General features: G+C 36.4%; 6 protein-coding genes, 1 long non-coding RNA gene and 1 pseudogene across 8 annotated transcripts; 5 read left to right on the top strand and 3 right to left on the bottom strand.

Moving 5' to 3' along the window:
• Positions 1–4,143: 4,143 nt before the first annotated feature.
• On the bottom strand, positions 4,144–6,337 carry LOC148850150 (scarecrow-like protein 32). Its single transcript, XM_088943046.1, has one exon. It carries the CDS (start codon positions 5,702–5,704, stop codon positions 4,331–4,333), a length of 1,374 nt encoding a protein of 457 aa, XP_088799172.1. The 5' UTR covers positions 5,705–6,337; the 3' UTR covers positions 4,144–4,330.
• A 21,365-nt stretch (positions 6,338–27,702) lies between these two features.
• Positions 27,703–33,791, top strand: LOC148850149 (uncharacterized). Its single transcript, XM_088943540.1, has 5 exons — positions 27,703–28,708; positions 32,761–32,819; positions 32,941–33,081; positions 33,200–33,310; positions 33,432–33,791. Exons 1-5 carry the CDS (start codon positions 28,621–28,623, stop codon positions 33,615–33,617), a joined length of 585 nt encoding a protein of 194 aa, XP_088799666.1. The 5' UTR covers positions 27,703–28,620; the 3' UTR covers positions 33,618–33,791.
• A 28,705-nt stretch (positions 33,792–62,496) lies between these two features.
• LOC148850147 (QWRF motif-containing protein 2-like) lies at positions 62,497–80,424 on the top strand. Its single transcript, XM_088943539.1, has 6 exons — positions 62,497–64,387; positions 66,930–67,049; positions 68,871–68,987; positions 69,088–69,177; positions 79,869–79,976; positions 80,070–80,424. Exons 1-6 carry the CDS (start codon positions 62,915–62,917, stop codon positions 80,142–80,144), a joined length of 1,983 nt encoding a protein of 660 aa, XP_088799665.1. The 5' UTR covers positions 62,497–62,914; the 3' UTR covers positions 80,145–80,424.
• Positions 75,851–76,507, bottom strand: LOC148850148 (GATA transcription factor 12 pseudogene; annotated as a pseudogene).
• A 4,678-nt stretch (positions 80,425–85,102) lies between the features above and the next one.
• LOC148850146 (uncharacterized) lies at positions 85,103–87,424 on the top strand. Its single transcript, XR_016099714.1, has 3 exons — positions 85,103–85,241; positions 85,353–87,035; positions 87,226–87,424. It is a non-coding gene; the product is annotated as an uncharacterized LOC148850146 (long non-coding RNA).
• Positions 87,425–88,314: 890 nt separating this feature from the next.
• On the bottom strand, positions 88,315–89,895 carry LOC148850145 (LOB domain-containing protein 37-like). Its single transcript, XM_088947883.1, has 2 exons — positions 89,262–89,895; positions 88,315–89,094 (listed from the first exon to the last, which is right to left on the bottom strand). Exons 1-2 carry the CDS (start codon positions 89,443–89,445, stop codon positions 88,574–88,576), a joined length of 705 nt encoding a protein of 234 aa, XP_088804009.1. The 5' UTR covers positions 89,446–89,895; the 3' UTR covers positions 88,315–88,573.
• Positions 89,896–107,003: 17,108 nt separating this feature from the next.
• On the top strand, positions 107,004–120,745 carry LOC148850144 (casein kinase II subunit alpha-like). 2 transcript variants are annotated; one of them, XM_088945562.1, is made up of 10 exons: positions 107,004–107,553; positions 107,688–107,817; positions 110,919–111,113; positions 113,027–113,184; positions 118,311–118,401; positions 118,747–118,812; positions 119,674–119,756; positions 119,863–119,926; positions 120,030–120,098; positions 120,443–120,745. In XM_088945562.1, the coding sequence occupies exons 1-10, from the start codon at positions 107,204–107,206 to the stop codon at positions 120,500–120,502; spliced, it is 1,266 nt and encodes a 421-aa protein (XP_088801688.1). In that variant the 5' UTR covers positions 107,004–107,203; the 3' UTR covers positions 120,503–120,745. The 2 variants fall into 2 exon arrangements, with proteins under 2 accessions (XP_088801688.1, XP_088801689.1); XM_088945563.1 differs by lacking the exon at positions 110,919–111,113 and having other exon boundaries at positions 107,039–107,553.
• Positions 120,746–135,466: 14,721 nt separating this feature from the next.
• LOC148850143 (putative N-acetyltransferase HLS1) lies at positions 135,467–137,974 on the top strand. Its single transcript, XM_088946839.1, has 3 exons — positions 135,467–135,977; positions 136,173–136,360; positions 136,624–137,974. Exons 1-3 carry the CDS (start codon positions 135,801–135,803, stop codon positions 137,486–137,488), a joined length of 1,230 nt encoding a protein of 409 aa, XP_088802965.1. The 5' UTR covers positions 135,467–135,800; the 3' UTR covers positions 137,489–137,974.
• Positions 137,975–144,179: the final 6,205 nt, after the last annotated feature.

Raw genomic sequence — 144,179 nt, 5'->3', positions numbered from 1 at the left:
TGCTTTATAATGGAGGACTGATTTGACGTTTTAAAACGTGACGCCGTTAGTGTTGCTTTCCCTATGACTGTATTTGGATTGATGAAAAATAAGAGAAATAGAATGTCGAGGGATATTATATTGACTTCTCTCTCCTTTCTCTCTCTTCTGTTTCTCTTATTTTGTGAAAATCCAAACATAGCCCAAGTGCAAACAGATTAATACAAGCTTCCCCGGCTTTTGTTTTCTAAATTGAATCGGCTTTAAACCCAAAAGGCCCCACGGCTTATGATTTTTACCGGTTCATTTCTGATATTGATGTGATGTCATAAATATATTACTTATTATAAATATAAAATTGGAGAAATAGTGAAAATATATGAACATCTTGAATAATCCGCGGTTCAATCAGTTTTGACCAAAAAATAGAAAAAAGAATAAACGGCCAGCCCAATTTGGGAGAAGATTTGGCGACATATAACATGAGCCCCATTAGATTCATTAGGTGGGCTCTTTTTATTTTCTGTTTTGTTTTCTTTTGGAAAGAAACGTTTTTTTTTGGATTATTTAGAGGCTTTGTAATCCTCTGGATTGCGGGAAATAATCAGACCTTACATTTCTCTTGCTTATTCTTGTCTTGGTTTTCTTTTCTTTTCTTTTCTTTTGTCTTCTTATTCTCCTTCAATTAAATTGCAGTTGCAGTAGCATTCCAACTAGGGGTGTCAATCGGATTGGATTTGGTCCAACAGGATCCACTCCAATGTGAATCCATTACAAATGGACCAGGCCCAATCCAATTTAATGAATATTTTTCACCAGTCCAATTGAATGTATGAACTGTTCAATATGTTCAATTTTGTTTTAATTTAGATTAGTTCTAACCAAACTTGGTCCATTGACACTTATGTTCCCATTTTCTATCAATGGATTAGATATTAGCTCAATCCAACCCAATCCAATATAAATACATTACGTATGGAATGGATCCAAATTAATCCAATCCAATAAAAACTTTAGATCATTAAGTCTGTATTGATTCAATTCAATATGTCTTGTCAGTCCATCCAATCCATCCAAATTGCTTTTGGTTTGGACCAGTCCATTAACACCCCTAATTCCAACTAAACAACTTTCAAATGTGAGATTCGGGAGGTTGTTAGTTTAAACATTATGAGAACAATATAACACAGACGGAACAAAACCAAACCTTACAACAATTAAAAGAGAGAAGGAAAGAAAAGAAGAAAAAGAAAACAGAAAAGCAACTTACATCAAAATATATTTTCATTTGACACATTCCTCAAGTTTCACAGTTGAAATTGGAATCAGAATCGGAATCAAAATCCTTTAGAATTGGAATCTGAATGGTCTATTCCCATAGTCTGTTTGGTTTAGACAGGAATGGGAATGGGACTTAGAATCCGCAGGAATGAGATTTCATTAATTCATTCCTAAGAGAGGGGCAGGGAATGGCCATTCCCTCAAATGGAGGAATGCCATTCCAGCAGAAATGGGAATGGGATTAAGGGCCGGGGCCCGAGAGAGTCGGTGTCTGATCTTACCACCAAGAGCTTGGACTGGAGTTACGTAGCTATTGGATCATAGGCAAACAACAAGCTTTAACATAAATAGAGAAAATTCGTTAATTGGATGAAGTTTCAATTTATTGCAAATTTCCATTTAACTAATGCTTTTATTTTAAGGGAAATTGTCTTAAAACTCACCATTACTTTTCAGAATTTCTCTTAAATTCACCATTACTTTTCAAAATGTCCAAGGAACCCATGCCATTAACTTGACCTTAAACAGACTAATAGATATTAGTAACTTACCATTTTACCCTTTGTTATATTTGACCCATTTTTCAATATTTGAGAAATACCCTTGTTATTATTTGACCCACAATGCACTTTTCAGTTGGGCGTCTAAGGGCATTTAGTCATAAAAATATGTTTAATAAGGCTGACTCACCATTCAGGGGTAGTTTGGTCATGAAAATTACATTTGTGCTCACATAGACAACTTTCAATGCACACTAACGGTGCTGTAACCAATAGTGGGTTTGGGAAAACAAAAACTTACTGACATGATTCCGGATCTCCTGCCCATGCCTACCCACAATACACAATCCCCTATGAATTGGGAACATTTCCCCCTCCATGATATTATGGAAAAGATGAGATGTTCTCTATGTATGGATAAACATGGACAGAGTTCTCATGGGCAGGAGATTTGGACTTTACTGACATGGGTCCCTGGACATTTTGAAAAGGAGATCGGATCTGCTCCTTACACAGCGCGCCTCCCTCCGATATCACAGCACATTTCAGCCATCCATTCGGAACATCTTCCCATGAATTAAAAATTTACAAGTAGGGTTGTTCCAGATGCACTGCCGAAACATGCTGTGAATTGGTGTGAGGCGTGTTCTTTGAGGAGCAAATCCAAACTCTTTAGAAAGTCATGTAAATTTAAGAGAAATACTGAAAATTCATTAGACAATTTCCCTTATTTCAATAATAAATTATTCTCAAACCAATAAAATATTTAAATGGCAAGATGATTGTTGATAAATCAAGGTGATCACAAAACACACAAGACAAGCGCTCTCCCTCTCTCTGCCCCCGCTATTGCATTTAGTAATTACTAATTACAGACCTACAGTTGGTGTATAAGCAGCTTCTCGGTTTCTTGCACCATACATGAGAATATCTTTTTTAGTAGTTGATAATCACGTCCAAACAAGTCGCAGAGATAGTACAAGAATAAATTAATGCTGCGATTGAAAATCACGTAGATATGTTGATATACATTCCCTTCCATGCATGGAAAATTAGATATTTTCCAAGTTCAAAGCTTCTTCTCACTGAAATGGAATGAGTCCGAGGAAGTATTCTGATTTGACCAGCTATTCTCCATCACATCCGTGACAGACTATCAAGATCAAGAAACCCAGGATAGAAAATTATCCACTTGGGTTTAATCAGATGAGAGGCCACTGCACAGTTGACAATGTTTATCTCAACTACTATTCAAAAGAAACAGCAAAGAAGATAAATTTGGTCAAAACCGGTAATGCAAACCATTGAGAGTAGCCTACAGATTGTTTCTGCACAATCAACTGATAAGCATCTACACAATTTAGTTGATATTATTGAAATGTAAAATCTGCATTCATAGTTAACCAGAAAAGAAATGATAAACTTAAGATTTCATTGTTTCGAGTTTTGGGTAGGAGGGTGGTAGTATCTCAGCATTTATTTTGAGAACTCTCTTCTGTTTCGTGCCAAAAAAATGTCATCCCATGGCTTCTCCATTAATGAGAACTCCCTAAAATAATACTTCAATAAATTAACACAACATTATTAATTATCTATTATTAATGCAAATTCTCTCCAAACATTCTTGGAAAATTGAACCATCCTTAGCTTTTGTTTTTTTTAATCAAAACTTCAATGCAAAGTCAAGAAATTGAAACCAGAAACCAACTAGTTGTGGTCATGAAATGGATGGGGAATGATCTTCGTGTGTCAATTCCCAATGTTTTTCTTCACAATCCAATAATCTTCTGACCATATTGATTATTTCTCCTATAAAAAATTACAGGAATTTTCATAACAATGAGTTGAAACCACTTGGACTGCATTCAGGATTTAATTACCAAATTTATCTACTTGACTACTTCATTGCAAGTCGAAAGATTTTGGAAATTAAAACCACCCTTCGTTGTCTCCATCACTCCGAAGACTAAGCAAATCTGCTTTTCACTAAGCCATCACATATAACGCTAGATCCAAGAATCAGTATTGCATAGTTCAATTAATTTGTGGCTTTAAGCCTTATGCTCAGAAAGAAACAGAAATATTATTTAGTTTCGTAAATGATTCCTGGAAGAGTAATAATACCTGAAAGTTCATATTTTTCCCGTATACCAATCTGTAGTGTACAAGAGAACCCTGCAAATTGCGCTGACTCTGAGATCACACACACTTCCTCACACAGCTCTAAACACAGAAACACGAAGATATACATTACATTCGCAGAACGCGAAGCATAAAGAAACACACGAGGATATGTCCAATGCAACGCTACGGCAACAAAGGGGGAAAAGTACTGCTCAGTTCTCACACGAGAGAGAGAGAGAGAGAGAGAGAGAGAGAGATGTACATGGAAAAAATGATTAGGAGAAAATAGATTAAATTTGTGAAACTAGTTGAAGCCTCTCAAAAGAGAGCATAAAAGCTATGGATCGTACACTTCTGGAGAATAGAAAAAGCTGTGGAATGAGAGACGACGAAGGGGTTTACAGATTAAAGAGTAAAAACGAAAAGAAAAGATGAGAAAAAATGTTTCAAGTAGGGACCCAAGCAGTAGCAAACACAACATTGTGTCCTTTCCATGTAAGCACAAGACCTTCATCTTCTGCCTTCTTTAATCCCCAACCGGCGGCATGGTCATCAAGCATGCTCTTGACCTCTAAAATAGACTCTTCGCTAAATGGGATTCCCCGAAAATTTGCATTTCTCATTCTCTGAATCCACCTGCTTTTGGGCTCCAGACGTTCGACCCTCTGCACACCCTCTTGTGCAATCACATTCTCTATCTTCCAGCATATATCCGCTTCGTACCACTGCCTTTGCTTGCTCCCTCTGGGAAGGAATGTATCCACCGTATCGTAAGGTATCCATAGATAATTAAATGCTGATCTCAATCTACAGACCAGGTTGTTTGATGTGAAATCTGCATCTTCATCCACTACAACAACGACCGTGGGCTCTAAACTGCGAATCGCTTTAAGAAACATGGTTCGAAGAGAAGATGTAGTAGAAGACTCGAAACTGTAAGGGGTTACACCGAGGGTTTCTTCTGGTATGTAATGAAGCATCATGTGACAGTTTACAACGAGAGCCTCTCCTTCGCCTCCTCCTTCAGCAAATACTAGCTGCTGCACCACACGAAGTTGTTCAATCAAAGATGCGAACCCATCAGAAGAACTGGAAGGAATCACCCTGAACTCCATCCCTACATTCCGAGACCTCGCAAAATTCACCAGCCTTGAACCCAATTCCTCATAGGATAGGTCAAGCAACGGGGGGACATCGGTGGTGGCGCCGGCGACTGTGAGCTTGATAAAGGGTGGACCCTCTGGACGGTTTGCAATTGAATCAATTAGTGTTGGGATCTGCATGCAGTGGGTGGAGCTTAGATCAATGATGTGGACCACAGAGAACCCTTCGATGGCTTCTAAAATGGCAGCATTAGCTGCGGTGAAGCCAAATCGATGCCACGGGGTGAGGTCAACGAAGCTAGCAAGCTCGATAACGGAGAACTTGTGGGCATGGAGAGCTAGGTTAGCGTTGGCGTTGGCCATTGCTGTGAGCATCTTGCAACTTCCTGTTTTTGCTGCACGGACGATAAGAGCTCGGAGGAAGCCACAAGTGAGGCGTTGATTGGAGTCACCGTCCGGAGGAGCGATGTTGTTCAAAACCCAGAGGATCTGTTGGGCTAAGGTGGCATCATTGCTATCAATTGCGTTCGCACAGTGCACCAGCAGCTGCTCCATGCAATTGGCATCACCGAAGTTCTCGAGAGACTTCGATGTCGGAAATCCAGGCCAAGGCCGGGTTCTATGAAATGGGTTCTTGCTCATGGTGAGATCTGAATAAGGGTTAATTGCATATTGGTGCAAGGATGGTGGAAGTGGTGTTTCAGTGAATTGCAACATGGGGGAGAGAGAGAGTGTGTGTGTCTGTCTGTGAGCTTGAGAATGAGAGAAAGGTGTATGAGAAGAAGAGAGAGAGGAGGAGGAGGTAGAGATTGAGAATTGAAATCAGATTTCAGAAGAGAGCAGAGTGAGAAAGAGACCAGACTAGCGGCGGTTCCATTGGGAAACGATCCGTTAGTGTGAATTCAGTATATTTCGGGAAAATTCTGCATTTGAAGAAAGCAAAATAGACAGTTCAGCTTTTTTTTTTTGATAGAAATCGAAAGGGTCTACACAAGACGGGGTAGCACGTCCTCACAAATCAGATATACAAATAAAAGTTAAATTCCATGGAAAGTCACTAAAAAAGGACTGTACATTGGAGTGGGAAGAAAACCCATATCCCCAAAACTTAGTTGAAGTCAAAATCGGAAGGAAAAAAAACGACGTCCCTCTAAACAAAATCAGCTTTTTCAGTAATAGGATGGAGGGGTGCAATGAGGCTATAGAAGCAGCGTTTGAATAACCTTTTCATGGACAGAAAAGGTTCTGTTCACTCTTCTTCCCTTTTCCTTCATTTTTTTCTTCTTTCGTCGGAAGATCTATGGTAAAAAGAGAGGGTATTATAGAAGAGAGGAGGTGGGCTTCTGTTGTCTTCTGGGGTCATGTGAGGTGGCCGGCCAGGGAGTTGTCTTGTTCTGGGGGTTGGGTTTTTGTCATGTACTGGTAAGGATTGAGAGGAAGACTAATTTGGCTCACTCACGGGGTATGATATCATGAACAAATCATTTCTGCAGTTTCTGCTCTCTCTCTCTCTGAGAAAATTTTCATGAAATTTGAACTTTGAAATAATATAAATCTTTGAACTTTATAGGGATTTAATAGGTAGGCTTGGGTCATAGATTGATGGAATTGATTTGATCTTTGTAGAAGAGTGAATTCTTCCTTATTAGCGTTGACAACGACACTTTGTCTTTTTGATGCACGTTAAACTGTTAAAATATTATGGCCCAGAGTGCTCTCTCTCTCTCCATGACATTTTTGATTTACATGGAGTCCGGATCGTCTACATAGTTACTACTGATAAGTCACAAATACTTGGGCACCCGACGCATTATTGTGAACAAAAATCAAGACAGAGGGTCCTAAAATTCTCTCTCTCACGCACACACAAAAGGCCTTTAACATTGACAAGACTCTCTCCTGCTTTTGTACATCTTATCCCCTGCACTACTAGTTTTAGATGTCCAGTGGTAACTCGGATCTGAAATGCATGCACACAAGAGGATTACAATGGGTAGTAATTTATATATATATATATATATCTCCAGGTTCGTATGAAGCGTAAGATTTGGTCCATATCTTATATTCCTTCACTTGAGCCTTTCGTCCCCACAACCTGAATACCTGATGTATTCCTTTTGTGCCCTTGGCTCAAGGACTGGTCGTCCATTTCCAATGGAACCCCACTTCAAATAGACTACTCGGCCATGCCACCCAAGCCAAGAAAGATAATATCAAGCTAGCTAGTTTCAATCCAAATTGCACCACATGCCTGCCTCCCCCAGCACCCTGGTCCACCCTCTAATTTGACATTTTCATTCTCCTTTTTACCTTCTATATATTTACTCATTACTCAGATTATCTTTATACCCAGCCTCCTGGTCTGGATGATTGAACTGGGTAGTAGCTAGGGTCAGTCCCCCAACCCAGAAATCATGCTCCTACAATTGGAATCTTTAATTTTTGCGTATTGATGTGGATTTGTCCAACCACAGTTGCTCTTAACAGAATTAATTGAAGAGATAAAACCGGCAAATTAGTTTAATGTGTCAACTTTTGGCTGAATATAAGCGTTGAAAAAGTATTGTTATACAATATATACATACAAAATGCTGTTTAATTTTGAGTGTCCCTTTGTTTATATTTTGATGAAATTCTCAATGAAACCGAAGGGTCATTGCGTGTATCAAATTCAAAAGGGGTGGGGTTTATGTACCGATACAATACAAGTTGGGTTTATTGTGTTAAGTAACTTCCAATTGAATCGAGAGGTTAGGCTTATTCTCGTTTGAAGAATATGCCAATTGTTGAATTGAATTGATCGAGTTGGCCATATTTCCCGTTCTAGGTATACACCATAATGCATGTTCCCTTGTACGTCCAAGAATGGTGAAGATTTTATAGTACTGTGGTTACGTCTTCTTCAACATTGTGCTATTATATTCCAACTGTGTTGCAAGTGTAGGTGTAGCACATATAATGTGCTTTTCACATTGTACAAATCGATGCTTAACCAAAAACAAATTGTACAAATTGATGCAGATTGAGAAGTCATGTTCCTTCCTTTCTCTCTGCACATGGTTCCAAGGTCTCTCTCTCTCTCTCTCTATATATATATAATTGTCTCTGTTACTTGATTTTCATCTACACATATACTACTCTGCATCTGCTAATAAGGTTGTATACTTTTATTTGACAGCTGATATCTTTCCATTATTCTTTTTTTAATTTGATTTATTTTACAGTTTATACTTCTCATACTCCACCTTGTAATGGTAAAAAATTAAGGAGACCAAATCCAATGGTTAAAACTTAAAATTAGATATACACCCCATTATATATGGGCTCTTTAATACTTTCTTGACATCTATAAATATCAAACCCTATTAAAGTATTGGGAAATTTAGAGTTCAGTTCACACCTCTTGGACTTTTATTAGTTTTTTTTTTGGGTTTTATTTACGGACACCTTTATATATGATCCATTAAACCCTCCTTGAATTTTGATTCTTTTCCTTTAATATATTGCATACAGCTTAATTTGGTTGTTCATATACTAGCTAGGAGGAAATATCCCAAACTTTGACCAGGCAAGTGGTTTCCATGACTAGTGTAAAGCCCTCCCCTTATGCCATCCTACTTTGTAGGTTTCCTATCAGATTCTAAGGTATTGAAACCCAGGATATAACTAACCCTAGCCAGCTAACTTTCCAAATTTCAAGGCAAACTGTCAAAGTATAGGGTAGGGATTGCGAGGAAGATGGTACTTTTTTCTCTCTCTCTCTATCTATTTATATATATATATACAAGCTTTCACTGTATGCTAGTTAAAAGATGCTAGCACAGAAAGCTGACTCACCTTTTTCGTTTTTCTTCTTTATTTTTATTCCGAGATAACAGTAGTACTTGATTTATAGGGTTTTGAAATAAAAAGTATGCAATGAGTAAACAAGGGGTATAAGAAGAATCTGAGGGAAGCATATAAGGAGAATCAAATACGTTAAGGTGGGAGGTTATAATAATTCCTGGATAGTGTGAGTTTTGAGGAGGATTCTTAGGCTTGAGATACAAGGACTAAAGGACGTAATGCCTAAGTAAACAATACTAGCCTGTCTTGGTCTTGGAATTTCTTACTAGAGAATAATTCTCTTGCATCCATGCTCGCCTTCAGTTTTCCTTCATTAAGACACCATAACAAACAAGGAACTACCCCCATTGAAATAAGAAAAGTTACCTTGTGCTTAAGGTTCTCTCTCCTAAACTTTCCTCACAATGACTGACCTGCTAGCTAGCTATTAATAATATATACTTGTTCTAAGCACACAAACTTATAGGGTTTAAATTACAATTTGTTATTATATTATTATTATTATTATTAAAAAAAAAAAGATCAGAATACAGAGGTGGTCTACTGGCCCAGTACATATTGGAAGCCTGCCAAGCGTATGAAGACACCATTTTCGGATGTCGAGCTACAAAGGACATTCCCTTTTTCATGAATTTCGATCTGGTAGCCATCATCGATGTGCTCTTTGTCTAAATCAAACCACCCAATCATTGATAAAGGTTATGGTCTTCTCTTCCTTTCCCCTTTATTGTTATCATCATCATCTAAACTGTATGTGATGAATTGCATTTAATTATAATAATATATATCTATTATTGTTTACTACATGTGTGTGTACAGTATATATTCAATCTACGAATGGGTTCCAAACTGCTGTATATGAGAGTAAGTGGCTCAGCTTTGAAACACATTAACCATGAAGATTGTTAAATGTTGCATTTGCTTTGTGGTCCAGCTGAGTACGTAGGACAACAACTGATCCGGCCGTAGTAGCTTCCTTCGATGCCAATATTATTCACTCACTCAATCGATCGAATACACACAGAGCCAGGCCAATTGTCACATGGGTCAGCTAGAGTTCTGGACCACGGTGACATTTAATTTGTATCAATGGAGCTTACTTAATTAGTTAAAAGTTTTTGTATTCATGTATTCCTGCATGGGGTGCGTAAATTAGATGAGGTGGTTGGATGGAAATAGGAGTTAAAAGTCTCGTGCGAGACAAGAAAAGTGGTGTGAAAGAAGCTACAAAATTCTGTGTAAAAATATACGGAAGCCACGGTTTAATTCAGGGGAGGAGTACGGTGGATTCTATGTGCCTCTTGGGCCGGAAGGAGTTGTTTCGGTCCTTGCATAGCTTTTTTATATTCCAGTCTCCCGATACGCACCATCAATCACTTTCTAAGCCAACGCATGCTTCATCTCCAGCTCTCTTTCTTTATTCCAGGCCTTGTACGTGCCGTGTGGAAAATTCAAATTTCTATATTCCTGATTTCCTTCAACCCAACTCGACAGTGGAGTGGCGCCACAGCCCACGGGTCCATTGTTTTCAACCCGTGGTCCAACCAGTTGGTCTGATCAGTTGATTCATCATCCCTTTGTTTTTTTTTTTTTTTTTTTTTGGGGGGGGGGGGTCCATTAGTTTCATTATTGTGTTGATCACTACTACCAAAAAAAAAAATATTGATTTGGTCGACAATCCATTAACCCATTCAGTTGAATCAAAGAACCATTCAACCCAATCAACTGGTCACAGATCAAACATTTATTTATTTTTTAAAATAATTTTAGCATTTTATCATTAATAACACTAATTTTCATTAATCACATTTATTGTTGTTGAATATGATAAAGAATATACAATATTAGAGATATGTTAAATTTTATTTTTTTTGTTTTACAATTTCCTAAATTTATATCTATTTTTATAATTTTCTTATTTACTTTGTGATACCACGTAATACTAACCCGTTTAACTCCAAACAATTGAACCACTGACCTTCCATCAGCAATAAGTAAAAAGTTTTGCAAACATTGAATAAATCACCATCATTTATAATTACCGTTATTATTTATCATGGTCTATAATGAAAATACTATATAAATTATTTTAATTTTCCTTATTATTTTCCAATCCATGGGTTTGAGAATGTGGATAACAATCCTGTCTCCCGAAGTAGATTTCCATCCTGTCCCTTCCGCTCGAGTGGGTTCCATCATCAAATATTTGCTATTGGATTTGAGGCCAGCTAGCTCCCAAGCAGCAGTCGCCACTCGCCAATAGGGACTGAGGGAAAATATTGGAGTTTGATTTTTCTTTTAAGCTACTTAAAATTGGTCCATATACTAAAAAATTTACAAGGAACGGGGGACCAGTGCAAAAAATTAGCATGGTGGTATCCCCATCTGAGGGGGATCTTTTTTTTTTTTCTTTTTTGCTGTATTTTTGCTTTTTTTTCTAGACGAATTTATGCAGTCAAGAAAGAGTGTATCACGTGGGAAGCTAGGTAGCAGCCAAAAGAGGTACATTTATTTGCCACATCATCCCACTCATTTCACAAGAAAGCCATTTCGTCATTCTAATTCTGGGGGGTTTAATTTAATTTCTCCCACATGGAAATCGATCGATATGAGCAATCTTAACCATTCACCCGGGACCGGGAGCTACGAAACCTTACCTCCCTTCAGCCCCATTATCATACAAATGGCCTGGCGGATGAAAAAAATTACAGAAAAGGTAGAAACCCTTTTGTTGGAAGTTTGACGATTGATGACCAATCTAATGTTTGCAATGTTGACTTAGAACAATTAGGCATGGACTCCCAACTTGGTTATCAGAACCAATTTAGTTTCATTTTTTATGTTCGTTATATAATTGAATTCAATTTAAGAATTTTGTTACCATGACGAAAATAAAAGCGAGAAGACTCCTCAATTTGCTAGCTCATATTTTAATGTTTGTTGTTGCTGTAATAGAATATGATCACTCAAGTGACAACAGACAGTGGCATTGCTATGGGTTGATTAATATAAATTTGTGAGAAATATATTATCACCTATATATATATATGAGTGTTATTTCAATTAATTAAAAAAATACATGTGTGATTAGTCATTATCATATATATTGATAGATGAAACATTAATTTGTATTGTATTGATGATCTCAAAACGTTTTTCAGATAGAAAAAATTTGTATTAATGGACTATATGCGCAGATCCTGCTAGTACGCCTGCCCCAGTTTACAACACGGAAGAAGCGGAGGTGGGAGGATTGATTGTCCCTCCAAGCAACCACCGTCTCTATGATTCAATTATGGAATATAGGGCTGTTCATAAGAAGGCCCAACTCGATCAAATCGATTAATTCGGACCGACCCAACTTGAGTCGGCCGGGTTTTCATCAGTACGGGTCGGTTTCGAGTTGTGCAAATTCCTAAACCGATGATTCGGATTGATTTTTGTTCTCACACAAGAAAACTGAAATCGATCCGACCCGAACCGACTTAGTTTCTAATTCAAACACGAAGTTCCAAAACCCATTAGGCCACCTAGTTTATGAATGGTTGTAAGAAACTTTGGATTAGTGAATAGTGATTAATGAACAACTTTTGTGATTAACTTTTCATTTAAATTTTATCATAGGAGATGTCTGAAATGATGTTCAATTTATGATTGTTTTTAAAATTAGCAAGATTTTATCACAGGGATGAACTTAGAATCAAAACCGACCCAAACTGACCCAACCCGATTCATACCGACCAAGTCGGTTTTGCTTAACACTGGGTTGGTTTCGGTTTCTATGTCAGGTAACCCAACCAGGTCGGGCCGGTTGGAAAAACCACAATAAACCGACCCAACCCGACCCGTGAACAACTCTAATGGAATATAGTGGACTAAAAATGTTAATTAAAGCATTTAGTCATATGCTTTTCGATTTGAGGCTAGCCACTTGGCCTCAGTCTAGCAGGTATCATGCAAAGTTGCAAACATGGAATTGCTAGCGCTATCGGTATTTGTTTGTCCCAATTCAAGTTCTATTTGGTTTGCAGGAATAGGGGTCTGAAATCGGAACCGGAATGGGCTATTCCGATTCCAATTATTTAATTGGGTGGAATTGGAATCTTATTTCTATTCCTGGGGAAATGGCATTCTCCCATTTGAGGGAATGGTCATTTCCTTCCTCTCTTTTGGGAATGAAAATCTTATTCCTGCTAATTTTAATTCATATTCTCATTCCTGTCTGAACCAAACAAATTATAGAATTGGGTCGCTATGATTCTAGAGGATTTCGATTCCGATTCTGACGACTAACCAAATGGACCCAACTTTGAATCCAATCCAATCTGGCTAAGGGTGATGCAAATTCCATATGTGACCTGTTTATAACGTTAGTTAATATTGGATCTGTACCTATCCTATACCAAAACATTTGTATAGAAAATTTAGGCTTAATTTGTATCCTCATTCACATATTAAAATCTATGCAGGAATATCCAATTTGATATCCTATTTCCTTTTGCAGGCCTGCTTTGCAAATTGCAAATTAAACGTGACTAGATCGTATTGTAAAATTGTAATAGCTGGTCTTTGAGTCACAATTCGTGTCCCACGGACTCTGCTACATATGTTTAACTCCTCAATTTTAAACTTAGCATATCTATGAAGCCCACTGACAAGCCTACCAATTAAGTTGCAATTTGGAACATATTTATCCAACCCACCAGTAAGTCCGGGTAACAAGAAGGCTTGCTCACATGTGTTCTGAAAGATATTATTACATTACCCATGGTGCATGTGCAAATGCGCTACAACTAGAGAGCTGTGCCTCTGCGGGCTTTGAGCTGACAAATTACATGCAGCTCACTGCAGCCCAGAAGTATGACTAAGTCCAACGCCTGTTCCGGCCCGGTCACAGCGCAAGATCTTCATTTGGTTTTATTTTTATTTTGGTTGGTAGCTACTAGCTAGGCTCAGGCTCCGTTTTGTATTAGTTGCAACTTCATTGGCATTGCAAATGAGAAAGAAAAAAAAAAAAAAAAGCGCAGAGTTTGGTTCTCTGTTATTTCGGATTTCACTCCCTTCGACTTCGAGTGGTTTTATTTTATTTCATCTATTGGGTGGAACAAGCAAAACAAATGAAAATGTGAAGCCTTTTAATTAGAACAAACTTACTTGTTCTTCTGTTTTGTATTACAAACAGTGGCATCAAAGGCATCATTTGCCAAGTTTAATATTTAAACTAAACTTCCCAAACGGAGCCTAAAAAACCAAGCTGGGGTTAATCCAAACTGTAATGAACAAAGAGCATGGCCCATTGGCCATTGCCACCACCCATGGGCCATGACCCAACGCTACATATTGCTAGTAAGACTCGGCAACAGGCACTGCCACTCCCTGCTGTCAGTCATCAACCACCTTGACCTTGTGTTAGAGCTTAGCCCACAGTTTTTGGATTCCCAGGTTGATTTTCATTACACTCCAATCCAATTGACACCATTCCCAAGTACCCTTTTTGTTCGAGAGTACTCAACTAAAATCAGCCCAGTTTCTGGTAGAGCTGTAAAGCCCGGACCTGGCGTCTGTCAAGCACTGCCCGTTAAAGCACCGGCAGCCCGTAAACGTAAAGTCGTGCCATGCCGGCACCGGGCAGGATGGACGAATCAATTTTCATTCGTTCCTACCTACCTACCTACCAACCTATGATTTTCATCTATATCATTAATTTATAATTAATATAATCTTTTTCTTAATTATTAGTATCTATAATTAATATAATCTTAATATTCAAAACTTAGTATATTAATGAGGGGGAGGGGGCTGCAAAAAGGATTTCTGAGGGGGATTGCAGTCCAAAAATCCCTATATAATATTAGTGGGACCCGTGTGATACACATGAAGATCTAAAAGATTCAATAATTTTTTACTATTAATCAATTGATACATTAATAAAAAATTTTGTTGTTAATTAATTAAAAATATTCAAAATTATTGTTAATATTTAAAATTTTAATAATTTTATTTTTATTTAATGCTGATTTATAGAAAACAATTATTGTTAATTTAACAGGAATAAATATTTTTTTTAATAAATTTAATTTTATTAATCATTTGTAGTAATTTTAATATCTGCTATTATTTTCATTATTTTGAAATAAAATTTTGACTTACTTTAAATAAATAAAAATAATTGCAAAAGCTAACATTTAACTTTATTAATTTCATTAAGAATGAATAATTATATAGGAATGGCAATGGGGTGGGTTCTGGGTGGGGCACCCCATCCCCATCCCCGTCCCCGTCCCATAGTCAAGACACTTTAACCCATCCCTGCCTCGTCTCCGTTGTTGGGCAGGTTCAAGGCAACGCACCCACTCCCCAGGAGGGACAGAGAATCCTTGAATTTCCCCCACCTCGTCCCTATTGTTAAGTGGGTTCAAGGCAAGGCACCCACTCCCTAGCAAGGACAAGGAATCCTTGAAATTCCCCCTCTTCGTCACTAATGTCGGATGGGTTCAAGCCAAGGCACCAACTCCCCATTAAGGACATGGAATCATTGAATTTTCCCTGCTCTAGTCCTGGTGTTGGGTGGGTTCAAGAAAAGGCACCCACTCCCCCTTTGGGGATGGGGAATTCTCGAATTTCCCTACCTCATCCCAAGTGTCGAACGAGTTTACGGCAAGGTACCCATTCCTCGTTAGGGACGAGGAATCCTTAAATCCCCTCCTCATCCTTGGTCTTGAGTGGGTTTATGGCAAGGCACCCACTCCCTATAAAGGATGGGGCACGAATTTCCCTGCCTCGTCCTAGTGTCAAGTGGGTTCAGGGCTAGGCACACACTCCCCATCAGGGATCGAGAATCCTCGAATTTCCTTACCTCATCCTTGGTGTCAGGCAACTTCAGGGCAAGGCACCTACTCCCCATCAGGGATGGGGAATCCTCGAAGTTTCCCCACCCCATCCCTAGCGTCAAGCGGGTTCACGGCAAGACACCCACTAATTTGTGTAATTATTGGTTCAAATTACAGTTTCCCCTTTTCCATACTCATTTAGCTTTAATAATTTTCAATAATTTGTAATGAAAATTACACAAATTTTCAATAATTTTCCAACATCTATCAAATGTAATAAGTTTTCCTATAATTTCCAAAATATTCCAATAATTTTCAAAAAGTATTTACTACATTTTAAATAAACTTTCAAAAATTTCCCAAAAGTACAATAATATACTTTTATTTTCCAATATAAATTAATTAATAATTTCATTTTCCAAGATTATAATATTTTATTCCTCCATCTACATTTGGTTATTAACTATAATAATAGCAATAAATAAAATTTTATACTTTTTGATAATTATTAAATACAATTCTCAATTTTATAGAAATTAGTTAAAGAGTTTTCAATTTCTATAAAATGTTGTTAATTAATATGAATGCAACAATATTTACCTAAAATACATTAAAAAGTCATGATGAATTAATTAATAACAGTATTTATTAATTCTTGGTAATATACTAATGATATTTATTAATTTTTGGTAATAAGAGTATTTAATACTCATTGAATATGGGTTGGATTAAATATTAACCGTATTTAACTATTTATTAGTTAATATAAATATCTTAAATGAGAGATTTTATAAATATTGATTGGGGAGTGGGATAACATGATACATTCCTAATGGCTTAGAGGAGATATCTTAGGACAGAGATTTTATGAATATTTTTAAATGGTTGTGTTGGGAATAGAGATGGAGAATTTGGTGACTTGGCTTATTTGAAGTGGCGGGAATGGAAGAGGAGAGAGAGTAAAGGAGAATGTAGGGTGGGGGTAATGGGGCAAGGAGAAGCATGGTAATGTGGACTGTCTTGAAATATATATATATACTAGCGAGGACCTATGCGATGTATGGGCTTTGTTAAACGAAAGTTAAACAATAGACGTACATAGGAGTATATAATTGTTTTATATTTTAACTTTTTAATAACCAATCCAATCGAACTATACTCGAGTTGGCCGATTTTCTAGTATTTCAGACCGACTTTGGTTTACCAATAACTCGACCAAGTTAGGTTAGTTTCGATTTGGCCATTTGTAAACCGACCAAAACTGAACTGACCCAACCATAGATATATATTAATATTTTATATTTTAAATATAATTTTTTAATATGAGAAAGTGAGAAAATCCCATATTTCGTAGTCTAAAATATTTTATACCATAAATTTAAAAATTTTAATAATATAATTGTAATTTATTAAATTTAAATTTAATTTTAAGTTTAAATCTTTTGAACAAACAAACCAAACTGAAAATAGAACCAAACAGATACAACCCTAATTGGCTGATTTTCACTAATGGCTAATTAGTTTCGGGTGACAAACTCCCGACCTAACCAAGTCAACTTAGTTAGCAAAACAACCTACAATCGAACTGAACCAATCGTTGAACACTCCTAATTTCAACTAAATTAATAGTCTAATATCTAATAAACAATAATAGTTCAATCCCCAATAATTATTGAAAATATATAGCCAAAATACACAATTATTGAAAAATAAATTTATAATGAAAGTACAATAGATATCTAATAAAAATACAATAATTAAAAGAATACAACAAATACTAAAAACATATCAAACTAGTCAATAAATAGTGTAATCTCAAACAATAGTTTAATCTTTAATAAATATTAATCAATAAATTATAAAAGTACATAATTACTAAAAAAATTATAACAAAAATACAATAAATACGACAAATTAAATTTCATAAGTTAAATAATAATTTTGTTAATATGCAATAATTATTGATAATTTACGGTTAAATAACAAAACACAAATAGATTTATAAATAATTACTAAAAATATATTTATCAAAAAATACAATAAATAATTAATGAAAATAAAATAAATACTAATTTTAGTGTATACATAAATAAATAATGAATATACACTACTATTGTAAAGTTATTACTAATGAATATTATTTTTTTGAAAGTTTTTTTCTATAATTATTAATTGATATAAGTGAAATTAGTTATTTACAATGTTATTTAGTTATTTAAATAATATTGTTATTTAAAATTTTAAAATATTAATTATTTCTTGGATTTAGTTTTTAAAATATTAAATTATTATTAATATGAATGTTATGAAATCTATTATAATTATTTGTCTACTTTTAAGAATTATTTTAAATATATTATATAATTTCGTTATTTTAACAATTTAAAATTTAGTCATGTTAAATATTTTGTTATTTAAATATTTAAATAATATGTAAAATATATAAATTTTTTCATTATTCTAATTTTATTTATTTTAACGTTATCATGTAATATTAAATATTTTGTTATATAATTATTTAGCTATTTTTAATGCTTTGTTATTTTAGATGTTTAGTTATTGAAGCATTTGAATAATGTTTTATTTTTAATGTTAAATTTTACTATTTGATTGACATTTAAATTCAATAATTCAGCAAATTATAATTTATATTTCTACTACATACTTTCATGGTGAATTTCGTAAAAATATGGAAAATTGAATAACATGAGTATTATTAAATCTATTATAATTAATTTTTGTGTTTTGAATAAATATTTTAAAGTTAGTATTTATTTATTTTTATAATATTTAAATAATTTTAAAAATTTTAATTGAAACTTTCTTTAGATAGATGTAGATAAAAAGTGGGGAGAGGATAAATAGGAATTAGAGATGGTTTAAGAGAAAATCTCTCTACTAAATTAGAGATATTTTAAGTGATAAATAGGAGTTAGAGATAATTTAGGAGATAAATAGGAATTAGAAAGAATTTAGGAGAAAGTGGGGAAAGTGGTGCCACTTTGCTAAACATTAGAAAAGTAAATCCCTTTTTTTTTTTATTGTTGTTAGAAATGTTTAACCCAATGTTATTTGCTTATTGGTTTAATGGGTAATGATCTGGAATTAAAAAAAAAAACAAAAAAAAAAAACAGAAAAATAGGAAGAGTGCTTGGAGCAAGGAGAGGCATGGTTAGTGAAACTTTTAAAATTATTCACATTTTTAAACATTTTTATAATATTAGTGAAAATTAAATATTCATGAAAAATACATTGACTTTTTTTTTTTGAATGTTTATTAGAATTTTACAATTTAATAGAATTTTCAAGGAAATTATTCTTATCTTCAGCTATTTATAGAGAATTTCAACATTTATCGTAGTTTCCAATATTTTATAATCTTAATGGAATTTCCAACGAATTTTGCATATCTTCAGATATTTATTTGAATATTCAGAATTCAATAATTTGTGAAAATTAAATATAATTATTTTCTGAAATTAAACGAATTTATCAAATATTGATGAAAAATATTTTTGACTATTTTCTGAAAACCAATGAAAATAACTTATCATTTTATTATTATTATTATTATTATTAAGATAATAATAAAAAATATTTCATGAATATTTAATAATTTCATTAATTTTCTGGTAATAAAAAATTAGTATAAATTGATTTTCATTAACGATAGAAATTGTATTGAAACGTTCTGTAATTTTCAGATATTTAATCTTAATTATTATTCATTAAAAAAATTCAGTTATTTCAAAATTTATTAATTTTTTTAAATATCAAAATAAATTGATATTATAATTATTGTTTAGATATTTCAGAAATTATAGTTTAGTAAAATATTCCAATAATTGTTAAAATGAATACGCCTATATGTGCTAAAATATTCCAAATTTTTAAGAGATAAAAATTAGTAAGAAAAATTAAGAAACAAAATTATCTGAATTATTAACAAACAATAATTAATTAATGAATTAGAATCTTATATATATATATATATGAAAGGGGTGGTCTCCCCTTTCGCCAAATGCAGTAATTTAATTACTGCCATTATCCATTATTTACATACTGTAATAATTATAATCACTAATTATAATAACAGTAATAATTTAATTACCGATTCTAATTAATTACCCATTATAATTACTAGCCATTACTGCTTATAATTACTAATTATTATTGACTATAAATACCAAACACGATTTTATTTATAAATCCAGTTTAGATAAATATTGTTAGCTGTTTATTTTAACCCGGTTTTCATAATTACTGATTATTTGAGTAATTTAATAAATATATAATTAGTGATTATAATTAATAATTACTGTTATTATAAATATTGTGAATAAATAGATATTTACTTTAATTTTACTTTAAACTAAAATTATAAATACTGTTAATAAATTTAGTAACTGGGTTTTAATAATTACTGATTATTACAGTGATTAAATAAATATATAATTAGTGATTATAATTAATAATTACTGTTATTATAAATATTTTTGATAAATATATATTTACTTTAATTTTACAATAAATTAAAAGTGTAAATACTGTTAATAAATTTAGTAATTATTGTTATATTAAAAATAATTAGAAATGTTATTAAAAGTATTTTTATTTAATAAAATATTATAAGTACTTACTATTACTAATAAATACTGTTAATTTAATTTAATTTTGGTAATTGTTAATTTAATGAATATTGTTAATAAATCCTATTCATAAATTTAATAATTACTGTTATGTTAAAAATAACTAAATAGTATTATTAAAACTATCATTACTGATTATTTAATAAAATGTTATAATCACTTACTATTATTGATAAATGATGTTAATAATTAAATATTTAATAAATAATATTAGCAACAATCAACAAAAATTATGTTTGTCTTTTTGCTTATTGAATTTCTTTGGTTTGAATTTTTGGGTTTTGTGCTTTGAAGATTGTTACATATTGTTAGTTAAAGATGCTATTTACATTTTGCTTAATGAATTGTTTCAAGGTTCTAAATATCACCACAGGCCAATATGCCTTGTGTTGGTGCTTTCTTTTATGTTTATTTATTTTTTCGAAATTTGTTCATAGGGGCCAATTTAAGGCTTGGCTACCCCCAAAATGTGATACAACCTCCGTAAGGGGCATATCAGGAAGCCACTGATATGATACGTATCGACCGATACATGTTGATACTTTGTACCTTGAATTGCTTTGGTTTACATATATAGATTTTGTGTTTTGAAGATCGTTACATATTGTAAGTTAAAAATATTACTATTTGATTTTTTTTTGAAATTTGATAACTGTTATACCTAAAATTATCAAATAACGTAAAAATAACAAATACCAAATAATTATAGAAATTATCAAATATAAATTAAAAGAAATTACCATTATTAGACATCATTACCAATATTTATAAAAAAATTACTAAAAACAAATCAAAAGAAATTATCAACTAAATAATAATATTATTAAAACTATCATTACTATTTATTTAATAAAATATTATAATTACTTACTATTGTTGATAAACGCTGTTAATAATTAAATATTTAATAAATATTGTTAACAAAAATAATGTTTATCTTTTTGCTTATTGAATTTCTTTGGTTTAAATTTTTGGGTTTTGTGATTTGAAGATTGTTTGATAATGTTAGTTAAAAATGCTATTTGCATTTAGCTTAATGAATTGCTTCATGGTTCTAAATATCAATATGGTCCGATATGCCCTATGTTGGTGCTTTTTTTTTTTTATGTTTTACTTATTTTCTTTCGAAATCGATTCAGAGGGGTCAGTTTAAGGCCTAGCTACCCTCTGAACCAGTGGCTGACCCGATACAACCCATGTAGGGGTGTATCGAGAAGCCACTGACACGATACGTATCGGCTGATACGTGTCAATACTTTGAACCTTGAATTGCTTTGGTTTACATTTATAGATTTTGTGCTTTGAAGATTGTTAAATATTGTAAGTTAAAAAATGTTGCTATTTGATTTTTTTTTTTTAAATTTGATAACTATTATACCTAAAATTGTCAAATAATGTAACACCAACAATTGTCAAATAATTATAAAAATTATCAAATATAAATTAAAAAATTAGCATTATTAGACATAAACTATCATTGTTTATAAAAAAATTACTAAAAATAAATCAAAAGAAATTATCACAAATTAGTAGACTTTAGGATGATAATTACTTGAAATATCAAATAATATAATCCTAAAACATTAAAATAATTTGCCAAAAATTATCATAAATTAGTAGAAATGTCCAAAAATAGCCACTAAATTCCATAAAATCGTTAAATTACTATAATTTAACAATAAACTATCATATAATAAATATAGTATTAGTATATACTTACAAAGAAATTAGTATATAATAGAAATTACCAGAAATTAGTACAAATTGTGTAATAGAACTAATTTCCACTAATTGACCAATAAACTATCATATAGGAAGTATAGAAAATAAGTATATATTGACCAAGAATGATCATAAATTAGTATAATAGAAATGACCAGAAATTAGTAGAGCTTAGCCAAAAATAACCACTAATTTTCATAAATATATTTACCAAGGATTATCATAAATTATTATATAATAGAAATTGTTAGAAATTAGTAGAAGTTAGGGAAAAATAACCTCTAATTTCCATAAAATATGATAAAATAGATGAAATTAATATAACTTTGTAAAAATAACCATCAAATTCCTAAATTTAATAGAAATTAAGATGATAATTACTTCAAATTATCAAATAATGTGAACCTAAATAAATTACAATATTTTGTAAAAAATTGCATTTTGTTTTCCCATGCATCAGACGGGTCCCGCTAGTTAATGATTAATAAGAAACTTTAATTAATCACAGAATCATTAACAAATAATAACTAAAAACAGAGGAACCAAAGAAGGATGAGGATACTACATTAGAACCCGACCCGGTTACCCATTTGGGTCATCTTGTTGACCCGATTAACAGTTACACCGTCCACTCAATAGAGCGCCGACAGTAATGCTTTAACTTTTCAAGACCTCTCGTGTGGACGGTGGAGTACTTTAACATCTTACATTTGTTACATCTATTAAATCAATTCAAGCAGTGAAGTGAAACAGATGTAATACTATTAACCAACCGATACAAAGAATTTAAAAAACATCCGTTACCGTCGATGACTATAACAGAATGATAGGATCAAAGGAGATCGTTTGAATGATGATTATAACAAATGATTTACAGTCGTTGATTGATTGAGTGATGATTGTAACATGTTTGGGTATTTCAATTTAGCATCTACGGGAAAAACTCACTGGGTAGTGGAAAACGATATCTCAAACAAATAAAAAAAAAAAAAAAGAACAGGGTGGTCTTTGAATTACAAAACAAGGGCGTGGTGGGTCCGAGGAAGAACAATGTGGGAATGGAAGAAAAACTGAAACTGAATGAATGAATGAATGAATGAAGAAGAGAATAAAGAAAGGAGGAGGAGAATGTTTTGGAAGGTTTCCTACTAGAGACGAGGTGATTTATAATGATATCATACCATATCTTTTCTGCATCATAGATTTTAATTTTATACTTTCTGATTAATATCAGAATGTAAGTTAAAATTAAGTTTTCCTTAATTAATGTAATGCCTCCTAATGATATATAATTTAAAATAGGGAAAATTTTATTTTAATACTCTGAATTTTGGGTAATTTGAAGTTAATATATCTGAGTAAAAAATCCGAATCAGCGATGCTGTGGGTATATTAATTTGTTTAGATTGATTTAACCATTGTTCTCTATCTTCATTTTTGAGTTTAGAGAATGGGATAAAGAAGTAGATTTTTAAAATCAAATTGGACAGGGAGCCTTCTACATCTGGTTCCCGGGTCAAATGGTCAAATTGTTCTAACTGAATAAACAGCCCATTCTGATAAAAAATAATAAAAAAATAAAAATAATTAAAAACTATTGTTTGAATTGACGATTCAATCACGCCAGTCTATTTCACTGATCAAATCAATGATATTTGGCCAAAAAACAGTTTTAGGCTGAAATAAAACCAATCAGATAACCGATTCTCAAATTTTCTGGTCTGGTCAGATCGTGAAAACATTGCATGAAATATCTGTACATGCATGTCGACATACACTAAGACTTCCGCTACATTTGCCTACAGCGATCCATGGTCTAAAATATTCAATTTCTGAGCTCCTGGGAATAAGAAGGAGCAGAGCAGCGTTGTGAATTGCGATTAAGTCATGGTATAAAATATTCAATTTCTTAGTTCCACTGTACAATTTGGAGTAGGTATCAACTTGGAATTGATAGGACGGATATGAATGTTATAGGTGAAGTTGTTTATAATTTTGAATTGTCGTAGGTCTGTGGTTTAAATCAAAATTTTGAGATGGAGTATAGTCTAAACTCTACAAATCCCTAAATATGTATCATAAATTGAGTAAGATGATGATACCTTTGCATTCCAGAGTCCAGATTTGTTCTGTTCGGGAATATGCACGCAGCTCGTACGCCATTAGTTTAGTTTATCAGCACAGCGACGGTATTTAATTTTAGATCAGTTAGAGTCCCCCTAAGAGCAGAACAGCTTCTCAGGCGTAGAACTCTTAACTTGAATAACATCCTTCAAGCTTAGGATGCTATTGGGCCGGTTGGCAATCTTGGCTCACCTTCATCCGGCTCCGGGGCTTTTTTTTTTTTTTTCACCTGGACTCGTTTATACAAAAGTCAGTTCATATTTGGTAGGTTGGAACTTGATAACCATATAATTTAAACGTGTCCGGATTTCCTGCCCACAATTCTCCTCTACCCACACTCTATCCGCCTTGAATCGCGCAGCAACACATCGCCATTCGCCAGGGTAGAGAAAGGGGGCAGCAAATCTGCTGGATTCAATTTAAAGTTTAAACCAATTAAAGCCACCATTTAGTTAGTTAGGGACTAGGGGCGACTTGCCCAGTCTCACAAATATCTAATCCTGGGCCTTGATTTTTGTATGCAGGCCCAGGCCAGATCAGGTCTAAAAAATTATAAGTTGGGCCTAGATCTAGTTCTAGGTCCAGTCTAGCCCCCAACCAAGAAAGCCTGAAAGCCTAGCCTGGGCCCATGACTAATTTAAGTCTTCTATCCTGGGTGTTATAACATAGCAGCCTATGATCATCCCTAGAAAAGGCCTTATTATAATAAAGTTTTAGGTAAGTTTGAGAGTGCTTAAAAATAAGTATTTATTTTGGGCCGGGATCACACCAATAAGTACTTATTTGGGTTTTGAGAATAAGTTCAAGTCTAAATTTTAGACTTATTTTTAAGTGTTTATTTCCTTTTTGGCCTATCTTGACCTACCACCTCATTTTAAAAATACTTATAATACCTCTTTTTAGAATAAATGCTTTTTTTCACCAAATGCTCATAAGAACAAGCACTCCCAAACTTGGCCCTAATCCCAATTATGAGGCTGGCATTAGTTCAACAAATCTAGCCAATTTTATGATGGGTTGAGCATAGTCCTATATCTCCATAATAGAATTTGAAGTTGAGTAGCAATTTAGAGGTGTTTTGTAGTGTGGTTCAACCACACCACACCTACATAGGTGTTCTATAATGTATGGTGCGAGATGATACAAGAGTAATAGTCTTCTTGACTTTTAAGCAAAATAAGTAATTCAAATGAAAAAATATAATTTAACCATGACTAATATGAATTAATATCATTTATCTACAAGAAAGTAATTAATAAAAAACTGCTTGATGAATTCAAAAAATTAATAATGATTAAAAAAAAAGTAATATAAAAATATAAAACACTTACATAAAAGAACTGATATTACTTATAAACAATTAAGAGAGGATAATATGAAATTATTCAAAATAATAAAAAGAAAGCGTTGAGACAATCAATTGGAGAAAATAAATGCAATGGAAGGAAGAAGGGGTTGAGTCTGAAGCATGGGATAGCTGATAGGGAGTATGGTCCCCTGTGGGCATGGTTACAATCACGAGAAAATGTTGAAGTCGATATATTTGGGTGCATTATAGACCAAACCACGAGATAGTGGGTTTCGGTCCACACCATGCCATAGCCGAACACTTTAATGTAGTGTGACGTGGCTCAAAACTTACGAAGATATTCCCAATACGAGACTATAAATGAAATTCGAACAGGCATAGCACTGACCAAAGCTGCAGTCAGAACTATCTCATGATTCCACTACATACTGCATAAGAAACAAACAAATACAACCACACGTAGAATTTACATGACATAGAATATCATGCCTTGGTGTGGGAAGGGAAGAGGTAATGGGAAAATAGGAAGTCGAAATGGAATTGGCCTTCCAAAGTTCCAGCATATTTTTGGTAATAATCAAATGAGGGTCGAAAATAGGAAGTCGGTGGATCTAAAAAATTGAATTATAACAATTTTATCATGTTTGAAATCTGAAGGGAGATTATTCTTATTACATGGATTTAAAATCTTAAACTCTTTCGAATTCGGACATTTTTGGGCTTGGATTTGAATTTTGGATCATCGGGAGAACTAGTTTGGTAGTAACTTTGCACTCTTACCAAGCAAATTTCTGTCGGTTCAACATTTGCACTTACCACATGGATCATCAGAGCGACGGCCCTACCATTCATTCCTATTGCCAACCTAAATTAATGAGAAATTCCCACTTCACACAGGGCTGCGCGGTTGGGTTGGATTGAAGCCAGGGTTAACATAAGTCTAACCCTAAAATGTAAAACCTGAGGCCAAGATTAAGTCCGAGTTCACCAACTTGAGTTGAATCCAATACAATTTGCACTGATTTTGATTTTAGGTTGAGTTGGTATAGGCTTGATCAGGTTTAAAAGAATTTATTAACATGTTTTTATATTTTAATATGATTATTTTTTATTTAGTTTTATTATTCAACATAATAATATAATAAATTGAAATTATATGTATATAAATATATAATAAAAGTATTTTAATTACATTATTACAAAACATAGATGCTTGTTTGTCATAAAGTTAAATCCAAATATCATATAGGATTTCTTGTAGATAAAGACAACTTTTTGTCTTTAATATCAAAAAGATATGATTTTATATAATAACTAAAATAGGGTAATTTTTACTTAAAAAATATCAAGAAATGGCACTACTCGTCTTCCTCCTTTCGCTTTGTATTCATGAGAGATTAAAGTCGCTGATGATAATTATGCACGTGGACGAAACAATGGAAAACGAAAACCTAGAAGCAAAGCTCTAAGGCCATGGTGGATGAGAAAACGGAAACCCAAAACAATGACAGGCTGGCCATATTGGAGCTCGCCAACATCATCAGCATCCCTCAATGCCATTGTCCGCCTCCAGGTCGTTGACGCCATCCAACAAGGTAGTTCCAACGTCCCTCTCTCTGCTTCGAGATCTTAGCACGGTGTCCTCCCAACCGACGATCCCAACAATGTTCTTTTTTTATATTATTTCAAAAAATTTATCTTATTTTAATTATTATATAAAAATATTACTTTTTATTGATATTAAAGCTAAAAGTTACCTTTATCTGCTAAGAGTCCTTATACTAATATAAACAATATATTCTTTATATATTCAAATAGATTTGGGGTGGATTAGGTTTGGCTACGTTGAACCGGGCTTAGGTCGTGTTTGAACTACTCATGACCTCAATCCAATTCCAAATGATTTTAGGTTTTTTAATAGATACTTAAATTTAAGTTAGGCCCAAATTTTTTTCCCTATACTTAGCCCAAAGCCCAAAAATTCAGGACCAGAGTCGAGTTCGGTCCGCCCAAATTGAAACCCCAGTGGGGTGGACCTTCACGTCCAAACCACCGTGTGAAAAATCGAACCCATTAATCATTTTCTCATTCTGTCTCTTTTTTCGTGAATAGAATTCATAAATGAAGAAATTAGCAGACAGATATTACACCTAAACAAACAAAAAACAGGAAACCAGTATGGTAGTATCTCCTGTCTCCATTTATTTAATAGGGTTCTGTAAATATTTGGGAAATGGTTGAAATGCCCCCATCAATCCCCACTTCAGCAGAAAGGCAGGCGGTGGAGGCAAACTCCCACCCGACTAGGAAAGCTAATTTACTTGTTCAAACTTCGAAGACAACATTGTTGGCATTGCTCATTACTAGGGATTTCAGGTTTTTAATGCAGTCTTAATTCATCGAGAGTTCTCTGCAAAAATGGGAACAGCTGATGTTTATGTTATCATCTCTTCCTCATGTGGACCCCATGTGGACCCCTATTCTACAGATGCATGCATGTCGAGATCCAGAGCTGTAACAGCTGTTCTCAACGATCACGAGAAGCTAATACCATGATAAGTGACGCCTTACAGTTTCAATTTCTATATATAGTAGCTTCTCTTCTTATGAGAACATTCATGGCTGGATCCTGGATTGAGCACAGACAAGCAAATCAGTTGCATCATCGCCATTGATGCATCGCTTCGAAAGTTGGTTGTAATTTAAGGAAAAATACTCATGGTGTAAGCAAACCGAAAAGGGCACCGTTGAGAACTCAAACCGAGGTGTCGCCTTATAAACAGCAAAAGCAACGAAAAAGTGACGTGCCCAACGGCCAAAAGTTTCTTCTTCTGTGCGCTTTCAGACGGCTCGGTTTCCACAATATCCCACATTCAATTCTCTTACACGGCCCGGTCCCTCATGCCTGCACCACAGCAACAGGACTGGCCACCGCCTACTCCATTAATGACGGAGATGAAGGAGAGGGAGTGGAGGTGTTTTCTATTTATTCCTTTCTAAAGGAAGGTTTCATTTCACGGTTGGTTTAGCTGAAGGGCCGAGAGTACGCGCTTATTGTAGCAAACCAGCAAAGTTGCCTCATTTTCTGAACTCTGAGGAGTGAGGAGCTCTGTTTTGAGTTTTGGGTTCTGCACAAAAAGTGATATTGACATAATGAAGAATTCTGAGGCCTGGGTTTTGGTCATGGCGGTTGTTACAGCTTTGGTGCTCCTCCCCTTCGCCAGCACCTCGTCCTTCTCTGGTACTCTCTCTCTCTCTCTCTCTCTATGTTTCATGTTATTATGTGTGTTCTTTATAAATGTGAAGTTTTCTTGTTGTTCTACAAATACGGTGTTTTCAGTTTATTGGGTTGGAGTTGTTTTAGTCTTCGCTGCTGTACTTATTTATGATGTTTATGTTTCTTTTAGTTTTGTTAATGTCAAGCTATTTCTGAATTTTGTTTTTTCTTTACGCTAAGAGTACAAATACAAGTATGAACACTTTTAGGAAGTCGTTCTAGACCCAATTTGTGGCTTGAAAATTGCTTTGTTATTGAACTCACCTAAGTGGACAATTGCTTTAGTGAAGGCAATTTGATGATACAGCTTTGTAGATTCTTTTATTAATTTACTTATCCTGCAATTGGAGTGACGAGAAGCCCATTCACAGTGGGCCTACCTTTACAAATACATAAGCTCTAGTAACCAGTTATTAATTCAGTTGGTGACCCCAGTTTTGGGTGGTGGGGTTGGTAATAGAGGATATTTTCAGTGAGTCGACGAACCTGTTTATCAACCAAATAACCCTTGCAACAATCAAGCACAGCTATGAAATGAACGCACTACCCCTTTATGTTCTTGCATCAGTGGATAGGTTGAAAGAAAATCAGGTTTAACACATAAGGAGGATTGGCTTATGCCATTTTGCAGAGGGTCAATAGAAATTATTGATGTATCAGAAACAAATTGGCATCAATCCAGTGTAGTTTTTCTGCCTATTTGGATTGCACTTCACCAAGAAAAAAAAAGATTGCACTATTTTCAACATAGAACCCACAGTGCAAGTGTTTATGATTTCTCAGCCCCAAGATGCAGGTTGGGTGTTTTGCTATATATATGTGTGTGTGTGTGTGAACTCCCCTGTCGTTTTTGCTATATGTAAAGTATGATTTAGCTTTTGCACACACAATTCCTTGATGTTGAAACTTGAAACAAGTAGTTCTACTACGATATGTTGCAATACAAGGCCCCAAGAACTGATTGAAGGGAAACAGCTTTGTTCTTAAACTCAATGATACTGTAATAGACATTCATTATATTACCCCTTTTGTTTAATGCTGTGAATCCACCAATTGAAATTTTATTTCTTTTATTTTTTAATGATAGTTGACATGTTTACTTTTATGTCTACTTTTGGAAGTTCAGAACCTTGCTCCCACCCAAGGGTGTTGGCTCATCTTACATTACATGCTCAGTTTTACTTCTGGTTGGTGGGATATTGTTCTGTCCTTTCTGTAAACATGAAGATGTAGGCATAGTTTCACAGTTAATGCGTTATTCTCTTAAAACAAATATATTGGCATGCAAATTAACTAGACACTACTTACCTCCATTTTTTTCATCCTTACACAAATGATCTGTCCAATATTCGTTGGATCTTCAAAGCACACAAAATATATCAAAGAGATGCTTATGTTTTTCATCAAATTGTTTCAACACATAAATAAAATTTCTAATAAATGAATTAGGCTACTACTGGAAATACCATTATTGATTTCGTTATTGTTTATTATCTACAAAAAAAAAATCTTTTTTAGTTATTACCAAAAAAATCCATGGTTACTGTTTAAAATATCAATTTATATGCCATTAAATAAAACAGACTGGCGAAACAGGATTCATGTTGCCGACCCCATATAGTTGGGAACTGATATGGAATACTGTTTAAAGTATTAAGTGCACACTGAGTTGCATTTGTATTTTATAAATATGCCTATTACAATGAACAACATATTTGTTCCCAAGGATTGCTAATCACTACGTTTTTTGGATACTGGAGTGATAACTAACAAAGTTGCATATTGCAGTTGCATCGGTAAGTTGGAATTCTATTTTTTTTCCTTTCATCTTCGCATGGGTTATCCACCTTTATTTCTTTAATGGTTTATCTCACAATTTAACAATGGTCATGGCCCTTGATTGAGTAGAATGATGAAACCATGATTCCTTTGATCCCATATAGCAGGTACAAGGCTTTGTTGAGTGTAGTTGAGTTGGGCAGATACAACTTTTATATGTTGGTAGTCAGACTTCCTCTTTCTATCTTTATTGACATGCTAAATATGTAATTGGAAACACCCACACTATATACCAGTCACCAGGTAAGAGTTAGCACTTATCAGTTCTGATTTCTTATTGAGACATGTCATATTTCTCTTATCTAAAACAGATCTACCCCTTATACACACAATAGACGACCACCTGATAATGGCACTATTACTATTTAGTCTTGGGAGAAAAATAAAAGAATCTGATTTTAATTTGTTATCAGTAAAATTGTTCCTTGATAGGGTGACGATCTAGGGTTCAGTGATGTATCTATTGTACATTCCCATTGTACAGTCTCATGTTGTGCAGGAGCGTTTTCTTTTTGCCTATTATTGAAATATTACTTTACCTTGTCTCAAAAAATAAAAATAAAATAAAACCATTCCTTGAGCTAGTTATAACATTGTAAACCAATTGAAGCATTTATAATTTTTAGGGTAAAAGACTTGGAATCTCCCTTAATGTTTCTCCTAAATACTAATACATCCTCTCTATTTTCAAATTGGACTAAGACTTCCCCTATGGGGTGACATAATCAGACAAAAACTTCCCTAACATTTGCCTTCCATCCAAATTGCTTTATATGTGACATCATGTGAGAGTTAATTTTTTATAAACCCAAAATTGCTCTTCATTGCCCCTTTTCTTGCATAGGAACAAGTATATTCACTAGATTGAGGTCCCTTTGGTTACAGTGCAATTGATCAGAGTTTCTCCTTGTTGCATACAAACTGGGGAATTCAGAACACTGATCCCCTAGGTACCCACCAAGGCTGTTAGTCCATTCATAGTGTTTCAGATATTCAGAAATGTGATAGAGGTCTGCACTTCCTGTATCACTCAACTGGTTCTACAGATAGCATGCGATTAACGTGAATATCTGCTATCTGTGTATTGAAAGAGATTCAGAATACAAAACACCACTATTACCTATTCTGCCCAACCATTTGTACAAGTAGTTGATGAAGTGCAATGGATGTTTGCATGGCAGGAGTTCAGTACTAGATTCCTGTGTTTGGTATTCATAGATATTTTGAATTTAGATTTCTACCTTCTATACAAAGGTGGGATTTGAAGAAACAGTATACACTTTATATGGATCAACTTTATTAATTAACCATGAGGAACTGATAGAAGAACAATGGTAATGAATAGACGAATGATAGAAGAATAATGGTAATTAACCATGAGGAACTGATAGATTTCTACCTCTTTTCCAATTCCACGAGGAACTTCTCACACCCCTTCCCATCATCTTCAACAGTCAAATGAGAATGCATTGAAGGCATGCAAGAGGGCCATTTGGGAGTAAAGGAGCCTAGAATCTCTACAAACAGTGGATGATTTTGATGGGTTTCACTTTTCTGTTGGTGATAATTTGTAGAGGAAATCTATAGACGGATAGTGGATTTGGGGATGATTTCTCAACTCGTTTCCTAGTTTTTCCAAAAAAAAAAAAACAGTGTTTTCCAGTTTGGTGGTTTTCTTTATAAATTTAAAGAACATTGAAGGACAAAATGGTCTTTTCATTAATTCAGTTAAATATTATACCACCTTATTCTGACAAGGGAGGTTTAAGTCCTGTGAGAAAAATGAGAGGGGAAGTGTAAGTATTTATGTTAAACCTTAGGGGAGGTTTAAGTCTCTTACCCTAATTTTTATTTATCATATTTTATGCTACAAACTGGTGGCCATTTCTCAGTTTTGTGGTAAAATCTTGGGCTGATAAGTGTGAGAGTATGAATTGAAGTCTGAAGTCAACCATCTTGTAAGAAAAATGCTGGAGGTGAGGTCCATATCCAGTCGACCAATTCCCAGATTGTTAGGACCAGTATTGGGCAAGGACTTTTCTATGCCACAAAGTAGAAATTCTGCATTATGTTGATAAATTGCATGAAACTGCTAAACTTATATGTTATATATGCTTTCTTTCTCAAATATCAAATTTCTAAAATACTAAGTCTATTGTGGTTGCACTGAAATCCAGAGGTCTTCCAGAGTCACGAGGATGATATGTTGGGGATTGCAACTAACGGGAAACTGAAAGTAAGATGCTACTAGCTAGGTTGACAAAGACGGAAATTGATTCTTCTGCATGTTTTTCGATATGCATCTTGGGAATTTTTGGCTGATCTCAATCTATTTTTTCTTTGTTCCTTATTTTTAGGATGATAACTATAGTCCATACTATGGGAATAAAAGGAACATGGGCAATTTGAACCTGGAAGATTATCCTCCTGTTGATCCACCTCCTTTTGATCCACCTCCTGTTGATCCACCTCCAATTGGAACTAACGGGAAAGTGAAGGTAAGATGCTACTAGCTAGGTTAACAAAGATGGAAATTGATTCTTGCATTTTTTCAATATGCAACTTGGGAATTTTTGGCTGATCTCAATCCATTTTTTCTTTGTTCCTTATTTATAGGATGATAACTATAGTCCAGACTATGGGAAAAAAAGAAACATGGGCAATTTGAACCTGGAAGATTATGGAATATTTGATCCACCTCCACATAGTGGCAATGGGAAACTGAAGGTAAGATGCTACTAACTAGGTTAACAAAGATGGAAATTGATTCTTATGCATGTTTTTCAATATGCAACTTGGGAATTTTTGACTGATCTCAATCTATTTTTTCTTTGTTCTTTATTTTTAGGTTGATAACTATGGGAGTAAAATGAGCATGGACAATTTGAACCTGGAAGATTATCATTCTGCTGATCCACCTCCAACGTCAAAGGTCACTATAAAATCAGGGCCTATTGAGCATGGAACTCCTCTTATTCCTTACATTCCAAAGCCGACGCCCCCAGGTCACCCAAAGCAAGGTGGATCTCCTTGACCTACTTAAGCAACTTGGACCTAGATTAGCTGGTTCTATTCCACTTTGATGAATATGCTAAAACTAAATAATATATAAAATTTGAACCCTCGTTTTATTGGCACGTTGTTTTGTATTGTTGAATAATGTAGAAACATATTATCTAAGAAATGTTAACACCTTGTTTTGTATTAATTACGTAACGTACCTAGTTTCTAAGAAATTAACCAAATATCTTTAGCAGGAAATCCTATACCATTTTGTTGGTGGATGTGCACATTTTTCAACACCTTGCAATTGCATGTTATCTTCACATCTCCATAATGTTTTATTTCCTCATGCATGGAACTGCATTAATCATCAGGTATTAGACTCAAATCTAATCCAATGCTCGTGTCCAAAAGTCCTCATGTGAAGTTAGGTGATGAAATCTTATTTATTTATTTATTTTTACTATGATGGCCGTTCAAATTTGTTGGAATCCCAAAGCCAATGGATTAAGATAACGGTTGTACTTGCTTTTTGTCATGGTTTTTAAAACCGACCCGAAGACCAAGCCGGTCAGGGGTCCGGTTATCGGGTCAAATGGTCTGACCGTTCAAACTGAATGGTTGGCCTGTTCTGACAAAAAAATAAAAAACGGTCAAAACCATTTGAACGGTTAACCATCCGGGTCAGCGGTTTGCTGACCAAAATCAATAGTTTTTGGAGAAATTCCGGTTTTGGTGAAAAATGGAATCGGTCACCTGACCGGTTCTCAGTTTTGTGGTCCGGTCTGGTTTTGAAAACCATGTTTTTGGTATTCATATAAAAAAAGCCCTGTGTACAATGAGTTGCTGTACGTGTATAAAATTCATCTTTAAATACTTTGTGTGTAGACAACCAATTTCTAACTTCCTCTACCACCAGATTAATCACCCTTGTTTCACATGATTATTTCTGATAAAAAATCTTTTTGTTCCTCTCGTACCAAATGGCCACATAGTTGTTAATAGAACTGTTTTTTTTTTTTATGAATGAATGGTATTTTTATTAAATGGAGATAAAAATAGTACAAACACCCTAAGAGGAGGCACGAGATGTTAATTGTTTAGTTAGAGAATCTGCTATGGCATTGGCCGATCTGCTAGCCCACTGAGAACTAACTGATATAGTTCTTGTTAAGTCATTTAACTTTTTTGAGGATATCCCTGTAGCCCTAAACAACAGTATTTGGGTCTGACAGCCATCCCACTACCACCTTAGGGTCTCTCTTAACTATAAAAAATTTCACTCCATTGCCTTGACTGCTCTCATCAAAGTTTAACTTCACAACCCCCTTTGGAGGGGTAGTCACCTTGTAATTTATTTTATCTTATTTTATTTTGTATGAAGTGGCAGCCACTGCTGATCAGTTCCTTTAAAAATCATCATTAGAGTTATTCACAAAGAAATCAGTAATTTTTAACCAAAGGATTGCTTGCCCTTGTCAATATACATTCATTTATTTCAGCATGACTTCTTCCCTCACCTTTCTACCATCTCCCACTTTGAACTTTTTTATACCTTCTCTGCATTTGATAAAAACTTTGGAAATACCATTCCACACAGGATAGTAGAGAAATTCTTGTAACCCATCCATTACTGCTTAATCCATATTTCTGGGCTAAAATCATCCTCCATAAATTGGTGGGCTTCTTAGAGAATATCCAAAACCATCTTCCTAGCAATTCCATATTGAATAGTCTGACCTTGCTGATTTCCAAACCACCATGGGACAATGATTTGTAGATCTGATCTCATTTCACCAAGTGATATTTGAGGGTATCCTTCTATCCTTCAGAAAATCATGATTTTCTGCTCAATCTTTTCTGCCACCTCTACAAGAATTAGAAAAATAGACATATAATAAGCAGGATGCCTCATAAACACACTTCTAACCGATGTCATTTCACCTCCTTTAAGGAGATGCCAAGATCAAACCAATTTTGTGCAAAAATGACCAAAAGGTTGGTCCACATCCAGACCACCTCTCCCAAGACCCCAGATAACAGGGACCAACACTGGATAATGGGTTTTTACTTGTTTTTAGCGCAGCAGTTTGGGGATATAGGATTCTCATAGGTAATAATCTGCTTGTATATGAAGTAGCTATATCAAAGGATACAAGAATATATTACATAACATAGCTTTCCACTTCCTCAACTCACTAAGGGAGAGGTGGATAAACAGCCCCTTGTAAAAATGAATATCATTGTCTTCAATAAAATAATTGATAAAAAAACTGTTTTCAATAAAATAAGTCAAACTAAGGCCATGTTTGAGAGTGCTTAGAAATAAGTGCTTATTTGGGTCGGGACCACACCATTAAGCACTTATTGGTGTTTGGGAAATAAGTTCGAAATAAGTGCTTATTTTAAAAATAAGAGTTTTTTTTTATGCCCAAATTTGCAGTTTTTAAGTGCTTATACAATAAGCACTTATTCAAAAATTTTCTTCCAAAATTGTCCCTAATTGAATTTTAAAATACCACTTATAAAACTATCCCTAGTTGAATTTTATAAAAGTGCGTTCGTAATTGTAAAAGTGATTTTATAAAAGTATTTTTGTAACTGTAAAAGTGCTTTCATAAAAGTGTTTTCATATAAATAATTTTGTAAAAGTATTTTTATAAAAGTGTTATTGTTAAAGTGCTTTCATAAAAATACTTTCGTAAAAGCGCTTTTGTAAAATTTGAAAGTGCTTAGAAATAAGTGCTTATTTGGGTCGGGACCACACCATTAAGCACTTATTGGTGTTTGGGAAATAAGTTCGAAATAAGTGCTTATTTTAAAAATAAGAGTTTTTTTTTTATGCCCAAATTTACAGTTTTTAAGTGCTTATACAATAAGCACTTATTCAAAAATTTTCTTCCAAAATTGTCCCTAATTGAATTTTAAAATACCACTTATAAAACTATCCCTAGTTGAATTTTATAAAAGTGCGTTCGTAATTGTAAAAGTGATTTTATAAAAGTATTTTTGTAACTGTAAAAGTGCTTTCATAAAAGTGTTTTCATATAAATAATTTTGTAAAAGTATTTTTATAAAAGTGTTATTGTTAAAGTGCTTTCATAAAAATACTTTCGTAAAAGCGCTTTTGTAAAATTTGAAAGTGCTTAGAAATAAGTGCTTATTTGGGTCGGGACCACACCATTAAGCACTTATTGGTGTTTGGGAAATAAGTTCGAAATAAGTGCTTATTTTAAAAATAAGAGTTTTTTTTTTTATGCCCAAATTTACAGTTTTTAAGTGCTTATACAATAAGCACTTATTCAAAAATTTTCTTCCAAAATTGTCCCTAATTGAATTTTAAAATACCACTTATAAAACTATCCCTAGTTGAATTTTAAAAAAGTGCGTTCGTAATTGTAAAAGTGATTTTATAAAAGTATTTTTGTAACTGTAAAAGTGCTTTCATAAAAGTGTTTTCATATAAATAATTTTGTAAAAGTATTTTTATAAAAGTGTTATTGTTAAAGTGCTTTCATAAAAATACTTTCGTAAAAGCGCTTTTGTAAAATTTGAAAGAAAATAAATGACAAAATAGCCATAAATGCTTATTTAAATGTTTATTGGAGAAAAAAAGGCTACCAGACAGGGGTTTTCACGGTCCGGTTCCGTGCGATTTAGAGAAGATATCAGACCAAACCAGTAAATTACAGTTTGAAAAATTTTTAAACTGAACCAAACCGTTTTATTACGGTTTGGTGTGGTTTCTAATACTGTTTGGGGACTTTGGACCATTCTATGGTTCTTTTGGGCTTAACCCAATTAGAAAGCCCAAATGGCTCTCCTAAAAGTTAAAAGTTAAAACTTTTATTTATCATTTTAGACTCTTTAGTATAAAATAAAGAGTTCCTTATATATTTATAATTTTACGCATTCCATTTAGATATATTATATATAATGTTTATATATCATATATTCATATTATATATGTATATAAAATTTCGGTTTACGGTTTATAATTTGGTTTATAAAATTCAATAAATTGAACTGAAACTGCAAATTATAATTTAGAAAATTATCAAACCGAACCAAACCGTTTATAGGTATAAACTGAACCAGATCACAAATTCAGTTTGGTTCGGTTCAGTTCTGCGGTTTGAACCGTATAATGAACACCCTTACTAATACCAAAGGCCCAATATGAAAGCACTTTAAAACTTGGATGCCAAATGCAAATAAATGCTTATTCAAATAAACATTTGTTTTTAAACACTTATTTTTATTTTTTAACATAGACACCCCCGAACATATGGCCTAAGACGAAATGACAATGACACCAAAAGGAAAATTCTATAACACAGCTATAATACCTTTACAAGGGACAAAGTGTTGGGTAATGAAAAATGACATGTTTAAATGATGACAAGTGGCGCGACAGTAAAAAATACACACATTATTAAAGAGATGACTGCACCAGTGAGGAGTGACTTGGTTTGGTTTGAGAGTAGAAGTAAAGCTTGCTGTAAAGTGATTAAAAAAATTTGATTTAAGGACTTGCAATTTGCTACAAAATATATAACTCTTGGTAGAGCACAATGGTAGGATAGGATAGCTAACCCTAAATAAATAAATAGTTGGGATTAAGGTTTCCCCAGTAAATAAAGAAGATTGTAGGAAATCAAAACATGGTTCCCTTAATGCCACCCATGTTGGAATTTTCGATCTTAAAACCTTTTCATGATCTAATTGCAATTTTTCTTGCTTCCCACAAAGTAGCATCAGGATTCAATTGCTACATGGCATCCAATCTTGTGATCTATATATGAATCTTTTTTCGCGTAGCACTCAATGCAAACGAAAGCTTCTGCACGTCTTACGCCACCAAAACTGACATCGCCATCCATATTCTATATTTGATATATTTCTCTGTGGTAAGATTAGGCCTGAATAGAATGTTCCAACTTGCATAGAAAACTAAGACAATGACTCGATGTTCGAATTTATCCTAAAGAGTTCTACTATCCTTTGGCGTTTGTGGGAGGCAAGGAATGAGGTGATTTTCGGTTGCATGGATTGTTCTCCTGCGACTGGGAAGGTACTGGATATGGGCTCTATTACTTTTACTTGTGCAGTGAATGGCCTTTCGTCATATTTGGGGGTCGGTATGTGTTGGTGGTTGATTGCCCTAATCCTGATATCCTAGTTTGTGTTGATACTTGATGGTGCAACGAAGAACAGTGCTGTTGTTGAATGAGTTCATGAGTTTGGCTTCGGTCAGGGTAAAACCAGTTCAACTAGCTTTTACTGCTTTACGTTAAGAACATCTCTTTACTTGTGTGTTTTATTTCATGGAGAGATATCGCCAATGCAAGATTGCAAAAGGCTTTTAGAATGGTGTGACTCAGGTTTTTCTTGATGGAAGCCGATTTCAACACGCACCATTGAGGCAAGGGCCATTTTTGAGGTCATGCAACGATATGAATTATTAGTTTATTAGTATGATTATTATATTATTGTATTTGTTATAAAGAGTTAATCGTTCTTAAAATGACTATTGAACTAAAAATTTTAAAAGATCTTTATGTTCTAAAAAGCTATGTTAAGTTGTCAAGTTAAGTGTCTTGAATTATCAAATCCAATCATCTGTTTTTCTTTATTTTACACACAAAAAAAAAGTTTTTATTGTTCTTAATTTGTTACAAAACTACTGAGATTTTCACCGCGAAACTTGCCATAATGAATTGAGATTTTTGCTAATATATCAAAAAATATGTGAAGCAATAGAGAAATATATAGAAAAATTCATTTTACCTCTCAGAGAAATGAGGAAATATCTGTGAGATTTCAGGATGATTCAGGTAAACACTGAACCATGTTCAAGCCTATGTGATTAGGGGTGTCAATGGACTGGGTTTGTGTGTGGCCCTCTGAACCAAAACCAATTTGAACGGATTGAATGGTCTAATAAGACATTAAATTGGATCAATCTAGACTTAATGATCCAAAATACATTGGACCTGGCTCATTTGTAATGGGTTCATATTGGACTGGGTCAGGTTGAATCAATATCCAGTCCATTAACATAATATAGGAATGGAGGTGTCAATGGACCAGATTTGGGTTGAACGCAGTCAGAACTAAAATCAATTTAAATAGGTTGGACAGTCTAAAATATTTCATATTGGATTGGACCTGGTCTATCTGTAATCAATTCATATTGGACCAATATCCAGTCCACTGACAGCCCTATGTGATTAGTGACATCTTTTATTTTAACGTCATAAATTTATAGATAGGCAACAGTTTTTGGCTGTCACTTTGGTGAAATTTGTTCTTGTCAAATTGCTTGGAAACAGGGGAATTGATGCTAGTTATTTCTATAAATGAAGCTGGGTTGGTCCCTAGTATTTGTGATATCATGTTGTCTGTACAAAGACATGAGCGTTCAAGAATATATGTCAGGACTGAATGGGCTGTGGTCTCTCAAGAGGCATTTAGATTTTAGGCCTGGGTCTCAACAGTATGGGTTTTGATGAGGGCAGATTTGGCCTTCCAGTGAAATTGTGACATGTGGCACCTCGTGATAACTAGGAAAACACCCAGCCAATAAACTTACGAAGTTGGTGACCCACCCGGGCACCAGTCTGGCTGGCCTGGTGCGACCTGCGCGCGGCCTGATGCGCGCCTGCGCGAGCTGCATGCGGCGTATGGCCTGCGCGACCTGGCCGACCTGGACCAGCCTAGCGCATGATCCGACCAAGACGCCCACCGACAAACCTGGCCTAGACACTAACCCGCCGACTGACATAGGCGCCAACTTGACGACCTGGTCTAGACACTGACCCGTCGACTGACATAGGCGCCGATCTGACGACCTGGCTGCCTGAGACAAGCGCCAGCCTGACGACCTCGAGGAGTTCACCACCGTACCCCAGTTCTGATAGGATGCGACGAGTCTTACCGTTTGGAGGCTTTTCACCCACCTAACCCGCGAGGACTCCGGTATATAAAGACCTCACCCCCCAAAGGGGAGGAAAAAGGGAAGTAACACCTGCTCTCTAACTCTCTCATATTATCTTCAAAGCTCTCTACAATAAGAGTGCTAACTTAAGCGTCGGAGAGCCCCCACCGGGAAAATACCCCCGGGACCTCTGATTCAGTCCTCGCAGGTCCTCCAGCTCCCGCCGCCTACAAAGGGGAGGAAAAAAGGGAAGTAACCCCTGCTCTCTAACTCTCTCATATTATCTTCAAAGCTCTCTACAATAAGAGTGCTAACTTAAGCGTCGGAGAGCCCCCACCGGGAAAATACCCCTGGGACCTCTGATTCAGTCCTCGCAGGTCCTTCAGCTCCCACCGCCTACAAAGAGGAGGAAAAGATGGAGTTCTCGCAGGTCTCTCAGCTCCCGCCACCTACAAAGAGGAGGAAAAGATGAAGTTCTCGCAGGTCCCTCAGCTCCCGCAGCCTACAAAGGAAAGAAGACCACCTCATGCTGAGGGTAGTCGGATTGCACCGCACCAAGGAGCTCCAACATTCTCTAAGTCATCGGCCGCCTAGTAGGCAGTCCGCCACCAGGCGGTTCGCCACTAGGCAGTCCGCCACCAAGCGGTTCGCCACCAGGCAGCTCGCCACCGAGCAGTTCGCCACCAGGCAGTTCGCCACCAAGCAGCTCGCCACCGAGCAGCTCGCCACCGGGTAGTTCACCACCAGGCAATTCGCCACCAAGCAGCTCGCCACCAGGCAGTTCACCATCGGGCAGTTCACCACCAGGCAGTTCTCCACCGAGCAGTTCGCCAGTAAGCAGTTCACTACCAAGTAGCTCATCACTAAGGCACGCCACCACCGGGTCAAATAACGAGGTACTTAGCCAAAAAATTTTACATCACAAAACATTGGTACGTAACCGAAAACGGTTACATCAGGTTTGTTCTCGGTGTAGAAGAATATATGTCAATCATGCTTGAGATGGAGACTGAAGACTTAGACCTAATCCAAGCCTAGCCATTAAGGCCCTGATTGTTACCCAAAAGCTCAAATTGGACTCAGCCTTATGGCTAGTTCCGAGTTGGAGTTGACATTGGGCATACCTTCTTGGATATAAACTGGTTTGGGTTTTGTCCTAAGTCCAGTTGGGAGAAAAAAAAAAATACAAGTAGGGAAATATTCTCAATGTGAGACTGTGCAAACGATATACGGTCTTGTGAGCATTGAACCCAGCCCGATTGTACCATCACTCCCAGGGTTCAGTGGGTAGGTAATTACTGTACAACCGAAGACAGATTATCTGGTTGCAAGTCACGCGGTATAGTTTGTTAGAAATGAGTTGGTACAAAACCAGCTGTTGGGTGTGATGTTGAAAGTACTTCTGCAAATCAAGTCATCGTTGCAAAATTATTCAACCATTATTCCATGGTCCTATCTTTGTTGGATTTCAGCATTTTGTGTTTTAGACAGGTGATAGGTATATATATGACAATACACGAGATGGGTATGGCTGTTATTATGACTGCAGAAGTGAGAAGTCCATCAATGATCTTGTCATGAATGTTACATTTATTTTTTGGGGGTAATATTGCGACACAATTTTCCTGATGAGCAAAAACATTGAGCAGAATCAATTGCTGAACTACTAGATTGGATTTGAGTAAAATTTCCTTGAGAAATCAGAATCAATTAAGGAGGTCTTTGCCACGCAGATTGCTGACCTGCACAATCTAGATTTTCAGTCCAGATCTGCTGCACTTATGCTACACTTCCATTCAATTTATGACAAAATCAAGGAAAATCTATATCTATATTTATATTACTGTAAAAAATATGAATGGCCTCAAGAATATTTTTGAATTTTTTTGAGGACAAAATTTACCCCTTTATATTTAAATTTGTTGATAAAAATGATGGCAAATAGGGCAATTGATTATTGATATTAAATGAGTTAAAAAGATATAATTTTAAGACAATCCATTCAATTCCTTCTCATTAAATCCTACATTTAAGTTATTAACTTGCATTCATGCTCATTGAATCATATATTTAAGCCATTTTTGTTTCTTCTCATCATTAAGTTCTATTAATTAAATCCATGCTTTATAAATTAATAATTTCAATAACATAAAAGCTTATACTTTTAAAACCTACCTAGAAAAAATAGTGCTTTCACCAAGGTGGTGGTAAGGAATTAAACCATTTTGGGTCAAATGGTTCAATCCATGTTGCCACGATTAAATAATGAAATTAAAAAATAGATAAAATGAAAAAAAAAATAGAAATTAAAAAATTGGGAACATTTTGAGCATACATATTAAGCAATAATAAGTATGATTAATACAAAATGTTTTTATTAATAATGGAAATGGAATGTTGTTACCATGATTAAATAAAAAAATAAAAAATAGAAATTAAAAAAATTGGAAACATTTTTAAAATACATATTAAATAATAATAATTATGATAAATAAGAAATGCTTTTATTAATGATGGAAATGGAATGTAAAATTTAAAACCAATTGAAAATAAAAATATTTTCTTATTCTCTTTCATTAAAACCTATATTTAAAATATATTTTTCTCATTGTTAAATTCATGTAATTAAATCCACAATATTAATTTTAATAGTATAAAAATAAATATTTTGAAAAGTAATTTGAAAATAAAACCATTTTCTCCCCTCCCGATGGTGGGAAAGCAATTCAACCATTTGGGATCAAATGGATTAATAAATAATGTCATAATTAAATAATAAAAAATAAAATAAATAAGTATGAAATGTAAGAAATACTTTTATTAATGATGAAAATGGAATGCCAAATTTAAAATCTACCTAAAAATGAAATGGTGCCATAGTCAAATAATAAAATTTGTACAAATAGGAAATACAAAGAATCACAAAAAAGATAGAGAAAATTTTGGGTACATATCTAATGTTATATATTTATAAAAAATAAAATATTAGGTACATCTCTAACATTGTCCATTTATTATATTGAACAAAAATAAGTATTATACATAAGAAATAATTTTATCAATGATGGAAATGTAATACAAAATTTAATGTCGACCTAGAAATCAAACTATTTTTCTTTTTGGATGGTGGGTTAGTGTTTGGGTCAAATAATATCATATACAAACAAAATTAAATGTGATAAGTAAAAGTTATTTTATGTAATATAAATGGAATATATAATTTAAAGGGAAAATTATAGTCAAAGTCAGATGTACATTTTAAATTAGGTTGCAGGTTGATCCAAAAACCAACAAAACTTTGACAATCGGCTCTATTGTTTCAAATTATAAAAACCCCCACCATGTCATCAAAGGCTTATGTGGCTATTGCCAATATGTGACTCTTAATCCTTGTTGGACACAACAGAAAGGCTATACTGAAAATATGTTTTCACTTTCTCTTGCATTCCCTTTGTCTCTTGATTTTCCTCCCTTCTCTCTCACTCTCATAGTCATCTCTCGATCTCCCGCTCCCTCTATCTCTCCCACTCTCTCAACTTCAATCTGTAGCCAAATCAAAACCTTTCTCTCTCAATCTATTGTTCTCCCTTAGTTTTACTCTCTCTTTTGTTTTGTTTTTTTTTTTCTCACAAACTTATACAATATTAATAAGACCGTATAAAAGAATTAAAGGGACCAACCACTTGTAAATTATAAATTTCTATCAAGTTGGTGTAAATTTCATAGCCATGAGTTTTTTGTGAATTTTTATCAAATTGGTGTAATGATTTTTGAACCATACCGAATTGGTCTCATGTTCTTTTATACAATTTGGTTAATACCATATAAGTGTGTAAGAAAAATAAAAAAGAACGAGAGAGGGAGCGGGAGAGAAAGAGAATGAGGGAGAATGACAGGAAAAGAGAGAATAAGAGAAATTGATAGAAAGAACGTAAATATAAAAATCAAAAACTATTTTTTATTTATTTTCAAACCACACAATAGTTGAGTAGAGAGAGATGACTCTGAGAATGAGAGAGAGTTGGGGGGGGGGGGAGAGAGAGAGAGGGAGGGAGCATGAGATAAACTAAAAACCCTTTTTTTATTTTCCAATCACTCAACATAAAAAATAAATTTTGATATAAGCTTTTTGTTGTGTTCAACATGGATTAAGTCCCATGTTGGCAACAACCACATAAGCCTTCGATGATATGGCAATGTTTTTATAATTTGAAATGTAGAGCTAGTTGTTAAGGTTTTGTTGGTTTTTGGGCCAACTTGTAGCCTAATTTTAAATGTACAACTGACTCCATTGAGTAGAGAGAGATGACTTTGAGAATGGGAGAGAGAGAGAGAGAGAGAGAGAGAGAGAGAGAGAGAGAGAGAGATACAAACTAAAAACCTTTTTTTTTTTTTGTATTCAACATGGATTAAGTCACATGTTGGAAACAACCACATAAGCCTTTGATGATATGGCAGGGTTTTATATTTTGAAATGTAGAGCCAGTTGTTAGAGTTTTGTTGGTTTTTGGGCCAACTTGTAGCCTAATTTTAAATATACAATTGACTCTAACTATAATTTTCTAATTTAAAACTAATGCAAAAGCAAAGCTAATTTCTTATCTAAATGGTGGGTCAATGAACCAACTTTACAAACAAACCCATGATGCCATAATTGAATATTAAATATTTAAGAAAATATAGAACACCGAAAATGAAAATATACAAAATTTTGTCGAAAACATTTGAGAACATTTCTAATGTTATATATTTATCATATTAAATAAAATAATTATTAAAATAAAAGTTATTTTTATTTATGAAAGAAATGTAATACAAACTTTAATAATAATAATAATAATAATAATAATAATAATAATGATGATGATGATGATGATGATGATGATGATGATGATGATGATAACGACAACAACAACAACAACAACACAATTATTATTATTATTATTATTATTATTATTATTATTATTATTTGCTACAAGAATTTAAGTTTATTTTTAATCATATTGTTACTTTTGTTAATTTTCATTTTTTATCTTAAATATGGTGCATCTAAAATTCAAATAATTAATATGGATAAAAGTTTCTCATGTGCAACACATGTGAATAATAACTGGTGCTTCAAAAAAAGGGAAAGGAGGGAAGGGGAATTACCAAGAGGTATCTTGTACTTGGGTAGTGTGTGACATTAAGGGCCCCAACTTTCAATTGTGACAAATGTACTTTCAGAAATCAACAAAGTCCAATTGTTAACATTCCATCAATTGGAGTGTGTGATCTCATGTGTGCCTTGAACATATTATAATTTCAAAATTATCTTTTGCATGTTTTATGGGAGAGACCGTTTTTAACCTTTTCTTTGCAATTTCCTTCTTAGAGTAGAAGGATCAGGGCATTGAAACGACATAACAATTTATGCATTAGTCATGTTTATTTCTGTTGTTTTGCAAATTTATTCTATTAGTTATTCATAGAGGTGTAAATTGGGTCATGCTTGCCTCCTTTGGGATACTTAAGAGGTCAGGTCCAGTTTGGTCCATGGCATGAACCCAAGACATGAGAGGGCATATTAAAAAAAAAGAAAAGAAAATAATAAAAATTTCAAAACAAATTAACAAAATAAACAAAAAATTGAAAAAAAATCTTAAAATTTTATTCTATATGAATTTTAATGTATACAATTGTTTATATATGAAATAATAAAATGAAATTACAAAAATTACAATACAATTGGCTATGTTAGGTTGTATCGTGCTACAGGAAGCACGACTCTAGTTATTCAAACCATGAATGGATGCATTTTAGGGTCCGTTTGATTCACAGTCAGAATCGGAATTGGAATTGGAATTGAAATCCTCTGGAATCGGAATTGGAATGGTCCATTCCCATAGTTTGTTTGGTTCAAACAAGAATGAGAATGGGAATTAAAATCAACAGGAATAGGATTTCATTCCCAAGGGAGGGACAGGGAATGACCATTCCCTCAAATGGGGGAATGCCATCCTAGCAGAAATGGGAATAGGATTACGATTCCACCCAACCAAAAAGTTGGAATCAGAATAGCCCATTCCGATTCCAATTCTAGACCCCTATTCTCGCGAACCAAATGAGGCCATAGTAAGGCCTTGTTTGAGAACACTTAAAAGTACTTCTTTTAAGACATGGGACCAAACATTAAGTGGTTTTTAAGTACTTATGGGTGTTTGGTAAAAAAGTGGGGAAGAAGTACTTTTCATTAAAGAAGTACTTCTTTGAAAAAGTGACTTCAAGTTGGTTGTTTTTTAAGTACTTCTTGAAGAAGTACTTCTTCAAAAAAAATAGGACGAATTAGTCCCTAATAAATTTTTATAATGCCTAAAATTCCCCGACACCCAAAAAACACTATTCACCATCTTCTTCCCCTCGAATCCACTTCACGCTCGGTCCCTCTTTACCCGATCCCATTTTTGTTTCCCTCCCAAAATCCACTTCACGCCCATACACCCTTACACTACTCTGCTCTTCTATAACTCTCTCTCTCTCTCTCTCTCTCTCTCTCTCTCTCTCATGCTTTCAAGTTCTGAAAACGCTTCAAAGGAAGAATGGTTGAAAGCCTAAAATGTTGTTGGGACTAGACCTTGAGCCAATGAAGTTTTGTGGGTTGATATTGAGCCAGCCTGTGTTTGATGGGGTGAAGAGGACAAGATCAGAGCTGCAATATGCCAACAATCTGATATTGCCTTTGTCCATGATGGATCAGTACTGGAAGTCGATATTGCCGGTGGGAGCGGGTTGAGACCATGAGTTCTGTAACCCCATGGTGGAAGGGTGCACCACTGACATGATTAGATTGTTGGGGAAGTGCTTCGTGAGGGGGTTTGATGGGGACGTTAGCACCGATAGATAGAAGGAGTTGGTGGAGATGATACTGAAACATGGCGTCCATGTTGATGCTCATTTTGATGAGATTGGTTTCCATGGGATTGATCTTGTCGACATCAGAAGGGCTTCCATCACTTTCTCCATGCTTAGATAGTTCTTAAAGTGACTACTGAGTACTGAGTACGTGTTTTATAGATGATACAAAAAAATGGCGGGAATTATCTGCCTCTTTTCTTTCTTCGAAAGACATACGTACCAGTATTTATTTATTATTATTATTATTATTATTATTATTATTAATTTGATCCACATGGCAGCCCACGTGGGCTCGCAGTTGAAATATGTAGTATAACATGTAAAAAGTATTGTATATATGTATGAGTGAAGTGAGGGTTAAAATTGTCATTTGAATAAATATAAACATTTATTGGGAAAGTAGCTTACCAAACATTTTCACCCCAATAAGTACTTAAAAATATAATAAGTGATTTGAAAAGTGGATTACCAAACAACCTAAAGGGCTGTTAAAATAAATACTTCTAAGAAGTAATTGTGAACTTGTTTTAACAAGTACTTAATCATCAAAGAGGGCCTAAATTTCATTCACCCACAATGTCAATTAATGAACTTGGACTTGTTCAAAAAGTAGAGAATACCTAATTGCATGTGAAAGTGGAGAATACCCATTATACCCTTGAGTATCTCACTACCTCCGAAGCAAGGTTCAAAATATCGATACGCCGGTAGGGGTGTATCGGGCATTTCGATACTCAATTTTTTACCATTTTTTTATTTTTTTTCAAAACTGGTCCAAGGGAGCCGATCTAAGACCCTTCTATCCCCTGAACCGGTCAGACCCCCAATACACCCACTGTAGGGGCATATCGGAAGGGTCCCGGAACGATGCATACATAATAAAATAAAATAAAAAAAATTGGTGAGTACCGGTAATATTTTGATCCTTGCCTCCCTGGAATCCCCCGCTAAGATCTTGACCTTTTCTTTTTCTTGCATCCTTGATGGATGATGCGTCACACTGTCAGCCAAGTAATTGTCATAACAGGAACATCTAACTACTTACGAACTGTTGAGAAATAACAACTTAGTTTGGATCTTCTCAAGTCTCCCCTACTGCAAAATATAAGCAACATAAAATAAATAAAGAAAAGAAACTGCATTTATCTATTGCACCAACCTTCCCACTTGGTTTACACTATGAAGATCTCGTTCCCCTCAAGTTATTCTCTTTACTCGTTTATTTTCAATTAAACATTAATTAATCTGCCACAAACAAGATGTGTACAATGGGCTACATAACCTATTCATGGGTGAACACGTTAGTTGCTGTTAACCGTACGTATGGTATGGATTGCAGATGTATTGTAACAGATTTGGAGTTATATATTGATCATCTCTATCACTAGAAATTCTATCAATACACATCCCACATAGCAGAATAGAGGTTCACCGTCTTCTCTCTATTTTCTCATAAATAGTGTTGGTCATGAATTGAGGGGGAATTGCAGGGAGGGTTTCCATCTTAGTCACAATCTTCTCATCGATGGGATTGAAGTGGAAAGATGAAGCAAAAACAATAAAGACATGAGGTCTAGACACAATCAATACCCCTTGGTTTCTAATCACTTTTGGTATGGCTATGGACCATATTTAACAAATCTTACTTAATTGATGTGTTACTTTAAGACCAAATGTAATGTGGAGTATATCTCAAGTCATAGGGTTTCAACCTCTCTCAACTTTCATGATTTCTTAATAAAACCATATCATATCGCTTAACTGAACAACTTCCTTATTTAACTTATTTTTTTGAAATTGACCTCGGGCCAAATGTTTTTGATTTTATATCCCCTATATTTGTTTAATCATTTGTGCTAATTCACCTTTTTTTCATGATTTTGTTTTTTGCTTTTGCTACCTGATTTGAACCCCATGCTGGCATTCTCCAATATTGATTGTTACTTTCAACAGGGAATTCTCATGTGGCTTTTCCATTTTCGTCACTAAAGGTATATATGGCTGATGAAATATAGGACTCACTCTCAAAGAGAAGAGATCAAATCAGTCCCCCACAAGATTGCCCCCCACAACATCCCACACTACATCTCTGTCGTGTATTAGAAACATCTCTCAATGATGATACCAGAGATGATGATGTCATCATCAAGAGATGTTCGAAATACACGACAGGGATGCTCTGTGGGACATTGTGGGGGGCTGATTTGAAGAGTTCGGATCTCCTGCCCACACTTCCTAGCCAGATCCCTGCCCACATCACCAATTTTGGACATGTGTCCAATAACATGTGCCTCTTCTTCACATGTGCAGAAGTGCATGCGAAGTAAAGAGGATGTAATGGGACGGATTTATCTTGTCAAAACCCATATTTCACCCATTAATCCAACTAATATTTTTACCTAAAAAAAAATTATTTTCCCCTTCCCAACAACCCTAATAGTGTTTCGTTCTCTCCGTTCATTCTTTACAGGTACTGTTCCAAGAAACTCACAGGCAACAGGCAACCGGGAACCAGCAACCAGCAACCAGCAACCAGCAACCGGCAACCAACAACCAGTGACGTGCTCACCGACATCTTATTCTCTCCGTACTCCATCGGTTAACCTTTTTCTTCTATTCTCCACAACGTCCTGTTTCAAGAGATTCCACCTACATCCGGCATCCAGCAATCGAGAACGTGCTCACCGACATCCTATTCTATTCATACTCCTCCATCGCTTAGCTTTGTTTTTCTTATCTCCAACAGTAGTGTGTCCCCTTCCCAAGAACCCTCATAATGTCTTGTTCTCTCCATTCATTCTCTACAGTGTACTGTTCCAATAAACTTCACAGGCAACCGACAACCAGCATCTTATTCTCTCTGTACTCCATTGGTTAACCTTCTTCTATTCCATAACGTCCTGTTCCAAGAGACTCCACCTACATCTGGCATCTGGCAACTGGCAACCAACAATCGAGGACGTGCTCACCGATACACTGGTGATTAAGTAACCTCAACCAATACAAGAAAAAATTGAGCATTATTTTCTTATAGTTCTTCCGATCAGGTTCTTCTCACCGGTAGTTCTGTTTTATTTGATTCACTTATTTTCTGTTTTCTTTTGGCCAGGCATAGTAATCTCCTCAATTTATTCCCATATTATTATTTTTCACATATTGATGGTTTTCTTGTATTATTGCACGATATTCCAAATACAAGACTTAAAGTTACGATATGGTCGAAATCCTACAACTGATCCATTTTGTGGAGTTGGAGCAAAGAGGCTGTCACTATGTTTTCCCAAGACTTGCTTCCTAATTATGAATTTCCCAAGACTTGCTTCCTAATTACTTCATAAGGAGTTCAAGCTTCATAAGGCAGCTCAATACCTTTGTGAGTCTCTCTCTCTCTCTCTTCAATGTTTTATGTTGGAATGCTAGTAGTTTAGTTCATTATGGTTGAATGATTTATAACTAGTAGTAGTGAACAATTGGTGAGGGGAATTGTAGTCAATTTTTCATCTCTTGGTTGTGTATTTGTGTACAAAAGTAGTGCCTTGGAAATTCAGGTTTATTGTTAGTGGAGGTCAGTTATTGGGGAGAAATCTGAACTGCTCGTTCGGATGGATTCTAAGGAGTGCCAATGAGTTTGATGATGACGTAGCCAAATCAGGGGTATCAAGACAATGTTTAGTCTAGGGCCTGAGAACGCAATGAATTTTGTTTAGATGACAATAAAAGAAAAATGACTTATGATATTTGTTTAGTTGCTTGAGGATACAATCCACATTGGAATTCATTTTCATTTTCCTCAGCTTGCTAAGGGCATAATGAGTTTTCTTTAGATGACAATAAAAGAAAAATGACTTATGACATTTGTTTAGTTGCTTGAGGATACAATCCACATTGGAATTCATTTTCATTTTCCTCTGCTTGCTAAGGGCATATTGATGATCCTATCCTATTGGATTACTATTAAGTTAATTTAATTGATGCACTTATCGGTACAAGGAACTAAATTCTTTATAAAACTTGAGGGAGAGTTGCATCTTCTTTAGTTTTACATCCATGGAGAGTTTACATAAAAAACCAACCCCATCCTAACTAGAGGTGTTAGTTCTGGTCTTTACAGGGATGTTCAACTAGATTAATCATGTTTCAATTTAAAATGAATTTAGCACGTGCACATTAAAAAATTCCAATAATGTAGAAATAATGAATTTGGCACATGTACGTTCAAGAAATTCTGCTTGTTAAAATCTTAAATCTTCCATTCTTTCTTTTATTTTGCCATATCAAACTTGATCAATATTTGCTTACAATTTACAATGTAGGTGAAGATACTTTAATCTGTGATGACCTTATCTCACAGAGGGTTCATTGTTTCCTTTCCTTTCTTGTTATTAGCTGTCAATTGAAGAGAAATGTGCATCTTTAGGACTTGAGAGGAATGTGCATCAATGCACGACAAGCTAACTTGATGGAAGCAAAAGCAATAGAAACCAAAGTTTATGGCATTGGAAGCAAAAGTGGATGGGATACAATGAACACAAGGACACACTCAAAGAAAGACGCTCTTGACTTTGTTCTTTTTTTTTTTTTTGTGTAATGTTGATGTGTTTAAATGTTATCCTGTGTAATGATACTTAACTTGCTCTTGAAACCACTATATTTGTAGGTTTTTTTTGTTATTTTTTAAACTAGGAAATCAATTTTCAAATGATCATGCGTTTTTCTCTTTTTAGAGTGAGTTTTTTTTTTTTTTTCATTTCAAATAAGATTTGTCTTTCTTCTTAAGTAACGTCTTAACTTGGAAATCAGCTCCAATTGGATTAGGTCTTTTTGATACCACCCAAACAGACTTTGGAATCTAAATTTCAGGATTAACATTGAACAATGTATGTAAAGGGGCCATTTCTGTATTGTATTGTCTTTAATCTGATATTGTCCAATGTTGACTTGGGGCATATAAAGGGGCCAAATAATGTAAATTGTTTGGTACATAATATAGAAAGGCAAGCTACCCACCCTAAATTAGAATCTTACTGGAATAGATTGGAGCGCGTTAGGCCTAGTGAACCAAAACTTCTATTTGGATTAGTTTCTCCTTCTAAGTAAAAGATTAAAAATTGGTGAGCATAGAGATGAATAATCATTGTAATAGAGGGGACCACAAACCTTGATTCCTATATTATAAGAATTTTAATAAAAAAATATTAAAGAATGCCCACACCATTTGAATAAAGGGGAAAATTAAAGTAAATATGTATTCTGTCCACCCAAAATTTCAAATATATTTACGCATGCATAAAACTAAAACTAGATACAATAATTAATGAATCAAATATTTTATTAAGTTCAAAATTGAAACCCCCGTAACATTAGTTTTACTAAACAATCATCAAATATTTTATTAAAGATTAAATAAATAGTCTTTAATGTTAAGCTCTTATATGTCATAATGGAGAGTAAACAAATATTTTATTAAAGAACCGTCTTCCTAAGCTCTTTTAGGTCATAGTCAAGAATAAATAAATATTTCCAATTTTCTATTAGAGCTAAAGAAGAAAAAAAAAAAACAGAAACTCACATACCATTTGAAGTTGATTAACCATCGGAGTTTTCTTTTTGTACTTGGGAAGATGACACACTGCTGTTGGAGATAAGAAAAACAAGGCTAAGCGATGGAGGAGGAGTATGCATAAAATAGGATGTTGGTGTGCACGTCCTCGATTGTTGGATGCCAGATGTCGGTGGAATCTCTTGGAATAGGACATTGTGGAGAATAGAAAAGGAAGGTTAATCGGTAGAGTACGGAGAGAATAAGATGCCGATGAACACATCGCCGGTTATTGGTTGCCGGTTCTCGGTTGCCTGTGAAGTTTCTTGGAACAATACATGTAAAAAATGAATGGAGAGAACGAAACACTATTATTAGGGTTGTTGAAAGGGGGAAGTAATTTTTTTAGGTAAAAATATTAATTGGGTTAATGGGTGAAATCTGGGTTTTGACAGGATGGACTTAACGTCTGTCCCATTACACCCTCTTTACTTCACATACAATTCTGCACATGTGAAGAAGAGGCACCTGTTATTGGACATGTGTCTAAAATTGGTGAGGAGGGCAGGGATATGGGTAGTAAGCTGTGGGCAGGAGATCCAAACTCTGATTTGAACTCCAAAGAGAAAAAAAGATAAACAACAAAGAAGAATTTGTTTCCATCGTTTCAGGTTGTAGAAATAGCCTTTTTATCTGTTGGTTATGTATTAGTAGAGACGGCAATTTTTCCTGTTCCCGTCCCATATTCAGCTTTCCTGACGCAAAGGGATTCAAGATGGAGATGCCTTGGTGGTGGGGACAGGAACAGATGGGGATGGGGAGTGACCCGTCCTGCCCCAACCTGACCTTGATTGGGGATGGAGGGTCTAGGGATAAGAACCGGGAATAAGGATTTGTTTCAAAATTAAGATTGTGGATAGGGAGTATGATCTCCATCCCGAACCTGCCCCGTTGCCATTCTTATGTGTTAGTGTCTTAGTGGGATCCATTGCTAGATCCCAATAAGAAAACACCTTCGTTCATGTAAATACAGATTTTGGCATAAATATAATACACCACCTACATTTATACACTCTTGAAAGTGTACTCCTTTGATATCAAAGAAATGATCCTGCTTATAGCTAACTATTAATGCGGTAATTACATGAGGTCGATTGGATTTTTTTTTTCCTTTTTTACAACTAAAGCATTTAAAAAAACATATATGAAATAAAATCCTTGCAACAATGTATCGTTTCCTATGGAAATAGGAATTACTCAAGTAACTGAATATGGGTAACAAGAATAAACTTTTACTTTTTTTTTTCCTATCTCTCCTTTTTCTCAAGGAAGATTGAGAATCGAATCTCTTCAATGTTAAAATAAAGAAAATTAAAAATTGGTAGGATGCTCTTATATTGATGGTTTGGGCGGGTGGTTGGATTGTGTTAGTGCATACAGGGCATTTTTTTGGGTAAAATGAAAAACTCTCTCCTGAGGTTTCATCTTCACAAAAACCTCTCTTTTATTATTATCTTGGACGGAAAATGTTGGTCAAATGCATTAGGTTTTCAGAATCATCCATTTTACCCTTATATCTATCAAATTAGATGGAAATTTATTAAAATACCCCTAAAAGAAAATTTCACTTTTAATTAAAAAAATCCCCAAGTTAGATTGAAAAGAACAAAACAATTTTACTCTATAAAAACATTAGGTCTAGTGAAATCTAGAAGGGCAAATCTGATAATTTGAATTATATTGAAAGATGCCCTAATAAATAGTAACAGTAATTTCATAACTTTGAAGTCTTCATTACTGGGACAAAGATGAAAGGGAGGTAACTGCAGGTTTTGGTGAAACTACAAAGGAGGTTTTTGGTAAAATAAATCCTCAGGGGAGGTCATTATAATTGTCATAAATTTCAGGGAGGTTTTTATATTTTACCCTTTTTTATAGCAATAAATTCATCATCCTACAAGTCTACAACTTATTAATTTCTAAATTAAGTTCAACTTTTTAGGGCACAATAAACAGCCAAAATTTTAATGTCTCAAGTAATCCTTTATTTTACAATAAATTCTCCTTAATGATGAATAATTATCAACAAAGTTAAAGATAATCTAGGAATAATAAATTTCTTGGCTGATTCTTAGGGTTTGGAAAGTGAAAAAAAAGTAAATGAATTCTAACATGTATTTATTGTTTTTAAATAAATGGGTACTGTATCCTTGTTATATTAATACCATGTCCTGGTCTCAGTTGTTCTTTCATTTACATGTCATTAAGCTCAGTTTGGAAAGAATAAAAATAAATTTACAGGTCTTTGGAAAGTGCAATACCATATATATTGTATTTATACTGTATACTCTTTTCAAACTGAGGATTATACACTTTCAATTTTCAATGAAACACCAGTCAGTCACTAAATGTTTCTACACTACAAATTTGTAGTACAGCAGATTAGGATTCCTAATCTCCAAGCCATCTGGGGATGGAGTGGGGGGATTGGTGTTTCAACACTACCTTTAAAGAATTGATTAATAAGCAGTCGCACTCAGGTTTGACACCAAGTCACAAACTCAGTCCCTATATATATCCCTACTTTATGGGGCCAAATAGACCAGTTTGTTGGATGCAAACTATGCCCAAAGTTGTGGTAAATATACAGTTTAGGCCCATTGCTTATTGGACCATCAATATCCGGTTGTTAAGGTTTGGGGGTCTTTGTTTTTCGTTACTTTTTCTTTAAAAAAATCTGTTGCCCAGTCAGTTGCGTCCCAAACGGGCCCTAATATCCTGGAAAAACTTGGTCCAGCCCGTTAGAGTTCTGAAATGCAAAAGTAAGTGACCCATTTCCATTTGACCTTTGAGAATGAAGCCATGTATCATACGTATTAAAAAGTATGAAATGGAGTACTTTTTGGGTCGGGTCAAGGTGAATTGCATGCAACTAGGGCTGCAAGTTGGGCCGGGTTAGATCGGGTTGAGGCCAACCTTAGTTCAACCCAATGTTCTAAACCCCCAACTCTAACCTGACCTTCAACCCAACCTACTCAACCCTAACCCTAATCCTAACTAATTCCTTCAACCCTGACCCCACCTGACCCAACCCGATGTTAACTTCGGGTTGGACCCAACCTGATGTTAACTTCGGGTTGGGCCCAACCCAACCTTTTCGTCCCTTAAAATCTAGTAGAAAAATAAATATTTATTTATCACGAGTTATGACTTATGATAGAATTTTTCTCAAAAATAAAAATTCATGAAATCAACAATAACAAAACATAAAATTATGGAAACAAAATCACTAATAACAATTCATAGGATCAAGCAAATAATTTGAATCTATTTGATAGATCACACATAAAAATTACAAGACAAAAAGAAAAAACAATTAATCAAGTACCTATGAATAACTTAAAGAAAGGCATGATAGTATGTAAGGGGGTTATACAACTATCATGCATTTAAATAGATCAGTGTATGTTATATATACATGTAGTAGACTAGTAGACTAGTAGTCTAGTACTATAGGGGGTTGGGTTGGGTCGGACTGCCTGAGGGGTCAACCCTAGCCAACCCGAACTAATGTCGGTTTTAAGAATTTCAACCCTAACCCTAGCCTGATCATCAACCCGGCCCAACCCAACTCGACTTTTTCGGGTTGGGTTCGGCCCAACCCAGCCCAAGTTGCAGCCCTACATTCCACTTAACCCAACCCACTAAAACCCCTTGCCGATTGTCACAGTTAATCATCTTGAGGGAAAAAAAAAAATCTGATTAGGTTTGTTATTGATTTCCCATTTCTCTTTACTTGAGGATGCGATCCTACAAGTAGTAAAGTAGTAAGAACAGAATATTGTTTTCCATCAACTTATACTGCCAATTAAGTTAAGAATTTGGCCAGCAAGCGGCTGACCCAGCTCCCTATTAACAAGTTTTTAGTTTTTACTCCACCCATCTTCCAATGAAACAAGCTTCAGTCGATTCTAAGTAGCTTTATTTCTTGGGTTAGCTAGTCGGGTTGTTCAGAGACGAAGTCTCAACAAACTAAGTTCTCATGTTTATTGTGCTCTTTAATTATAGTAGTACAAACTTCTGATGATTTGGACCTGTAAGAACTAAGAAGTCTCTTCTCTAGCAATTCTATCTACAGCGAAAGCATAATCTTAGATACTGGTACTACTGTTAATCATAAAGTTTGTTTTCTTTTAATAAAAGAAAAGCTATAGAACTTTTGAATTGAAAGGCTGTTATCATCATTTGATGACATGTACAGCTCCGCTACAAGGTGGGTTATAGAGTTAATGGTGCACTGAATGAGTACCCAATCCATGAGGTTTTGGTTGGCCATATCATCCCTCCATATAGCACACGAATGCGGGTTCATCTAGACAATAAGCCTGAATTAACCCAGAGCGCTGACCACCGACCCAACCCATCAGATTTTCTTTTACATATTTGCCTTAATTATATCCTTCATTTTTTTTTCTTTTGAAAATCATTGATGGGTTGATGAATTGTCTGGAACTGCCAACTAGTGATCCTAAAAATGTTCATTTAAAACCCTAAACCATCTCACAGTCAAACCTCAGCAAAATTCCTTTTACTGATATTCGTAATCAGCAGTAACATAACCCCCATCCTATTCAGCTATTCTCTTTAGCCAATAATTACAGGAAAAAACAAAAGAAACTTAGTAGCTAGGTTCTTGAGCCCCAGTTTCAAGTTTAGGGGGTGCTTTAGTTTTTTTCTTCCTTTTCTTTTCTTGTTCATCTCGTGAAGATTATCTTTTTTTTCTTTTACAATATTTCTTTTCCTTCTCAGAATCTGCATGTTTCTTTCAAGTTGGATAAATTTTTTGCGCACCCGAATAAAGAATCAAAGAAAAGGAAATGCACAAAAAGATGACAAGAAAAAAGGCTTCGCAATTGCAGTAGAATTAATCCTATTTGTTTTAGCTTTCCTTATCTTAAGGGAACAAAACAAAAAGCCCCATGGAGGCTTGAAGAGGAAATTAATATGCACCAACCAACAATCTCAGAAGAAAAATCATGAAGAGGAACACGAGCCAAAAATAATTGCAAAAAGAAAACCACACCATCTTTCCAAAATGTAAACGGTGAACAATCATTTCACATGAGAGGGAGGGAGGGAGAGAAGGGAAGTCTAAGGCTCTAAGCCTCTAAGGAGACATGAAATAATTGCCTGAGCAAAGGCACGACCATAGCAAGCTAATTGTCTTTGATCGAAAGACTTGCATTGCTAAACCATATAAGCTCCCCCAAATGAAGAATTCTCTCTCTCTACCATGATTTTTGAACCGCTATTAATCTAGATGGTTGGATCGTTTGGCCCAAAAACCATTTAGACAATCGGTTCTATTTCACTTCTGGCCCTGGACCCGGTCTTTTATCAAAAACTGTTGACCTAGTCAATGATTCATCGACCCAGGTGATCGAACCATCAATCCATTCAACCTAAATAATGTTTTCTTATCATTTTTGTTTTGTACTTTTTAAAATTGCAACAGACCATCTAATCAGACCAGACATTTGAACTGCTGACCCAGAAACTGGTGTTAAAAAGGTTTCGGTCCAAGTCGGTTTTTAAAACATTGGTATATACAGGTTACCTGACGCGGACCAGGAAGACCCAGTCGTACGGCGCCGCGTGGCATTGGCAGAACATCTCGTCAGGCCCTCGTATGGCTCGCATCTGGATCATCCGAGCCCAACTACCCCTTGGCAGCTCTGGCTATAAATGCAAGGCACCCCCCACAAGGTAAGGGATTTCGACTTGAAATCTTTGTGACCTCTAGCGCTCTCTCCACTAAGGACTTAGTGCTATTTGAGACTTCGTCTGCACCCCTTAGCTCCAAACTCATCACTTACCTTGCGCACATACTAATTTGATCGTTAGAGTCCTCGCCTCAGGTAACCACCCGAGGGCTCTGACACCTTCTCCCTTGCAGGTTCATAACTGTGGGAACCACGCTTCATCTTCCCTCAAACACCCTTCTCGATACCAGCTCTCGGCTTTTACAGTATCTCAAGGAGCGATACGCCTTGGCCTTAGCTTAACTCCCCAGAACCCTCAAAGCCTTCGACCTTCTCTTAAGGCTTGGGAATAAAATTACTTTGTTGCCCTTAACCAAACCAAGCATCAATAATCACCAACGAAACAAAATACATACTATATGGTTCAGTTTCATTGAATGGGTTTGGATTGGAGTGATTTTACATCGGGTTTGTATCGAGACAAACCTGACCCGTTGACATTTTCACCAATCTGGTTTCATATATGCATGTTTTTTTTTTTTTTTGGGCAAAAGAATATGCAAGGTTAACAATATGGAATTAATATTTAATTATCTATTTAGAGAAAATAAAAAGGAAGGAAACTAAAACTTTATTCAATTGAGTAGTAGGCAAGGAAAGAACATTTTATGAGTGGTCCAAGAAGGACAAGACATTTTGGGTGTTAATGCATCAGTTTTCACAACTATGTCTGGATCTGCGAACATGGTTTCTGATACGGGGGAGGTTGGAAGGAAAACACCCCTGACCCTGAGCACATACTATAATTCTACACATGGTCATATCCCATATGGATATCTATAGATATAGATTGACAGACCACCTCTTGCTCCTTAATTTCAATTCTTCTCACATTAATTGTCAATATTAATTAGCTAGGTTGAGTACTGGAATCGTCTACAGTTTTAGGCCAATCATGATATGCCATGTCAGCTTCCTACACATGAGCCCCCCCACGCACATCAGCAGGACCATGCTGTTGGTTCCTATGGAGAATTTGGACATCTTTCATCTTGATCCTGATTTTAAGTCATAATTATAACCGATCGAATAGGGTTCTCCGTTCTCGGTTCAAATTCTTTAGACCAGAGGTGCTGATGATTTGATCATTGATTTGAAAATTCGAATAACAGAGAATTGCACAACTTTCTCTATTATTTTTATGAGTCAATGAGTGATAAACAAAGTAGGATTCTCATGGGAATAAGATTGTCCTTGTCTGATCTCCAGTCATCCTCTAAATTGGTTTTGGACTTTTGGTAGGGCTGCAAACAGTATATTGGCTTTTGTTTGTTTGAATTAAAATTCAAATGCAATCTGCTGGTCGATGGTGTATAAATTCAATCAACTAATCACTGGATCGCTAAATATCCACCCACCCATATCTAATTTGATGATATATTTAAATAAATTTGCTCATATCTAGCTAGCATTTTATATTGTATTTATCAGTAAAGTTGCTTTTAATGGTTGTATAAATGTTTACTAAAAAAGCCAGAGCTTAAAGTCTCATACAGGTTATTTCTGATCTTTTTTTTTCATGATATAAGATTTCAATATCTGACTTCAATTCCAAAATGAAGGTTAAAGAACCAAATTGGATATGGGTCTATCTGATATGATGGGATCTACTTGTAGTTAGCCCTAATTGGCCTAGTTGCTTCATTCCTTATCAATTGCTTACAAGCAAAAGCCCCAGTGAATTAAGTGCTTTGCTACATATTCTGCTGAATGTCAACCTCCCTACCCTAAATTGTGGCATCTATTGGCCTTCAGTGACTGAAAGGCATGTTAGATGGATTATTATATCTTAAATATTTTACTATATGGTTATTTTTATGCAGGAAAAGACAAGAAATAGGTCATTCACTTAAATTATTTGGGCTGCATTTGGAAGCGATGTAAATCAAGAATGGATGTAAAACTCCACTCTACTTTTGTAGGCATTTGGAAGGATCGTGTAATTATAATTGATATAAAACTCCATTCTACTACAATTTTGCATACGTTTGGATGGAGTAAAGGTTTACGTTGATAATCAATGTAAAACCTCATCAAGTATAAAGTTTTACATTGATACTCAATGTAAAAATTACGTTAATTTTATTGATGTAAAACTTTACATTCTTCCACCCATTGCATTTTTTAAAAAGCAATGATCACTTTCATGGTTCAGTGTAAAACGTTATCGGTATATTTTTAGACCGATGACATTTTACACTGATTCCAAATGCGACCTTAAGCTATTATTAACAGTCTTTTTAGTCCTATTGTACTTTTTTTTCCATCTCCCTACATAGTTTTGGTTGATGATATTTTGGATTGGATTGTTATATCTAGGTCATCAAACAAAGAAGCTCGTGAAATAGCTCAAAAGGCCAAGATCGATCGATTGGGTTAAGGTCTAAGCAGGTTGGTGAGATAGTCCTCCCTCTTGGTTGATAAATAAACTTGGTGACATACATGATGATCTTGCAAATACAAAGTTCAAAGTTCAGTTTATCCATCAATAGATAAATAAATATGAGCACTGTAGCAAGTTATTTAGAGCAATGTGGTTGGGATAGGTATGTCAACCAAGCTAACTTGGGCTAACTTGAAGTTTTATATGTTTTACATTTTTTCTCAAATTGAATATAATCCCCCCCCCCTTTTATTTTTTGTTAAAACCATTATTTATATAGTTATTAAGTAGAGGTAGGGTAAAAAATGTAATAAAGTGGATCCTCTATCTTTTCCTTCCTTCAAACCAAACATAGCCTTAGCCTTAGTAAGGCTATGTTTGGTTTGAAGGAAAATATAAGGAAAGAAAGGAAAAAGGTAGAAAAACCTTTACAAACCTTGTATTGGTTTTTCTGTCTTTCCCTACCTTTTCCTTCAAACCAAACATAGCCTAAACTTTTCTCCAATTCTCAATATATATATATATATATATATATATATATATATATATATATTTATTTAAAAAATCTATAATAAATCTAAGCCTTCTTAAACCATTTTCTCCAAACCCTATCTCTTCTACTCCTCATTTTTTCTTTTTGTTTCAAACACAAAACCAATCATAATTCTTGAAGAGAACCCCATCGATTATTGCTTTACACAATTCCACCCTTTACCTTTTGCTCGGATTTATTAGAGTTGTTATTCTTATTAGGTTTTTCTGTTCATTATTGTTTTATATTTCACGAGCCATGGCTTTAAATATATCATATGTGTACGATTTTTTTTCTTTTTTGGCATATATGTATATATCGGATAAGAGTAAATTAGGGGACATCCTGATTAAATGACAAAGCACCCCATGCCCAAATCTATGTATGTAGCTTTACCTACTCAAAGCAGAAGGGTACTACCGTCCCAAAAAAAATAATGATAAGAAGAGGATCTTCTAATAATATATTTTTGAGATTTTCATAAGACGTCACTTAGCAAAGCTAGCATAACGTCTCTCCAAAGCTTCACAAAACGCAAGCTCCCCCTTCATTTTCATTAGATGTTTTGTGGGGCCATGATGATACACCTACCTGCTTTCAACCATTGATGAAGACAAACAACCCTTGCTCTTGGATTGGAATCGTTTGTTCGTGATATGACCTCTTATAAATAGTATAATATTTTCAAATAACACAACCCAATATTCTCATCGTAGGGTATTGATTAAGGATTCAAACTTCAGAGCAATTACATCATGTGTATTTCGTTTCCTTGATTTCTACTCCCAATGACTACAAAGACTACAATTTTTGCTCTTAATTCTCGCCCAAATCAACTTCCGATTCGCTCTCTTTCCTGCGTGTATCCTCGCCGGAAAAGCGTAGCGGGCCGTTGTCTCTGTTCCTGCTCCCTAATAAAACACACCTCTCCCATCTCACAAGTCACACCCACACCCATAGTCACGTTTGCTCTCTCTCTCTCTCTCTCTCAAAAAAGCCGCAAAACAGACCAGACCAGAGAAGGCTTTTTCTTACACATGTTTAATCCTCTAAAATCCCTTTCTGGGTTTCTTTAGTCTTCTTTGTTTTGCAGGTTTTGGTGGCTAGGGAGGAGAAAATAATCAGATGAATTGTGGGTTTTCAGATTAATTTTTGTTCTTGTCTGAGAGGAGATGTGAAGACAGTGGAGATTTCTTTTTCTCCTTTTCAATTCGTCTGATGATGGTGGCTGCTTTTTCTGCTAATGCCTCACCTAACCCACCCAACCCCAAGACCTCCTCTCAACAAGAAGCGACTCATCAAAACCAAACCAGACCTCCTCTTTTACCTTCCGAGATAGACAATGGCGATGTTGGTCCTCGGAGACCCAAATCCAGAGAAATCACTTCTAGGTACATGTCCCCTTTCACTTCCACCACTTCAACTTCCTCCTCTTCTTCTTCCAGACGGTGTCCATCTCCTCTTGTTTTGAGACCCACCACTTCGATGGCAGCTTCGACACCGTTACCCTCTGTGATCAAACGGTCTCAGTCGGCCGAGAGGAGACGTCCGGTTACTCCTCGACCCACCACGCCGCTACCCGATTCGAGAACGGGCAATGCCGCTGAAGTTTCAATGGCTTCGAAGATGTTGTTCACTTCTACCCGGAGTTTGTCAGTTTCGTTTCAAGGGGAATCATTCTCACTACCGATTAGTAAGACTAAGGCCGCTCCCACACCCAATTTGAGTAACGCAAGGAAGGCTACGCCGGAAAGGAGAAAGACGACGCTATTGAGAGGGAAGGTTGATGGGGCTGGAGCTGGGGGAGGAGATCAGACGGAGAACTCAAGACCCATTGATCAGCATCGCTGGCCGGGTAGAGCCCGGCAGGTGAATCCCTTGACAAGAAGTTTGGATTGCACCGGTGACAAGAAGAAACTCTTTGGATCTGGCACTGTGGTTCGTGCACTGCAGCAATCAATGATCGAAGAGGGTAGGAGGGCATCGTTTGATGGTAGATTACATCGTGATTCAAACAATGTCGACTTGGTGAAGACTGTTCAGCTTGCACTGGAAGCCAATTTGGCAAATGGATCAACACTGCCCTCCGATCTCACTGCATCTGATACCGAGAGTGTCTCCTCTGGCAGCACTTCTGGAGCACAGGAATGCAACGGGGTTTCTCGAGCTCGGACTGTGCCTCGTGGAATCAGTGTCCCTGCGAGGTTTTGGCAGGAGACAAACAGCCGATTGCGGCGTTTGCAAGACCCTAGTTCGCCATTGTCGACAAATACTGGCTTAAGGACAACAGCCCCTCCCAAACTCATTCCATATAAGAAATCACTAAGTGATAGTCCCATATCGTCACCTCGAACAGTCTCAAGTGGCAGTAGCAGGGCATTGTCATCACCTCTCCGGGGGCACATTAGGCCTGCATCCCCTAGTAAGCTTATGACGAATTCAACCTCTTCTCCGTCCAGGGGAATGCCCAGCCCGTCACGGATGAGTGTAGCAACTGCCACGTTGAGTGGCCATTCCATTAATACGCCTTCAATTCTTAGTTTTTCTGTTGATGTTCGGAGAGGGAAGACGGTGGAGAACCGGATTGTTGATGCACATCTCTTGAGGCTTCTGTATAACCGCCATTTGCAGTGGCGCTTTGTAAATGCAAGAGCAGATGCTGCCTTGTTGTTGCAGAGGCTGACTGCAGAGGTATGCCTCTCTAAATTCATAGTGCCTATTTTGTTTTCCACGTATCCCTTTTTGTTTTGTGTTAATTAATGGATAATGTATTATATACATGCTCGAGGCTTAGTTTGATGCATAATGATTTTTGGTATGCAAGCGTTTCGCCTAGCAATTTCTTTCAGCCTTGTCATCACCGAGGTTCATACCCCAAATGGTTGTAACAAACTTTAGGAACTTCCAGTTTCTTTCTACTCCATGAAGAAAAGGCCGAGGAATTAAGAGATTGGTATAATGTCACAGTTGCTCTTGGTATTGTTTGTTGTGAAATGAAAATTGGTCAAATTGGACCATTTTGTTTCTTCATAAACTAGATATGACATTTATTTATGGATCATAAATTAGATGTGACATTAATTGCATGGATAACTATCAGAAGGTAGGAAGAAGCATGAGTTGCTTCATCTTGGGAAGATGCAACTAATTCATGGATAAATTTGCTTTAGACACACTATCTATTCTGAAGGAGAGAGATGCTTTGTACACCTTTTAGTAGGGTTTGGAATAATTAGCTTAATGTTTGTAGGGTGTCACAACAATGCCATGTGTCATGGGAGCAACCATAGGCTTGGGAGAAATTTTGTAAAATTCTAGTAATTTTACCTCACTCAATACTGATAAAAAAATACTCCACTTAAGTCTTCTAAATACAGTTTCATAGACAATTTATCTAGCAAATGGGTGAATAGAGTTTATTGAAGCAGTTATATTTTAAGTTTTCTCTTGTAGTTCAAAAGTGCACAAGTAATGATATAGTCTTAAATTATCCCACACCACCAGGTGACCCCAAATCTTTGGAGTTGTAGCATTCACTCTGTTTAAGTTGCTATATGGAGTTCAAAAATAAGGCTCAAATCCTGAAATGTCATTTCTGAGCATGAAATTCCTTTATCTAAAGTCCATCCCTGTCATTTGTTTTTCAGAATAAACTTATATAGTTATATTAAATAAAGAAGGGGAAGGGGGAAGGCTATAAATAGTGTCATGGTGGTAAAATGTTATTGTTTGTGACTCAAAAGGAAAAAAAAAAAAAGATGGGGAAAAATCAATGAGAACTTGTTGTTGAATAAGGCTATGTTTGGTTTGAAGGAAAAGGTAGGAAAACCTATACAAGGTTTGTAAAGATTTCTTTACCTTTCCCTTCCTTTCCCTACCATTTCCTTCAAACTAAACACAACCTAAAGGAACAAGTACCAAGAGAAGAGTGCAACTTACCAAGCAGAAACAGTTGCAAAGAACATTCAACAAACCCCAAAACAATTGCAGATTGAACTTTCCTGTCCTCCAGATCAGGATCCAAATTTAATCTTCTTTCATCTTTGAGTTGGGTTCTCCCCTCAAATTCCAAGGAAGGTGGTGGTCACGGAACGTCAAGGGATCTTTGTAAAATCCTTTGCTTTTGCTTTAAGGGATTTATGGGAGAACTTGATTCCTGATGGGTTCATTTTGAAGCCCTATTATTCCAACAAAAGTGGTTTTATTCATGTTGACAGCTTTGGTAGATAATATTTTATCAATCATGAATCATCATCGCCTTATATCCCATGAACTCCCAATTGAACATGAATGTGTCATGCATAGTGAGAGTAACGAGTTAGTCTCCAATTTACTTCTTAAATGTGCTTTTACTGCTAAAATATGGTCTTGCTCTATGGTGCTTTTGTTGGGAGTTTGGGGGCCATTCCTAGTAACTTCACAGAATTGATGTTAGCTAGGTGTGTATGTACACTTGTAGAAGGGGCTGTATCATTTCCTTTTCTCTATTTGTTTGGGTGTATAAAGGTGCACTAATGGTATAACTTTGACAAAAAGAACATTTGATGTTAATGGATCTTCTGTTTTGTGGAGTTCAAGGAATTTTAGTTATTTGACTTTAAGTTTAGTATTTTGCTTTACTACCTTAACGCTCAATAAATTGTTTTTCATGAGAGAGAATGGTACCCCTTGGCTTCCTAAGGGTAAAGAGTAAGCATTTAAACTTACAATAGTGTAGCCTTACGGTTTAGTTTTTTCATCAAAAGGAAGCCATGAAATGAAGTGTTCTTTGGGATTTGATAATTCAAGTTACTTGATCTAAATTTAGAAAGGGAAAGGGCTTACTGTTTTAAAATACAATATTGAATATCAGTTATGTAATGTCTCAACCAGAACTTGTCTAAGGTTATGGAGTGTGGACAGTTCTTTCAATCCTTTCTTTTTCCTAATTGGTGTGGACCTGCTAATCTTAAAATACTTGGTTATATGAACTATTTATCTTCTCTCGTGTCTCGGTTAACAAATTTTCTTATGTGGTTTGTTTTTGTATGGCATTGGCATAAATCCAAGGCTGGGTCCATTTCATGTTCAAAGCTCAGGCTATTTTACTACCACTTCAAACAGAATATTGGTTGCCTCATAGCATTTATTGATGCTTATCCTTTGTTTTAATGATTTCGTTAGACAAACTCTCTATAATGAAACCTTAGTTCTGTTGTTCATCTAAATATATGTGTACTTTTTCTCTCTCCAGAAGCATTTATATAATGCATGGGCAACCACTTCAGAATTGCGTAATTCAGTCACAGTTAAGAAAATCAAGCTACAATTGTTGAGGCAAAACATGAAACTCACTTCCATCCTTAAAGGACAAGTAAGATCTATAGGCTCATTCCAGTTGGTTCTACTTCTTATGGAGATCTGTTGAACCTTTAGACTTTGATTTATTCTTCTTTCCTTTTTTTTCTCTGAAACTGCTTTCATTTAGGTTTAGGGTAATGACTTGCTCAATGTTACTTGTGCATCCTATCCTTCATTTGATACTTTTCTTCCTTTGCCTTTTATTCATTATCAGTGTAACAAAATGAATATGAAAATGGTTTTGACAAGACCTTGCAGGCCTGCAGAAGTTTGAAAACAATGAAAAAGAAGCGTTTTTCAGTATGTCATAACATTGGCAAAAGAAAACATGACGAAATGTTAAGCACAAGACTCTTTAGTACCTCAAAACTATTGAACTCCCCCAAGGAGCCAGCACTAGCCTAACATCAACTTGACTCTGAGAAAAGCTGATTTAAGAAATTGCAAAGCACTATTTGATTTAGGATGGTTTAGTTGCAACAAAACCCCCCATTCGTCCATGAGTAAATTAGGTTTTACATATTTATGTCAATAGACCAACTCAAAATCCATCTGAATGAACACATGGATAACCAACTTATCCATCATTTTATGTAAGTTGTGTTTTTGTTTATAAAATAAAACATTGTATCAAGAGAACCTAATGCTAGCTGGAAAAGTTAAATGAAGTGACTTGTATTTTTGTAGCATGCAAATTCATAAAATGCTACTTGAGAGGCACATTTAGACTCAGGAAAAGTAAAAAGAGAAAAGGTTGGTTTGGGGAGAAAGGTTTTAGAACCATTTAAATTATCGAATCTGCTACCCTACAAAAAATATGTTATTCTGTTCCGGTACCACAAAAGCACCATAGAGCTGTAAATTTTGCACTAGCGGACTATAAATGTTGCTCCACAAGATCACTAATTGTTTTTGATGCAAATCTTTATGGCCAATAACCACTCCATAATCAATTGACATGCTCCAGCCACAATGTGATTGCTTGGCTTCACATAAAGAATTCTTCTATTCCCCTCCTTGCATATTCCCCAACAAGTCTGGTATCATGCTCCATACAATTTTGACCCTTTTACCATCATAAATAGTAAGTCAACAAGAAAAGATTTCATGCAGTTGATCTTGGCCTGAACTCTGATTGACTAAATATCCGGAAAAACTAGGACCAAATGAAACCTTTCTCACCCTACATTGACTGAACAGGTGCATTGCATCCTCTTCAAATATCTCACTCATGAATCACAGATTTACCAAATTGTGTAACCCCAACTGGACCAGTTTTTTATTTATTTTTTGGTCAAAGCATCATAAAATGAATTCGTTTAAACCTACCAGTATCTGAATCACGGTTTATAAAATGAATTCGTTTAAACCTACCAGTATCTGAATCACGGTTTATCTTCAAATACCCATTGCTTCTAATCTGCTGAATAAATTCACTTATTTATCCATTTCTATCTGGGTCTGGGTATGCATGATGCATATGTAAGATACTTAGATCACAAAGAAATCAGGAACTTGTATTTCAATTCTCAAATATGCAAGGATTATAGAATGATTTCTTTGACTTTCTGAGCGTCACATGAGATGCTGTTTGGAAGTGTTAGATTTTTGAGCCTTGAGTTCTCTTTAGGATTTTGTTGATTGAGACATCAGATATTTTGACAAGGAAATTAGAAGTTTAGCATTACACTTAACCAAGAAATAAGCTTCCATGAATGTTTATTAAAAAACCTTGTTTTTCCAAGTTTTACAGGGCCATGGTACAGGGTTGTTTCTACCCTCCTTTAACTCTTCATTTATCTACCTCTGAATCTTGATTACACGATGAATGCAGATGGCTTATTTGGAAGAGTGGTCTCTTCTGGACAGAGACCACTTCACTTCCTTATCGGGTGCTATTGAAGCTCTGAAGGCTAGCACTCTCCGCCTCCCAGTTGTTTGTGGAGCAAAGGTCTGTTTCTTGAGATTCTTAATTGAACTGTGCTATCTTGAACACTCCACTGGGGCACATGGTTCTTGACAAAATGTATCTTTGCTCTTTATTTCAACAGGCAGATATCCAAAACGTGAAGGATGCTGTTGGTTCTGCAGTTGATGTGATGCAGGCAATGGCATCCTCGATATGTTCTTTGCTATCAAAGGTAAAGCTCTTTTCATTTGTTCAGGTGTTGATTACTAAATATATCAATTACAAATTTTTAGAATATCATACGAACCAAAATTTAGTCAGATAGATGATTTAATTGCACATTAAAAGCATTTGTCGTGGGAGATGCAATAATAGCTATCTTCATTGAGAACCAATCATAATTATTTGGCCTCTTACATGCCTATGTCTATTGTATGACATGTTCTGTAACCAGTATAATGCAGTACTTATATGATCTAGGGGCTGAGCAATTTTGATGAAAATGTTAAACCGTTAAAGTGAATTGTTATTTTAGACTTTAGAGGGTTGAGACCTAGATGTTGTTTGGGACAGATGAGAAATCGGCGCCATGTCAGTGCCACATCAGCAATTCAAAAAATTGCTGATTATTTTGGTGTTTGGTTTGGTCGATTTCTGAGAAATCGGCAAATTGTTCAGAAAATGATTATTAAAATTGAGTTGAAAAGAGAAATTAGCAAATTCGGTGATTCCCATAAACACAAAAATCACTGCTGATAATCACTACGAAACAAATTCATAACTAATTTCTGAGAAATCGGCTGACATGGCAGCAATGGGGCAAGGGGCAGGTTTATGGAAGGTTGAAGAGAATTTTGGTCTTCCTGTGATTATGAAGGTGTGAGATTTAAGGTGGGAAATGGTGGTAGGATGAAATTTTGGAAAGATCCCTGGTCTTTGGACAGACCTTTAGCAGAGGCTTTTCCCCTTCTGTACCAATGTGCAGCTAACCAGGAAATATCTGTGGCGGAGTCCTATGTTTTGTCTAACAATACAGTGGCATGGAATCCTCAGTTTAGAAGAGATATGTTCGATTGGGAAATAGATAGAGTGCTGCAGCTATTGCAGATATTACAGGAGCAGTCTATAGATATTAATAGTGAAGATGAATGGAGCAGTCTATAGATGTTAATAGTGAAGATGAATGGAGTTGGTCCTGGAGTAGGGATATCTGCTTCTCAGTCAAATCCCTTACTTCTAAGCTCAGTAGAACAGGGGTTACTGACTTTCCCTGCCAGCAAGTGTGGAATTCTAGTTCTCCCTTGAAGTCTAATTTCCTTGTATGGACAATGGTGCTGAACAAATGCCTCTCAAGAATCAATCTGGATAGAAGGGGTCTTCATCTCCCTTCTCTGTTGTGCATCCACTGCCCTATCTCTTCTAGAGTCTGGTTTCATTTTCTAGGAGCTATTGGTCTTTGTTGGGTCATGCCAAATTCAGTCCAAGATCTGCCGCTTTGCTGGGATATTCAAGGTCTGAAGAAAAAAGGAAAATTAATTTGGAGAACCATTCCTGTGGCTGTGATTTGGGTAATCTGGTCAGAAAGGAACAGAAGAGTCTTTAGCAACAAACCAAAGAGCACGGAGGAGATTGTGCAGCAGGCGGTTAGCAAGCTAATTTCTTGGGTGTCTGTAGCCCCTAATTTTAAAAACTTGAATGTTCCTGAGTTGTTTAGATCTAAATCCATTTGGGTTCTGTGTTCTGAGTAGTCAGTTGTGGTTAGCTCTCCTGTTGTAACGAGTTTTTTCTGATTTAATAAAATTCTTGCTTCACTTTTCAACAAAAAAAAAAAAAAAAAAAGAGAACTACAGGGAGCAAGGTTTAATTTCGAACCTACTTTAGGGCCAAAGGCCGAAATGCTGCAATATGCAAAAATTTTTAGAGAGAGCAAGTGAAACAATTCAGCAAGATGAGATTTGGAATGAAATTTCTTTGAATTGTTTATTTTACAATGGTATTTAGACTTTAGAGTAGTCTAAAAGAGGGAACTAACTTTGGAGGGATTCTGAGATGGTTTGGCACAAAGCAATGATAGTTCATGAAATTGGGAACATCAACAACTAGGGTTTTTAGTGCCAATTTTGAAGGATATTTTAATGGCACAGAAATGGGCCTTCAATATAAAAGATGGTTGAATCAAATCTGGCTTTTACCAAGGTTTGATATGGACACGCTTCTCTAGAGGAACTGAGGAAGTATGTAAAGGTTGATAATTGAAATAATTAAAACAAGATTTACTTGATCAACTCAGTCCTTTAGTGGCTGAATTTAGGAAAGTTACAAAAGAAGACAAGAGGAGAACCCTGGGCATCCTTTGTTCAGTGGGGATTGGGAATCACTCACTGAAAATCATTCGTGGTCTTGTATCATTTTCCATGTTTTTGCATTAATGGCATACATACAGAGTTACAGGCACTACGGGTTTCCAATCTTAGTAGAACCAATATTTTGAAAATTAAACTGGACTGGATGTTTAATTGAAACTGGGCCTCTTTCTAGTTCTTAGCGGTGAACTTCCTTGGATATGGCAGAAACCACCGACTTTGGTCAATCCTAATTGAACCACATTTAAATTGGTATTGAACCAGTCGAATTGTGGTTGAAACAAGAATGTGCACTTTTCTTTAAATGAACATATTTGTGATGTCAGTAGTAAAATTGGTTGAACCATGGTAAGCTATGAAGTAGGGTCCTTTCAATTTGATGTCCATTCCAATTTTCAAAACATTGACTAGAACCAAGAAAAATGGAAATTAGAGAATTGACACTATCATAGTTTAACTGAAAGAAAACTCAAACTCCTAAAGTACTTAACCAATGACTTTTTACTCCTTTGTCTTAGAGTTCTAATTCATTGGAGACCAAGAGATAACTCAACATGACCTCTTCTTTTACCTTGGTTCAATAACCCATAACAAGGGAGAGGTTGGGGATGTTGCCCATAGAATCAGAACATGATGGGTAAAATGGAGGGGGTGCATCTAGAGTCTTATGTGATAGATGAATACCACTTAGACTTGGTAATGGCAATGGGGTGGAGGCTATACTCCCTATCCCCATCCCCAGTCCCTGCTGGGCAGAAAAATGAACCTCTATCCCCGACCCTGGATGGAGATGGGTCCTCATCAGGGATTTGAATACCCAAGATCATTTTTTTTTTTCAAATTAAAAGCTTGCTTTGGGCTTGAAGGGCATAGGAGCCCATATATGATTTTGAAAAATATTTACTTAAAAGAAAGAAAAAAAAATCATTAATCGCAATTGGTTTAGCACTTAACTAACATCTATTTGAGTTGAATGTTGATCCAACTCACATAGCACCATAATAGCCACTTTTTTTTTTTTTGGGTTTGAGCCATGTATCCACTCCAAAAAAAAATCATGATGGATAAATCCAAAAATTAAGCTTGAATAAAAAATTACCCAAAAACTTGTTTTTCTTGAAAAATTTTGCATGATGCCATTATTTTTACATGATAAAATTCCAACAACACACAATAACAATCCAACACCTACAGCTGAGATTAACATAGAAATTGACACATATAACGTATATATGTAGTGGCATTTATAATTGTACAGGACTAACATAGATATAATCATATAACATACACACACACATATGCACCTTTTCTTTTTACTAGACGAGGAAATTTTCCATCCCTACTTAGACTAGAAGGAAAATTTTATAGAACAGTTGTAACGTGTAAGGCCATTAATGCTGTATGAAGTAGAGTGTTGAGCAGACATGGAACAACATGCTCAAGGCATATAGAGGCATTGATGCCTTGGAGGTGTATGCCTCAGGTGTGAGAGGTATACGGATCATACACAAATATAACTTTTTAATGCAGCCCAATTTGGTGCTTTTTTTTGAGCTGGGGGGTCTTGTGCATCTTCATTATTCTTAATATAAGACATCTTTCATAAAAAAGATATTTATGAGAAAAATAAAAAGATGAGATCCTCCTTTCTCTTTGAATCCAAATCTGATCGGATCTCATAAGTGGCAATTCGAATCCAAATCCTTAAGGATGCCGGATATCCAAATCTGATCCGATTTGATTCAAATTATGAAAATTTTAATAAATTGTTAAAAGAAAAAACATAAAAGTTTATATAAAGGAAAAAAAAGTATAAGTAATTTGTTCAACTATTTTCATCATAGATATTAATATATACATGTCTTTTTATAAAGAATTTACAAAAAAATGCAATATAAACATATTTATAAATAAATATGTTAAAAATATATTAATATATACATGCCTTTTTATAAGTAGATATGTTTATAAATAATTAAATATGTATAGGTCGAATTGGAATTGATCCTTTCAGATTGGATAGGGGTGATCTGAATCCGGTCCGAAAGTCTGACAGAGGGTTATTCAAATCCGACAAAATATGACTGGATTTGGATTCAGATCGGATCATGTGATCTGATCCATTTATATCCCTACCACAAATAATAGAATTTAATTGTGAATATAATATAGAACCACAAATAATAGTAGAAAAAACTCCAATAGTGACCTTATATCGGGAAGCAATAGGAAAAATATGATGGTCATAGAAAGCAATAGAGGAAAAGTTAGAAATAGGAAAACAAACAAGAGCGTACAAGAGACCTCAACAAAATGAATTTTGTATCAAATATTTTCCCATTTCATAAATTGTAATCTTGAAACTTAATTGCAATTCTGGTCAAAACGTTGGTTCCTATTCAATACCGGGACAATTTAAAATGAATAACTAAAAACCTATTATCAGAAACATAACTGATATTTATTTATTTTTTATTTTTTTTTTGAGAGAAAGATAGGTATAAATTCATTAAACAAAAGCAGCACCCATGTACGACAAGGAACTATACATTGAGAGAATATACAAAAGATGAAGGTATCAGCTAATTACAGAAACGAAACACTCTTATCAAAAAAAAAAAAAACTGTTATGAAATCAGTATTCTTTAACTTTCCAGCCACATCAGTCTCCTCATAGAATTTGTTTTCAAATATCTGAATATTTCTTTCCCACAAATAGCCTAAAATATTGCTGCAGAAAACATATTCCACACCAGCTTGCCCCTTCCTTTTGAACCTTTACTTTGCCAGGCCTCAAGAAACTGCACTACCAACTGTGGAAAACATCTCAAAACAGGGTAACACTCTTATCCATGAGGGTGTAGCAAAGCTGCAATGAAGGAACAGATGGTCTGTTGACTCCAGGCACCTATCACAGAAAATGCACTGAGGATTGTCAATGCCCAGTGTTTTCTTCAATAGGTTTTCAGCTTAATGCATCTATCAAGAGCCACCACCCACACTAGGAAGGAAATCTTGAACAGGACTGCCTTGCATCAGACCTGTGAGCTAGGGAAACCACTGCCGTCCCATGGAGTCAAATCATTATACATAGACTTCACCGAGAAAGACTCAGAGCTGTCCCACACCCATATTCTCTTGTCCATCAGACTTCTGTTTGGATTGATATTATTAAGGGTCATGAACAGGAGATCAAATCAGCCCCCACAACGTCTCACAGCACATTCCGGCCATGTATTGGGAACATCTCCTAATGATAATACCAGAAATGATGATGTCATCATCGGGAGATGTTCCCAATACACGGCGGGGGTGTGCTGTGGGACGTTGTGGGGGGAAATCTTGTGGGGGGCTGATTTGAACTCCCAATCATTTAACCTTCTCCAAACTGAGGGTTCCAAGGGACCCATGCCCAGTGTCATAATTGTCCAGATCGAGGACCATTTGTTAGAAGTTATGTCATGCTGCCGAGGGAACTCATCCTTCAGGGGTCTCTCCCTAGCCCAAATGTCTTTCCAAAAGCCCACCCGAGCTCCACCTCCCACCCCATGCTAAAGAGATCATAAGATTTTGGGTAAATTACAAAGACCCTCCTGTACTATGGGGTCTGTGACAAAACCCCCCTGTACTTTGTTTTGCAACAAAGACCCTCCCTGTACTATGACCATGAGACAAAGACCCCCTTCCGTTAGCTTTCTGTTGAAATCCGCCATTGCAATATTTTTTAATCCCCATACTACCCTTGTAATAACTATTTGGACAATTGGGAGAAAAACATTGTTCATCTTCCCCGACCTCACAATACATGAACAGCAGCGACGGTAATCCCTTCTACCTCAGATTCCTTCACATTTCTCTCTCTTCCCCGATCTCTCTTCTTCCCCTTCCCCTTACCCCTTTCTCTCCTCCTCTTCTTCTCACTTTCCTCTGTTTTCTGTTCCTCTCGGCCATAGCCGCCACATGCTTCTTGTTTATCAGTTGGCTCCGATGACATGAGAATTGAAATTCTAATGGTCCAACCAATCAAACCTGGTTTCGAGTAGCCAAACCTGAGATTTCAGTAGAGAGTGGACGTTCTTCGGGGGGGGGGGGGGGCTTATCACTTATCACAATAGAACTAGCACTAGAGAGTGCAAATTGCACAACATATTTTCTTCCCTAGGAAGCTTTAAAACACTAAAATGAGAGTGCAAACAAAACAAACATTTCTCCAAAATGGGAATATTTGCTTCCAGAAATTGCCCAATTCGGCCGAAATGGAAAGCAAACAAAATTGACAAAAAAAAAAAGGAACAGAAACATTAGAGTTCAGTACCATATCCACCTTTTCCTTCTTCCCCCATTTTCTTTTGCTTGGTAATTCTGCGGCAGAGAATTTATAACCTACGAAGTTTCGAAGTTGGGACCAAAATCAGATCTCTGACAATAAGAAAATCAGAAAATTTCGGAAATTCTCTAGAGAATTATGTCTGCTAAAACTGTCGAGCTGAATTGAGTTCTGCACGAGTGAATCCGCTAAACCGTACTGATCAATCAGATTAGCTACCTGAGCCTAGCGTGGTGATGGATTAAATAATCCTCACCACTAGATACATCGAAAATTGGGTTAGCGTGAAGGAACTGTTGTTGCTGAGCCCTCTGCAACTTCTGTCGTCGAAGCTTCAGTACTTTTCTATGCGAATTGGAGTGTTTCGTGAGAACAAATGTCGGGCTCGCTGCCGGCCGGTACTCTAGGACCAATCTCCCTAACTTGTACCGGACACCGCATGCGTTGCAAAGTGTCTTTAGACCCATGGGCCCGGTCCGCCACTGCGGTGTCTTGTCGGTGGCATAATGCAGGCATTTCCGCCCCTCGCCATTGCCACTTGTACCGTCTGAACTTTCTCTCTTCTTCGGTGTCCCTTTTGTGCAACGTCGGATTCCAATGACGATGTTGTCGGCGACAGTACAAGCAATCTTGAAGACCAGTTGCCCGTAGCAGCGCGGGAACCCTTGCTTCTTGCTTTGGCTGGAACTGACATCTCAGGACGAAATATCGAGTTATTCTTGTTTGTTCTCTGGTTGGAATTCTCGAGTTTTGAACACATCATCCGTGTGCGCTTTCATCCCAGAAATCAGTTGCAGCTTTTGCAAGTCGTCGCTTGAGAACGATTCCTCCACGAAATTCAAGAGCCATTCAAGCTCAGCTAAGTCGTCGTATTGTCAAAAACCCCCTGTACAATGCGTTCACAGGAGGATTAAATATCTTGATGATAATACTCCATTGCTGTCGATTTCGATTGTGACTCCGGCCTTCATTGTTGGTAAGGCAACTTTGAGGCCTGGGAATAGGCCTTGCAGTCTGTTTTCAACAACTGAATTAGCCATTGCAACGAGTTGTGGCGGTTATGGCCGAGAGTAATGGAAAACAGAGGAAAGCGGGAAGAAAAAAGGAGAGGAGAGAAAGGGGAAGGGAAAGAATAAAGATCGGGGGAGAGAGAGGGAGAGAGAAATGTGAAGGAATTTGAGGTAGAAGGGATGACTGCCGCTGCTATTCGTGTATCGTGATGTCAGAGAAGATGAATAGTGTTTTTCTCCCAATTGTCGGAATAGTTATTACAAGGATAGTATGGGGATTAAAAAATATTGCAATGATGGATTTCAATGGAAAGCTGGTGGATCCAGGGGGGTCTTTGTCACAGACCCCATAGTACAGGGGGGGTCTTTGTAATTTACCCTAAGATTTTTCAATGCTCTTCCATACAACACAGCTATAGGATAATTTTACTTGCCCTGGATCCCAATTTCTGTTCCAAGATCCCAGCAATAATTCTCCTCCTCAGAGCTGAAGGCTCTTCATTGTACCTCCAAGAACATTTTCGTGGTAGAGACAAATTCATCTCCTTCATTCTACTCATCCCTCGACCTCCCAGCCTTCTAGGAGAGCAAACACTCCGATTGTACAAGATGGAATTTGAATTCATCTCTCCACCCCTTCCAGAATAACTCCCTCATCTTCTTTAATTGTATTTGCCAGACAGACTAGGATATGAAACAGAGCCATCTTGTAGGTTGGGAGACTAGATGGCACATTTTTCAAAAGAACCAGCTTACCACCCATTCGTCAGGTACCTTGCGTTCCATTCTGCCAACTTGTTATCAATCCTTTCAATGATTGGGTCGCAAATTAATTTTGAGATGCATCTATCTCCAAGAGTTAACCCCAAATATTTTGAGGGAAGTTTTCCCACTTTGCAGACCAAACATTCAGTCTGACTCTACACATCACAACCAAATGTGATTTATGAAGATTTATCTGTAGTCCTGTTATCACTTAAAACCAAACACAAGTAACCTTACCAATATGAAAAGAGAAAAGGATCATGCATGCACCTCCTCCACAGTGAGAGGACAACAAGATGCCTCAAATAGTCATCCAAACAGAGGAACAGTTACAATCGCAAGGATAATGAACTACCTTCCTACTTCATAAGAGCAATTCTCCAATAGAATTTACTCCTTTTAGCATCATCCCGAGCAAGTCCCATAGCTAATTTTGGAATCAATGGGAAGTTCAAATTTCTATCCCAACCCATTGGATCTGTTAAACTTGCTAACTCCTTAGGAAAGGCGGAAGGGGTGCTGTGCTCTAATGGTTGCCTGTAAACCAATTATCTCAAGCTAACCTGCTATGGCCGCTGAAATACCTCTGAAGTCATTCCTAGTCATAATTGAATGAGCTATCCTGATGGTAGTCAACAAAAAAATAACCATATTAGGTGATCTCCTGGGCTTTCAACATGAGAACGTCTCTGTACAACCTGTCCTGGAAGATAGAAGGAAGAAATCTCAAATAAACTCAGAATATTGGATGTGGTTTGCACTAAGTACTGCACCATATTAGGTGATATATCCTGGGGTTTCGACATGAGAAAATCTCTGTATCCTGGAAGAGAGAAAGAAGGAAGAAATCTCAAATAAACTCAGAATATCGGATGTGATTTGTACCAAGTACTGTTACAGGCATAACGATGCAGAGTTTTTTTTTTTTTTTTATATTCTACCTTGTAATTAGCATTTTTCTACTAGTTGTAAATTAGTTGCATGCTTTGGAATATTGAAAACAATAACTGATGGTTGGATGGATGGCATAATCATCCATAGTGATCATTTATTCTTTACCTTGTCATGACAATCGTCTTGTGCCAGAAGCATTCATCAGTTTTGATCTGATAGGTAGGAACTAGGAAGTCCATTTGCATTACTTGTGTTGTAGTGGAGTGTTTAGCATATGTTGTTGACTTGGCCCTCCGCGACTCAACTCAACAAAGCCTTGTTCCAACTATATAGAGTAATGTTAATTATCAAAAAAAAAAAAGAAAAAAAAACTATACAGGATTATGTTGTTGACTTTGTGCCAAGGAATAAATATTGCATTGCCTACAGAAATATAATATTAATGTTATAATGTTGGTACATGTTAGTTCTTAGGGAAAATTCCCGATTAAGTATCCTGTAATTTGGGCATAGTGCCACTTTGGCCCCCAGCGACAATTCAGTATCCAAATTTTTAAAACGTGACAATTCAGTACCTGCCGTTAATTAGCTGTTAACCAGCCGTTAAGTGGCAGTTGAAAAAGACACAAATGCCTTTTCCATTAAAGAAAGTTGGGGTCACGTTTGAGTGGCCATTTTGGTGACCCCCTCTTTCTTGAACAGAAGAGGCAAGGATTTGGGACTGTTAATTTGTTGTCAATGTTTGGATGGTTGATAAAGAAAATTAGATGACACTCGAAGGGCATTTGTGTCTTTTTCAAATACCACTTAATGGCTAGTTAACAGCAGATACTTGATTGTCATGTTTTGAAAGTTAGGGTGCTGAATTGTCGCAGTTTAAAGTTTGGGCACCATAGTACAGGGTACTAATTGGGAAATTTCCCTAATTCTTCTTTATCAATGTTTATTAGTTTTTGGCTGTGAGAGAGCAGGAGTCTCCTACTTTTTCCTCAAATGGCAAAGAGAAACAGGAGAATATTAAAAAGTGGTTGGCATCCATGGAATAGAGGGCATATTATTTTTGTTTTATTGATGGTGGTGATGGTGATAGTAACGAATATTAAATGAAGCTGGTGCATATGTATGTATGCATTAATTTACTTTACTAAGCCATATTTTTCGAGTTAAGTTGTTGTCCAAGAAATACGGATGAAATCTTAGCTGGATAAAAAAAGTATTGTCCGTATTGATTATGTTTAAGTTGTCCTTTTCGAAGAAATTTCTGACAATCATGTTACATTGAAGTTGTCAAATTGAGCCTGTGGTTCCGTCAATTTTCTGGCTCCCTTTCCTTCTGTGCATGTGAACTATTGGGTAATATATTTAGCTTAGATTCTGTACGTAAATATAGGACCTCGAGAACAATTCCAAATCTTCAGTGAATTCAGGGTTCGGTACTTTGTACATACTTGGTGAGATGTAAATAGATTCGATGGGTTTGTGGTAGAAAAAGGGGTTGGTTGGTAGTCATTTGATTACATTGTGGTTTGCCTGTCGATAGTTGAAGCCATTTGTTACTCAACAGGTGGATGAGATGAATTCCTTGGTGGCTGAACTTGCAAACGTCACTGCTCAGGAGCGGGCTTTGATATCCCAATGCAAAGATCTCTTGTGCACGTTAGCTGCCATGCAGGTTTGAGCAAGCTCTGTTTTTCTAGTCTGCAATATTGTTTCTGACTTGGGGTTGATAGCGCTAACAAAAAAAAAAACATATATATGGTTACAGGTGAAGGATTGTAGCCTGAGAACACATATATTACAACTAAAACGTGTACCGACGAGCCTGACAACACAAGTCTAGACTGATCTTCATCTGACTCTACTCAAAATTCTAACATCACATCGAATCTTTGTTTTCTTTTTTCTTTTCTAAGAAAAGAAAAGCTGAGGCAGGCACCGAAGGTGAAACGCATTGAATGGTTGGTCACTTGGGTGTGGCAAAAAAGAAGCGGAGAGCCTTATTTGGCCTCTGGTACCAATGGAGACTGGTTGTATCGTGTATTTTTGTACGCACAGGTTACAGGAAATGAGGAAATGGCCTTTCCCTTGTAGTAGTTGTATACAAATTTCTTTTTCTTTGTTTTTTTTTCCGTTGAAAGAAAGGCTCATGTAAATATATATATATATATATATGTATGTATGTATGTATGTATGTATGATCCCTAATTTTCCCCTTTTGTTCACGAGTATTCTTCACTATATTTTTGAAAATTTTCTTGTGCTTTCGTTGTTAAATTATTTGTTTTCAAAATGATATTTTCATTTGAACCAGAACAAAAAGTACTGCCGAACCCAATCTGAAATTTAGCAATTTCTAAGCAGAAACAGTGCATTCCTCTGGTAAAGGAGAGTTTAGTTTAGACATTCACCACTGAAAATGCTGGAGCTGGACTTACAAAATTAAAAGCTGCTACTCTTGTGAGGCTTACCCCATCCATGATCCACTATTAATTTATAAAAGAAGAGAGAAAGAGAAATGGTTTCAGTGTGGCATGGCATTGGCATGACCTAGATGGAATCAATAGTGATCATAGCGGGCCAAAACAAAAAGTAGCGACGAGAGAATAGTCCATTACTCCCATGTTCATTTGGCAATGAAAACCAAAGTAACGGGTAGGGTAAGAATGGTTGAATTGAATAGCTGAGAAATACGGTACAGGTGGGGGAATTGAATGATGATGATGATCATTTTTGACATTGAGGTAGGAAAATAGAAAGGGAGAATGACCAATCAGCCCAGGGTCAGAATTTATAGGCTCAAAGTATCGTTTGGGTAAGTGCCAGTTTGGAATTAATGTTAATTCACGGACCAGCATTAATACATAGAATGTGGGTTGTGGTCATTTTGAATATTTATACTGTATAATTTTGCAGCATAAATCAGAAATCTGCATTGGACAAATCCTTACTTCTCCCAAGTCAACAAGTGCAGTGCGTGGCTCTGAGTAGGACGACTTGGGAAATGGGATAATCTAGCTAAACAGCAGATAAAAAGGTAGCCACCTGCCACCCCAAATCTTAAATTCTGAATGCGGCAGGCAAGGTTGGTTTGGTGAGGCACAAGTTTCTTTGGAAACCACAATTTCCATCTTGGGCAACCCTTTTTTTTTTTGTTTTCTTTTACATTAATATAAGACCTAAACACCTAAACGTGTTATTTGATTTAGTCATATATATATATAAATAAAGCATGACAAGTTTGAATTCCAACAGCCATCCTCTTTGATCATCAGACCTCGTTCCTCACTCCCGATATCTGTGCATCAATTTGAATCTTTCCCATCTCTCATATTATGGTTTATGGATGGTGTGTTATAATGTCTTTTTTGGCTTGCCGTTACGCTCGCTATATCCTATATGCAACAACTTTTTGTTTTATATATATAATAATAACATATTGGCAGCCTTGTGTAGGAAAAAAAACTTTGGCTTATCGGCTGTTGGCATGTTGGGGGCCAGCAGCCTAGGCTGTTGGAAACGTTGACACGTTACCATGGGTATGGAGTAATTCCTAACAGCCCATCCCAGGCAGACAAAGTTTTGACCCTCCGTTGCCATCCTCTACATTACGGTAGACGTTGACCTTTGACCATCGGTTGGGAATTGGGATGAGGAGAGGAGACCGTCTCCCGACAAATATATGTATCATCATGCCATGTGCTTGTTTGTTTGTTTCATAACTGGACCTGTTTATGGGCCGGGTTTGGGATGGGCTTTCACCTGTTATCAACATAATATATTCAGACCCGAGCCTGAATCTGGCCTAACCATTGGGCTTAGATCTTAGGCCCAAGCCCGGTTCTCATAAAACCAGAAGCCCAAGTCCAATCCTGAAGCCTGATATGAATTAGGAATGGAGATGCTAGAGTGCCACACTGGTTGCCAAAGAAAGACAGAGACCTGGAGTTATTTGTGGTTGCCGGAATACTACTGTAGATGCTGCCGGAGCTGTTGCGAGAAACCTAGAGTTGTTTGTGGTTGTTGGAGTGCTGTTATGGAATGGGGATTAGGGACACAGCCTCTAGTCTGAATACACAAAGATTAGTGAGAATCAAAGAGAAAGAATAGGACCTCGCCAGAGAGATGGTGTCATCCATCGGTCACTGATTGCCGGTCATCGGTTTCTGCTTGTGGAGGGAGATGATCCAATAGGTACCGCCAACACTGATGTGGATGAGAAGAAACTTTCAAGTTCTTCCAGGTTTGAATAGGTTGATGGAGGGAGACTATCGAAGGAGAAGAATTAGGGTTAGGATTTAGTAAGAATATATATTTTTGAAAACATTTTCATATTTATATGTTTTTATTTAGACTCAGTTTGAAAAGAATAAAAATACAAATATATACAAAATAATACAAAATGCAAAATTTTACACTCTACATATTTATATTTATACTCTTTAAACTGAGCCTTAGATTGTATTTGGTTTAAATGAAAAGGTAGGCCATATGTTTCCCTGCCTTTCTCTTCCTTCCTGGAAGATATTCCTACCAAATAACTACAATTGGCTGTGAACAGTGTGAGCACTATTTTATGAGTACTGAATCCGATTTCGGAATTTGAAAGGATGGCTCACCCACTGATCCACCTGAGTCTATAAGTTTATAATTACGAGCTGAAATACTTTTTTTCTGCTTGCATCTGCCGAACACGAAAGTGGGCCCCTCTGCCCTCCTCTCCATGTTGTAAATATATAAATTATGCTTGTTGTAATATTGTAATAATATTAACTAGCAGCATCCACCACTACAAGCATCCTGCCTGTAAATTTAACATCAATCTACAGGAGGATTTAGTCCACCCCTAAGAATTCTAGCTCCACCCTATAAAAATCCCCTTTTTTTCCAACTTCGAATCAAAATAAGGGAGAGGGAGAGCGAGACTCCCCAGTCCCCACCCACATATAATACCCTTGTCCAGTTGTCCTGTGATGGTCAGCTATATTGAAACTTGAAAGCTCAGTTTCTTCTTTATTATTATTATTTCTCTCGGAGAGTTGTTTTTATTTCTTGGTATGTCCAATTACAAATTAGCATTGAGAAATTTTGGAGAATTCAAGGAAAGAAAGATGAAGAATCCAAATATATATTTATTTATTCGGATTTAGGTGGACTTTGCTAATTAATTAAAGATTTTTAGGTATCGTATACCTTTCCCGTCTAATAGAAATTGCATGCGTATTTTGTTAGTAGACATTAATTGGATTAAATGTTTTTTTTCGAAGCAGAAATAAAATATTCATTACTTTAACGTGTACATACATTGGGTGCCGCCACCACCGGACGAGCACAAAAAAAGATTTTTCATCCAGGGGTGGGTGAATTTAATATTCATTAAATGTTTTTTTTTTTTTTTTTTTTTTTTTATGTGTGTTGAGTATGTTCAATTGTTTAAGAGAAACTTAAACTTAACATGATGGTATGGTAGGTATAGCTTTTTCATCCACCATTCCATTATTCTTTATACCTATATGTGTATATATATATACGATACGTGGTGCATAAAAAAGAAAAAAAAGTAGAATGTGTGTATGGGATACACCAACTCACCAAGGATCTGTCAAACAAATGACATTGATATTAGACGAAAGGGCAAACGCCTCTTTAAAACCCCATACGGCCCATACCCAACATTCGGAATCTCAAAAGCCAACATCGGCAAGTAGAAGAAAGAAAGGTGATCCATGATCGGCATCTAACTTGCTCTCTCTTTGCATCCAACATATAATACATATACATAATTTATCATGCAAGTAGACAAATGGGAGGGAAAAAAGAAGAGTTGAACGGCTAAGTATGAAAGAACCAAAAGCGATTGACGATGAACTTTGGTTAAAACAACTAGACTCTTAATCTATCTAAACCAATTCAAATTGTCAACTTGATTCATTATTCCAATATACGCAGAACAGAAAGGAATCGCGAAATTCTGTTAAACAATATACAACCCATGGCAACATCTATAAGTTGTGCTCCAAAATTAACAATATTGTTGTCATAGCTTTGTTCCTCATCACAATTTTTTGGAAAAGGAAATTTTACGAAAAACAAATATTTTGTAAATGGGTCACCATCTGGAGACGATGTTAGATACGAAAACCTTTTGATTGTCCACGTGGAAACGCTTAAAACCACATAGGAAAAATGGGGGCTATTGAGATGAGAACTGGGAAATCGCCACATCCAGAAAGAGGGATCGGTGAAGTTGTTTCTTTAAAATTCTTGAAAGATTCGTTGGATGACCTGGATACTGGAATCTACATTACCATGAAAACCGTCAATTGAAGGGCGACGGGTGCCTGCCTGGGTCATTGAATCAACCGTTCGATCCGGGTCTGATAAATAACACCATGCAAAGGGAAAAAAGAAAAGAAAAAGATGAAAATACGATTAACTTAATAATTATGGTGATTGGTAAAATCCATTAAAAAAAGAAAGGATAAATTACAAACACCTCCCCGTATTATGGGGTCTGTAACAAAGACCTCCTGTAATTTGTTTTGCGACAAGACCCCTGTATTATGACCGTGAGATATAGACCCCTTTCGTTAGTTCTCTGTTGAAGTCTGCCGTTACAATATTTTTTAATTCTCATACAACCCTTCACTGTTCATCTTTGCTGCAGCGGCGGGGGACTTCCGTTGAATTCCTCCCTCTCTCTCCCTCTCTCCCCCAATCTCTCTTCTTCCGCCACCTTCCCAGACTTGCGAGGATTGCAGCAAGGCTGACTCTTGATGCCAACAATGTCCGATCGGCAATCAGAAACAGGATTTCAGTTATCCTGCAAAATTCAGCCCTCATGCTCATTGCTTGCACAGCTGGGTTCATTCTGCAGTGGTGACTTTCCCTTGTCCTCATTGCTGTATTCCCTGTTGTCGTTGCTGCCACCGTTTTGCAGGTAATGGAAAATTCAAATAAATAGATTTCCTGGGCGCGTTCTGCTGAAAATTATATTGTATTGAAACAAAATATGGAATGAACTGTTCCACCTGTTTATTTATGGCCGCAGAAGATGTTCATGAAAGGCTTCTCGGCTGACTTGGAAGCTGCTCAAGGCAACGCAGTTAGCAGGCCAGGCTGTGGCAAATTTCAGAACTGTTGCCGCATTCAATTCAGAGGCAAACAAAGTCTGCCTCTTCTCCTCCAGCCTCGATTCACCCCTGAGACGCTGTTTTTGGAAGGGACAGATTGCTGGAATTTGCTACGGAGTAGCACAATTCTTACTCTTTGCCTCGAATGCCCTTGGATTGTGGTATGCGTCCTGGCTGGTGAAGCAGGGTATCTCTGATTTCTCAAAAAACAATCAAGAGTGTTCATGGTCCTCATGGTGTCTGCCAATGGCGCGGCTGAGACGCTCACTCTCGCTCCTGACTTCATCAAGGGTGGTCGTGCCATCAACCTCCTTGGTCGTAAGACAGAAATTGAACCAGATGACCCTGATTCTTCACCTGCACCGGGCACCGGACAGCCTAAAAGGGGAAGTCGAATTCAAGCATGTCGATTTAGCAGACGTGCAAGTCTTCCAAGACCTCAGCTTACGTGCCCAAGCGGGCAAAACACTCGCCCCTGTTGGTTCAAGTGGGTGTGGCAAGAGCTCTGTTATTGCGCTTGGCATCAAGAGCCAGCCTTGCTGCAATCCTCGCAAGGCTGGGAAGGTGGCGGAAGAAGAGAGATCGGGGAAGAGAGAGGGAGGATTTCAACGGAAATCCGCCGCCACTGCAGCAGCAGCTTCGTGTATGTGAGGTCAGGGAAAATAAACAGTGAAGGATAGTATGGGAATTAAAAAATATTATAACTATGAATTTCAACGGAAGACTAACCGAAGCGGGTTTTTGTCTCACAATCATAATACATAATACAGGGGCTTTGTGGCAAAACAAAATATAGGGGCCTTTGTCACAAACCCTATAGTACGGGGGGGTGTTTGTAATAGCTAAAAAGAGAAGGCAAAAGAACCTCTAAGTGAGGGGTGAGGAGTATGTATAAAGAATTAAAGAATGGTATATATGTTGATGTTGTGGAAAGATATAAAAAGGATGGAGTTGATGATGTACATGTCCACCAAGAAGCTTGGAATTTGTCGTTGTTAGCTCAATTCAATGCATGCAACTTGATAAAGGAAAAGAAATTGAAAGAGAACGGAGGTGGAATCCGCGTCACACATAATTGTATCTGTTCAACAACGCAAAACCAGGCAATAGAGGATAGAGGAGGAGAGAGAGAGAGAGAGAGAGAGAGAGAGAGAGAGCGCTGTACAGCCAAGCACCACCACCAAAATACCCCAAAATTCCTGTTTGTTTCTCAATTTTCATCATTATCATAACAAAAGAAAGAGACGGATGACAATGACAAGGAGATGCCAATGACAAGGAGATGCCAATTTCACGAACCTCTACGGCTCTACCACTTTTGTTTTTCCTTTCCTGGTTATATATCTACTTCTCTTCTATGGGTAATGGGCGAGACTCGAGAGCACTAGCGGGGTCAAATTTTTCTAATACCTCCAACCGACCCTCCTCTCCTTGGGGACCTCCCTATTATCTCTCACTAGTCACTAATTACGAGAACATCAATCTCTCTATCTCCGGACTGGACGCATGGTGAATATTCGTATGGATCTGCGTCATCTAGCAGATGGGGCCCTTATCTTGTTTGATCAAACAACCTGATGTCGTTTCATCCAGGCGCAGAGGTACGAATACAATGATGCAAACTCCACAAGATCCAAAACAGAAACGAAAAACAAAGACATAAAAATTCTCACACACACACACACACCGGAGTACCAGAGCAGACCAGACGGCCAAGACAAAAAATCAAATTAGATTTTTATAGCAGATGTGCATTTACCATATACTTACATTTGTTCTGTTGTTGCGTAGGGAAATGGAAAACTCAGCTACCTCCTACCTGTGACCTGTGCTGTATAAAGTAACCTAATCAGCAGCTTGGGCCTTGGCCTGCCTTAATAATAGTTAATAGTTAAACGGAATAAAATGAAGGAAAAAATAAAAAAACAAGGAATCAAGAGTGAGGAGGGAGGGAGGGAGATTGGAGAAGGTTCCGTGGGGTCCACGTCAAATGCGGCGAGGCGCAGCTATGCCCATGCAGCGAACCAACCAGTGGATTTCCTATTTATTATTGATCACTTTTTCTTTTGCATATTTTACCCATTATTGTGATTAAGAAAATCATCTTTCTACACTTAATAACTTTACTTGTTATTATATATATATATATATATATATATATATATTCCACATCCAGGGCAGTATTTTATATTAATACAATCAGTAAGGGAGGGTGACGTGGATCCTATCACCCCCGATGGAGGCTGCCCCAACTGGCGACTGCGGCAGCCCGAGTCTCCGACAAGTGAAGGAAGAAACTTGACAGGGGAGATAAACCGAGCACGTAAACCGAAGCTGACATGCGCCGTACCCCCGCCTCCCTCTCTCGCTCCTCGCTTCGCTTGCCTCTTGGTGAGTGAGTGAGGCTCCGCGCAGAGAGAGATTTGCATCGTCGTTCTTGGGACCCATCGCTTCTCATTACCCCTCACCGTTCTTAAGAGCCAGATTCCCTCTTTAAGGTTTTCGACACTTGTTCATCACAAGGGACCTCCCTTCTCTTTCTCTTTCTCCTGCTTTCACAAAGGAACAAAACTTCTCCAACCCTACGGCGACGACCGACCTTCCCTTGCATTATTTATGAATTGCCTGTGTATATTACTTATTTTTTAATGGGTTAACATGGTTTCATTTTTAGATAACTAGGAGAAGGAAAAGGTTTCGCAGAAACAGATTACCGGACTTTTTTTTTCCGGTTTAGTGGTTTATGATCTCTAAAATTGAAAATTTCCTTAAATTCGGATATTTCACATTTTCGTATGAATTCGGTTAAGTCAAAACAATCTTTAAACGCATAATAGTATTTGTTAACCCGGAGGATTCATCACTAATTGCACAACTTAATTTGAAGAGTTCAAAAAAAAAAAAAAAGCAATTTTTATTCATAACCTCCCTTCTCCCCAAAAACATCACCGGCAGACTCATCTCTCTCTCCCCTCCCAAAAAAGAGAAATCCTTTGCCGGATAGTTACAAAACCTCGCCGGATTTCAAAACCGGGACTTCACAAAGCACCAAGACAAAAAAGATTACAGGAACGAGCTCATATAAATGTCGATTCCCCCGCAAGTTAGACAACAACCAGAAGTCTCATGTCTCGTTTTATCAAACAAACAAATTCAGAAGCTTTCGCTCTCCGCTTCGTGTCTGATCCGCAACAGCTTCGCTGTCGAAACTCGTCGTTACCGATTCTTCCGAATTCATGGATGGACTCACAGGCCGGCGCTTCTCTTTCACGTACATCATTCCTCCTCTTCCTCCAGTTGCCACTCTTTTCGGTAACCCAGGCATCAGGGACAGATCGAGATCGCCCGGCTGTAGGTTTGGCGCCGCCAGCTCATGAAGGCCCCTTCGCTTCAGCGCCCTCGATCGCGAGCAAAGATCACGAGGCGGTTGCTGCTTATCGGCGTTGTCACACGGCACTTCCACCTCGGAAGCTTCGTCGGTATCATGCATCAGAGTTCCGGCCAAAAAATCCGTCATGGGTCGCAGAGTGCCCCCGCGGAGGACGGTTTCAACAGCCGATTGGCATACGTGCCAGTTCCCAGTCCAAAGAAGTCCCACGGCTCCGCTCACAGGATTGACCGTGCGACCACACGCCTCGTATAGGAGAGACTGGAAGAGAGCTGGAAGAAACATGCATTAACGATTCATCAGTCGAAATAACAAAAAATATTAAAAATAAATGAGAGCTATCCAAGGGTTTTAGAGAACAAGAGCACGAAGAAAAGGTGACTAGACTATTTCTCTCTATTTTTTTCTTAATTTGTTTAGATGAAGTGTTTGTTCTTACCAGGTCTCTGGTTTTCCGGTACAGCAGAAATGAAGGACATGAGACCGGCACGGCCAAAAAACTTGGCTACAAAAACAGTAGCATGGCCTTGGGCTTCCGGATTCTCGATCCACTGAAGGCAGTGACGAAGGACGCAAGACTCGCTGCATCCCTTTCGAAGAACTCGACAGCCATTGCAACTCATCTCTTGTTGATCATGAACCAACTTCAGTGAGGTTGGGGCGACGAGAAGGATGGGATTTTCAGGAGATATCTTCGTTCAGAAGCAAGAGAGAAGAAACGGAGAGAAAATCGAGGGGTTGAAAGTTGAAAGGTGTGGAAGAGGGAGAGGTGTGGACTTTATATGTGAACGTGAGTGGAGGATGATTACTGATGACTGATGAGGGAGAGCTTTGCCGGGGCCGTGTTTTTGCGTTTTTTTAGAGAGAGAGAAAAAAAACCGACTAACCTAAGTACCTAACCTGAGTGGAGGGAGGGTTTGGTCTGGTTAGTTTTTTATTTCTGGTTTTGGGCAGTCTGTTTCCAAAGTTTCTTTATTAAATAGAATTTAGTGGATAGAAAATGAAGCAAAAGGAAGAGGGGAGATTAGGTTCCAAACTCCTGGGCGCGAGCGGCTCCGTGTTTCCGCGAATGCACGTTCCTCCGCCGTTGGATTCCATAAATAAAAAAAGAGAAAAACACTGCGTAATCAACCCCTCTTTTTTTCCACTCCCCTTATTCAACTGTCCTTTTTCTCCCTTTACTTTTACTTACTTCCCTTCACCGCCTCGAAGAGAGAGAGAGAGAGAGAGGAGATGTCGTGTTGGTGTCGTCCACCACTTCTCACTTGATTTTGCTTTGCTGTGGCTATGGTCAGTATGGTGTATTGTATAGTTAGCCAAAAACAGAAACAATGTCTACGTACAGCATTTACATATCTGTGATGGGTGTAGCATGGCCCCATCACCCATGGGCGTCTCTCTGAAGTCTGATCTAGAATCTGAAACACAAAAACACTTGTAGTCCTGATTCCTAAAAGCAGGTGGTATCCATATTAATACACTATTCACCACAAGCCGCCTCTATTTTTGGATATTTTTCCAGCTCTTTGGGTTGATAATGGACACTACGGGACGCCGTGGACGTGCGGTGTGTAGTACAACGTAACGTAGTGGTCCATATATGTCCACCATCTTCTAATTCCTAAGTCTAAAAGTCTAAACAACCTGTCCTGTCCACATGCCAAAGTAACCGATACTGCTCTGTCTGTGCTCCTTACCATGACATCCACCCTTCCTTAATTCTGTACACGTGGAATTCCTACATTTCACGCATTTTCTTGGGAATACAATTTTTCCTTTCTTGTGGCTTCTGGGTCCCGTTTTAGAATCTCATCACCAACTTTCAACCCATTTTTTTCAATCCGCCATTGACCTGCTTGGTCAAATTGTCCGGTCATGATTTTGTGTTCTGTTTTCTTAAAATCCAACGATTAGTTAAAATCTGTTGATCTAATAAAAAAATCATTCCATCCGTGTGGTTGGACCATTGAACCATTTTACTCGGTGAAGGGGTCACAGGTTGCATATTAGAAGTGTACGTTAATTTTTGAAGGCCATAACTTAAATGTATTCGAATATTTCATTGGATGATCTTCCTTTTTTTTTGTTTTGGATAATTTTTTAAATATATGCATTCCAAAGAGTTGTAGATGCTTTGCCCACTATTTTTGAAAAAAAAAAGTTTTGACCTCAAATTATACTTTTTGATATTTTTATAAATTAAAAATTAAAAATAGAATTTTTTTTATAAACTATGCATATATTACATAAAAGATATTATTATACATTATTTATTATTTATTGATAAGAATAATAAAGTAAGCAGTGAATAGTTTTCATAAGTAAAAGTGATTTGACCTCCGAAATGGTTTTAAAAGAATTGATTTGAACAGTGAAGAAATAAGAATAATAAAGTAAGGAGTGAATAGGTTTCCTAAGTAAGAAAAGTGAATTAGTAATTTGGTTTGGGTTTGTATGTAAAAAGTAAAAAGAAAAAATAAAAAAAAGAAAGGGTGGAGCCGGAGGGGTTGAATTGGATAAGCGCACATGCACTGAACGACAAGCGGAAGACCATGGGTGATGGTGGAGAGCAAAGAAGATTCTAATGGATAATGGTTTAATAGAGTGGAGTCAGTCCGAATCGGCTCCCCACGGACCGCACGCCCCGCAGCACACCTCGGCGTGTATTATTAGGAACATCTCCAGTAAATGCTCCCAATGCACCGTTGGGATGTACTGTAGGGACCCAATGTGATGACGAATGGAGGAGCCAGTCAGAGCAGGCCCAGTATGGTAAGGTAAAGAGAGAGAGAGAGAGAGATTTCAAAGTTGATGGGCTGTAGCCCCTTTTCAGTAAATCACTTTTGTGTGCAAGTGGATAATCTCCCCACGACGCGGTGACTGTTCTTGAAGGGCCTGGGCCCAACTTTGTTGCTCCATGAGCCTACCCACTCAAGAAAAAAAAAGCATTAAGCAATTAAAAATACAAATTTCAGAACGGTTCTAGATGTTAGCCTTATCTTGATGAAATATTACATTACATTGTAATAGGCATTGCCAAGTAATCAAACAAGGTGAAAATTTTATAGAATGACAACTAAATAATAAAAACAGGTTTCCCCTTCTTATCCTAAAAACAGGAATTTCGCACGTAACAGAACTCTTTATGGAGATGATGAAGAATTGAAATTTTGTTTAGTTTTTATTAAAAAGAGAGGTTGTTCATGGTGGTGGTAGCTAGTGGTAATAGTAGTTAGGTGCCCTTGATTTATGTTCTGGCCGACAAAAAGGACCTAGTTGTTTGAATGCATAAGATTTCCCAACTGGGCTCCTTTGATTTTTGATTTTGGGATGAATGCGAATATTACCAGCTGCTTTCATACAACCAAAAGGCCCACGCTCTGAACTTGTGCTAATATCCGTACAATGAGAATGAGTGATCATAAGTTACTTCGTTTCAATAACCTCTCATTCCCGAACGAAATTTACAAGTCTCTGTAATTTTCCTGGAAGCCCATCAATTAGGATTCAGGGTCTTCTTCAGATTTAAAAGAAAAAAAAAAAAAAAAAAACGTGGGGGGAGAATGGATGGAAGGACAATTAATATGCGAGTGCGACCAATACGGACCCTTCATCAGACAGAATAACATAAAACCTGATTCACGATACAAATTTTTGGGCGAGAAATATCTCATTCAATTCAGTCACTAATTGGGTATGATGGGAGAAAGTATACAAATCATGCATCGATCTAAAACCCGCCAAGGAAGGAAGCCGAGTCAATGAGGGAGTAGAGAGAGAATTGCGTCTGCTCTCCTCTCTGTAAGTCTGTATTTGTCTGTGGAAGAAGGGGGTAGAGTACGGCACCCGTGACAGGAGCTTCGTTTGTCTTTTAGTCTCCGCAGACGTGGCGTTTTTATCCATTTAAAGTTGTAATCAAAACAAGTCCACCACTCCACCGGTAAGTCTAATAAGAGAAAGAAGGATAAGAAGAGAGAGTATTTGTGTTTTCTATCTGCTACGTTAATCAACATCAACTGTCATTCAATTACGAAAAGCACCCAACTGTCCTTATTTGGTACACGTACTCCCATTTGTGATTTGTTGTTGTTTGTTGTTTGTCGATCGATCGAGAGAGTCCAAGTGATAATAACCCTCGCACAAAGACGTACCTCAGCCATAGTGCTGAAATCCATATATAAATGGGTCGGTTTACCGTTTACGTACTGTGGTCGTGATTGTATTAAGGTTTTGCTTGTTAATTACTCAGGTAATTAAGGGTTAATCTATGAATTGATCGCAGAAAAAACAAATCACTTCCAACAACGGAAGCAGGTGACCTGATATATATGCAAGTAATTAGGATCAACGTTAAGAGGGAGATGATGGTTGATAATTATTTGATGTGTTCTCTTGTAGCAATTTTTCGAGGTTTAAAACAAGCAAGGAGTGATCATGGACATTAATTGTTTAATGTTAAATCAATATTAATTAAATCGTTTCTAGCTTTGCATGCCCAGGATTCCTTAAAATAAAAAATAAAACTAATAGATGATTACAATGGGCTGTTCTAAAACCATGGCTCTAATTCTACTAATTAGTCCAATTATGTACCATATAAAAACATCAATTCGCAGTTTGTGGACCACTTATATATAAGCTCCTGAGTCTCTGCACTAAACTAAATAACATACTTTTCTTCCACCATGCACCAAAACTTTAATAAGAAAAAGAAAATATCATCGATCGAAGACCATGCATGAATTATTTGATGCAGTTGCCAGTTTTTAGCTTCAGTTGGACTACATGCCATGCATCCATTTTCCAGTGTGCTGTTTTTGTATTTTAATTAATCTGGCTTGTTTGTTTCTTAAGTTAGCAGCTCTCTCCCACAATTCACAATTCACAATTCACAAACTAGCCATGCTGTCGAGCAAATGATGATGCTGATTCAATGCTGGATCAACAAACAAACACATTTTTATTAGAACTAACTAAATAAATTAATCAGCTAGCGCATTACCCTTGTTAATTAGTTTTCAACTTAATAAATGAAATGCTAAACAATAGCACGATTATATAGAAACATTTTTTTTTTCTTCCAATTGCCATTTAGTATGCAGGTAGGTGGAACAGGAACTAGAATACGTCACTCCATTTGTAATGTATTTGTTAGGTTGGGCTAGGGGTATTCACTATTCACTCTTCAGTATTCATCATCGATCAGTTGCTAGTTTCAGCCGCAGTTGAACGAGTGTGCTGTGTGTGGTAAAAATATATATATATACAAGAACGCACTACATATGTTTGCAATTTTCCATGTCTAATAAGTAGAACTGAGACCTATTCATGGGCCGAGTGGCTCAATGGATTGGCTTGGCTCGGCCCTTTCTAAGTTGGGCTTGGACATGGTTTTAGGCTGTGGGATTGGGCTCAGGTTCAGGCTTACAACACTAGGCCCGACTTTTTTTTTAGGCTGGGCTTAGGCATTCTCAAAAAAGCTCGACCTGTGCCCAAGTCTAACTTAATAATATATATTAAATAATAAAAAATATTTTATTTAATAAATATATATATATATGTATAATATTTTTTCTTTGTTTCTTATCTCTTTTTTTTTTTAAGAAATAGTGAGATCTTTTATTACTTTTGGGTTTTGAGAATTATTAATATAAATAAAACATTTTTATTAAATAAAAAGAAAAAAATTATTTTTAAATTTCTGGCTGGAGCTGGACTTAGGCCCAATAGTTAGGTTGGGCTTGGACTCAAAACCTAAGCCCGAATGGTCGAGCTGAACTCTAATTCGGACTTGGGACTGAATATATTGTATATTATAAAACCTGAACCGTGAAAGCCAACCCTGCACTGCACAACTTTACCCTGCATTAATTCAGAGATTGATGCCTGTTAATTTCTAAACAGAGGAATACATGAATTATATATGGCTAAAACTAAAACTGTTATCTTAATTTGCCGTTGCCGACAATTCCAATATTCCATCGCTTTCGCGTGGCAGACAAAAATTCACTCACGGGCCCAATCAAAGTAGTCCCTCCCAGTCCCAGGCTCCTGCACTTTGAATTGAACGTCGGACGTCGCTTAGGCTATATTCTCATCCTCCTGAAATAAAAACTATATAAAACATACAAATCAAATTGAAACTTCGGTCAGTCACGCGCACATATAAAAACAAACATTCGAATTGTCGTGAAATGCCGGCAGAGTCTTCAAGATTCCCTTAGGTGGGTCCTCCGTCCTCGCCTCGGTAACAACGCAGGTTTAAGTGTTTAACGACCAAATGAGAAGCACATCTGCGTTCCAAATTAAAAGAAAGATATTAGGTATCACATTCAGGTGATAAAACATATATCTTTTAGCTTTCAGCTTCACTAATGGTGATCTCACAAGCGGACAAAATATACGGCCTGGCCTTCCTCCAACTTCTAACTCATATCCAACTCATTACTTTTGGGCTTAATCCACTTCATTCGTACGCATTACACAATTTTTTGCATTTTACACTGCTTCTGAGTCAGAAAAAAAAAAAAAAATAATCCCAACCCAAGCCTGTCCATGCAAGTTCCACCACCCCTTAGCCCTTACAAAAAAAAAAAAAAAAAAAAAGGAAAAACAAATAACAATGGAGCGTTAAAAGGTATGTCCTCTCTGTTAGTGATTTCATGGATTGGGTGAGGGTTATAGTTGGGAGTTCACCAAATCGGATTGGGTTAGAATTGACCCTAACCCAACCTGACTAGTTGCATCCTAAGGATAGGTTTCGATACCAATTTCAGCTTAATAATATACCCCCAGTCACCGAGGTAAATTTGAGGTAGAGCTGCAAATTAATGAATCATATCAAAGCTGGAAGAATTATATCCCAATCCAGGATATTTGAATTCGATCCAACATTGGAGTGCAAATGAGATACCGAATTTGACGGGTTTATGCAGTATCAAGCCCAGGCCTCTTAAAATTTTATCAAATCCTCAATCCAAGCCCGCCCAAGTTGCACACTTGCAACCCCTAATTCAATATCTAATAATTATGTGAAATATTGACGTAGATCCAAATTCCAGTCATTTACGTCCACCCACCCCATACTAATGCATGTCAAGTGAAACTCAATATCCCATGCAAAATTAGCATAAATCTACAATTATTTTTTGTAATAAATCTGCAAAATTAAATATTGAGGGAAAACTGTATATCGTAAATACAAAGAAACATCAAACACGTTACGTTTGTCAAGATCCCAAATCTCATTTAATCCATCTGTTTACCAAAAAGTATATCCCACTTAATCATAAAAACTTTAAATTAACATTCTAATTATTGTCTAATGGCCAAAATACAGACATAATCAAATCAGATTCCAACACATATACAATGGAGTAAGATTAAAACAGACCTAGAGAAACTGCCACTTAAAGCATCAACTAAGACAACATAACCCAAGTCGTTGTGAAAATCTCTCTCCTCCAGCCAGTCTGCTGCTTGGTTCCCTTCTCTGTGAACTGTGAACGTGCATATAAGTGACTTGGACTCCTTCTCTTGCCAGCAGCCTCAACACCTCCGAGCTGTTTACTATGCATTGGCCTCAATCCAACTTTGGAAAAATATTGTTTTTATCAAGTTGATTTCTCAGAACTTCCCAACAACTTTTCTTCACCAACCAAAATTATATATGTAACAAAACAGACAAAATGCACTAGTGTTTGGATCTGATTTTTAAGGGCCCATTGGTTACAAACCTTTTAAGTATGACATGGCTAGGTACATGGCAGATTATGGGCCTTAAACAATGTTACACATCTTCTAGCCCAAGGGCCGCCTATAACCAATTACCTTAATTTTAGTTTTCTGGCACTTCATAGAAGAATTGGTTCATACAGATGTTAGGGTTCCTGGTGTCTTCAGGTCTGCAGCATGGAATTCAAATATTGGAAGGAGGGAAACAGAGGTAAAGGGAATTAAGCCATCAATACAGGACTGCAGCACGGAATTCAAATACATAGTGGAATGGGGAACCTCACATACCCCATGCATGAAAAACAGTTTTTCCCAGTGAAACTCCAAACAGCAAATCATCTTCTTCTTCCTTCCCTTTCTTCTCTTTCTACTAGATCTGTACCACTCAAGGAGAAAGGAGGACTTATGAAACAACAAAGTCCAGTGATGATGATTTCCACTACTCTAAGTGTGGGGGAAAAAGTGACAAATAAAAGGGATATTCCAACACAAACCAAATGAAAGAATGACAGAGGAAAAAAAAACATATTTATTCATGGAAATTGCTTCTGCAATGCATATGAAGAATATTCTTAAGGTGAACATATTGATTTTCAACCGACTTATATTGGTTATCCAGTTACATTTTTTTTACTAAGAAAAGTGTTAAATTAGGAACGATGGAAGAGAAAAAAAAAAGTACTGAAACTCTATTTAACGAAGGATAGGGTCCTTGAAAGAGTGCAATGATAGAACGAACGGGATTCATGTAGCCAACTCCAACTAGTTGGCATAAGTTGTTTCCGTGGATTTCAGATGACTGAGCCTAACGCTACAAATGTGTTGCTATAACACCACGCTGGGTCTATTCAAACAAACAAAATTCCATCTATCTAAGGCATTGCACAGGTAATCCGATCTATCACAAATATTTTTGGACAAATAAAGATCAATACATGCCTGACTAAACTACCCCGAACCGACAAAAAAAAATTTAAATTATGACCAACAAGAAACATATTCTAGCATATCAATAGGATTGGTTCAAACCAACGCATGAATATATAACCAACAAGAGTAGTGTAATTATGTTGTAAAAGTATTTAAGTGTTTATGTACCATGTCATGGTTCTAGCATTATCAACCTTATGCGACAAATCGCAGTTTGTGTACTTGGAACTGCAATACAAAAAAAAAAAGTACATATCCGGCAAAATAACAAAAGAAATTCAGCAATGACTAACAATGTTCTTTAAACCCTGAAAGTTTTGAAATGTCTGTAAATTAAAAATAAGCAAACGAAGCAGCAAGAAAGCTATGAGAATTTTTTTTTAAGCTGTGAGAAGTTGAGAAGCATGGATCCTCCCCGTTCGAAGTTTCTCGATTTTTGGATAAATTACAACTACCCCCATGAGTGACAAATGACCATCATTCCTCTCAACTTCCATTTGCCATAAATACCCCTGAACTTCCACTTTTCGATAAATATGCCCTCCGATATGATTCCATCGGTTAAATTCGGCGTCATTTAGCAAGTATTTTTCCATGGCCAATATATGAACCATCTATCCGAGGGCTGGTTCATTGGTGTGTTAGCTGGTTTGTTTTAGTATTGGTCTGGGATCAAATTCTGCAATCAGCATTTTAAGGTTATGTTTGGTTTGAAGAAAAAGGTAAGAAAAGGAAGGGAAAGACAGGTAAACCAATAAAAGGATTGTAAAGGTTTTCCTACCTTTCCCTATATTTTCCTTCAAACCAAACATAACCTAAGGGAAAAAAGGGTCAAGGTGAAGTTATTAATGGTATATAGCACCCAAAATAAAAAAAAAAAATGGGCCAATATATGTTTTGAGTTTTTGGGGTTTTTGTCTTTAAATTAGTTTTCTAAATATAACATTGAATTGAAGCCCTTTTGGTTGCTCCAATAGATCCTTACAAAATTTTGACTGAATTTAATGTTCAAATGAAATGGTAGATGTTTCTTTCTGATAGATATAAATTTATGATTTTGTTTTTTTTATTTATTAATTAGAGAAATTAGTAGAAATTTTTTTATACTTCAATATGCTGAGAGACATTCATATTAGTGAAATAAACCTAAACTTTTTAAAAGCTTTTTTTTTATGCAAAGGAATGATTGTTGTTATTTTAGCTGATTTTATTTGGAAAAATATGGAGGTGTTTTACAGTTTTAGCCTTTTAGGTTGATTTGGGTTTAAGAGAAAAGAGCAATAAAAAAGTATGAAAAGTTTAGATGAGCAATTTAGTGATTTAATGCATTCCGTCATCAAATTTAATGGTTGGGGACATTTGTGGCAAAGTAAAGGTTTAGGAGAGCATTGTCGCGAATGAAAGTTCATGGGATATTGTCATTAGCCCCATAATAGAAGAAGGTCTTTGTGAGCTACCTAAGCTGCAGTGGTTCCACTTCCACTCAGACCTCCAGGGTGACACCTGCCAAGGTAAAAAAACACCGTTTCATTGACCACAAGTAACCATTTGTCATTGATTTTGACAAAAAAACTCTCTCACTCAAAGTGGCGCATGACCCAATTTCTTAGCAATTTCCTTCCCCATTTATCTTGCTCCCAACCTGAAGGAAAAATTTTGATGATTGCTTCTTCCCCTCTATTTTTATTGGCTCATCAACTCAATATAGAGACGCGAAGGATCAATGAGAAGTTTGACTCTCCATTGGTCATTTAACCTATTCGGCGTTGGATGAATTGTCCCAATATATGTTTGTTATTATCATTTCTGTAAAAAAAAGAATTTTTCATGTGATATTGTATTTTTCATTTAAAAGAGTGAAGGGAAAAAAAATGTTGTTTAGATGTCTCCATCATGGTTTAAAAAAATGACCCAGAAATGGAAACATTTTCACCACTGGTTTTCGAGTTGATGGTTCAAACGAATGGTCCATTCTGACAGTAAAAATGAAAAAAATAAAAAATAAAAAACGGCCAAAACTTTTGAACAGGTTGATGGGTAGACGATTCAATAGCTTGGGTCAATGGTTTGACCGTTCGATTTGAATGAATGGCTCGTTCTAAAAATAAAAATAAAAAATAATTAAAAAATAATTAAAAATAAAAAATGGCCAAAATTGTTGAACGGGTCAATGGTTCAACTGCTCGGGTCAATGGGTCATTGACCGATTCATCGATTTTTTGCTAGGAACCAGGTTTAGGGTAAAATGGAACCAGTTGCCTAGACGGCTCCTAGGCCAAATGGTCCGACCATCTGGGTCAATGGCAGTTTGAAAACCATGGTCCCCCTCCCCCAAAACAAAAACATAAACCCACAAAACCCACAAATCCCTAGTTACAAAACTTTCATTCGTCAGTGCTATTAGGGCCCCATTTGCTTTTCAATAAGTTGCTTACCCAAGTAAATGCAGTTACTTGGGTAAATTTTTCTTGGAAAACACTTTACCTATGTAAGTGTATTTACCCAAGTTCTTTTATTTCCCAAGTAAAAAGAAAATGACAATTTTAACCATAAAAATCCATTATTAAATGGGGCATTTTTGTCCCATTTAAGTATTGGAATTTTTCCACCATGTGGGAAAGTTATTTATCCACCTAAGAGGGTATGTGGTACCCAGAAAAATAAACATGGTATTCTTGATCAATGGTCGCTGCAGCTTTTGTGCTCTAGTGATATGGACCCATAATATATACGATAATTATCTCTGAGAACCAATGCTATACTATGCTGGAAAGATCATTAATTGTTGCATTCTTGCAACATTGAGGATTAACCACTAGGACTAGGGAGTAGGGATCAATCCACCATGTAATGCAATGGGTAAGTCAGTCCTCGTTTTACCATCACAGGTGGGGTTGGAAGATGCGGATTGATTCTTCTCAACATTGAAGATTACTACTTTGACAAGCACAACTGGTTCTGCGATGGTTGAAGGATTGTTGTCTTCCATTTACATCAAAACCGTTAGCCCTAGCCTACTGGCTTGTCTCTCTTCATCTTCATGTAGTGGCAGATGGGGAGAGTTAAACAGACAAAGCACAGGCTTACAGATCAGAGATGATAGAGACACTAAGATCGAGGGAAAGCAAGTTCCGCCCTCCACTATACAACAATGGATCCTGAAATTTTAAACTCCATTTGCCCCTAAAATAGTAAATTGTAATGAAAGAGACCAAAATATGTTCAAACCCGGTTCTGCACTGCTGTATTGCTCGGAGTATGACTCAATCACACGATTTGTCAAGAGCAAGAGCAGTGGCCCCCTTGCAAAGATAGATTTTGGGTTGAGCATTGCCAAAGGCGAAACGAGCCACAATTTACGACGTCGTCAGACGACGAAAGTAGAGGCGGGAAGCTCAAGCTCCGGTACAAAAAGGAAACCACCCAGGGCTTCGTGAACCATATTTCATATTTGGGTATTCTCGTATTCTGCTTTTGTTTGTGGGAAGAGAATTTAACAGAGGGTTATGAACTTCTAACTCTATTTGATATGCAGGTTAATCCGACATGGCATGTCTAATAAAAAACAGTGTTGTCTATGTGTGGGTTGCAATTCCTGAGAAAATTGTGTCTTTTTTTGTTTGGAAATGTTGTTGCTAGGTAAACGTTTCACAGGGCAACAACAACACTTTCTGCTTGGTATTGATGCTCTATATCTGTTTTTAGCACTGGTACCTATTATATGAAGTCCACATCAGGTCCTCATTAGCAACAATAAGTTCCAAATTGAAAAAACATCGAATTCGGTGTTTCTCCATATCATGCCTTCTCTATTTCTAAGGTGTGGTTTGGAGCACCATTTTTTATGGAAAAATTGGTTCTAAATATATTACTGTTTTCTAAAGCACCGCATTTTCCAATGTGACATTGATGTATCATAATTTTCTGGAGCAATGGCATTGATGCCAAACACCACCTTAGTTGGCAGGGAGCCTTGCACGAGATTTGTTACGGTTAGGAAAATTGAGGCAAAAGGAGCCATGACACTCTTCATTGAACCAATTAAATCCATATCCAACTCAAATGTTTTTTTTTTTTTTTGCTTAGTTGGTTTAAACCAAATTCAAGTTACACCCCCAATGAGAGTCGCTCAATTTTGCATTTTAAATTTAAATAGATTGAAATTTGGATTATGGCTGGATGAAATTTAAATTCATGATTTCAACTTCAACTAAAAAAACAAAAACCAAAAACCGTCCATTGATCTCCTTTTTCTTCATACTTACCTTGCCCCCTTCTTTTCTATTTGATGAATCACTATGTTCGTGCATTAACTATGATATCTGAAAAACTCTTCCCCTATCATATCTTTTCCGCATCATAGATTTTCCCCTATATTCACATATTGTTTGATTTGGGAAACCAAATCTTACTAAGTTAGGGTCCTATTTTTATGGGAAAGTGGAGAGAATAGAGGAGAGTTGGAGGAGTTCGCATTTCCGCCCCACAATGCCCCATAGCACATCCTTGACATGTATTGGGAACATCTCCCGATGATAGTACTAGAGCTGATGTTGTCATCATTGGGAGATGTTCCCAATACATGGCGGGGATGTGCTGTGGGGCGTTGTGAGGCAGAAATGTGATTTCCAGTTAGAGATAATTTAAACTTCTAAAGGGTAATATACAGAAACCTCCCTTATGTTTTCTAACAATCATAAAAATCTCCCCTCAAGTTTTACTTTAATAAAAAACTCCTAAATTTTTAGAAAATTCAACATAAACCTCCATTCTGTAACTTTCCCAAACGAAAAATGTTTGATTGATGTATTATTTTCTAAATACCCATTTTACCCTTTTATATATAATTTCACAAAAATTTACTAAAATAACCCTAAAATAGACTTTAACTTGAATAACCTATTTGCTAATTATCACCCTTTTTCTCCTTTTTCAATCTCCCACCCGTGAAGCTCCATCAAGTTCAGACTCATGCCATGGAGATGGAGATAGTGTGCAAACCCGTAGAGGCCGTAAGTCCAAACGCTGCTATAGAGGACTCCGCCATTTGAAGTCTAGATGGCAAAGTTGTATTCTGACAGTTTCTCACGCGTCAATCTCAGAGATTCATGTCTTGGAGAAATTATCCCAACACTCTTTTCTTTTCTTTTTGGAGATCTCCTCAAGCACTTCTTTGATTAAGGTAATCAGGCGAGCCCAATCGTTGTAGAAATCTTGCGGCAATACCCATCCTGTCGTTGATCAGTTGATTCTCGATCTTCCTGAGCATTCCCAAATCAGAGATCTCCTAAAGGAGGCTGGGGTTAGTGTGGCAAGAGTGAAATCAGAAAGTGCTTCCGGTGACACCCATTTTCAGGCACTAGAGACTTGTGTTCGTGACCTTGTTGAGCAAAGTGGGAAGCTAGTAGAGACGAAGAGTGATAAGGATTATAAGAAGAACAAAGAACATTAATCCAGTTTTGATTGGAGATCTTAGTGTGGGTAAGATTGTTGTGGTGGAAGGGTTGGCTCAAAGAATCGTTAGAGATGTACCAAGTTATAGGTTTTGTATGGTTATTTTAGTAAAACTACATGTTATTCTACCCTAATTTAAAAGTTCATATAAATCATGAGTGCCAATGGGTGGGACAAACAAGGGGGCTGAGGTGGCAAGTTGAGAGTAGGGGTACAATTTGACTGTGGCCTACCTGGGCCCGACCTGACTTTCTCCATGGGTTGGGCCTAAATTTTTGGGCGATATATGGCATGGATATGGGGCAAAAAACCCGGATCTAACTTAAACACGGGTTGGGATTGGGTTGAGGCCTTTGATAGCTCAAGCCCAACCCAATCCAAGCTTGCGCTAAAAATACATACATATGTATATTATATTTATAAAAAATATCTTTTATCTAATTGTGCTCATGTATAAAGTATGCTTAAATACATTTGTGAATGAAATTTATATATATTTTCAATCAATTTTACTCTTAAATTGGGTCATAGAGCCCAATAAAAGATGACTATGTAAAATATACATAAATTTTTTCAAACTGACCAATCCACCCAAGCCCAACTAACTCGGACCGGCCTAGCCCGAGCCATGCCTAACCTGAGTTGTGTTGGATTAAGTTTGGGTTGGGCCAATCTGGGCTTAAGTTTAAGCATGGCCAAATTCAAGCCCGAGGTTTGCACCTTTAGGGTTGGGATTGGGTTGAAAAACTTATGTGCCAAGAAAACATGATACCGTAATGGCTTTTACCAATCACCCCCTCCCCCATGAATTTTGACAAAAACCTCATGATTAATTACCACTTTTATATATATTCATTGTTTATGAGTTTTTCTACGATAATATATTTCCAATATCATAATCGAACCTTGGATGGATATACTTCACCACCAACCATGTGGTATTTGGTTAGATTTGAAGAAAGGTTTATATAGTAATGAATATGCCCTCTTTTTTTCTTAAGAAAAATACTCCACCAACAACTATGTGGTATTTAGTTGATTTAAAATGAGAGAGATAGAGATGTGACTTTAGAAGATGTACAAGAGAGTGCATTATATTTATGGGTTTTTTTTAGATGAGGTGTGCAAGTTTTGGTTGCATGGATTGTGTGTGCATTTATTCTCACCATTTACATTTTACCATATGGTCATTTTTTGAGTTGTTGGTTTGGAACCGTGGACCATCGGTTCTATGCCCATTGATAGATCTAGCCCATTAAAAAAAAAACCGATTTATTCCACAAACCAAATAAACTGATTGTTCACCCTAGACGTATAACTTGGGCAGACTTGAGCTGGTTTTTGTCAAAAATTGAATGGCTTAGACCAAAAGCTAGAACTCCAAGCAACGTAAAATACTAAATTGCTAATTCGGCCGACTTCAGTTACAGCTTAAGCCATTAAGCTATTGTCAACAAGCATTACCTATTTTTATTGGGGTAGTGAACAACCTTAGTAAACAAACATCATCTTACCCCCCACCAGGCCAATTAAGCTAGGTTTAGCTCTCATTTCGGCCTCAAGCAAGCAAGGGCTCCAAATCCATTGCTTGCAATGCTGTGTATAATCGATTGCACATCCAATAGAGTAGACAAGCCAATGTTTGATACTTTCATGCATGGGTGTGGGTTCCATGTGTACAAAACAATGGCATTATAATTTGTGATCACTAGATTCGGGGTCTATGTATGTGTTGGCTCCTAACTTTCATCCAATGTTTTAAAAACTGATCAGGAATTGCTTTGGACACGGGTACCAGTTTTCTGGGTCAGTAGTTCGACCGTCCAATCCGAATAGATGATTCATTGTAAATTAAAAATAAATAAATAGTTAAAATAATAAATGATTAAAAGCCGTTGACTAAGTCAGTGGGCCGCTAACCAAGGCAATGTTTTTTTGGCAAAATTTTGTTTTTAGGGTAAAACGGAACCAATTGAATTGAAAGTTTTAAAGCCAAATGGTCTAACTATCCGGGTCAACAACAACAAGAAAACCATGTTTTTATGTTCGAATAAGGCTGTGTTTGGTTTGAGGAAAGATTTTTGTGAGATGGGAAATGATGGAATGGGATGGGATGGGATGGGAAAGGAAATATGGATGAAAATTTTTCTTGTTCCCTTGTTTTGTTGCAAAAGGGGAAATAGTGGGAAAATCAACCCTAATAACAATTATTAATCAATTAATTAGGTAATTAGTAATATTCTTTATTAGTTAATATTTTATCATTTATTAAATACAATTAATTAATTAATATCGATAATTAATCAATTAATTATTAATTAAGAACTAATATTTTAATTTTAGTTATTTGATTAAATATTAATTAGTTAACATGTTTTATGAATTAATTAATAATTTCTATTTTGTATTACTAATTATTACTAATAATTATTTTCTCATTTATTTATTAAATAAAAAATATTAAATAATATTTTTATTACTCTTTAGTAATTATATATTAATTATTAGTTAATTAACATTAATAATTATTTTTTTTTGAATTAATTTTATATTTCATTGAGAAATAATATTTTTATATCATGAGAATTAATTAATTATTAATTATCTAATCCCAACACCAACACAAGGTCCTAATAGCCCCGTACATTGAGAACATTGAGATGGTAACCAAAGTTTGAAATGGAAAACTGAACTAAAACTGAAAAAACCAAATTTCTTTAATATATTAACATATGTTAATATATAACCAAATGAACCAAAATTATTAAAACCAAAGTTTGAAATAAAAAGTCGAAATAACTGATATATATATATATATATATATATATATATATATATATTATATTATGAAATACAGTTAATTCGATTTTTTCGATTAACCAAATATCTTAACTTGAAAATTGAAACCAAAACCAAAATTTTATAAAACTGAATTAGTTGAAAACCAAAATAATCAAACCCAAAAATAGGAATGTCAACGGTTCGGGTCTGATTTGAGACAAGGTAAAACCGTTCTGAATCGATTGTTAAATCAATAGACCCAGAACCGAACCAGACCCTAACAGTTAGATAAAATTAGAACCAGTACTGATCCCACCGGTTATTGGGACAATCGGGTCTGGCACGATAAGAACCGATTAAACTTAAAAACTGTTAAAATCTGTAGTTTTTTGTAAACAAATAACATTTTATTCAATGACTTGTAAATAAATAACCTTTCAAAATTGTTAAAATCTAGTATTTTGTAAAAACTATTACAATTATAGACATTATTATAATACAAACTTCAAGAATGCCATGAAAGCTATGAGGATAAAAGCGGGTACTTGGTCTTATTATTGAATATTTAATCAGTCAGGGACAGCCAAAACTGGTATCGAACCAATAGTAATCGAGATACACAATAAAGAACCCGAACTGGCCCAATGGGATAGAATTTTGAACCAAAACCAACATAATTGGTGCGGTCGGTTCGATTCTATCGGATAGACCCGAACCCATTGACAGCCTTACCCAAAAATCAAAACTAAAATAACCGAAATTTTTTATTTTAACCGAACAATATTCATCCCCTACCCCTAGTTAAAAGTCAGAGAATCTTACAATCGCTTTAATTAAGTTAATCAAATACACTAAAGTGAACAAACCCTTCAATTGGCTGATTTGGCTCCATGTTATTATTATTTTTTCACCAAACATAGGCAGTTTGTGACGCTTAGACGGTTAGAGGTGCAGAAGCTTTTGGGTCTCCAAGGTGGACCCCACATTGACAACCTATAAGCTATAAGCTATGTTTAAAGAAAAATCCCGAGAGCCGACTGTCAGTAAATCATTTGAACGGCTCTTTTAGCTTATTCAATGCGCTCCAAAGCAGCTGAACCAGATTAGTTGAATTTTCATCTTACCCCTCCCAAACTGGCTCTAAAATAAAAATGGTCCGGGCCAACGCGACAGTGCATTTTTCATGGTTTGGTTCGGCGCTACTCGGCTCTCCACAATGTCCGTTACCAAACGCTTCGCACGGGGGATGCGCTCTTATTGGAAGTTGGAACGTGAAAATTCCGAGCCAGCGCAGCTATGTGGAAACAGAATGCCCGTATCCGAGAGCTCGATGGAACGTCTGCTGTTACTTTATTTTAATTAAAAAAGTAAAAAAAAACAAGGATTGGGGGTAGAAGCAAAATCCAAAAAGGTGGTAAGAGGGGAGAGAGCCGGTTCTTTTCCTTTCTTCTTTGTTATTCAACTATTTATTCCCCCTGTTTCATGGCCGTAAGGCCTTTGCGTTTAATTTCTCAACATCGACTATTTTCTCTCTCCGTCTGGGCACTTGTATTTTCTTCTTCGCCTTCTCCGGTAGTACTAGGAAGAGAAATCACAGCGCCACGTCTTCTATGTTGCCGTAGGATCTTCTGCGGGGCCCCACTCACCCATCCCCAGCAACAATATCCATCGTATCACCACCGTCTATCGGCTATACCGGAAAACCTGGCGCAGAAGATCGGGAAATCCATCCGTAGGCCTGGCGCTAGCTCCAAGGCTAGGGTTTATGCCGACGTTAATGTCCTCCGGCCCAAGGAATATTGGGACTATGAGTCCCTCACCGTCCAATGGGGGTATACTCACAACTGCCCCAAAGAAAATCCATTTTTCTTTTCTTTTTCTTTTGGTTTAATCAGCTTGTCTTTGATTTCTCTTTCTTCTCTCTCTTTTTTTTTTTATTTTTTTATTTTTGATTTTTTTTGTTTAGGGACCAGGATGATTATGAGGTGGTGAGAAAGGTGGGAAGAGGGAAATACAGCGAAGTATTCGAGGGTGTTCATTGTACCAACAACGAACGCTGTATTATAAAAATTCTCAAACCCGTGAAGAAGAAGAAGGTGAGCTACAGCCTCATTTCTTTTTTTTCTTAAATATTCAAAAAATTCCCCATTTCTGTATAGTGGGTTCTCAATAAACAAGCGTTCTTCAATATCTGAGTTTTTTATTGGTTGTTATGGTGCTCGTGCCTTAAAAGTATGAAAAAGATGAGACCTTCCGTGGCTCCCTCAAGGACAAATGGCTTTCTTCTACATAGTTTGGATTTCGGTACTGTTCTTGTTGAAGAAACAATGTATGGCTGTGAACGAGTTCAGTTGAGATGCGTTTTTGCCCGGCTCGTCTCTGCCTAGTCCAATACAGAAGTGAAATATGAAAGTATTCATATAAGCACTGAATGGCCATTATACTATTGGATCCAAGTCATAATGTATATGGAGATCTAGAACTCTAGGCCCCTAATATGGCATATGGAGGAGAATCGGTATTACTATTTTGAACATTATTCCAGTAGCATATTGTGTTAGAACTTGTACAAATATCATAAGTTACAATAAAAGTAAGCAACCGTTAATTCCTTGGCAATAATCTCTCTCCCTTTCATTTATCAAAAAATAATTTCTCTCCCTTTCATGTATGTTTAAAATGCAGAAAATTTCCATTGCAGCATGCCATAATGGCTGTAAGCCAAAAGGGAAGGGCCCTAGATGTTCCTTAGGGTATACTCTATTCAAATGTCAAATTTTAGCCCAAGAGCTCTTGTTGCTAAGTCCCTTTTTTGGGGGGGGGGGTTGAATTGAAAAAAAAAAGGCAAGGTTTGGATGGGTACTATCACCAGGAGCAAACTCTATTTCAAGGTGCGGGTATAAGGCTGATGCAGACTAGGGGAGTGAAAATGTGGATGGGAGGCCAAAACATCCCTATAAATTCCACTTCTTCACCTTCTCTGTGCTTGTATTATCACTTGTCAGATTCCCATCTTGATCCAACTGTTGAGGGTGTCTAGATATGGTTACTTGAGCCTCATGGTGCTGTTTCTTGTTCTTTGTTTTTCCTGACCCTTTTGCTGATTCCACAAACCATAAGAGGTTATGGTTAAAATGGTTTTCTTTGCCCAACTTGGCAAAAAATTAGGCCAGTTTGGAGACTTGTTGTATGCTCAAGACTGGCTAGACCAAGTGACATTGGTCAGCAAAGATCTTGGCCCTTGTTTCATGGCCTTATGCTGATGTATTTTCTGGATCAAGTGGCATTGATCAGTAATTCCCTTCTTTGTTTTCCCTCTCTTGGTTTAAAAATGAGTCTGTGTCCACTTTTTAAGCTCATACTAACTTGAACTCTACTTTGGGTTGGAACTTGGGCTTTAGAAGGGCACTTAGAGATTCTGAATTGAACAGTGTATTTTTTATTTGCTTAAAATCTTGGATGAGGTGGTACTTGATCCCTCTAGAAGGGATAGTAGGATTTGGATCCCTTATCCCTCATGTGTCTTTTCTTGTTCTTCTTTCTTCGGAGAGTTAGTTCAGCTTTTTTTTTCTCCTTTTGTCAATAAGCAACCTTTCCCAGTTTTGGAAGTTTGGGGTAAACTAGTTCCTCCTAGAATAGGTGCTTTTTGTTGGGAAGTTTTCTCAGAAAAGTGTAACACTTGCGATTTACTTTAAAGAAAAAGGCCTAATTGGTGTTTGTTCCCGCACTGGTGCATCCTCTGTAAGGATAATGGTGAGAGCTGCTATCACTTATTAATCTCTTGACCTTTTGTCTCAGATATCTGGAGTTGGTTTCTCTCTCTATTTGGTTGCAGGTAGACCTCCCCATCAAATGTGCAGAGCTTGTTTAATTCCATTTCTGTTAGAGGGTCAAAGGGGGGAGGTGAAAATAAAATTTTGTGGAGATGTGTAAGAGAAGCACTCTATTGGACAATTTGGGAGGAAGAAATCAAAGAATCTTTTTCTGAAAAAGAAAGAAGTAAGGATGTCATCATCGAATGATCGAAGCAAAAACTGTTATGGTGGTTCATTGGGTCAAGACTATGAAGCTCTTTTAGGGATTTTCAGTAGGAGATATTATTAAGAATTGGAAAGAAGTGGCGTGTTCAACTCCTATTAAAACTGTTCATAGTTCAGTTTGGTCCCCTTTGGATGTTGGGTTTACCAAATTGAATTTTGATGGTAGTAGTGAAGGAAATCTGGGCCCTTCAGGTATAGGAGTATTCAAGGATGAGGACGGAAACATTATTGCTCTGTATTCTAGTCCTATCGGTAGTGGGGATTCCCTAAGAGCTGGAATCTTGGCAGTTATAGAAAGGGGTAAAGAGAGCACAACCAGTTTAGTCCCCTTTGGATGTTGGGTTTACCAAATTGAATTTTGTATACTTATATGTGCACATCCTTTAATTGGGAAAATCTATGATGCGGGAAAGACATGGTATCCAAAGAGTTTTGACCAATCAAAACCCATCCATGAATTTTGATAAATAAAACCTGATTGGCTACCAAATTTATGGTTCCAGTTGATTGGTCAGACATTTTTTAGATATCATATCTTTTCCATATCATAGTTGAACCCCCTTTAATCATATATATAACTTAATGAAAGTTGCAGTTAGTGATAAAAAAAGAGGTGTCCCTACCCCAGGATCACAGCATGCTGGTTTTCTTCCCAGGGCATATTTGTCTATGCTATTATGCTAGCCTCGTCTAGGGGTTTTACATGGTCATCTCCCATTACAATGGAAACTTGATGGTTGTACTTTGGTGACTTTGCTCTTGATGTTCATAATGACTTTATTCACATCATCCAATAAAATGCATGCTTGTTTTATCAGATAACTTGCAAGGGGACTATTGAGTTTCTTGTGAAGGTCAGACAAGTGGAAGGCAGGAAGTATTTAATTATTTTCTTCTTTGTCCCATTTATTTGGGAATATGTTTTAATGTTGACAAATGCGCATTTTCTATTTTTTATACCCTTATTGTTACCGCAATCTTTTGATTTCTGTAACATGTCAATTCTTTGGGGATTTATTATTTCAAAGTTCAACTTGATGCTTGTGTTAGTGTAGCATATTTGCAGGTCCTTTGTCCCTTTTTTGTTTTATTACTACACTCAAATGGTTTTAATCCAGGATTACCCAGCTTTATTTTCATTTTATGTGATTATGCAGATCAAGAGGGAAATAAAGATACTGCAGAACCTTTGTGGTGGGCCAAATATTGTGAAATTGTTGGATATTGTCAGAGATCAACAGTCTAAGACACCTAGCCTAATTTTTGAATACGTGAACAATACCGATTTTAAAGTGCTTTATCCAACTCTATCAGATTATGACACTCGATACTACATCTATGAATTGTTAAAGGCAAGCTCATTATTATCATCCTTATTGATTTCATGTTAGGAAAAAAACTGAACATTGTATATTCATGTTATCTAGTGTATTGGTTACATTTTTCTTATTGCAATATTTTACAACTTAACCATTTTATCATATAGATTCAATGCTCAATAACCATGTGGAATTGTTGTCACCATATTAGAAATTCTCCGCCCAACAACCCCTCTCACTAACAGAAAAAGAAAACCAACTTTGTCAAATTTGTAATGGGTCATATTAGAAATTTTCTATGTGCAATTTTTTCATCTCATTAAGATCCATGGACATGTTTAGAGGAGTAAATTTGCAATATAATGTATCATTACTTTCTAAATGAATGATTAAGTTACATGGCAAACAGGGAGCAGGTGCTTAGTTGAAGTCTCTTTAAGAGAGGCACGTTTTTAATAGGGATGCCAGTGTTATAGGGTCATTGGATAATTCAATTTGCCCTGCTCCTAAAGTGACTGTTATATATGTTATATATGCATTGTTGGGTAGGGTTGCAGTAATGTTGGCTTTCCTCTCCAAGATTAATATAAAATGTAATTTCACTTCTTTTTCTCACTTGTACCTCCTTTTCTAATCCCCCCCCCCCCCTCCCTCCCACGTGCCAACAAAAAACGCTGAGGGAGATCTATTTAATTTCATTATGGAAAACATTCTTGATGGTGAGACAACTCCATTAGGACCTTGATGAAGCTAAATTTTGCCAGAGTTTGTATGGTTCTCATATAGACAATTGAGCATATGAGATGTTGTTGAGATTCTAACTGGTTTCAGAGATTGTGGTTGGAACCATTACATGGCAGGTATATCAGCCCCCTTTTCACGCTGCATGACCAAGTCATAGCGGCAGACTGCTAGGATAGGGGGTGCGTCAATAAGATGCAGGTGAAACTTGGGAGTTAACCCAACTTGCATCTCATCTGATCCAACCTGTTTTTGGAGCTTTTCCTATTTAAGAAAGGGTAAGATTAAGAATTGCTTATATTTGAATTTGCTTGTTCTACCAAAAAATGGAGAGAAATAGATGATAAAGTTATAAGACTAAACTAAGCAGTTTTCTTATTCCTCTTCAAACACAGAAAATTTCACCTGTCACAAGAATCTTGCATCATCATTTTGCATTTTTTGGATTTTACACTATTACATAGTATACAATACAGTAGAATCATGGGTTGGGACAGAGGAGGGTGCTCATGCGGCCTACTGGTCACACTGCATAGAGGCTGCAGATCCGTGGGTTTGATCCCATGTCTCCTATTTTGGAGGGATGCCGAGTGACCTCAACCACTGGGCCATTGGCACATCATCACTTGCCTCATTCTTACATAAGTATTGTTGGTTGCATTAACAATTAATTGTAGTCCTTCATTCTGCTTTGTCTGAGATTATGTCTTCTGTAAAAAAAAAGACCTGTCAAAAGATGACTGAAATATTTCAATAATAAAAAGGTGTACGTTAGAGGGTATAGAAGTGTTGCTGTGCAAAATTACCCTTCATACTAATTATAAAAAAAAACCCTTCATACTTCCGAGATGATGTTCCCTTGTGCACTTAAATTACTTGAGCTGGCTGCTCATCATGTTATTTAGAGGTAATCTTTATAGTATTTATTTATTTCCATGCTTCACTTTGTGTGATCTTCCTCATATGTGAATTAACTCTGATTGCATTCTAGAGTTGTTCGTCTTTCATTGATAATTTGCGGTCTTCTCTTAGATCATGATATTAAATCTCTGAGTCTGACTGCAAATTTCACTGGATCTCTTTTCTACATTTTATTCAGAAGTTCTTTATATATGTACACTCACTGTTTCCAAAAATTAGGATGTAAGTCTAAAGACTTATTTTGACTTTAGATCATCTTTAAGTTTCCATCTGTTTCTGTGTAGGCATTAGACTATTGTCACTCTCAAGGTATTATGCACAGAGATGTGAAGCCCCATAACGTCATGATTGATCATGAGCAGCGTAAACTTCGCCTTATAGATTGGGGACTTGCAGAATTCTATCATCCAGGGAAAGAGTACAATGTACGTGTTGCTTCAAGGTGTGTTGGCATCTTGTACTTCTTTGGTAGATTCATAATATTTATATTTCTTTGTTAAGTTTCCTCTTGACTAAAACCTTCACTGTATTTGACTATCATATTTCAGAACTTAATTCCAAATGAATTTTGGGTGTGCATTTTGCATAATGGAGCTTTACCATTTATAGATGTTTCATGTGGCTCCATTGGATTATAACATTTACAATAGTACTGGAAGTAAACTATATATATATATATATATATATATATATATATATATATGCTGAATGATCATGGTACATGGATGATGGGCTAGAAGGTTCTTCTTTGAGTCCTCCAGTTCAGACTCTGAACAAACTTCAGCCGGTAGGGTTTCTTCAATGTTTAACTAAGTACCTGTAAACTTAAACTCATGATCTGTTGTGATTCTTTCATGTAATATTTTCAAGAAATGTGGGGGCTGAAATCTGAAATTGTCTGGAAAAAAGAAATTTCACTTGGGAAAGTTTTAGCTATGAACCAGGACCCTCATACTCAGCCTACTCAAGGGTAAGTTTCAAAGATACTCTTGATATGCAAAAGTTGCCTATCCAAAGTTTTTAACAATTGGTAATCCTTTTTTTTTTTTTAATTTCAGTTTTAAAAATTAAAAATAGCTCTAGAAGATCTTCTACAGTACCCACTAGAAGAAGTGATCTGTTACAAGTTGAAAGGGCTAGAAGAGCTAGGGGCAGGCGAAAAAGGACTTAGATGGAAGTAGTAAGAAATGATTTAGCTCCTGTAATTTGACGATGGATGTGACACTGAACATAACAGAATGACAAAACATGATTCATTTAGCTGATTTCACATTGTTGGGATAAGTCTTAGGTGATTATGATGAAGTTCAGAAATGCACATTTGAGTTTAAACAAGGTTCAAAGTATCGATACAGCCTGATACACATGAATATTCAATATTTAGCATATTGGAGTGGTGCCCGATGTGATACATTACACCCTAATATATGATGAAATGTTGAACCTTGAGTTACAATGTTAATGTTTAAACCAATTAAAAAGCCTAACTCTTGGTATTTAGCATTTCAGTGACTCTGAAAACTGACACTTATTGTACAATACATTGCAATATTTTGAACATTTCTTGAGGGAGTCCAAATCTCCTGCACTTTTTCCCACACTTTTCTCTTATGCTTCCATTTAGTTTGTGATAAGTGTTCCGTACTCCCATTACATGTATATTATCATACACATGGGTATTTATTGTAGCGGGATACATGTATATTTTAATCATGATAATGATTAAAATATATCCTTTTTTTATTGGGGGGGGGTGCTCTGTTGTAATCAAGGAGATGAATCTGAATGTGGATGTGGAATGATCTTGAAATGCTAGAATACCAAGGTTGTGATTGATGAATATATTCTCTCTCCCTTCTTTTCCCCCTTTTACTCTGGTCTTACTCTTTCTTTTGGTTAGTTTCTCAACAGTTAAATTACTAGTTTCCATCAACTCCTGCCTTGGTATTTGACATTTGAAACCTTCACTGACCCATATATTTCCCCTCATTCCATGTTTCCCTGATACTAGGGATGCAAACGGATTGGATTGGATTCAAATCAGGGTATATTTGAATCCGATCCGACACTATTCATGTCAGATCCAATCCGATAGAACTCGATTTGAATTTGAATCCTATTGATAAGTCGGATCTTCGGATCGGATATATACATGCTTTTACAAAAAAAATAAATAATATAAATTTTTTTAAAAGTATAATATAAAAATTATATTTATAAATAAATAACATATATATGTATTATATATTTATATTTATAAATATATAATATATATCGGATCGGATGGGGCGGATCCAATCCGATTTCTGATTGGGTCCTATCATCGATCCGAAGATCCAAACAGGGGCGATCCGAATTCGACCAAATAGGATCGGATCATGATTTGATCCACTTGCACCCCTACCTAATACAAACCCTATGGATCTTTAAGCCAAACCTAATGACTTCTGTTATTTATGCTACCTTGCAAGGTTGGACTATCTGGGAAGAAAGAAACCAAAGGATCTTTAATGAAAGAAGTAGATCCAAGGAGGAACAGATTAAAGCTATAACAGTTGGAATGGCACATTGGGTAAAATCTTTGTAGCTGTTTCGAGAATTTTCAACCAATGACATAGTAGGAACATGGGCTGAAGCAGTGGTTTAAAAGGTGCACCTAGGCGCACAGGCAAGGCGCATTTCAGGGTATGCGCCTCGCCTAGGTCCTAGGTGCAGCCCTTTCAAAAGGAGGCGTGTGCTTGATGCACCTTGTGCCTCAGCCCAGGCGTGCGCCTTTTGAAAATTTGGCGCTTTTTTGCTTTTTTTTTAACATAACAGTTGGGCCGGGGGTAATGTAGTTCATTCATTCATCCTAATAAAATGTCTTCTTAAAAAGCAATTAAAACTATAAAATCATTATTTTTTGTGTGAAAACCAAGAATTTAAGACCTAATGTGAACTTGTTTGGGTTTGCCTCGAGGGGCGTGGCACAAGGGCAGCTCGTAGAATCAAGAATGTAATATGTTTTAAATTACATTAGCTATGTGAAGTACTTCAATTGAGTGAAAAAAGATATTAGAGGTTTTACATGCTTGAAAATGTTTTATATGTTTGATTTTATTTTTAAATTCTCATTTGAATATGCTTTACATCTTATGTTTATGTATTTCAGTTGTAGATAATAGGTTTTCTAAAACATAATTTTAAAATTTAACTTTATATTTTTTAGTAATGTTATGTTTAATATTAATTTTGAAAATTTTGGCATTTTTTTGAATTTTTTGACATTATTTTTTTTATTTTTTAGCATTTATTTTTGTATTTTTGTGCCTTGCTTCAAAAAGGCGCATGCCTCACCTTGTGCCTTGCGCCTCAGGCACCAATTGACCCCTGCACCTTTTTTGTGTCTTGCACTTTTAAAACACTGCTGAAGTGGCAAAAACAGATAGACACAAGGACAGTTTGAGAATGGATTGGAAACCTCTAGCCGTAAATAAGCTGAAGCTTAACTTTGATGGTAGCTCTATGGGCAATCCGGGAAGGGCATGTATAGGAGTCTGTAGAAACCACCAAGGGGTAGTGGTGGTTTAAAAGGTGCACCTAGGCGCACAGGCAAGGTGCATTTCAGGGTATGCGCCTCGCCTAGGTCCTAGGTGCAGCCCTTTCAAAAGGCGCACGCCTAGTGCACCTAGGCGTGTGCTTGATGCACCTTGCGCCTCAGCCCAGGCATGCGCCTTTTGAAAATTTGGCGCTTTTTTGCTTTTTTTTTTAACATAACGGCTGGGCTGGGGGTAATGTAGTTCATTCATTCATCCTAATAAAATGTCTTCTTAAAAAGCAATTAAAACTATAAAATCATTATTTTTTGTGTGAAAACCAAGAATTTAAGACCTAATGTGAACTTGTTTGGGCTTGCCTCGAGGGGCGTGGCACAAAGGCAGCTCGTAGAATCAAGATTGTAATATGTTTTACATTACATTAGCTATGTGAAGTACTGCAATTGAGTGAAAAAAGATATTAGAGGTTTTACATGCTTGAAATTGTTTTATATGTTTGATTTTATTTTTAAATTCTCATTTGAATATGCTTTACATCTTATGTTTATGTATTTTAATTGTAGATAATAGGTTTTCTAAAACATAATTTTAAAATTTAACTTTATATTTTTTAGTAATGTTATGTTTAATATTAATTTTGAAAATTTTGGCATTTTTTTGAATTTTCTGACATTATTTTTTATTTTTAGCATTTATTTTTGTATTTTTGTGCCTTGCTTCAAAAAGGCGCGTGCCTCACCTTGTGCCTTGCGCCTCAGGCACAAATTGACCCCTGCACCTTTTTTGTGTCTTGCACTTTTAAAACACTGCTGAAGTGGCAAAAACAGATAGACACAAGGACAGTTTGAGAATGGATTGGAAACCTCTATCTGTAAGTAAGCTGTAGCTTAACTTTGATGGCAGCTCTATGCTCAATCCGGGAAGGGCATGTATAGGAGTCTATAGAAACCACCAAGGGGTAGTGGTGACTATGTTTTCAGGACCAATTGGCATGGGAAACTCAGTTAGGGCTGAAATAATGGCTCTGTTATAAGGCATGAGACTAGCAGAACAGCTGGGTGTTAGAGACTTGAAGTTGGAAGTTGAGGGGACTTTACATGGTTAATGAAATTATAAAAAGCTTGTACGCTAGGGAATAGGGACTTTACATGGTTAATGAGATGAGAGAAACCATTTACAAGATGGATTGACCTTTACACATCTATAAGAAAAAATAAAAACAACCCATTCATTCCCGAAATTTTTTTAAAGTGGTAGCTTTTTACATTCTTTTTCTCTTTATTTTGCCTATTACTGCTCCGAGGTGGGATCTTTCTTAAAAAAGGCACTCATGTTCCCTTCCAAAGGCATCAAAATAGAGGAAGCCCATCTTGCCTTCCAAAAGCATCAGCATGGAGATATGCTCATCTTGCTTTCCAAAGGCTCAGCATAGAGAGATACATAGGATATTCTAAGGAATATGTTCCCTCTTGCGAAAGCCTCTTGCTTGCTATGAGATAAACCAAATCCTATTGTCCACTTGGAACAACTTACTCTTGGCTGAAGATTGCAAGGAAATGGTTAAACCATCTCACTGTACTCTATCTATCAGTGCTACCCCTGTGTTTAGGCATCTGGTCTACAGCTATTTTATGGATATTGTGATGGTAACCTTATGCACATAATTTGACCACTGAAAGTGTTCATGTAATTTTGAGTGGGAGGATGGCCTTTTGTATTCTGCTGCTGTTCCTGATTCAAGTGGTTGGTTGGAATTTCATTTGCATGAAACGATGAAATTAATTTAATAATTATGAACTTATGCACATAATTTGACCACTGAAAGTGTTCGTGTAATTTTGAGTGGGAGGATGGCCATTTGTATTCTTCTGCTGTTCCTGATTCAAGTGGTTGGTTGGAATTTCATTTGCATGAAATTAATTTAATAATTATGACCACTGAATCAGATAACCTAGAGTTAACATTGGTTTGTCTCATCTTTCTGGCTTGTCATGCATTCATTTCTCTATCACGACTTTTCATTTGTTCACAGGTATTTTAAAGGCCCAGAACTCCTTGTCGATTTGCAAGACTATGATTACTCTTTGGACTTGTGGAGCCTTGGTTGTATGTTTGCTGGAATGGTGAGCCTTCTTCAAGCTCTTGACCTTCAAAATTGTAATTCATGATGTGGTACAACAATATGAAAATTTCAGTATGTGCATCTTCGGTTGCACCATGCCCCATTAAATCAGCCTTATTACCACTGCATACATGAACTCTCTTTCATTGAGTATCCATAAATTTTGTCAACTATTCTGATTATGGGGTGGAAGTTTCTCTTAGTTGCACTAAAAGTAAAAGTGGGTCCTGACCTGTTTCATTGTTCACCAATGGCGTAGGATGGATGAGAAGGTTTTGAATTTTATGCACTACTGTACCATGCATACCGTTTCTTCAGTTTTCATCCTGACTCTTATCCTATGCAGATATTCCGCAAGGAGCCATTTTTCTATGGGCATGATAATTATGACCAACTGGTTAAAATAGCTAAGGTATGTATCAACTCTCAGAGTCTGGAATTTCTTGTTGTTTCACTTAATAAAGTAGCAAGTGCAGCTTTATTCAGTATCTAGGTTCAGAGAGTATTGAATCAGTTGATTCAATTTTGGGAAAACATTTAATTTTCTTGTGCATGTTTTTTGAAAGCCTGACGTGTTTTCAATAATTAAATTCATGCCTCTGAAAGAAGTCTTAGGTATGATGCTAAGCATTCCTCTTGCCTGAGGCAGGTGTAAGCCTCAGTGTGTGGAGCATAAGCTTCACAAACATTCTTTTAAACAGAATATTAAAAGAATATAAATAAGTTCTAATGACCTCAGTTCATTTCTATACTAAAGTGATTATTGTAACTTCTGTATTTTATTAATATAGTACATACTTTTATGAAATTTACATAATTGCATAACTATTTTAATTCATATAGTTATAAATTCTTTCTATATAAAAAGTATGGTACTTATCTGAAATTTTCACCTGATATTTTTATTTATTCTTAAAACAATTTGTCTGATACAGTTAAGAGTGAAATTTTTAAGACAGACGGATTAACTAGTAACTTTGTAATATGACAAAACTAAAAGTGGGTCTAATTGCCAGACATTCCGGCTTTATTTTGTATTGAAGAACACATCTAAGTTGTTTTTTTAGCAAGATGTGATGCATAGCTTTGAGGTTGAAATGTATTTGAGGAGCATATATGCATCATATGTGCCTCAACCCACAACAAACTAATAATAGGAGAAACTTCCTGATCGTGTTTCTTGAATATGGCTCCATGGCCAAATCCATTTTGAAATCCAATTTATTTTCTGATCAAGGAGTAGCATGAGAAGGATTTTCTCATTTTTTCGCAGGTACTTGGGACAGATGAATTGAATGCTTATTTGGGAAAATACCGTCTGCAGCTGGACCCACACCTTGAGGCCCTTGTTGGGAGGTATTTTTTATACAAATCCCACGATTAACTCCATGGTTTTAAACAACTGTTGATATTGAAAGATGGATTTTTCATTATTTATTTGTTCTGTTTTCTTTTGTTGTAGGCATAGTCGGAAGCCCTGGACGAAGTTCATTAATGCTGATAATCAACATTTGGCAGTGCCTGAGGTCCAAGTTTTCCTTTTCTAATTATTTTACCAAGAACAATGTTATATAACCTTATTACCAGCCGAGTTATATTAATTTGGATATACTTCTTTTTGTTATGTAGGCAATTGACTTTGTTGATAAGTTGTTGCGATATGATCATCAAGAGAGGCCAACTGCAAAAGAAGCAATGGTAATGCATACATATATACATATACAAAAATGAAAAATACATATATTTGCTGGGACAGTTTGATTGGGGCCCTCTTGGAAGGACCCGACGAATTAGAAACTCATGATACAGTGTCTTAAAAAAAAAAGAAAAAAGAAAATCAAATTCATGAAGACACGGTATATACCCTATGGATTTCAGTTGCCCCTTCCATTCTTGATAAAGCAATCTAATATACTATTTCTTCAATCCAATATACCATCTCATCAAATCATGAATGGACTTTATGTAGTTTTATATTCCTCCCATATTCATTAATAATTTATGGGCTATCTCTGATGAGCTACTATTTTGATTTCATGCAGGCCCATCCATATTTTTATCCTGTGAGAAGTGCAGAAAGCAGCAGGACTCGTACCCAATAGCCTGAGCTCCAGAGGCCGATAAAAAAAACGATGCGTTGTGCCTTGTGGTCTTCTGTAATTGATTTGTAGTTTTCTATTTATATTGGTGTGCTTTTTACTCATTTGCTTTTCCTTAAACCTTCCGTGCCCTCTCGATCTTTGGGTCAGGAATGTCATTTAACTTATATAACTTCCCACAAAATTTGAACACATATTCAATTCTCCCCAACTATAACTTGGTAGTTGGACGGTTTGTTCCTGCAAGTGCTAATGTGCTATTGCTTGTTTTCGATTTTTCATTAGGCCCCAAAATCGAAATCCCTGGCCATATGGTATTGTTGAACCTGATTTCAGATAAATCTTTGTAATCCCTTGTTTTTTTTAATGATTTTCTTCTTGGATGATACCCCTATGCCAATCCAGTCATAAACCTAAAGCATGAACATTAATTATCAAGAGTACGGGACTAGTGATTCCACTGATGGGGGAAGCAACCTTGAAGGTAATACGAGTTCGGATTTTACTTTTAAACACATATGGCATATTGCAATCTTGTAGCAAATGCAAATCTACTAGCATCACATGTCCCAGAGCTGCCCCACTTTGTGGGACTCTTTCTAATGCAACAATTCTTGGATTAAGAAATAAGCACAGGTAGAGGCCTTGTTCATTTGACTCTAGGTTATTTAACTCCATTTTTTCAGGTTGGGACTATACCATTAAACACTTATTTGTGTTTGGGAAATAAGTTTGAATTAAGTTTTATTTTAAAAATAATGACTTATTTTTTTAACCCAAATTTTCAGTTTTTTTAAGTGATAAAAAAATATTTTTTTAAAGTATTCTTATGGTTTAGGAAATTGACTAATTCTACCATTGTTTTCAAGTACCCACAAATTTTGTGACAATTGCCATTGGTGCGAAATACTAATAGAAAAAGATGAAATGTCATATTTATCCTCCCATATTTTACAAAATTTCAGAAGGAAGCTCAAATGATGAAAATTTTTAGAAAGATATGGAAACGGATCCGACTCCAACGATCATCATCATCATTGTCACCATGTATAAACGAGAGAGAGTGACATGACCACCTTTTTATAAAAAACAAAAAAGAGAGAAAAATGACAGAATATATAAAGAGGGGCGGTCCCTTCTGAAATACATAAGAGGGGAATAAAGGATAAAAGGAGTTCTTTAATACGGGTTTTAATTGGAATTGGTCGGAAACACTAAACCACCTCATCTTGCCTACTCTGAAAACTCAGTGTTATGATCAGAAGTTCTGAACCAAACAGATCAAGTAGAAGATGCTCCGGAACCGGTCTTAAAAGCCAATTAACTTGGGAAGGAATTTTGGGATTCGAGTTTATCAATCAGATCGATAATCAATGTATTCGAGTTAAAAACTAGTTTCTTTTGTTTGGACTTGTAAGAGTTAATACTTGATCGGAGATATATGAAGTTAGAGACCAGTTAGGCCGGAGGCTGGAGGTCATGTGAAGCGAGAAAGCATACATCATGTGAACCGCAGGAGTTGGTTCAGCGTGAGCTTCATCACCAGCTCCCCAATCCATAGCAAAGGTCTGGTAGGTGGAACCGGAAATGAAAAAGGAAAAACAAACGACAGAAAGTATGCCGTACTACTTGCCTTCAATCAGTGATTTAGAGGTGGCTTCAATCGGCTCCAAGTCATGAACTACTTGCCTTCGGACTCTTATTTTCGTGAAAGGCTACTAGTAGATTGGGAGAAATTAAGTGCTTCGAAATAGAGATTTTACTGGCTGGTTGGTTGGAAATGAGGATGTTGGGATTGTGTCTTATTTTATAATCGTTAGATTAATTTTAATCTAATAGTTGGTGAGATCCCTTTTATGTTAAAGAGGTTTTGTATATAAAACCTTTTTTTTATATGAAGAGTTGATGTAAGAGTGGGTTTTTCTCTTGTTTTTGTTATTCGAATCGAAAGGAAAGAGAGAACTCGTGTACAAATGTTAGGGTTGGTTTGGCCTGTAAACCATACAATAATTGTATTGTTTCTCAGTTTTCTTTCCCAACCCAACCAGGTAAGTCTTTGTGTTGCTGATATTAAATTTCTGTGATTGTTATTTTTAAATTCCTTATGATTTTATACTGAGGTTTGTTGTTGTGAGTCCAACAAAGGATGCTAGTGGCTACTGGTACGATCAACTCTGAGATGCATTCGGGCTAGCCGTGAGATGCTGCAACAGGTGGCTCAATTGGCTCGGTGCTTGATTGGTCATTCGTTCTTCCATCTTTGCTTTTTGGAAGCTTTATAAAATTTCCGATTAGTACCCTCCATTTTGGTTCGAGTGACAATTTGGTCCCTAAACTTTAAAATGCCATAATCCAGTACTTAAATTTTCAAAATGTGACAACTCAGTACTTGTCGTTAACTAGTCCGTTAGTCAGCCGTTAAATGATATTTGAAAAGTCAAAAATTCCCTTTGAGTGCCATCTAATTCTCTTTATCAACCATCTAAACATTAAAAAAAACTAAGCGGTCCCAAATCTTAGCCTCTTCTATTCAAAAAACTTGGTGATTGTTTAGAAGAAATTAGAATTTAGGACTGTTCATTTTATTGTTAATGTTTGGATGGTTGATAAAGAGAATTAGATGACATTGTTAGGACATTTCAACTTTTCAAAGGTCACTTAACCGCTGACTAATGGACTGGTTAATGGTAGGTACTGGATTGTCATATTTTGAAAGTTTAGGTATTGGACTGCCACATTTTGAAAGCTAGAGTACTGAATTGTCATAATTTAAAGTTCAGGGACCAAATTATCACTTGAGCCAAAGTACATGGTATTGATAAAGAATTTTCCATTTTTTCAATTTTCTTTCTCTTTCGTTCCAGGTTGGGGTTTGCAACATCATTGATGAAGGCAGTAATCGGCCACCACCCAAATTTTCAAACTTGAAGTGCCCACCACCCAATCGAAAAATGAAAGACAAAGGAGTGACAAGTGTTTATTTAAATGTTTATTTCAAACTTAAGTGCCCACCACCCACTTCATTAATAAGCACTTATTTTTAATGTAACCATTCCCAAACATGGCTTAAATGTTACTTGGGTAAGTATATATATTTACTCATATTCTTTTACTAGATGGGTAAGTGAGCGAATTTTTTGAAGAATTCCTACTTTTTTTTTTTCGGAATTGTTGTTCAGATCATCTTATAATATCTCTATTATCCGTCCAGGCATCAACTCATATTCTATTTAATTACAATCTTTTCGGAATTGTTGTTCAGATGTGGCTATGTATATATAGAGAGAGAGATGGGAACTCATCTTCTATTTACAATCTTTTTGGAATGATTATCCGTCCATGTATTTCTTTATTGGAATATAATATCGTAATCGATCTGATGATCTGAGTCAGATGTGAAACCAAACTTGAATCTAGCTAGGTATACAAATACACCTACTTTGAGTCATCAGATCCATCCGCAGCTGCAAAACTTGTTGTCAACTTAATTGCTTTGAGCATTAATAGCAAAGAGTTGGAAGCGAAGTTCAAAATTTGCATAACAATGTAGCATATATAGAATATGTAGTCTTCAGGCTTTCTGCTAAAAGTTTTTTCAACAAGTTATGGTTGACAAAATCTTGATCACGTTGAAAACCTTGGTTAGGGTTAAGCCCTCGTTTGGTCAACAATTTTAGCTAGTAGGAAGGCCTTTGAATCATGTCAATCATGTTGTAAGTCAACTCCTATATATTCGATCAGGGTCGATGGTCCAATTCCAGGGGCGAAGAGAAGATTTTTTTTTGCTCAAGCAAATGGATTAATAATGTGAACCTCCCCACCTGGCTGTCTAGTCAGTAGTCACCAGTCACCAGTGTGGGGTTGGAAGTTGACAGAAGAGAGAAACCTCCGGCACAAGTGATGGATATATGTATTTTGTTGAAACTTGGAACTGAAACTGATGATGGGTCCTTGGTCCTTGGTCCTTACTCCTTAAGCACACTTTAGCTGGCCTATCCAAAACCGAAACGAACAACTAGTTTACTAGCAGTTTGTTGTTTTAGTAAGGGCTGACTTGGTGGTATTGCAATTGTAAAACACCCAACCTCACAAATCCCCACCGGCACAAGGGCAGGGCAGCTGTCCCAACTCCACTCAAGAGTAGTGGGGAGTACTGGAGAGTGGAGAGTGGAGACGATTCCTATTCCTTCACTCTATTATTACTTGCTATCCATTAAACAAATTAAATGGAGGTTTTGTTGATGTTCTGTTTCCTATCAACTATTTAATTGACATTCGGCAACAAATACATCCAATATACATCGCCCTGCAGGAGGAGGGGACCAGCAACCACACTCACTCACTTCCCTACCTCTTCCTTTACAAAGCACCTGTGATATTATTACTTTTTCTTTTCTTTTCTTTTCTTTTCTTTTTAAATTAAGCTAATTAATTATTAATTATTGAAATTGATAATGATGACCATATATAGAATGGTTGCCAACAATGGATGGTATGCTATTTCCATGCGGCTCCTTCACCCCATCATGGATGTATGTTCCCATGTTTTGCATTGACATACTTATGATTATATTATGACGTGGCCGGTTAGGGGTGTTAAGTGTCAGCTCAACCTTTGTTTTGTTACATCTGTTACTGTTATGTATACTAGCCAGTGCCCATGGCCGGTTAGTCAAGATACTCTATTCTATTCCTCACCTAGAGGCAACTACCTAAAAAAATATAATTTATAGATATTTTATAAATATGATTATAGGAATTTAGGGGTATTTTAGGAATTGGATTATGACAATTCGAAGGTATTTTATAAATAAAATTATGTGATCCTAGGATTATAAGAATATAGAGAAAACTTTGAGATATTTTAAAAATCAATATTAAATCTACGGATATTTTTTATTAATTTACCATCAAGTTCAGGGAATTATACGCAAACCCCATCCCTAATTTGGGACAAAAATATTTTCTCTGTCTCCACTCTATCCCTGTTTAAGATTTGAGAAAACTTACCCCTTTTGGGGTGGGGCATGGTAGGGCCCTAGTTTTACCGGGAAATTTGCCATCCCAACAATTCTAATAATTTTCCATAGCTAATTAACTAACCATAAATTAAATAACAATAAATTACAATATTTTATGATACTTTTCAGAAAATTATTGAAATTATTGTTGATTAGTGCTAATGTATAGTAAATTAATTATTTGCAATAACAATTAACTAATGTAAATTATTTAATTTTTAAGCCTAAATTATTTACTACTATTCAAAGTAAATGTAATTATGGTAAATTGCATTAATTTTAATTAAAAGTAAACCATTTGTTGTTAATTAATATAAAATCAGGTATGGTCGAAGTCAACCAAGTGGTCTATATCAGTGTGGATAGACTTAATAATTTTCCTAAATTATTTATTGAAATAATAATAATGGAATGTTATTTAAATAATTATGAAACAATTTTTGATAGATTAATTTCTTAATTTTTTAATTACTTATTTAAAAAATTATTATGGATGATTAGTTAAAGAGTTTCCCTAAATTATTTGATAATTGTTAACTATCATTTTGGAATTCTGATTTAGGAGCGGAGGTATCAATCAGGCCCAACTATCCAAACTAAAAGAACCTTTAGTCTTGGAAAATTCTGGTTATTTGAATTGGCCGATTTGGTATTTTTTAAAAATCAAAAGTATTGGTTTGGTTTCAGTTAATTGAATCAAAACTGCTTTGGTCATTGGTTTTTGGGCCAATGGTTCGACCATTTGGTTCAAATGGATGGCCTGTTCCAACTTAGAAAAATAAAAAATAAAAATAAAAAACAGCAAAAAACAGTTGTTTGGGTTGAATGGGTTGACGATTTGATTGCCCGGGTCAGTAGCTAGCTAACTAAGTCAATGGTTTTGGCCAAGGACTGGGTTAAGGGTGAAACGGAACTGATTGCTTGGATGGTTCTTAGGCCAAATGATCCATCCGTTTGGGTCAATGATAGTTCATAAACACTATATATATTATATATTATGAATAAATATATATGAATTAATACATATAAATATATTTATAATATATAATCTATTATTATTATTATTCATAATATTTTATTATTTAATTATTAATATTTATTTACACTTTATTATTATTATTATTATATTTAATAATTAATATCTTTATTTGTTATTATTAATTTATTAATATATTATTATAGTACTATTGTTTTATTACTATTTTACTTGTTTAATTATTTCATTAATATTAAGATTCGGTGGCATTTCATTTCCAATTTCAGACACTTATTCCTAAAACCAAACGGACCCTTTGAACTAAAAAAACATACAAAGAAAATTGAAAAGTGAACAAAGTAAACAAAAAACGACTTCCAAAATAGATTTGACGGGACCTACCGACAAGCCAAAGTATGAATGACCGAGATTATATATCCTTATGACGCTGACCTTTTGCTCTGTTTGTTTTTGTCTTGGAGAGTCAGTAGAAACTACGAACTAGGCAGCCGGCCCGGCTCCCTGCTCGTGCGTACATGTAATTACCCAATAATTATCAAACCGGAACAGCTATTTTGTTTTGTACACGTGTCAGTTGGTAGAAGAAGGGGTTGCCACTTTGCAATGATATGGTAGTAGACCTGTTAATGGGCCAGCCCCCGGCTCGACCAATTCTTTATTGGACATAGACATACTTTTAGTGCATGGGCTTTGGTCTTAGGCTTAGGAGTTTTCAAAAAAGCCGGTTTCACTAATATTATATATAATATAATTGATATATTATTAATATATATATATATATATATATATATATATATATATATATATCAATTACATATGCAATAATAATATACGTCCATCTACACTGTTTCGGTGTCCAAATCTGGGTCCTGGCTTGGGCCTGGTTTTGGGCTTTATATAAGGGCCAATTCGGGTTCAAGATCTAAGTCTAATGACTAAATCATACTCAGGTTTGAAGTTGAACGTTTCTTCTGTTAAAAAAAAGGCAAAGCCTGACCCGATGTATGAATAGATCCGATTATCAATATAAATGCTGCCTGTACAATGCGCCGGCGGAACTACTTTGGACCAGCGTGATTTGGTTTGGGGGAATAGGGCATGAACTGATCCGGATGACCTGATCTGATTCTGATCCGGAAGATAATATGAATAGTGTGGGTGAAGGAATGGAGGATATGTTTACGCGATAAAGAGAAGAGAGGGAACATGGGGATGGCACACTTTTGTTTGGGAATTGGGATTGGATCATTGGAGCAAGGAAGAGGGCCGCAACCGAGTGTCGGACACATGCCATACAAACTTCCAAATCCAAACATAATTAAATCAAAAAATTAATATAAAGGAAATGACAGCTCCTCACCTCCCTAAATGCCTCCCCCCCCTCTCAACACCCCCAAGTACATAAGATCCACCATTATCTTGCTTTGTCTCCCCCGACGACCTTCTCTCTCTCTCTGTCTTCTGTGTGCTCCCAAACCCTCCCGAGCTGTATTCCTATTCCAACAAATTGTCTTTTTCTTAAAAGAGTGAAGACTGGGGTGGGTCCGTTGCTAACGGCTGAATATAGCTTAAAAACTTAATGACTTACTTCTTTGTGTTTTATTTAGTAGATAGTTTGATACAATTGCATGTCTTTTTTCTTTTTTTTTTCTTTTTTTAAACAATAAGCATAGAAAATGAATTTCTGTGCTTAAAATTGCTACTAGAATTTTTTATATAACCTTGAATTGACTATGCTACTAAATTTCTCTAGTTTTGCATTTGGTCAAGGGGTGGTTAGAGGTTGGCTACGCGGTTATTGCTATATACTACAAAGTACGTACAAACCAAACACTACACGGTCAAGCTTCTTCTTATATATACTGACAAATAAAAAGTCAGTAGTCTTGGTCTTGGTCTTATATGAATTATGCTAAAAGAGAAAAAAAGTTAGGGTTTGTTGGAGGTTTATTTGTTTATATGTTAATAATATACTTTCGTAACACTTTCCTAGGGCCAAAAGAAAAATATTTAAACAGTCAAATTGATCTTGAGGGGCCACTCGAAGTTCTCCAGAAAAAAAAAACACTTTGGTAAGAGGATGTATATATATATATATATGTTCCGCTCATTCGTCCATATCGGCCTTGCATCTCACTTTTAATTTTATTTGGTTGCTTTAACAACGAATATTTGTATTAGTAGTTTGAAAAGCTTTTAACTTCTTTTATAATACTTGTGAAAATTAGCATATGTGAGAAGAAAATGTTGGGGTCCCTTTTGAATTGGAAGTTTATTAACAATCAAGTGATAGATTTTCCAAATCTTTTAAACCCTGTTCGTTTTTCGATAAATTATATATCCAGGTAAATGTACTTGTTTGGGTAAGTTTTTCTTAGGAAATACTTATTCAATTATGTGCATTTGCCCATATTCTTTTTATTTCTCACGTAAATAAGGTAATGACCATTTTAGTCATAAAAATCCATTATTAAAAGGGGTATTTTTGTCCCATTCAAATATTGACAACTTTCCCCCTAGATGGGAAAGTTGTTTACCCATATAAGAGATGGGTATCATTTACGCAAGTAAATAAACTTTCCTTGATGTCCACATAAATCTGAAAAAAAAATGGGATTCTTGCTCAATAAAAACCAAAATCCCATTGACCAACTTTCTCCCCTCTCAAAATCCAAAAAAAGATCACCCCGTTAAAAAAACAGAGCGGAGAATTTTACTCACAACTCGGGAACTGTTTAATAGCTGCTGAAGTTGCTGAACTGAACGATTTATTGCCTAGTCTTCCTTGTCGTGAATAAAATCATGGTATAGTAAACTACCCAAATTCGGCTTAGGAGCTCACAACCTCCTTGAAAACTTATTCAGCTACAACACAGCAAAAAACTTTTGAGCTCAGCCAGTTTAGCTGTTATCCAAAGGCCACTGGTACGACCATTGGGTCCACTTCAACTTGTGTGACATTATGGGTTGTGGCCCAGCTTTCTTTAGTGTCTTTCAGAAATAACATTGGCTGTTGAGAATTTCAAAATGTTGATAAAAATTAAAGGCAGGCTCATTTTGACAACGTGGCAAGGGTTTTTGGGGACTCAAAATTTTGCTTCAAGAGGAATTACAATAAGCTAGGTAGGATGAATCTTTCACAAGATTACTAATTAATTAAAGTTACATTAAGCCCAAAGGGTGCCTTAGTGACTGAACTCTGAAGAAGTACTCGAGGTGATGAGTGATAAGTACTATATACCATGGAATATTTTAGACATCATGAACATGTAATTTGATCGTCACCGTAGGACGGGACAATGTGCGGGATAATTGAGAACATGTTGGTTATATATGTGAATATTGTTGAGCACGGTTATCGAGGATTTCATAATTCATCCGTCCGGCACTCTCTCTCTCTTTCTCTCTTGCTCTTAGCTCTGCCATGTGATGCTCTGGGAAGGAAGCAAATGACGTTGCCCGATCTGAGGACCTCTTGTTTCGCACTGCCCCCTACGCTGTGGCTTGTGTTTCCCGTCCAACCCCCCAAATTGGAACAACAACAATATATTGGTGAAGGAAGGGGCGAGAGTACGGAGCAGCAGCAGCTATAATGGCGACGCAGGGAGCAAGATCCCTAAGCATTATCACACCAATGCGATTGTCTTGCCTTTTTGTCTCTCCATATAACTACTCTTTCCTTCTTTCTTTCTCTCTGGGTGGGACATGTATGTATGTATGTTCTTCTTTCTTCACAAAAGTTATTCTATTTCTTTTATACATACAGAATTACGTCATTCGTACATATAGGGTGTGGATCGATGGCAGAAGGAGCTGGACGTAGGTGGCCCGATTAATTTCATATATAGTTTCATACAAACAACATGCCTGGTGCTGGTGTCTGGTGCCTGGTGGTCCTGTTTTTCACGACTCCTTACGTTGATTGGATGAATAAAAGTAATTCAAACATCTAGGCCTTGAAATTAACTAAGCTACATATATAAGAGAAATATGTACATGTACATACATATATGTCAATCAATCGAATTATATTTATAATTCAAACAAACCACGCGCAAATCATGTTAATTATATTTATAATCATGCATCGATTTCAGAATCCCCTTCCTCCTCAAAATTTTCTTCGTTAGATCCAGCTGGCATTGGCAATGGTTTACAGGCATAAGAGAAATAAAATTGGTGCTGGATTCGTCATGTTATATATATATATAATTAATATTGGTTGTTCACCAACTACGTCTAAAGGTGCAGATATGTGTTTACGTTTATAATATATCATCACAAGAAAATATATACCTGTTTTCAATTGAAACACGCATACAACATCAAAACAACGAGAGGAGTTAGGACTCAGGACTCATGAGTTATATAGCATTGGTAGATAACTTGTACGTACAAGCATGAATCTCATGATATACATTCAATGGAATTTCATTAATTCTGAAGTAAGTGCTAATATATATATATATACACTAGACTAGACTAGAGAAATGGTAAAACACTTGTTGCCATGTTTTTTTCCTTGTGGTTGGTAGGTTGGGGTTGGTTCTAATTAATTTCGTACCCTAACCAATCCTAGTATTTCACAGGAAGGCTGTGACTTGTGAGTCGTCACCTTCCTCGCTCGCTCGCTCGCTCGGCTCGTAAAAGGAAATGGACACCACGAGGCACGAGAGAGAGAACAGTCGTAGTCACAAGTGAGTAGGTTGGTCGCCAAAGTTGTGGATATTTTGATTAAATTAATCAATATATTTAGTGAAATAAAGCATAGGGAAGTGATTAAAGAAGATGGTAAGTGGGGAGGGCGACGCCAAGTGGAGGGCTGCAGGCTATTAAAAGTTAATAATAATAGAATCGATTTGTGGAGTCGGTGGTTATTTTTTTAGTTTTTAGTAGTTAGAAGTAAGTGATGCTAATCCAAATCCAGAGGGACCTTTAATTTCTTTCTTTTGATATGGGAATGGGAAGAAAAGCCAACCCTCTTTCAAAAGGCGCGTGACATTTCTTATATGTACAACCCTTTTTTAAAATAAGAGATTTCTTTCTTTCTCTTGTTTTAAGTAGAAATTAAATTAACGTAGAAAGGTGGCCACTCGATCCATTTGTTTTGAACCTTCAATTCAAATACAAATACGTACACGTACAAATGATTTCTTGGCTTAATATTTATCAAAAGAAGTAACTTTCCTTTTAATTTATTCCTCTGTGTGGTTATATACACACCATATATATAAGTTCCTTTGCATATTAATTTTGTTCTTGTACCTTAGCTAGTGATGATCTCTATTACTTGATACCTACTATTTCTCTACTACTATCCAAATATTAATGGTTGTGGTTGAATTTTCTATAGATTAATAAAAACTAGGTGATGCTAATAAATTGATTGCTATCTAGCTAATTGACGGACCGGTGTTCATGGAAGATGATGGACCTCGGTTGTTCCCATCACGCGGTACATCTAAATATAACTAACTTGGCCCGCCCACATGTCGAAAACGAGAGTCTCAATAAAACCAAACACTACCTGCTAGTAGCTACTACGTTACTACTAGTAGTATTACACACCATTGGCATTTGCCATGCATCCATCACCCCATTCACCACCCCTTCTCTCTTTCAGCATATTCCAACGACGCTGCTGCTTTTATATGCTTCATTTTGGACGTTCCAATTAATATATTGATCATGTATTCCAACTCATATATATTCTTTCTTTAACAAATAAATTAATCTCGCACTCTTCGGTTTAACGACGAGTGGGGAATACCATATATAGTACATAACTAAGATCCATGTTAACTGTAATGAACGATTATTGCACCAGCACAAACACCGCTTTCTAGTTTCTAGTTTGTAGCTACCTAGCTACCTAGTTGCATCCATCCATCCATCCGGTGTCCGGTGAGGTGCAGCCTGGTCTAGTCTTTTTGCTGGCTTTTCATTAAGAAAAACTATGGCTTAGCTTAGGGTGGCATTTGGTTTTGTAGCTATTCAATTGTTGAAGGGAGACAACAATTGGAAATTTGGAATTAATATATAGGTGTGAACTGTGTCAAGTGGAATCACAAGTGGGAGATATTTTTGGTTGGCACGTCAAATTGTCATCGTCCAGAACAGTTTACTACCATTTTGTCTCTCAAATTTGCTCTTTTGCTTTTTTTAGGGGGTAGGTTTGATTTTGTGGGGTTCTTTTGGTCTACAAGGATTTTCACACATGGGATTACATGTCCACACACTTGTAAGTCAATCAAATATGCTCTCTGTGTATGGATGCTTATTATTATTATTATTTGGCTGAAATTGCAAATTAAAACCCATCAGCTGCCACAATAGTTATATATAATAAGGTATTTACGGCCACAAACTTGTGGAGGTCCATTGTCCATTGCCACATACATTTACTGATTGAAGTTGGAAAGGTTATCTTCCAACTATCTCTGATATCTCAAAACAAAAAACCAAAAAAAAAAAAATAAAATCTTTGTTTGGTTATATATAACAGAATAAAAGAATAGCTATCACAATATCTTCATAATCCCCTCCATCTCTTTCTGCAGCGGAAACTCAACATCAAATTCTGGAGGATTTTCAGAGTCAACAGTAGCAGCAGAAAGTCTTTGAACTACTACTGCTCACTAATTAATTAACTTCCATTTTAATTTCTTACCTAATGCCTTTATATAAAATTAATTAATTAAACCAAAATATCAAAAGTGTACCATCAAAATTATTGTTGTACGGAGAATACTCTATTAATATTTTGTATATCAAATCAAATATCAAACGTACATAGAAAAAGGTGGATAATAAAGAATGGGATGGATGCGATGGATCCACCACCACAAGTCCATAACATTTAACATACCATCCCCCCTCCTCTGACGTGAACGTTACAATTTATTAAAACGTAAGCAATTTAAATATTGTGAGATGTTCTTGCATCCACAATAACAATAACAAAGGCTAGATGAGATGTCCCCAACACATTTGTAAAAAAAAAAAAAAAAAGAAAAGAAAATTAAAAGCGTACATCCGGATGTCCTCCACGTATACTTTGATAGTTACTCCAAACAAAAAGCCATCAAAATAAAATACAAAAAAAAAAAGCCATCAAAATAAAATACAAAAAGGAAGACATCACTTCCTTAGATGCCACTAACTTTTTTAAATAAATCAATTAAACATAAAACCAAACGAACCTTCCTTCCCCAATCCCCATCCTAACCATGAAATCAAGGAGGACTTATCACCTTTCTAATTCTAATTGCCATCTGTTTAAAAATAATTTTAAAATCTCTATTAATCCAACTATTACTACTTAATTGCTTCTCATTAAAATGTAATTAAGTATAACTAGAGAATCAAAATCCCAAAAATAACGTTTATTTTAATTTATTTATACAGAGAGAGGGGGAGAAAAAAATAGATAAAACCCTTCATTGAAGGAGTAGCGAAAAGGAAGCTTGGTGTTTTAATTGATGCGTCGCCCGCTCTCAATGAGATACTCCAATCATTGTGGAAACGGCTTCTTCTGCAATTAACAACAATCTTACTCCACTTCTCTGGTGAGATGGATAACCGAACCGAAAAGGGAGAGGTCAGACAGTGGGGAACCCTAATTAGTAATTACGCTTCCTCCTTTTCTATCCGATTCTTCATTCCTTCCTAACGACCTAAATCCCGTTGGAGTTATTATTTAATTACGCACTACACTACCAACTTTACATCATAGATCAAACACCCATCATTAATAAGGGACGGGGGCAATTCATACCGGAAAATATGGAGGAGACGAAGGGCGGAATGAGGTGGAAGAACAAATACGAGCTACCAAGGTGATGATGCCATGATGTGGGAACTGGAAAGGTTTCCTCTAATAATTATTTTCCTCTAATAATTAACGGGGCAGATTCCGGCTTTGAAGGCCACGCGTCTCGTCTTTGGTGGCTGAGTGAGAACATGGGGAACAGCCTTTCCCCAATCGACGGTCTCGGTTACACCACGTTGTTAGTTCCGCCTGCAGATAATTACCAAGTGGACAGATTATATATATACAGAGAGAAAAAAAAAATCGTCTTTTTTCTTTGTTTGTTTTGAAGTAGGGAATACATGCATGCATGATGATGCCATGATCAAGTATCGATAAACATGACCTCCCATGCTAAGTATGTGTTCTACAAATTGCAATTTGAGAGAGAGAGAGAGAGAGAGGGGGGGGCTAACTGCTAGAAGCATGAGACATCTGGATTGATACATAGAGATGGCATGCATCATGACATGGTGGAGAGGAAAATAGGGAGAATGACCGATAACCTCATGGAAGGGTTTTTTATGAAAGAGGCAATGATTATAAAAGTGGGGTCATACTGGCAACGCCCCCGTTTCTCCCTAGAAAATGTAAATATAAATGATTAAATCAAATAAAAACTATAAAACTACAACTACAAGACTGCGCGCAGTCACAGCCGCCATTTTCCCGTTTTCCTTTTCGTGATAATTATTATTCCTAGAGAGAAAGAGAAAGTAAAGCCTACTCTGCGATTACCGGCTCCCTTTCCAAAACGAAGATTAAAGGATGGATATAAAAAATATATATATATATATATCTTAAATAATTTATTTATTTAGATTTAGATTTATATGAATATGAGAGCGACGATTCTAGAGAGAAAGAGAGAGTGTGCGCGCGCGAGTGCGAGAGAGAATGGCAGGCAGGGTTGGAAAGATGGAAGGTGGGATAAAAAAAAATGAATTGGGAATGTAATTATTATTTTATTGATTTTGTTGAGTAATTAAATGAATCATTTAAAGACCCCACAATTTCAATCCAATGATAATCTACTCATCGTTATTGAATATTGACAAAAGCAAGAAATAGCATTCGAATAGGCTCCCGATAAATTTCAGTATTTAGTAAATAGAGAGAGAGGAACAGAGGTGCGGAATGAATTGAAATGAATGGCTCGAACAGCTTTGGAAGCTTATTTATTTCACCCCTCTCCCTTTGATAACCCTTTTTTTTATTCTTGCTTTGCTTGCTGGACACGTGATTCAGGCGATTTTGCGGCCTTGAAAAAGCTGCGATTTAACAACTGATGATTGCCCTTCCTCTCGTTACTCCTCTATCGTCTCCTTCTATAAAGTCTCCTTGTATCGTTTTACTTGGGTCTCATCCCAACTGAACTGGAGACACCAACATACTCTTACTTCATTCCTCTCTTCTGCATTTCTTCTGTTTTTCGTCAAGTGTGTTGTTCTTCTGTGTGAGATAAAAACAGAGATGGGGCAAGAGGTTGTAATTGTTGTGAGAGAGTTCGATGCAGAGAAGGACTGTTTAGGTGTGGAGGAGGTGGAAAGACGTTGCGAGGTCGGACCCAGCGGCAAGCTCTCTCTCTTCACTGACTTGTTGGGAGACCCCATTTGCAGGGTCCGCCATTCTCCCGCTTTTCTCATGTTGGTGCGTTTCGGTTTCCTTCTAATCGTCTTCCTTGCTCCCACTCTTCCTGCACTGTACCGAGTTGCTCGTTTTCTTCTATTCTCCTTTCCTTGTTCATCGGTTTTCATATGAATTTTCGATTACTATTATCTTATTCTTTTTGAAACTTATTACGTGGGTTGTTAAAACGTTTGAATGGATTTACTACCTAAACAGGTAGCCGAGATGGGTGAGGAGAAAGAGATCGTTGGGGTTATCAGAGGTTGCATCAAGACCGTTACGTGCGGCAAAAAGCTCTCCAGAAATGGAAAAAACGGCGGCAACGATAATACTCCACTTAAGCCCCTCCCCGTCTACACCAAAGTGGCCTACATCTTAGGCCTTCGCGTCTCTCCTTCTCACAGGTGCCATTTCTTTTTATTTACCATTCTTTCTCATTATTATTTTATTCTTCTCTCTCTCTCTCTCCCTCTTTCCCTTGGCTTTACATAAATATTCGATAATAGACAGTAGGTTCTCTTACTCTCTAAAACGAAAGCCCACTTTTCCTTCCCGTTACTGAATCAGCCTCAGAGATTATCAGGACTAAGAACGTTTACAAACTACTAAACTAAACGCCATGTTTTCAAGCGACAAGAAATTCTCATTAATTTTGTTTTCTTCTCAGGCGCATGGGTATTGGTTTGAAGCTGGTTTCTCGGATGGAGGACTGGTTTAGAGAAAACGGTGCTGAATACGCTTACATGGCAACGGAAAAAGACAACGAAGCGTCAGTTAAGCTCTTCACTGATCGATGCGGCTACAATAAGTTTCGTACTCCTTCCATCTTGGTCCACCCCGTCTTTGCCCACCCACTCAGAATCCCCAAGCGGGTCCAAGTCTTCAGGCTCCACCCTTCCGACGCAGAGACACTCTACCGCCGCCGGTTCTCAACCACCGAGTTCTTCCCCCGCGACATCGACGCTATCCTCAACAATAAACTCAACCTCGGCACCTTCGTCGCCGTTCCTTCCGGTTCTTACAACCCGGAGTCGTGGCCCGGAATTGAGCGGTTCCTCTCGGAGCCGCCGGAATCGTGGGCGATTCTAAGCGTTTGGAACAGTAAAGACGTGTTTACGTTAGAAGTACGTGGGGCATCGCGAGTGAAGCGCGGACTGGCCAAGACGACTCGGATTGTGGACAAGGCATTCCCATGGTTCCGTGTACCTTCGGTGCCCGAGGTGTTTCGGCCCTTCGGGGTTCATTTCTTGTACGGGCTGGGTGGAGATGGGCCCGACTCGGTTAAGCTGATTAAGGCTTTGTGTGGATTTGCACATAACTTGGCCAAGGATCGTGGGTGCAGTGTGGTGGTGACCGAGGTGTCGAGCCGCGAACCACTCAAGTCGGGGATCCCCCACTGGAAATGGCTTGGGTGCGCCGAGGATCTTTGGTGTATGAAGCGGCTTGGAGAGGATTATAGTGATGGGTCCGTTGGGGACTGGACCAAATCATCACCCGGTCTGTCCATTTTTGTTGATCCCAGAGAAATCTAGTGCTAAAACTCCCCCATCCCCTCCCCTCTCCCCACTAAAAATATATATAAATATATATATATATATATATATATATATATATATATATATATAATAGGAAAGAAGAAAAACGCGAGTTGTACATAGGTTTTCTTTTTTTGTTTGTTTTACTTGAAGAGGTGTTGCCAGGTGGGGAAGAGAGAAAAAAGAGCAGATCTAGATATGTGTTCAGGTAATGGAAATATCCCCTCCCTCCCTTTGCTTTTGTGTAAATGGAAGCGACTTTTTGAGTTAGTTCTGGGCCATCTTTTCTCTTATTCCTTTGTTTTTTCGGTTGGTTGCTTGTGGCTGTGGGGATCACATCTTTTAGCCTCCCTTTCTGTTTCTAATTTATTTTCGTCGGTAACTCAAATGTAACGCTTGGACCTTGTCTTGTGCGAAAATGTACATGAAATGGGAATATCTCTCTCCGTCAAAATTGGTCTAGACCGCGATCGTTTTGGCCTCATTTTTTTTTGTTGTTGCTTCTGAAAATTCCGCTTGTTTGATTTTACCAATCTTCTTGTTTCTACTTTGGATCTCTTTTGTTGGTTTTTGAAGTGTTGATGTGGTTGTTTGTAATGGAATTGTTTGGATTTTTGCGGTTGTGGGTTTGAATTATAGATGACGATGATATGCGTGCGTGGAGGTAAGGGAAGGGATTGTTTTTTATTTTCGGTTGATGGCCCCTGACTGAGTGACTGGTGTGCGTTATGGTCTTGGTTTCGTTTGGACATTGGACAAAAAACAGGCAAGGTCTCATCCCAACAAGTGCATTCCGGCTTGCTTTTTAGGTTGGCTAGCTTCTTCCCGAATCTCTAATCTCTAATCTCTAATCTAGTCATTCCGAATCCGAAGTGATCGCTGGTGCTACATGAAATTTCGTTTGTCGAGAAACTCAGAAAAGGATTGCTGGGCCTACCAGAAAATTCGTATTTGTACTAGTCATCTGAAAGGCATTTAGTATTTTCGTTCAATCTCCCTAGGAATGTCATGCATTAATGATCCGGTTTGCCCAGTACAGTCCAGGCAGGCAATTAAAGCAACTCGGTCCAGAACACTAGTAAAACATACATAATAAATACATGTGTTTCTCTGACTCAGCAGGGACTGGGGACTGGGGACTCTGGCTGGAGACTGGGCTTCATTTGATGATCATTTCCAGTAAACTTCCAAGGTGGCGGGGGCTCGGCTAGCAGCACTCGGCAGGCTTATGGTGAAGTGCCCCATAAGCTCATACTGGCCCACCATCACCTCTACACTCTACAGTAATAATGGGCCGATTTCTACTTTACATGAAATTCCGGTAGGCAAGGTCTCCAGACTTGTCAGGGCCAAGTGGGTCACACAACAGTTCACTCCCTCGACTCGAGTCAAGTTGGTCATGAATTCCCCAAGTCTCCTTGAGGCACAAGGGTGGTGTTCAGAATCAGAAGAGACAATGCGTTTGTCTCTTGGTGGATTTTCCTGTTTCCTTAGAGATCAGGATTCATGGGTTGGCACTACACATCACACACATCATGGGGTTCACGAATCACGAGGGGATCCAAATCCAATATATATATATATATATATATATTTTTTTTTTATCCGATCTGGGATGGACTGGGGTGAGTCATCGGGATAAGAAAGTATATAATGCGAGGAAAAAATAGAAAGACGCCCGAAAGAGGAGGTACTAGAGAATGCCTCGTGGCACGAAATCAAGGCCTACTCCCTGATGCGGATGCCTGATGCTGTGGTACTAATTGATACTGTTTGTGTAGACCTGGAAAAAGGGGAAGAATAGTGATAATGGTACAAGATCCACAACTGCATCGAGTACGGTGACTCGGCCTAAAGATCGATGGGATGGACTACTCGTCACATTCACGTTACATTACATTTGGTCATTATTGGTGGTGCAAAATCACTCTTTCTTCATCCCATCACGCCTTGGTGTTACTTCTTCATATTGGATGGAATTGGAAGGCCGTAGGCATATCATAACTCATATTCAAATCTTCATAATTGCGTTAGAAAGTACAAGCACCCCCTGAAACCTCCGCTACCATTTGCAAAATGAAAACCAACCAACCCACAACAGTGTCACCGAGTTTTTCCATGTTTTTTGTTTTTCTTTCTAAATATAATATTATAATTTGATTTGATTTTTTTTTGTTTGCTAACGAATATTCAACATATTGAGTATTTTAGTTGACTAATAGAGCTAAAGGTGGAACCCCAACCGTAAATTCTTAATTCTAAACACTATTAAAAGAAGATGGACGGAGATTCCTTTTTTTTTGTTGTCTTCAGCAAAATTTTCTATTTTTTAGTATTAATGTTAAGGAAAATATTACCTTATATTCACATTACTTTCCCTTTGGTCGGAGTCTCGAACTTTTTTTTTTTTTTTTTTTCTGTCAAAATTAGTAAACAAGTGGGTGAAGTCTGAACCTTGAAAATCCACTTCCCCGAAGTCATATTAGGTATACATATTTACTCATCTTCAAAATGTTCGATTTTGAAGAGAAAAGGTAAGTTGAGATTGATGGGGATGGTGTTGGTATTACGAAGGTGGGGAATAAATTACCACCATTAAAGAGAGAGAGAGAGATGGTTGGCTCTTTCGTACAAATTAGAGTCACCCTCTATTTAAGTCCTTCAATAAGTTGATAAAGAAATAAATAATTTTCTTTCTTTTAAAGGAAAACTCTGTAATTTTGTGTAGATGGGTCGGTGGGTGCGGGTGTGGGTGTGGGGGCGAGGGCGAGGAGGTGCAAGAGAAGTGGGGTGGGGTTTTGTTGGGTAGTGGTTGATGCGAGTTAATAATGTTCCCAGCATTGTCTTGTAGTTTATCGTTTCATATACGACATCTGTCTTGTTATCTTTTTATGGCAAATTTTAATAAAAGTGAAAAAAGTGACTAATGGTCGGCTCTATGTTCCCTCCTACATCTCTCTCTCCTAAACATTTACTGCTCTCAGTAATGATATAACGACCTTGGGTGTCCATAGGTCAGCAAGGGTCAAGTTTTTAAAAATATTTTCATCATTTATCATGGAAAGCTTATTTTCATGTTTATATTAGGAAATTGACTTAGTGTAGTTTATATATATATATATTTGAATATCAATAGGATGATTGTAAATTCTGTTTTTTTTTTCTTTCCGCCTTACATTTGACCTTATTTATTTCTAAAAAGTAAAATAGGAAGTAAAACGGTGTGATCCTACATTAAATGCAAGAGAGTAGAGGTAAGAAAAAGATTATTTGTTTGGCAGTGACTGTGAGACAGGAAGCAAAATGATGTGATCCAAGCTTTATATGACAAAGAATTGAGGAAGGAAGAAGGTGGGCGCTGCTAATAATATTAGACAACAAAAAGTAAAAACCAAAGACAGCCTAAGCGGGTCTATTGGCTAAACAAATCAAAAACACAACATGAACACAGAGGCTTCAGTAATGGCTGTAAGTTATTATTGTGGTTGTTGTTAAACTGGTTTCATCGATACATGGGCCGATGTAAACTTGAGGTAACCTATGTTATTGGACTCTTAAGTCGAACTGGGCTGGCATATGAACTTTCATGTAAAAAGCACTTGGCAGACAGAAAATTGAACTCCAGCTACCTTGATTGGAGCCCAGTTGTACAAACCAGAAATAGACCCACCACAGACATGTGGGGTCCCTCAATTTCTTTAAAGAGCACGGGTTCATTGGATAAAGGATAAAAAAATTGAATAAGCAAATATACATAAATAAAAGCAAGAGAAAGAGATTAAGCAAGCAAAGGAGTTAGACAGTTCACACTGGGCGAATGAGCTTCGACATGTGTTATTAGCTGTTGTTGCATGTCTGAGATGTGTTAAAAGCTTGTCTGTAAGTTGAATGGAAAGATCCTTGTGTTGTCCTTTGTACTTTACTTCTTCTTTCTTTAAAATAAAATAGAAAAGAAAAGAAAAATGAAAAGATTGAAAGAAAGTGACTTATAATGTATGGAGAAAAAAGCAAGTCGTGTTTGGTATGATCTTAAAAAAAAAAGTCAATTAAGAAAGAAAGACAAGCCCACATATCATGGCTTTAGTTGTAATAATTATAAAAAATAAGAAAAAAAAAAAGAAACTGAAGGTAAGAGACTGTATTAAACCCAACATATTAATAACTTTTTAGGGTGTCAATTCAAAAGATGGAACAAATATAGAGCTTCTGCTCTAGCACTCATCAGCACAACAGACCAACATCCGCGGCCCCAGATTTGTTATCTTGTATTTACATGTTAAACGAGATCCTTTGAATGGAGGATTCAAATGAAAATAAGTTCAAAGTTGGCAGTAAATAGACAATGTGACAACTATACGAAACATGAATGTAAATGTGCACTGAGAGAAGACCAAACACGTTCAATTACACTCTGGGCTTGGCCTTTAATAACATTTGAAATGCATAAATTAATGGTGGTGGGCGGCATAGATTAGAATTTAGAAGGTGGAGCCTTTTTCGTAGGAGTGGCAACGGGACTGCAGTCCGGCCCAGCCCACTTGTGCTTAAAGTTTTAAATATTTTATTTTCTTTTTTTATACATGTATAGTCACAGTGTGGTCCCTGGTCCTGTGGAATATTTACCCTAGGTTTTCATAAATTGATATGATGTTGAGTTCCATCCAATTACATTTTCTTTAGCAAATACATAGTAAAAGGCTCCAACAAAATTTTCATAACAAATGATAAAGTTCTTATTCACCTATTAATATACGAGATTTTTTTTTCTTAAATTGGGTCATTACTCACCAACAAGTAATAAAAAATGATTTCATCATCTAAACTTTGTTCCAACTATAGGGTATAGGGTCAGCTGCAAAAAATCTTATTTCACCATTCTGTTCTGTTAAGTGCCACATCGCATAAATCATTCTTAGTCCTGTCACCCCAAGCCCCTAACCAGCCCCCTTCAACAACTTATAGTAAATCACTTTTCTTAACAAACGCTGTAGACCTTTTTTTATGCATCTTATTTTATTATTTATTACAACTATTCTTAAGTTTTCTCGCCTGACTTTGTATTGAATCGTATAAGAAATGATTTAAGAATTCATAATTTAAGCATGGTACTAAACAAAATAGAATGATGAAAAAGGACTCATGTAGACGATTCCATATTATAAATACGGGACAATGCTTAAATGATGATGATCATCATCATAATGGATTCTTATTCACCAATTATTTTATTATGAAATCTAGTATCAATGCTTGCTTCTTTCTCTGTAGCTAAACAAACCCAAAGCATCTTCTAGATCGAGATGCTTAATAAAGCTCATTTTGGAAAGAGCACAAATACAAATATATAGAGTGCAAAACCTTACATTTTGTATTATTTTATATGTATTTATACTGAATACTCCTTCCAAACTGAGCCTAAATGAATTCATATACAAGGCACGGAGATGGAAGAACCGTGCATGATATTATTTTTTTGTTTATCCATAACTTGCTAATCCAGGTCCATATAAGGTTGATTGCTCGAGCCTGGGCCCGAATTTAATTTCAAGTTTTTTTTGGAAGCCAGAACAGGGCATATTCATTGCATCATATCAACATCCAATACAGAACTGAGAAATTCAGGAGGGTAGGACCAAGTGATAGTGCTATGGAACAAGCAAATTTTGAGACATTATGAGCAACTTGATTGCCTGTGCGTGGAGTAAAGGAGATGATAAAATGATCAAAAGAACCTCTCAGTCGGTCACCACTGAATGGAGTCGCTAAGGAACGTCAAGACTAACGCCCAACAAGAGTTTTGATTACCTTCTATGCATTTCCTTCAAGATGAATGTGAGAAGCACCTAAATCACGGGCCATAAGTAACCCAGATCTGAAGGTGCGGGCTTCTGTAAATTCAGGGTCCATGCTCTCCGTTGGGATGGGCTCTAGCAATAAAAAGCCGTCAACGTGATCTCTATCACAATACCAAGTCCAGAAGCTCTAGCAAATTTCAAGTTCACCTTGGCGCAGCCAGAAAGGGATTATATACAAACGTCTTGCGGCAGTGATTTGGGAATGCCCAAATCAGTGTTCATGCTTTTATATCTATACGTATCGGGCAGTATTGGTGGGTTTTTTTTTTTTTTTCTTTTCTTTTTAGCTTTTTCCAAATCTGGTTCAGAGAGGCTGTGTAAGGGTCCGTCCACCCCCTGAATCAGTCGAAACCCCAATACACTGGGAACGTATTGGGAAGCTCCTGATACAGCCCAATACGTATAAATACTTTGAACCTTGCACAGAGTGCAATTGAAAAGGAACAGGATGAAAAGTGGTTTATTACACCTAGTTCCTTGATGCCCCATCAACGATCTGCCTTGTCAAATTCTTTTGAGATTGCTGGATTTGGGTCAGCGCTCCATCTCCGGTCTCCGCAGATAATTGGTTATTCTGATAAATGAATTAGCCTTTGTGGGCGAACATATAAAAACTTTTAAAAAGTAAACAAAAGTATCAGCCCTTTTGTGATAATTCAAAAAAACAAAAAAAAAAAAAAAATCATGCTTGGCATCCTCTCACTCTCAATTATTTCCGTTTTTATATCTCAAGGATGGAACAGCGACTAAGCTTTCATTCAGGCAAGTAAGCCCGCAGGCGTTTTGGACCGAGAAAAGAGAATGGCCACTTAAATCTATGTGAAACATTCCAT

This window comes from Nelumbo lutea, chromosome 5, assembly GCF_056320005.1.
Source record: "Nelumbo lutea isolate HS-2025 chromosome 5, American lotus-T2T, whole genome shotgun sequence".
NCBI lineage: Eukaryota > Viridiplantae > Streptophyta > Magnoliopsida > Proteales > Nelumbonaceae > Nelumbo > Nelumbo lutea.
This window is presented reverse-complemented; position numbering and strand designations above follow the sequence as displayed.

Coding starts and splice junctions, on each gene's coding strand:
- LOC148850145 (XM_088947883.1), bottom strand. CDS start 89,445: ATGAGTTGCAATGGCTGTCGAGTTCTTCGAAAGGGATGCAGCGAGTCT. Junction 89,095..89,261: donor ACCGGAAAACCAGAGACCTG/GTAAGAACAAAC, acceptor TGTTTCTTCCAG/CTCTCTTCCAGTCTCTCCTA.
- LOC148850143 (XM_088946839.1), top strand. CDS start 135,801: ATGGGGCAAGAGGTTGTAATTGTTGTGAGAGAGTTCGATGCAGAGAAG. Junction 135,978..136,172: donor CTCCCGCTTTTCTCATGTTG/GTGCGTTTCGGT, acceptor CTACCTAAACAG/GTAGCCGAGATGGGTGAGGA. Junction 136,361..136,623: donor CGCGTCTCTCCTTCTCACAG/GTGCCATTTCTT, acceptor TTTTCTTCTCAG/GCGCATGGGTATTGGTTTGA.
- LOC148850150 (XM_088943046.1), bottom strand. CDS start 5,704: ATGTTGCAATTCACTGAAACACCACTTCCACCATCCTTGCACCAATAT.
- LOC148850149 (XM_088943540.1), top strand. CDS start 28,621: ATGAAGAATTCTGAGGCCTGGGTTTTGGTCATGGCGGTTGTTACAGCT. Junction 33,082..33,199: donor GAACTAACGGGAAAGTGAAG/GTAAGATGCTAC, acceptor CCTTATTTATAG/GATGATAACTATAGTCCAGA. Junction 33,311..33,431: donor GTGGCAATGGGAAACTGAAG/GTAAGATGCTAC, acceptor CTTTATTTTTAG/GTTGATAACTATGGGAGTAA.
- LOC148850147 (XM_088943539.1), top strand. CDS start 62,915: ATGATGGTGGCTGCTTTTTCTGCTAATGCCTCACCTAACCCACCCAAC. Junction 64,388..66,929: donor TGCAGAGGCTGACTGCAGAG/GTATGCCTCTCT, acceptor TTCTCTCTCCAG/AAGCATTTATATAATGCATG. Junction 69,178..79,868: donor TATGTTCTTTGCTATCAAAG/GTAAAGCTCTTT, acceptor GTTACTCAACAG/GTGGATGAGATGAATTCCTT.
- LOC148850144 (XM_088945562.1), top strand. CDS start 107,204: ATGGCCGTAAGGCCTTTGCGTTTAATTTCTCAACATCGACTATTTTCT. Junction 119,757..119,862: donor CTTGAGGCCCTTGTTGGGAG/GTATTTTTTATA, acceptor CTTTTGTTGTAG/GCATAGTCGGAAGCCCTGGA. Junction 120,099..120,442: donor CAACTGCAAAAGAAGCAATG/GTAATGCATACA, acceptor GATTTCATGCAG/GCCCATCCATATTTTTATCC.